The following is a 144,179-nucleotide window of genomic DNA, read 5'->3' as shown; positions in this document are numbered from 1 at the left end:
TGTGTGGGATCTGACCATCTAGTTGTTTATCCTTAGTAGCCTCTCTTACCGGGAAATGTCTCCTAGTGTTTCCACTGAGCCATGGTAGCTTGCTGCTGCTCCGGAACACTTAGGCTGCCCGGCATGTGTCCTTCTTCGTTCCTGTGTCTGTCCCCTCGGGAAAATGTCACGCGATGAATACCGGAGTCCTGTTAGCCCGCTACAGCCCGGTTCACCGGAGTCCTGCTAGCCCAGTGCTACAGCCTGGATTCACTCACTGATGACCGACACGTTCGATGCTGGGTCATGGATGCCTGTCCATGTAAGTTTGTGCCACTTTGGGTTTACGACTAGCCATGTCAGACCGGGCTCCTTATCATATGGATGCTAGCGACACTATCATATACGTGTGCCAAAAGACGCAAACGGTCCCGGGCAAAGGTAAGGCGACACCCGTGGGAATACCGTGTGTGAGGCCGCAAACTGACATGAGGTGTTACATGCTAGATCGATGTGGCATTGAGTCGGGGTCCTGACACGGGTTATCATCCGCTTTACGCTTATTGCTATTTTGATTCTCCGGGCTGTGCTGTTGACCCTTTCGACTGTCATTCCGTTTTCCCTTCCCTGTCTTTTCACTGTCAGACTCGGGATCCTTGGTACTATCAGAATCGGCATATTTGACCAGAGCCGCCATCAGCGTACCCATATCCTTGCAGTCACGTTTAAGGAGCCCCAACTTCTGCCTTAGCGGCTTGAAGCTGTAATTCTTTTCCAATATAAGGGCAGCAGAGCCGGCATCCATCTTATTAGATGAATGAACTATCTCCTTGACCCGGTGTACCCAATGGGTGGCAGATTCACCTTCCTCCTGCTTACAATTTGTTAAGTCCACGACTGTCATAGATTGCTTACAGGTGTCTTTGAAGTTCCGGATGAAACGGGCCCTTAACTCTTCCCATGAACCAATGGAATCGGGTGGTAAACCTATAAACCAAGACCGGGCCGTTCCATCTAACATCATGGTAAAATATTTAGCTATTACCGCGTCACTAACCTCCAACAGTTCCATGGCCATCTCATAACTCTCGATCCATGCTTCAGGCTGTAAGTCGGCCGTGTAATTCGGCACCTTTTGGGGTCCCTTGAAATCTTTGGGCAGGCGCACATTGCGCAAAGCCGGTACCAAACAAGAAGAGCCACCGGCTCTGGTGGCTATTCCCATCTTAGTATAAGTCGTTGGATACCCTGGCATATCCTGACGTGTCGTCTGTTGAGCTGCCAGCTGAGCTGTTCGCTCTTTCTCCTATCGTACTCGATCTTGTACCGGGTTATAGCCTCCATGTTGGTCACAACGTTGGACATTGCTTGACAAAATTTCAGATCCTATGTGCTTACTGTAACTCTGACTCCGGTTCTGACGAGGCGGTGCTAACCAAGGCGGAGGAGCTGAATAAAGTCTATCCCGATTATAAGAATAGGCCTCTTGCTGATCCAGGGCTGTCTGAACAAGTTCCCTAATCCTCCGGGTCTCCACCACTGTCGGGTCATCGCCCTCCACTCGAAGAGCTGCGAAACATGCTGATGCTGCGATTAAATTTGCCATGGGGTTGGAAAAGTGACCCTCTAGTATTGGTACATAACGCGGTGGTACCGTGCTCATATGAGGAGGTGGCATCTCCTGACGCTGAGCCGGTCCTCCCGCCCCGGTTGTCATAAACTGATTGACATTGGGCGGGTTACTTGGGCCGGCCCCGGGTGTGGCGAAAAGAACCCTAGGATCGTAATTCGGAGGCAACCGGGATTGGGCCTTCTGGTGTCTCCTCCTCATTTCTTCATTGGACGCGTTTAAACTCATTGTGACATGATAAGCCTCTGACTGCAAACGCTGTGCCCGGGCGTCGAGAGCCGCCCACTCCATAGCTAGCCTAGTATCCTCAGCTGCTAAGGCTTCCTTGGCCTGAGCTATCTCCTCACGTACCTGTGCTATCTCCGCGTCATGCTCATCTTTGTTTGCAGGGATAACTATGGCGGTTAACAAGGTCGTAAGCTTATCCATGAGGTCTATCAGCACTTGAGCCGGCGGATGCACAGGGCCTCCTGCCCTGGCTACTCCTAACCCGGAAGTAATTGCGGTCGTGGCTGTAGAGTTTTGTCCGGGGTGAGTCCTAGCCATAAAGACTCCTGCCCAATTTGGCGGCTCACAGAGGTCCGGAATACTAAGGCCATCGGAACAGCTCCCGAGCGCACCATCTTGAACTTGATACAAAGAATCTGTTGAACCGGTGGACGAATCACCATCAGAGGGGACAGCCGTCTCACCACCATCTTTAGGACCTTTATAAAGATCTTCTCCACGGACGCAGCCCACAAAGACATGCTTCATGCCGGGTTGAACTCGAGCGGGTTTCGCACGCTGAGCCGTCTCGACGAGGACGGTGCAGTTGTCCGGCTCAGGCCCCGGCTCACCAATCTGGCCGATAAAGACGTGGATCCCTCCAAAGGGGACCCGGTACCCATACTCAATTGAGCCGGCATCGAGGCCCCAGCCTTCGTCATCGATGTAGATCTTGCCAGGACGACTTTTGATCATCCGGCCGACTATGTATCCCTTGAGCCCTTTGAAGTTGCCCTTCAAGAACTTAAATCCATCGTGCGCTGGCCCCACGGTGGGTGCCAACTGTCGTGGAATTGTCACGTTAGATGTGCTCGTGAAAGGACTTAGTTGTGGAGCCATCGCAACTAGGAAGCTTGAAGGGGTTAAACGGGACAAAGGACACGAGAGGGTTTATACTAGTTCGGCCCCTTACGGTGAAGGTAAGGCCTACGTCTAGTTGGGTTGGTATTGATGTTTCGATGACCAGGGAGCGAGATACGCTATGCCTGGCTCTCGATCCGTTGTTTCTTGCCCTAAGCCGCCAGTGGGTCATCCCCTTATATACACGGGTCGACGCCCTATGGCTTATAGAGTCCCGGCCGGCTCATAAACAATGTCCGGCTCGGTGACTAGTTAAGTCTACCTTATGATACAAGTAATATTATTACAGCGGGTTACTACGACGGGCCTTAAGCTCTCCATGAACCGCCATCTTCATACTTTGTCTTGGGCTTCTCTCTGGTGAGTCCTCTTTGCGTAACCCGGCCCCTCCTGGGTGGCTTACACAAATATTTATATCCCCGACAGTAACATAGCCAAGCAACGGTTTGCTAGGAAGGGGGAAAAGGTTAGAGGCTAACATGGCAATTTGGGGAGGCTTGAAGAACAAGAGCTAGGTAGCGCAACATAGCGATAGAACGAAGCAACTAGCAAAGCAATGATAGTAGTGAGATCCAGAGTAACAGTCATCTTGCCTGAAATCCCGCAAGGAAGAAGAACAAGTCCATGAAGAAGATGAATGGATGAAGCCGAACCAAGCGTAGACGAACGAATCCTCACGATCGCAACGAAACAGGAACTAACGAGAAGAAGCACAACCTGAAAGAAGAAAACAACAAGGTAAACACACAACACATAGACATGGCATGATGCTCAACCAGGTATGATGCATGACAAAGCTAGATGAGGCTACTCATGGCAAGAGATGATGCAAACAAGAACAACACATCAAAACAAGTTTAGATGAGGCCGGAAACAATATATAACAAATCCGGTAAGTCCTCATATGCAAATTTCGAAAATTGTCCAGAACTGAATAAACCTTATTTTCAAGTTGTTAAACAGCAAGTTAAGATGCGCCAAGATGATCTATACGAGATTCTAGTCAAGTTACATATAAAGTTCATTTAATTCGGAGCTACGGCCTAGAAGGTATGAGCAAAACAAGCTAAACATGGCATTGATGCAAAAGGCATTCAAACATCAAGCAAACACTCTCAAAACAAGGATGAAACATGATAAGAAGAAACTACATGCAATTCTAAGCAAGTTTCATATAGAGCACACTCAAAACAGAGCAACGGTTCAACACATACTCTATACAAGTTTAAAGGACAAGCTGTCCAAAACAGCAACTAGGCAGCTAGCAAGCATCAAAACAATATGCTACAGCACCTCAACATAAGAACAAAAGGCATGGGCATGAGGTACATATAAAGCATGACAAAACATGAACACTGAGATATCTCCAGAAATCACTAGAACATGCTCCAAAGGACATGACAAGATTGCAAATAATAACAGTTTCAGACTTAGCAGAAAATAACATTAGGTTGTAATGTTTAGAGCTATCAAACAACATGTTACAAGAACTTAACATGGCAAACAAAGGCATGGCATATTAATAATAAATCCAAAGAACAAAACTCCATTACTGAACTTATTCTAAAGATCAACAGAAAAGATGGTAGCATGCATGCAAACATGGCAAGTGATATGACAGATTCAGACATGGCAGGAACAACGATAAGTAGGCATGTTGGCGAGCTTGTACAACTCCCCACAGAGCAATAAATGGCATGATAAGGTGACCAATAGTAATATGACATGATTATGAAGCTAAGCATTGCAAGAACAAGTTCATAGGGTGCATGGATCACTAGCAAAACACATGGCAAAACAGAACTTAATGTTAACAGGCTGACAGCAACATTATTTAGCACTTTAAGAGCAAGATTACGACAAGCTATAGCAGGCTATAGATGCAACCAGGGGCATGGATGGAGAGATCATGACATGTATAACAAAACATACTTAGTTAACTTCTCTAGATTATGCATCGAATGACTTGTAGCAGCAGGTTTACATAGCATCATGATATAACAGCTTCAGACTAGCAAAACAGTAACAGCAAGTACCCTACTTCATGAGCTTATGCACTCATTACAAGACTCAGAAAATACGTGGATTGCACCACTGTGAAGCTGGAATGATGTAGCTCATAACTCATGTATACATCATGCTCATAAGATGCACACACAAAATGCAATGAAAAAGACAAATCACCAACTTCTGTTAATAGACAGCAGATTACATCATATAGCATTGTTGCAACGATAATTAGGGCATCAAGATGGACTCAAACTAGCATGGCAGAATGGACTGAAATGAAGAGCATCTCTCAATGAACATTCTGATATATCATGCACGCAAGACGGAGCTACAGTCATGGAGATACGGCATGTCAAAGTATGCTACATAAGATGAAAAACTTGGGATTTAGCAGAAATATACCCTCGCGAAACTGGACGGGGAGAAACGGGACACAGGGATCCAGGACGGGGAGGCCGCGTTTGGTTCGAGACTGGGTGGATCTCATCCCACCCGGCCGGATCTGGGATGGGGCGAGCCGGCGTCGACGGTCGCCGGCGAGGCGAGGCGTAGGACGAGGGGCGGCGGCGATCGCCTGCGGAGGCGGTGGAGGGAGGCGACGGGGGCGCGCTCCGGCGGCGGGCAGAAGGAGCAGGTGCGGGCCCGCGGCAGGAGGAGACGGGCGGCGGCGCGCGGCGACCGGGCCGCGGGGGCCGGCCTCGAGCCCGAGCGGGCCGACGCGGTGGAGGGTGGCACGGGCGACGTGGCAGCGCTCCACTGGCTGCGGGCGGCGGCGCGGGGACGGGCGGACAAGTCCGGCGAGGGTGGACATGTCCGGCGGCGCGAGGGAGAGGAAGGAGCTAGGGTTTGGACGCAAAATTCGGGGGAGGGGACTATTTTATAGGTAGAGGGAGCTAGGAGAGTCCAAATGAGGTGCTGTTTTCGGCCACGCGATCGTGATCGAACGAACCAGAGCATGAAGGGGGTTAGGATGGTTTATTGGGCCACTTTGGAGGGGTGTTGGGCTGCACACAAAAGAGGCCTTTGCGGCTACCCGGTTAACCGTTGGAGCATCAAACGACCTCCAAATGGAACGAAACTTGACAGGCGGTTTACCGGTGCTGTACCAAGGCCGCTTGGCAAACCTCGGTCCATTCCGAGAATGTTTTTATCCCACTCACGAAACAAGGTCTGATAGGGGCGACGGGGTGCCCACGAGAGTGGTGAGGTTCGGAACGGACAACGGAGAGAACTGGCGGAACCCGAATGGATGCAAGTTTTGAAAAACATGCAGTTGAAATGCAGATGATGACATGGAAAAATGCATCACACAAGCAAATGACATGGCAACAACGATGAATAACTGGAAGACACCTGGCGCATCGGATCCGGGGCATTACAGCATGCGACAGCAACTCATCAGCCACCATGATTCTCCCTTGAGGCGTGAACATATACGGTATATCTTCCCTCATGACCCTACAGAGACAACAGTAGAAGACATGAACAGATAACTCTGAGCAAAATGTGATGACCCAAGAATCATGACCGTGCTGAAAAGATTGATACTTCTACATAGAACATAAAATCAATGAAATTGCCATGAAGTATTATTCTACTCTATCACAGGGAGCAGCACTAGCACAAGATACCAAGTGAGATATCCATGTGTTACAATAAAGCATGGGTTGTATCCCTTTTCATAATTAGCTACTGAATTAGATACCCACTATACACCACAATGATAGAATTTGTATACAATAGTTTCTCCACGAAATACCATCCTACCCATTATCTAGAATTTAGCATTAGGGAAGCCAATGATTGCAGTCAGACACCCTGACACGACAAGCAACCCTAACTGTACGACAAGTCAAGTCAAACAGACACAATAATACGGCATCACCAATCATGTCAACCCTCACCAAACTGAATCCTACTGAGACAAGCCAACAGAACAACACCAGGAAAATAAAAAAATATGCTATACACCGACGACGACGGCAGAATCCGATGGACTCACCTGTTCCCCCATGGGCATGACGAGCCTGGTGTCACACTCGCGGCTGCGCCTGATGTAGTGCAGCCACCTGCGGGCGTGCAGGGTGAGGTTGATCTACGTGCCGTGACGTACCTCTCCAAAGTGCTCTTCAGGAGATGTGAGGCACTAGACAGCAATCTTGAGCATCCTTGCAAACTAGTTGCTGTTGTACTTCTTCATGTCCTGCAACAACAACAGCAGTAACAAGAACAAGCGCTTTAGTTCACCAGTTGGTCCGTGAATCGGATACTTGACAGATATACTATATATTGCTACTATTAGTAAGACACCAAAAGAGGTGATAATTAATAAACCTCTTCGATGTCGCTGACATGTTGTTCCTTGTAGCACCGGAATGTGGCGGTGAGCTGCGGCTTGCTCCTGGTGCTCATGATCCGGACGACATCACCACCGTGCGGCTACTTCTTCCTCCTGATGGCCTCTGCTAGCTGCGTGGCCTCCAGCTTCGCCACGTCCATGTCCACGCCATATTTAATGCACAATTGACCAAATGATTGGGTGTCAAAAGCGTTTATCCACCTCTCGTGAAACACACAAATTTCCCCCGATTCAGTAGGAAACGGGTCAAATTTGAACTGCAGCTGCCTCATAGTTTGCTGTTTATTTTTTACAAAAATCATTTCTAGGTACATAAGTATATATTTAATTAAAGAAACACCAAAAAAATCCAAGATTCAACCACTAGCTTGGAACGGTCATTCCCGCCGTTTTGACCGCATTTTGAAACAGGCAGAAAAAATCAAAAAAAAAATAGAAAACCTTCAGATTGTTCAATCTTATATGACCGAGTTACCAGGGAAAATAATAAATTTGTAATACGGAAATTCTTTTAAAAAAGTGTTCTCAGAAATGAGCTATCATGTGTGAAGATTCATGGCTTTCAAGCCAAATGATCAATCTTATGGCCACATTCATGGCATAGTTTGTTCAAATGATCTCATATTGTGCACAAGGGTGTATCTTGGAATGGTAAACAAAATTGCCTCAGGGAGTTTTCATTTTCTTTGAATGAAAAATTCATTTTCCATTTTTTGAATGCCCAAAATGAGTTTTTTGTGAAGGATCTACCATATATTCATCGCAAAATTGGACCAAATCAATTTTTTAAAATACTAGGACATATTTAATGCACAATTGACCAAATAGTTGGATGTCAAAAGTTTTGAACCACCTCTGGTGAAAAAGACAAATTTCCACCGATTCAGTGGGAAGTGGGTCAAATTTGAACTGCAGCTACCTCATAGTTTGCTCTTTATTTTTTCCAAAAATCATTTATAGGTACATAAGTATCTATTTAATTAGAGAAACACCAAAAAAATTCCAAGATTCAACCACTAGCTAGGAACGGTCATTCCCGTCGTTTTGACCGCATTTTGAAACAGGCAGAAAAAATTTAAAAAAAATAAAAAATTTGAAAATGTTCGGATTGTGTCATTATATGTGACCAAGTTACGAGGAAAATTTATAAACTTGTAGTACGACAATTCTTTTGAAAAAATGTTCTCAGAAATGAGCTATCATGTGTGAAGATTCTTTGCTTTCAAGCCAAATGATCAATCTTATGGCTACATTCATGGCATAGTTTGTTCAAATGATATCATATTGTGCACAAGGGTGTATCTTGGAATGGCAAACAATATTGCCTAAGGGAGTTTTCATTTTCTTTGGACGAAAAATTCATTTTCCATTTTTTGAATGCCCAAAATGATTTTTTTTGTGAAGGAACTACCATATATTTGTCGCAAAATTGGACCAAATCAATATTGTAAAATACTAGGCCATATTTAATGCACAATTAACAAATTGGTTGGAAGTCAAAAGTTTTGGACCACCTCTGGTGAAAAGACAAATTTCCGCCAATTCAGTAGGAAGCGGGTCAAATTTGAACTGCAGATGCCTCATACTTTGCTCTTTAGTTTTTCCAAAAATCATTTCTAGGTACATAAGTATCTATTTAATCAGAGAAACACCAAATGAATTCCAAGATCCAACCACTAGCTCGAAACTGTCATTCCCGCCGTTTTGATCGCATTTTGAAACGGGCATAAAAAATTCAAAAAAACCAAAAAAATTGAAAACCTTCGCAGTGTGTTATTATATGCGACCAAGTTACCAGGAAAAATAATAAACTTGTAATACAGCAATTCTTTTAAAAAATGTTCTTAGAAATGAGCTATCACGTGTGAAAATTCATGGCTTTCAAGCGAGATGATCGATCTTATGGGCACATTCATGGCACAGTTTGTTAAAATGATCTCATATTGTGTACAAAGTTGCATCTTGGAATGACAAACAATCTTGGCTAAGGAAGTTTTAATTTTCTTTGGACAAAAAATACATATTCTCCATTTTTTGAGTGCCCAAAATGAGTTTTTTTTGTGAAGGACCTACCATATATTTGTTGCAAAAATTAGAACAAATAAATTTTCTAAAATATTAGGCCATATTTAATGCACAATTGAAAAAATGGTTTGGTGTCAAAAGTTTTGGTCCACCTCTCGTGAAAAAGACAAATTTCCGCCCATTCAGTAGGAAACAAGTCAAATTTGAACTGCAGTTGCCTTATAATTTGCTCTTTATTTTTTCTAGAAATCATTTATAGGTACATAAGTATCTATTTAATCATAAATACATGGTTTGGCAGTGATACCTCAAGGTTTGGACAGTGGCCGAGGGCCCCAACTCTAGAGCGCATAAACTCGCATGCCCGCCGCGTGGTCACGTGTGACCGTGGTGTTTCCTTGCGTTTTGGGTAGCCTAGGCATGTCTAGTGGGTTGGCCTCCCCCCAGATACATTCTAGGAAGAAAGTGACAACAGAAGAATCACACGACGAGACCAAACTATGCTCAAACATGAATTAGCACCCAAGTGTTTGATTAGCGGTATGGGAAATGCGCATGACCAATGGGCGTGAGTTTTGGCTGAGGATGATCATCTACTAAGAAGAGTTTCTTCACAAATTCTTAGATTAATTGGAGGATCCTAGGTGGCACTTGCTTTGCAAAGTATCCCACCAGACAGAAATATGAATGTTGAGGCTGGGCTCAAAATAATGAATGGATTGAGCTGAAATTTGGTGAAGGGTGGTTATTTAGGCATAGAAAAGCTATGTAGAAAATTTACACCATTGGACATGCGAAAGTGGTACTTCCTTCCCAATGCTCTTCTTTGGACAGAAACTTGGGAAAATTAGTGAGAGAAATTGGATAAATGAAATGAGGTCAAATTTAGTGTAGGTAAGTTACATAGGTATGGTCATGCCCTGGAAAATTGGCAGCAATTATACAGCAATATAAAATGTAGTTTCTGCACAAAATGAAAATATTACTAGAAACAAAGACTGGATCGTGAGCTCTCATGAATTGTTATATGGGGCTAAAATTTTGTGGAGAGCTATGATATGGGCATATATAAGATGTGGCAAAAATTCATATCATTAGGATATGCATAGCTAGTACTTCCTTCACAAAGCTTCTAACTGAATGAAAACTTTGGAAATTTGTTGAGGAAGATTTACTAGGCAAATGGAGCTGAATTTTGTCATGAGGCAACGATTTGGATGGGAAAGATTGCCCAAAAATTTTGAGGGCAATCGAGAATATATAAATAACACTTCCTTCACAAAGTGCAGTTCTGAACATAATAAGTAAATGAATATTGTTGAATTATTTTTGAAATAGGAAAGGAAGGTTTTTGACATATTTGATGAAGATATGATCCAAAGAATTTATGAGAATTTTTTGGGAATTTTGGGAATAACAGAAATATAGTTTGCTTCACAACCTAGGGGAAAATTGACACATGGACATGACACATAGGCAAAACTGATGAGGTGGTACCTAGTCATCGCAACCCACCACAATTTACAAGGCTATGACCATCTATATTGGTCGTTATCAGCTAGAAAATAAGGCAGCAGACCAGCGTTGTTTGCTTTATGACCATTTCGTGTAAGGAAATTACGACCTTTCTGACCAAAATGGTCGCAATGGTTTAGGGTTTGGAGCCCCCTGAACAGCTTTTGACCAATTGGTATCAAATGGTCGTAGATTTATGACCAATTCTGCCAGGGTCACTAATAGAAGGTCACAAGTTGACATATTTCTTGTAGTGGTATTGCCCTGCGACACTATTCATGACTAGCCTAGAGGGTGCATGTACGAAGAGAGAGAAGCCGAATTAGATCGGCAGGATGACCTAGACGGACTCGCGAGGAGCATGATGTTGCTAAGGCTTGTTCTGCATTTTATCAACAACAGGCCACGCGTTACCAAAGCAAAGAAGTGCGGGCTAAGACATACAATGTCGGAGAACATGTTTTATGTCTCCCGGAAAAGAAAAAAGACAAGCTCAAACCCTAATGGGAAGGGCCCTTCATCATATATGAAGTCCTTAATGGAGGTTCCTATCGCCTTCGCAATGCAGTGGATAATTGCCTCGAGCTGAACCCATGGAACGCTGCCCGGCTCCAAAGATTCTACGCATAGTTTGGCCTCCTTAGGTTCACTTTGACTAGGTTTTTTTCCTTTCTCTCTCCCTTTTTGATTTTTTCCTTTTCCTTCTCAATGTATGTTCAGATCAACCGCATTATTCAGGGTACACATCTTTAAATGTATACACCCCACCATACATGGGGGCTCCGTTAATGAAGCATGTTATTAAAAAGCTTATAAGCTTCCTTCGTATATGTCGATTGTTTATGTACAACTTTTGCCATTTTATGCACCTCTATGACTTAAGTTCTTGCCAAGCTGGATTGCCTTGCTCCTGTGTTTATACCCTACATTTCCTATTGTTCGGCTAGGGTGTAAAGGGAGTACCTCCGCGATTGTTACAACTGGATTATCCGGATCTATACCTCAGACGGGTGAAGCCAAAAGCTAGCATTCTTAAGGGAATAATTGGTCGGCAAGTAAATGACAGGCTGTTTTTTTTTGAACAAATATGGAATTGGCTGCCTGTAATTCGGAGAAAAGCCTAGGCATGCATAATTTAGTATGCCAACCCAAGGAAAGGATGCCCTAACAGAACTATTTTCCTCGGAAGATGTTTCTTACGTTAAATAGTAATATAACATTCTCCCCGAACACATTTTTGTCTGTTCGAGCAATATGACCGGATTGCCTGGTTTTCGGAGATACTAAATGTTTCTTAGTTAAACATTGTATACGGAAACACTCCAACTTCTTGGTTCGGAGGTGGAAGCCGAAGGTCTGCGATGACAAAATTTTACAAGTTTGGTCATAATGTATATTGATACATAGAATCGAACGCCTACTCTCTTTCTATACCATCTATAATGCTCTCCAGCTTACAATCCTGTTGCGAATATTTGTCTGCTTTCCTTACTTGGTCATATACCAAGCTTACAGGAATTTCCTTTCCATCCTGTCCCTGAGGTCCACCTCGGGCCATATGATCCGGATCGAGTCCGGTGTAGAGTGTCTTCACCATGGCCCACGCCTCTCACGCACCTTCACGGCATGTGGACGTCTGCCATAGCTCGAAGCAATGCCGAGCACCCTTGGACAGGCTGCCAACCCCTCCATACTTTCTGGGCACGCTCGTGCAGCTTTGACAATTCCTTTAGAACGTCTCTTCGAAGCCGGGACACTTCCTCTTCTTGGCGGCCGGTTAATAGACCAGTACAAACCGAATTGTAACATTCAGTATTATATGATTATATAAATACTCTGGATGGTTCAAGGGTCATATCGAATATGCCACCCTTCAGCTTTTGGTTCTCCTATTGCGCATCCAAGAGCTGAGCCTTTAAGCTCTTTATCTCTTCGGCCTGCTTCTTCACTTCCTATTCTAGTTTTTTATCTTTTCCCCCAGACATTGGGGCACTCTTCATTTCTTCAAGCTTTGTGACAGCAGCATTTAACTGTATCCGGCTTATTTTGAGCTCCTGGGACAATGTGCTATTTATCTCCTTGAGAACCTGTGGTCATAAAGATCCTCAAATCGGTTAGTTCTTGCCGCTTTAAGTCTCGGGGGCTACTGGTATCTATATAATAAAGTTGCATAAATTTTCACCTGTATATCCTTTGAGAACAGGCGACTAACTTCAGTAAGTCCGTCCCGGGTGATACGTCTCCAACGTATCTATAATTTTTGATGGTTCCATGCTATTATATTATCTGTTTTGGATGTTTAATGGGCTTTACTATACACTTTTATATTATTTTGGGACTAACCTATTAACCGGAGGCCCAGCCAAAATTGTCGTTTTTTGCCTATTTTAGTGTTTCGCAGAAAAGGAATATCAAACGGAGTCCAAAAGGAATGAAACCTTTGGGAGAGTTATTTTTGGAACAAACGCAATCCAAGAGACTTGGAGTAGACGTCAGGGAAGCAACAAGGTGGCCACGAGGGTCCAGGGCGCGCCCTACCCCTGGGCACGCCCCCACCCTCGTGGCTCCCAGACCGACTTCTCTCGCCTATATATATCCATATAGCCCGAAAACATCCGGGAGCACAATCGATCAGCAGTTCCGCCGCCGCAAGCCTCCGCAACCACTAAAAACCAATCGGGACCCTGTTCTGGCACCCTGCTGGAAGAGGGATCCCTCACAGGTGGCCATCTTCATCATGCCGACGCTCTCCATGATGAGGAGGGATAGTTCACCCTCGGGGCTGAGGGTATGTACCAGTAGCTATGTTTTTGATCTCTCTCTCTTGTGTTTGTGATTTGCCATGATCTTGATGTATCCCGAGCTTTGCTATTAGTTGGATCTTATGATGTTTCTCCCCCTCTACTCTCTTGTAATGGATTGAGTTTTCCCTTTGAAGTTATCTTATCGGATTGAGTCTTTAAGGATTTGAGAACACTTGATGTATGTCTTGCATGTGCTAATCTGTGGTGACAATGGGATATCACGTGATCTACTTGATGCATGTTTTGGTGATCAACTTGTGGGTTCAGTGACCTTGTGAACTTATGCATAGGGGTTGGCACATGTTTTTGTCTTGACTCTTCGGTAGAAACTTTGGGGCACTCTTTGAAGTACTTTGTGTTGGTTGAATAGATGTATCTGAGATTGTGTGATGCATATCGTATAATCATACCCACGGATACTTAAGGTGCCATTGGAGTATCTAGGTGACATTAGGGTTTGGTTTATTTGTGTCTTAAGGTGTTATTCTAGTAAAAACTCTATGATAGATCGAACGCAAATAATAGCTTCGTGTTATTTTATTACGGACTCTTGAATAGATCGATCAGAAAAGATAACTTTGAGGTGGTTTCGTACCCTACAATAATCTCTTCATTTGTTCTCCGCTATTAGTTACTTTGGAGTGACTCTTTGTTGCATGTTGAGGTATAGTTATATGATCCAATTATGTTATTATTGTTGAGAGAACTTGCACTAGTGAAAGTATGAACCTTAGGCCTTGTTTCCTAGCATTGCAATACCGTTTGTGCTCACTTTTATCATTAGTTACCTTGCTGTTTTTATAATTTCAGATTACAAAAACCTATATCTACCATCCATATTGCACTTGTATCACCATCTCTTCGCCGAATTAGTGCATCTATACAATTTACCATTGTATTGGGTGTGTAGGGGACACAAGGGACTCTTTGTTATTTGGTTGCAGGGTTGTTTGAGAGAGACCATCTTCATCCTACGCCTCCCATGGATTGATAAACCTTAGGTCATCCACTTGAGGGAAATTTGCTACTGTCCTACAAACCTCTGCACTTGGAGGCCCAACAACATCTACAAGAAGAAGGTTCCATAGTAGACATCACCGGGCAGCTCAGATATACGCGTCCACAGTGTTGAGAGCAGTAAATTCTTGCTCTGAAAAGGCCAGGGCGCGCAGGGTCTATTTTAAGAAACGGTGATTCATCGCGCTCTCCACCTCGGAGTTAGTAACGGATACTTCATCCAGATCTCCTTGACGTGGATGAGTCCGCGCCACCCCTGTATGCACCCTCATACTAGTTAACGAGTTCGGCACCACATTCGCTGCGGCTCGGCTTGCTGGGATCTTTGGTACAGTTCGCTGTATACCTCTCCTGAGATGATAGAAGGAGGAGGAAAATCACGATTCGGCTTTATGCTTAGACATGAAGTAACGAATATACCTCTTTGATGAAGGATCAGGCTCAGTGGCACTCCCAGTCCCCTTTCATTTCATGCTCACCCCACGAAGGAGCCGTTTTCCTTTTCACTGCCCGTGCTTGGGTACGGCTCGCTGAGCACCGATCCTATGCAACACGGTCAAGTACGGAGGGTAAGTTATGAGCGAAAGTGTTCCCCTTTTTAGATGATTACCGAACACTTACCTTAACAAAGGGATAGAGTTCGTGGTAATCGGCCATAATGGCTACCCCCGAGCCGTCAAGGCTCACCTGGTATTAAACTTCGTCTTCAAATTCTACAAATATAACCGGATCCTTATGAAATCCGGGGTCTTCATGGAGAGCATGGTCCTCTGTTTGAGGAGGGGGCAATAGATGTTCTCGACTACCTTCTTCCATGACTATTTTCAAGCAACCAGAGTATTTAGCTAATGCATCCCAATAATTATAAAAAGTGTTGAATGACTAAACTTACCCAGTCAACGGGGTTGTACATGGAGAAACCTTCCCGACAATTTAAACAGGTGAAGTCGTCTTCTTCTCCCTTATAAAGGTCCACCAGCATGGCAGCCAATGCGGCTTGGTTATCCATACCCTTTCGCGTATAGCGAGACTCGTCTCCTCCCCATTGTAAGTCCATAAAGGAGCCACTCTAGATTGAAGAGGCTAGATACATCGCTTAGCGGAATGGCCATAACTTCAGTGATGGAGAGTCCGGAATGGGTCAACAATCTCACCTTGCTGACCAATCTCATCACTTACACACTATCCTCTTGTCCGGAGGACTTGGGGCGCCAGCTGAATAGCTTCTTCAAGGGAGCGCTGGAGAAATCGGGAAGTCCGCGCCGAACAGGTTCCGGAAGAGGAACATCCTCAATGTAAAACCATTCTGAAGATCATTCTTCGGACCCTCTCTTCGGAGTCCCGACTGGGTAACCAGATCCGGCTATGCGCCATTCTTTGGCGCTGCCCACTTCAAGTATAGACCCTTCGCCCTGGTGATGGGGGACGAGGCAAAAGAACTTTTTCCATAGTTCGAAATGAGCCTCGCAGCCTAAAAATAATTCACAGAGGGCAACGAAGCCGGAGATGTGTAGAATGGAACCTGGTGTGAGGTTGTGCAGCTAGATCCCGTAATATTCCAATAGACCCCAGAGGAAGGGGTGGATTGGGAATCCTACGCCCCTCACAAGGAACAAGATGAAGCACACCCTCCCCCCTTAGCTGGGGTTGGGGAAATTCTCCGCCAATGCACAATCGCCCGTAGAAGTTAATCCTACCCGTACGGAGAATAGATCCGCGGGGGAGATATCCTTGCATCTGGAGACGATTGAGCTGAAGATGGATATAGAACAACTTTGGCAATCCCCCTCTTGAGGGCCATGAGGACACGAGGAGGAGCCAGGGACACTAGCCATGGTTTGAGTTTTTTTCGTGGTTTGCTCTGTTGCTCTTGGGGCGATGTGGGATGGCGTTTGGGGATCTAACCTCATTATATAAGCGCCATCCATGCCTATTAAAAGGGTTAAAATATAAAGCTAACGGAACGTTCGCATTCGCTCAGACGCGTGGAAATCTAGGCGACGACAAGAAGGAATCATAAAGACTGGACACAGAAGTCGATGGCGGACTATTGTCAATCTGGAGTATGGTGGAGAACCCGCCTTGCAAAGCCGAAGACTTATATCCGCATACTGCATCGTCATTGAAGGAAAGTTTGGGGGCTACTGAGGGAGTCCTGGATTCAGGGGTCCTCAGGTGTCTGGTGTAGGAGTACGAGCCGAGTTGGATGGGCTGTGCAAGATCAAGCTAAAGATCATCATCCGTGTCTGGTGGGACTTCTCTATATGTGAACGGCAAGATTATAGTCCGGGTGTATCGTTTCCTTCCCTGATGAATTGACCTTTTACAAACCCTAGGCCCCTCTGGTGTGTATACAAACTTGAGGGATTAGTCCGTAGAGGCTATCCTCATTACCATCATCAGAATACTCATAGGCTAGACATCTAGGGTTTAACCAACACGATCTTGTGGTAGATCAACTCTTGTAATATTTGTACTCTTCGAATATAATCAAGCAGGAGTAGAGTTTTACCTCCTTTAAGAGGGCTCAAACCTGGGTAAACATCGTGTCCCTCAGTCCCCTGTTACCATCGATCCTTAGACACACAGCTTGGGCCCCCCTACCCAAGATCTGCCGGTCTTGACACCGACACCCAGTAGCGTCATCTGGGCCATCCAATATGATTCCAGCCTGTTGTAACTTCTGGCCCATGTATGTCCCATGACGTCTTTCGGCCCATATGAGGCCCTTTGTAACTCTTGGCCCATTAACGGCCCGTGGTGAAACTGGCCGGTAGTGAACAGGGTATCGCTTTATACCCATTAACGACCCATTATTCCATTGGGCCATTTCCTACCCGTGTTATCTTTCAGCCTTCACAGGGCCCATTTATTCTTAGGCCCATTTCTAGCATTCGGTTACTTACGGCCCATTACTAGCCTTTTCTACTTGTTGGCCAAATTCAGTGCGTGTAACAATCAACATGTTTTTGGCCCGTTAATCCGTTGGGCCATTTTCATAGCGTCATCAAATACGACCGATTAATGACGGCTCGTTATGGTCGGCCCATGAATGGACGTTTCCAACTCTAGCCCGTTTACGGCCCAATATGTGGTATGTTATTGGCCCATGTTTGGCCAATCAATTATACGCCTCGTAGAAGGCCCATTGATGCTACGACCCGTATAAGGCCCAGTGTTTCTACGGCCTGTGGAGGGCCTATTGTTTCTAGGGCCCGTAGAAGGCCCATTGTTTCTACGTCCCGTAGGAGGCCCATAGTCACTACAGTAAATATGTAGCCCATGGTTATTGTGGCCTAGTTTTAAAAAATAGGTTATTGCGGCCACTAGCAAACTGCAGAAAAAGAACTGCACTAACTACAAGCAAACAAGTAAATAAGACAACAAGGAAATAAATAAGGAAGCAACTTACGTTAGGCTATCACAGCTATTACACATATTACATCCACTGGGCATCAAAGTTCGCCACCAGTGCAAATATAGGGAAAAATCAGCATATCACATACACTGGTTGTCAAAGTTGGCGACCAATGCAAATACACTCCGCAGCAAAACAAGTCCAGAACTGAAACCACTTCAGAAGAGCTCAAGAAACAATATCCTGGGTACCCATAATGCTGGCAAGATGCTTAGCAAGCTTATTAACTTTCTCTTGTTTGGCGCTTAAATCCTCCAGCTCTTGCTATTGCACCAGAAAGTATGCATCTGAATTCTGTGGGGACTTCCTCGGTCCTTCGGCTTCTTGCTGCATCACAACTGACTGATGTATTTCAGCTTGTAGCTAAGGCTGAATAAGCCAAAGTGATTCAAGCAGCAAGTTTGAAGAGCCTGTGCCAGCGGTACTGGACAGTAACTAGAACACTACATCAATGCAGGACTGTGGGGTTGTCTCACTATATTGAACCTTATTTCCAATACTTTCTCTACCAGTGCATGGTGGGGTACTCTTCTACAAGAGAAACAAGCAGAAACGTTACAGGTTTAGCATGTAGTATACGAAACTAATTTTCGCAAACCGGTTCAGCAGTAAGGTGGACAGGATAAAAGCATGAAACAAACAAATATCTATGTACTATGGTCACTGTATTGTCCATATCATTCTAGTTTATGTTGCTAAATCAAGATAGAGACACAGTTCAAATCATATATTTTTAAGACACAGTAGCATAGACAGAATATAAGTGTGAGAAACTACACAACACTGGCAACACATGTAATGTCCGTCACATGAGAACATAACTGTTTATACAACTAAAACTGATATCAACATAGATCAAGAAGTTAGAAAAACTATCAGTTAAAGAAATAGGTTTAAAACATACTTGTTGCGCCATTGGAGTTTCAATTGGATCCTTCAAATTGGAAAGTAGTTGGTATTAGTCAATACAATGATGCATGAGCAAAGGAGTATGGACCATACCTACGGAATCTGACCTGAGAATAGTTGCTCTTCTGCTTTAAACATGGAGTTTGGGTTTGCTGTGGTCGTCTTCGTGCTTTGGGCACTGTGGTTGCTTTATCAACTGCTCGTGTGGGGGTACTCTGCAGTGGACATGGTGATGTGTCATCTAAAAGTGGGTTACTATCCGCTTGGGTTGCGGTTAGATGGGTTGTAGCTGGTTCTTTGTCCAGCGGTGTAAGTGTGCAATCTGCAAGAGTCTCGATTATGTGTGGTGGGGCTAGTTTGTGTGCCAGTACAACCATGGCTCTATCTCCATCGACGGGTAGCACCTTCTTTTGTGAAGAACGGGTTTTTTCTCCCTTATATACTGCCATCACCCCCTCCAATTCAAATGGATGATAAACGAGAAAAGAAATTGAATGTACAAACATTATATGATAGACAGATGTGGTAATTCACATATATGTTGTCTAACCAAACATGACATCATGACACAATTTCACATATATGATGGCTAACTAAACAAGATAGCATGACACAGTTTCAGATATATGATGGATAACATAACAGGATATAATGACATAATTCAACATATGATGAGTATCTAAATAGGATGACATGACAAAACTATATGATGTCTTTCTAAAATAGTTTGGGATGAAATAATTGACATACATGTTGTCTAAGTATACAGAATGGCATGAAATAATTGACATAATTGATTCATATACTAAGCAGCTGGCACTCGCATGTATGATCTCTAAACTAAGCAGATGGAACTGAATATTGTGCATATGATGTCTAAACTCAGCAATGCAAGACACCATATGCATGATATGAGAAATATAAACATTGCAAATTAGAGCATACACCTCGGGTGGGATATAGGATTGGTCATCTGTCTCTGAATCCTCCTCTGAGGAGCTACCTGTAACTATCAAGATATATGCTTCAACAGGTACAATTGCCTTCTCTAAAGACCTTGTTTTCACTCCTGGTTTTTCCATAACCGGCTCAAATGGCTGATACACATGAAGAGTAGTTCAATATACACAGATTCTAGACAAATGGAATACGCAATGAAAAAAAGGATGGCAGGAGATAATTCACATATATGATGCCTAGCTACATGGCGGTGCATAATTCACATATATGATAACTGGCTGAAAAACATGGCATTGCATAATTCGCATATCTGATTTAGAAAGCAAACAGGAGGCATTCACATAAAGCATGTTGTTGGGGATATTGCCACTAGGCGTAAACCGGCCTACTTGGGCCGGGTTAACTTCATAGTGGTATAAGCAGGTGAAGGCCCAAGGCCTATAGTCGGTTTAGAATCTGTAGCCGTAAACCGACCTGATGTATAACTTGTATTGTAAGTTAGGAATAGAGAGATACCAACCGGGATACGAATATGAATCGGTTGGGACTCTATGGACCGACGGGCGTCACCCGTGTATATAAGGGGACGACCCGGCGGCGGTTCAGGAGAGACAACGACAACAACTCGAGTCTAGGCGAAGCTTGTTTGCTCCCTAGCCATCGAGACCACATCAATTCCATCACAACTAGACGTAGGCTTTTACCTTCATCGAAGGGGCCGAACTAGTATAAACCCCTCGTGTCTTTGTGTCTGCTTTAACCCCTTCAAGTAAACTCGTAGCGATGGCTCCACGACTAAGTCCTTTCGCTAGGACATCTGCCGTGACAAATCCACGACAGTTGGCGCCCATCGTGGGGAGTATTTCCGGTTTACCTTTTTCCTGTTAACATCATGGAGTAACAAGGGGGCTCGTATTGATTCAGTACGATTTATACGGGAGCTATTTTCTCCCACCTTTTTTCTTTCGACGGTAATGGTTTATAAAACCGCCGCTTCAGGCTTGGCTAAGCCAGCTTCATACCCAAACATGGCAGGTATTTATGTATCATATATTTGTTATATTACTGATACACATATCAGGATCATAAACCGGCTGGCGGTATAACCGCCACCGAAGTTTAAATTTTTCTGATTGCAGGAAATATGAATTGGAGTTCTTCAAACGAAAGCTTCAGTACTCATGCACGAAGGCATATTCCAGTTAGAAGCATTAACTATCCTATTACAGGGCAGCACGGTACCCAAATAAGATCATTGTTCTTTTCGGAAGGTATTACAAACAGCTCTCCAAACCGGCTTCTGGTTCAAGCCTGCTCCTCATCCTCCGCCGCTTCAGCTTCCTCGTCTCTACCCATTGGCTGGAAATCAACAGTGGTCCAGTCGATTCCCATTAAAGCTTGGAAAATAGCCTCTTCATGGATCAGGGAAGACGGTTCAATATCAGGGGCATAAGTTTGCTTACGGATTGGAGGGATCAGATTCTCCGCTTCAACACTTGGGGCAGGCACTCGCTTGTTTTGCTCGTTATATTGCGCTTGATAATGCGTCAAATCTGCCTCTTCAGCTAGCTGGCAAGCCAGAGGGTGCACTGCACGGTTTATTGCCCTTAAATCCTCTTCGTTGAATTCAGAGCCATCTTCTTTCAGGCTGGGATAGCCTTGAGCTGCTTCCACAGGATCAAAATCTGGCACCCATGCCTTTTCCCGGATTAAGGCATTGATGGCTCCGGTTCGGGCAGCAGATTTTTTCAGCTCCTCAATCCGGGCTGGAAGCATTGACAACTTGCTAAGAGTGTCCTGGATTAAAGAGGGTGCCGGGTTGTTGTGAGAAGCTGTGGTGATGATCCGTTGGGCTCCGGTATATAATTGTTCCACCAAGGTGTAGGCAGCTTTCAATTTCTTCCGCACATCATTTCCTAAGTGCCCAATACGTGTGCCTACAACAAGATTGGAATGGTCTCAAACCGGAATTACGCTACAGCAGGTTCAAATTATCACAGAAATTACAAGGAGCTTACCAAAGATTGCAGCAGTCATGGAGTGTATTTGCCGTTGTACGACCGTCAGTTCATCCACCACTGGTTTAAGGGCAGCTTCAGCATTTTCCGCTCTTTTGGTTAAACCGGCCTTCTCAGTGGCCCAGTCAGCCCGCTCTTTCTTGAAGCCTTCTTTCAGCCGTTCAGCAGTGCTCAAAGCGCTGGTTAATTCTTGCTTTGCCTTATCTGTTTCAGCCTGCTGGGTTTTCAAGGCCTCCTGCAAATCGGCAACTCGGTCTTCCTTGATTTTCACCTCAGCCTGCACACAAACAGCGTTTAAGCTTTGCACAGGCGATCCAAGGAGTTGAAGTATCAACCACATAACAAAGTTATATGCCTGACACTTGGGGGCTAATGCACCTTCAATTTTTATATATTACTCGATTACAAAGTCCCAAGCTCAATACAAGTATTCAACTTGGCACTTGGGGGCTAATGGCTATTTGATCAAGTTATGTTCTAAGGACAGTTCTCTATTGGAGCCCTGGTTTACTTATGCTAAGTTAGACCAGTTCTTGCGGGCTATACCGATCGGTTTCAAGAATGTTCAGGATCAAGTCCCGGTTTGACCAACGTTAAAAACCGGCCCTTGGGGGCTAGATGGTTGGAGGTAATGGCAGCAAGGAAAGAAGTAAGTTACCTCAAATTTATCCCTCATCATTTTGACCAGGCCAGCTTCACAGTCACGGCTAGTGTAAAGTCGGTTTAAATAGCCGGAGTGAAGATCTTGGGCACTCAGAGCAGCATATGTCTCTAGTTCAACATCCCATTTTCCTTTGTTCAAAGCGGAAAAATCCTCTTTGATGGTATGCTTGGTAAGGGTGACAGGATTCCCGGGTTCAGAGCGGCCCACACCGGTAATCACAACATCATCATCTTTGGACTCGCCAGTCTGTGTTGGTGCGGCCGTTTGGTCAGCAGGAGTGTGGGATTTCTCTATCTGGATGGAGCTGGCAGGCGGATCGGTAGAGGCTGGAGTATTAACAAGCCCTTCTTCGGGGATAACGTCGTCTTGCAAAGGAGGATCATTGGGGATATCTTCAAAAGTAAACATTTCATGATCCGGCGCTTGATCATGTTCTGGGGCCACATCTTCTTCAGCCGCTTTATCCAGGCGGGCCTTCTTGCTTGGTTTTGGTTTAGCCCTGAAAGAAAAACAAAAAGTCAAGAAAAAGCATAAGCCATTATGCGGTATACTGGAAGCATATGTTCAGTTTAACTTACCCAGCAACTGTTTTCAAAGGTGGTAGCTGAGTAGCTGACGATTCACCAGACGATGAATGAGAAGTGACCTGATAATCGGAGTCGGATGGATTAAGAGGTTGACGGAAGAAACCCGCTTTACGATTTAAATCAATAAAAAGGTCGGAGACCTCGGAGCGGCGTTTTCGAACCGGACTGTTTGGTAAACCGGCAGAGGTAACTACCTGGCCACTGTGCTGGGTTGTGCGGCGAGCTTCGTGTTGCTGGGTCTTCATAAGAAATTGGGAATCCAGATAAGCAAGAGGATGAGAAAATTTAACTTTCCCGTTTGCCCGGCGAAATTTTGGCAAAGGCAAGATTTCTGAATCGGAAGAGAGAATGGTTACCTCAACGAAACCCGCATTGCTGGCTTCAGCTTCATCCTGACAAGCATCATCATCAATAAGGCGTGTAAAAAGCAAGCCAAGTGAATCAAGTTCTACCTCAAGATCTGGATTACCCACATCATCATCAATGGCTGGGTCTGATGAAGCGGTGGTTTTTCTCTTATGAGCTGGTTTCTTGATAACCTTGGTCTTGGGCCGGGTTGGACGTCCTGCCTTCTCCGTTTTGTCTTGAGGAAGTTTCTTGCTCCAAAACGGATTATCGCCCTGGATCAGCAGTAATTGAATGTTAAACATATAAAGCAGTAACCGGTTCAACAACAGAGCAATTAAAATATTACCGCTGGCGGTTTGTTGGTTGTGCAGTAAGGAGGCAGACCAGTTTGAGCACAGAGGTGCTCCGGTTCATTCAGCATCTTTTTCACAGATTCTGTGACTTCGTCATCAGGGAGTTGGATTTTAGTGTGTCGGAGTGGGTCATCGACATTATCAGTATACTTGCACATCAAATTGGAGCGCCGGCTCAGAGGCAGTATGCTCCATGATATCCAACAACGTGCAAGATCTATTCCCGTTAAGCCGTTGGCCATAAAAGCTCGGAGCTTGGACAGTTGCGGAGTGTATTTAATTCTTTCCTTGGCGCTTAGTCTTTCTGGAAAAGGGTGCGTGTTGCTGAGCCGTTCCGGACGGAAACCAGGCAAGGGATTTTCATTGTCAGGGGAGGTATCCTTGCAATAAAACCAAGTTGCATTCCACTCCTTGGGGTGAGTATGGAGTTTGACGTGGGGATAAGTGATTTCCTTCCTCTTCTGAATGGCCATACCGCCCAATTCAGTGTTGGGGCCATCAGTGAATTCAGTGCAACAGTTTAAATGAAAGAGATCTCTAAACAATTCGACTGAAGGCTCCTCTTGAAAGTATACCTCAGAAAGCACTTGAAAGTGGCATAGATTGGTAACAGAGTTGGGGCCAATATCCTGTTGACGGAGCTGAAAATTGGCTAACACATCCCGATAAAATTTAGAGCCGGGCGGTTTGAAGCCCCGGGCCATATGATCTGCGAAGACCACGACCTCTCCTTCCTGGGGCATAGGAGGACATTCATCTCCAGGAACCCTCCTATGGATCGTATCTTTACTATCCAAAGCGCCGATCAGGACTAGATCGTCCAACTGTGATTCTGTGACGCGAGAGGGAACCCAGTTGCACTCATACACTTGTTTTGCCATGATAAGATCTACAAGAAATAGATAATCCGGTTCAAGGACATGTCAGATATAAAGGTGTTAATCTAACTACGATAAACCGGCGGCCGTGCCTATAAACCGGTTTTCTACAATGCGGCGTCAAAATGATTCTGGCGGTTCAACCAGGGGACTAATGATATATACCGGTTTAGCAGTTTTTCTATGGTAAAGTTAAACCGCCTGACCTAGGCGTCGGAAGCAATTGAAGCTATGGATAATTATGTATGCAGAAACAAGTTTCACAAAATCTTGTTACAGCCGCGGATCTACAGCAAGCTCACAAAACAGGAAATATCTCGAAGAGTAAGGCGGAAACAGAAGTGAACCATTGAGCGGATATGTGCGGGAGATCATGGGATTAGATGAGAAGTTGCAAGCGGAGGCTTAGGGATCGCTACTGAATACAGCAAGAGTTCGCGGATTTATTCAAGATCAGAGAACAGATATGAGCGCGTGATGAACACAGCACGAACACGGAACCCTAAGAACGGATCTAGGTTAAGAAGAGGAGAAAGCTTACTGGGAACGAAGAAGATGCGGAACGATACCGCAGTGCTCTGGTGCGCTCAGGTTGATGCAGCGGCCCGGTTTGATGCAGAGGTCGATGGTGGCGGCGGAGCTCCGAGGCTGGCGACGCGAGGAAGGCGAAGAAGAAGAGATGAGGGGAAAAGAAAGGAGATGACCCTTCAGTCTTATTTATAAGGCAACAGAGTTAGGTCAAGCGCGCGGATCCAGGAGCTGCCGCTAAAAGAGGGCGTTATAAATGACAAATTTCATGATGACATCATGCCGGTTTACAACAACCAGAAATGATGACAACATGGCGGTTTACCAATTACCAGAAGATGTCCAAGATACAAGATTTTGTGAAGGATTGACATGAACCAGTTCAAATCAATCTGTGGCCTAATGTTGGGGATATTGCCACTAGGCGTAAACCGGCCTACTTGGGCTGGGTTAACTTCATAGTGGTATAAGCAGGTGAAGGCCCAAGGCCTATAGTCGGTTTAGAATCTGTAGCCGTAAACCGACCTGATGTATAACTTGTATTGTAAGTTAGGAATAGAGAGATACCAACCGGGATACGAATATGAATCGGTTGGGACTCTATGGACCGACGGGCGTCACCCGTGTATATAAGGGGACGACCCGGCGGCGGTTCAGGAGAGACAACGACAACAACTCGAGTCTAGGCGAAGCTTGTTTGCTCCCTAGCCATCGAGACCACATCAATTCCATCACAACTAGACGTAGGCTTTTACCTTCATCGAAGGGGCCGAACTAGTATAAACCCCTCGTGTCTTTGTGTCCGCTTTAACCCCTTCAAGTAAACTCGTAGTGATGGCTCCACGACTAAGTCCTTTCGCTAGGACATCTGCCGTGACAAATCCACGACACATGTCCAACCTAAGAAGATGGCATGGCAATACAAGACACCATATGCATGATATGAGCAATATAACCCTACCAAGTTAGAGCATGCACCTCAGGGGGGGGGAATACGACTGGTCATCTGTCTCTAAATCCTCCTCTGAGGGGCTATCTGTAACCAGCAAGAGAACTGCATCGACAGGTAGCACTAACTGCTCATAAGACCTTGTTTTCACTCCAATTTTTCCCATGACCGACACAAATGGCTGATTCACAGGAAGAGTAGATGAATGTGTAAACATTGTTGACAAATGGAATACATTATGAAAAAAGATATGGCACAATAGAATTCACATATACGATGACTGGCTAAACAGGATGGCATTGCATGATTCATGTATATGATGTGTGGCTAAAGAATATGGCATTGCATAATTCCCATATACTCCCTCCGTTCCTAAATATTTGTCTTTTTACAGATTTCAAATGGACTACCACGTATGGATGTATATAGACATATTGTAGAGTGTAGATTCAATAATTTTGCTCCATATGTAGTCACTTGTTAAAATCTCTAAAAAGACAAATATTTAGGAAGGGTGGGAGCATGATATAGAAACCTAACAGGTGGCATTCACACAAATAAAATCTAAACTAAGCTCATGACATATAAGATGTATAATTGTAAGCAATGCGAGGCACCATATGCGTGATATGACCAACATCGGCATGCCAGGTTAGAGCAAACACCTCAGGGGGTAAATAGGAGTGGTCGGCTCCCTCTGAATCCCCCTCTGAACAGTTATCTTCCTATGGAATACAATCTGGAATGGCGGGAGGGGGCCCACTTCGCCCACAATGTAGCGGCCTCTGCATGACATTATATTCCCATGCAATGGTCTTCTCTTTTTCTCTACAATTTTAGTACGATTATGTACAATAACTGACATGCATAATAAAAAGACATAGTTAGATTATGTAAGGCCTAAGGGGTGCATGCAGAAATCAAGACCGATGGTAGCAAACGAGTGGATAGATCCAAAACTAATGAAAGCAGGTAGATTATAGCTTCAGTTTAAAAAGATAGACGATGGATCATCTACTGTTTGTTGCCCACCCGACATGAAGCACATAGAAGACCCCAAATGAAATAGATAGTAGATAGATACTATTCACTGCTGCCTCGATATGCGCCCACAGTCATTTTAAAACTCAAGTTTGAACATTAGTTTGGACCTGACTCGGAGTCTAAGAGGTTAACAGGACAATAAAGTAGTAGGTAATAATAACCGATGTATAACGTAAGCAGACACGGAAGAGCGCGACCTCTCTTCCGGAACTGTGTAGTCCTCAGGTTCATCTGATAAGTCGATGATGGTAATGCAGTTGGCGTGGCTGCTAGCAATGGGGTTGCGGTCCAACTGATCCTAGGTATGTTGCCCTGACTTTGCACAAGCACGGGAATAAGATCATGGCCTCAAACCGAGTGAGAGTGCAAGAGATCAAGATATTCAAAGGACCGGCATGGAGAATGCAGAGACCAAGATCAAGCCAGAAAATCCAGGTACCGCCAGGAGAAGAACCTCCCTTGCCGAGAAAAAGGACTAGTGAAAGTGCAACTATCCCTGGGTGGTTTTGGTAATGATTAACAACATATAGCCTATTGAACTAATGCTATTTCAAGATGAATATTTCAGGAAACTTCAATGATTGGCATGGCATGGATTAGGAATTTGGAACCCTCAAAATGCTAAGGACAAAGCACAGGCTCAAGCTCTAAAAGCTCAAGACTCAACATTTTACTTTTAGTGATCCAAGATCACATTGAGTCCATAGCAAAGCCAATACTATTAAAAGGGGATGAGGTGTTGCTTAATGGCTTGCTAGGTCAAAATGCTTAGTTATATGCTCCAAAAACCCTCAACCACTTTTATCATATCCACATATGTCCCAAACCAAAAGTCAAACACGGCCCCACCGATTTGATATATCCGGCGCCACCGAGTTCATTTGACATAGCTATCGGTGTTCTGGGGACGGGGGTCCCCAGACTTGCCTGCCTGCGGCGTGGCTCAGCCAGTGGCCCGTCTTCATCAACCAACGCTCGAGACCCTTGCGAGGGGCCAAGCCTCGCGGGGCGGATGACACAAGGCCTCCTTAGGAGTGGCCTCGCCAGGCAGGCTCGTGAGGAGGCGGAGAGATCAAGGCAGGGGGTACCTCGTGAGGTCCCCATGACTCAAGCCATGACGACCAAGGCCAGGCTGGCACCAGGCGAGCGCCAGCTCGTGCAGTGTCCTTGTTTCCTCTTTGGTGCAAAGGCGGCAAGCGCAGGCCAGAGTACCGAGGCATCAGGCAAAGGTTTCCATATTGTTGCAACTAGACCAAGACCAGCAGGACGGAGGTCACCATGGAGCCCAAGACGGCATCAGCACCAGCACCTTTGGTAGGCGAAGATCACCTTTAGTCAGGATAGCTTTTACTAGCTATCCCCATTCAAAATGGCCGATGTTGGATCCCTTCCCGCTCAATATAGGAAGAGGACCAGGGCCTCTATAAATAGAGCTAGCCACCAGGGTAGTAGCGATGGAATGCTTCCTAAGCAAAACACCACACCACCACATGAATGCCTCTCCTCGCGAGGCTCTTCTTCCTATGTACTGTTCATCATCAGCCCAAGAGGCAATCCACCACCACACACAGGAGTAGGGTATTACACCATAACGGTGGCCCAAACCTATATAAATTTTGTATCTCTTGTGTTGTTCGTCGATCTAGCTTAGAAATCGCAGTGAGGCTGAGAGCAAGATTTGGTAGGAGGAGATCTTCGTGCGCACCCCAGAGTTCGAACCTTAGGGGTTTTGCCGGAACCCGATATCTGACATTTGGCGCGCCAGGTAGGGGTGCACCGAAGATCTTCTTTCCGTTGACCCGCTCTCCACCAACACCGTGCTTCGCCCTCATAGCGGGCATCGCGCCTCCGACTCCGGTAGCCGGTGCCAGCACCGGGGCCAGGGGGCTCCGAGCCCTTGCCCCCACCTTGCGGCAGGTGTAGTGGCCGCACAAGTTCAAGCCAGAGATACTGCCGTGTTATAAGAGGAGGCCGTCCTCAAGGCCTTAGGCGATGACAAGGTCATGGCCAACTGGTTTCCCGTGGCGCTCACAGGCATCCCGCGCGCTTGGCTGCTCAACCTTCCGACATCTTTTGTGGCCTCCTGGGAGGAACTGCGTGACCTCTTCCTCACCCACTACGCGGTGCCGGTGCCCCCGGTCGTCGCAGCTCACCTGGGCGGCTCGCAGGCGCCACCCTTGGACCGCCACGCCAAGCCGTTCTTTTACCAGATCGGTGCCTCCCTCACATGGCAAGGAGCTCTCCCGGGTTGGGCGGCACCCAAGGCCGACCTAACCTTCAACTCGGACAATCACCCCGTCAACACTGCCTGCTCGGGCATGCTCCTGATGCTCTGCACGCCCAGCATATGCCGAGTGGCCGTCACCACAACCCTCATCGACAGCGGCGCTAGCCTCAACATGCTCTCGGTGGAGGCCTTCAGCCTCCTCCATGTACCGTTGGAACGGCTCCGACCTAGCAAGCCCTTCTCGGGCGTCGGAGGTGGTTGCTCCAGCTCCCTGGGGCAGATCCGCCTTCCTGTGACCTTCGGCGCCCACGACAACTACCGCATCGAGCTCATCGACTTCGACATCGCCCACATCGGCCTGCCATACAATGCCATCCTCGGATACCTTGCCTTGGCTCAGTTCATGGCAGCGACCCATCCAGCCTACAACCTCATGAAGATGTCGGGGAGCAGTGGCGTCCTCACGGTAGCTGGAGATACCAAGGAGGCTCTACAGGCGCTCAAGCTCGCCCTCAAGACCGTCGCGGTGGCGCAGCCTGCTGGCACGGGCACCTCCAAGGCCAAGGGGGCTGCACAGACCAAGAAGAAGCAGTTGTTCACTCAGGACAAGGTAGACACCAAGCAGGTGCCGGTTGAGGAGGACGGTACTCAGGAGCCACCTTCACCATAGGTGCCAACCTCGACCCCGGCCAAGAGGAGGCGCTGGTGAAGTTCTCGCGCTCGAACAAGGAGGTGTTCGTGTGGGAACCCAAGCAGCTAGCAGGGGTCCCAAGGGAGGTGATTGAGCATCACCTGAATGTGTGCCCCAATGTATGCCCCGTGAAGCAGAAAGCGAGGCGGCAGTCCACCGAGGAGCAGGCCCTCAACATCTAAGAAACCCGCAAGCTAGAGGCAGCAGGTGTTATTCGCAAGGTCTGCTACCCTGAATGGCTGGCAAACCCCATTGTCGTGCCAAAAAAGGGAGGAAAGGAGCGCATGTGCGTCGACTTCACCAACCTCAACAAGGCCTGCCCTCAAGATCCGTTCCTGCTCCCCCGCATCAATCAGATTGTCAACTCCACAGTCGAGTGCGACCTGCTGTCTTTCCTGGATGCGTTTTCGGGTTATCAACAAATCAAGATGGCAGTGGAAGACGTGGAGAAGACAACCTTCCTGACCCCATGTGGAGTGTACTGCTACACTTGCATGCCGTTCGGGTTGTGCAACGCGGGTGCGACCTTCCAGCGACTGATGCACATTTCCTTGGGCCGGCAGCTCGGGAAAAATGCCGAGGCTTACATCGACGACATTGTGGTGTAATCTTGGGAGGCAAGGACCTTGATCCAGGATTTGGAGGAGACCTTCGCGAGCCTCTGCCAGGTGGACCTGCGACTAAACCCGGAGAAGTGCGTGTTTGGCGTCCCTTCCGGCAAGCTACTAGGTTTCCTTGTGTCCCACAGGGGGATCGAGGCCAACCCGGAGAAGGTCAAGGCAATCAAAGACATGAGTCCACCGCAAACCCTCAGAGAAATGCAAAAGCTCGCCGGTCGCGTGACTACATTAGGACGCTTCATCTCCAAGCTGGGGGAGCGTGCCCTGCCGTTCTTCAAGATGATGAAGAGGAAAGGCCCGTTTGAATGGACACGGGAGGGCGACCAAGCGTTTCAAGACCTCAAGAAATATCTAACCAGCCCTCCGGTAATGGTGGCACCGCGCCCTCTCGAGTCCGTGGTGCATAGTTTGAATGGACACGGGAGGGCTTGTACATCAACACCATAGCCCCTCCGATGAGTTGTGAGTAGTTTACCAGAGACCTTCAGGTCCATAGTTATTAGCTAGATGGCTTCTTCTCTCTTTTTGGATCTCAATACCATGTTCTCCCCCTCTCTTGTGGAGATCTATTTGATGTAACTCTTTTTGCAATGTGTTTGTCAAGATTCGATGAATTGTGGGTTTATGATCAAGTTTATCTATGAGAAATATTTGAATCTTCTCTGAATTCTTTTATGTATGATTGAGTTATCTTTGCAAGTCTCTTAGAATTATCAGTTTGGTTTGGCCTACTAGATTGATCTTTCTTGCCATGGGAGAAGTGCTTAGCTTTGGGTTCAATCTTGCGATGTCCTTACCTAGTGACAGAAAGGGTTGCAAGGCACGTATTGTATTGTTGCCATCGAGGATAAAAAGATGGGGTTTATATAATATTGCTTGAGTTTATCCCTCTACATCATGTCATCTTTCTTAATGCGTTCCTTTGTTCTTATGAACTTAATACTCTAGATGCATGTCGGATAGCGGTCGATGTGTGGAGTAATAGTAGTAGATGCAGGCAGGAGTCCGTCTACTTGTCGCGGACGTGCTGCCTATATACATGATCATGCCTTGATAATCTCATAATTATTCGCTTTTCTATCAATTGCTCGACAGTAATTTGTTCACCCACCGTAATACTTATGCTATCTTGAGAGAAGCCACTAGTGAAACCTATGGCCCCCGGGTCTATCTTTTATCATATAAGCTTTCAATCTACTTTTATACGCATCTTTAGTTTTTGCATCTATCTTATAAAATACCAAAAATATATTTATCTTATCATACTATCTCTATCAGATCTCACTTTCGCAAGTGGTCGTGAAGGGATTGACAACCCCTTTATTGCGTTGGTTGTGAGTTCATTGTTTGTTTGTGTATGTGCGTGGGACTTTTGAGGAGCCTCCTACTGGATTGATACCTTGGTTCTCAAAAAATGAGGGAAATAATTACGCTACTATTGCTGCATCACCCTTTCCTCTTCAAGGAAAACCAACACAAGCTAAGGATGTAGCAAGAAGGATTTCTGGCACCCGTTGCCGGGGAGGTCTTAGCTCAAGTCAAGACATACCAAGTACCCATCACAAACTCATCTCCCTCACATTTACACTATTTGCCATTTGCCTCTCGTTTTTCTCTCCCCCACTTCACCATTGCCGTTTTATTTGCCCTCTCTTTCCCAATCTTCTCCTCTCTTTTTCACTTGCCTTTTTCTGTTTGCTTGTGTGTTGGATTACTTGTTTCCATGGCGCAAGATAATACCAAATTGTGTGATTTCTCCAATACCAATAATAATGATGTCCTTAGTACTCTGATTGCTCCTCTTAATGATGTTGAGTCTTGTGAAATCAATACTGCTTTGCTGAATCTCATTATGAAAGATCAATTCACCGGCCTTCCTAGTGAAGATGCGGCTACTCATGTAAACAACTTTGTTGATTGTGTGATATGCAAAAGAAGAAAGATACGGATAATGATATTGTTAAATTGAAGTTATTTCCATTTTCACTTAGAGATCGTGCTAAAGTTTGGTTTTCGTCTTTGCCTAAAAATAGTATTGATTCTTGGAACAAGTGCAAAGATGCTTTTATCTCTAAGTATTTTCCTCCTGCTAAGATTATCACTCTTAGGAACGACATTATGAATTTTAAACAACTTGATCATGAGCATGTTGCCCAATCTTGGGAAAGAATGAAATTGATGATTTGCAATTGCCCTACTCATGCTTCGAATTTATGGATGATCATACAAAAATTTTATGCCGGTTTGAACTTTGCTTCTAGAAATCTCTTAGATTCGGCCGCGGGAGGCACGTTTATGGAAATTACGTTAGGAGATGCTACAAAACTTCTTGATAATATTATGGCTAATTATTCTCAATGGCACACCGAAAGATCTTCTAGTAAAAAATTCCATGCTATAGAAGAAATCAATGTTTTGAGTGGAAAGATGGATGAACTTATGAAGTTGTTTGCTACTAAAAATTCTCCACTTGATCCCAATGATATGCCTTTGTCTACTTTTATTGAGAATAATAATGAATCTATGGATGTGAATTTTGTTGGTAGGCATAGTTTTGGAAACAATGCTTATAGAGGAAACTTTAATTCTAGACTGTTCCCTAGTAATTCCTCTAATAATTATGGAAATTCCTACAATAATTCTTATGGTAATTCCAATAATATGCCCTCTGATTTTGAGAATAGTGTGAAAGAATTTATGATCTCTCAAAAGAATTTTAATGCTTTGCTTGAAGAAAAGTTGCTCAAAGTTGATGATTTGGCTAGGAACGTTGATAGACTTTCGCTTGATTTTGATTCTCTTAAACTTAGATCTACTCCTCCTAAGCATGATATCAACGAGTCTATCAAACCCATGACAATTTCCATTGATGAGTGCAAGGAAAGAACCGTTAGATTGTGTGCTAAGAAAGATTTCTTTGTAAAGGCGTGTTATTCTAGTTTCCATGAAAATAATGATGAAGATCTTAAAGTTATTGATGTGTCCCCTATTAGATCTTTGTTTTGCAGTATGAATCTTGATAATAATGGGACTGGAGATGAGTCAACTTTAGTTAGAAGGCGTCCCAAGAATTCGGAGTTTTTAGATCTTGATGCTAAATTTGGTAAAAGTGGGATGGGAGAGGTCATGACTTTAAACAGTATTGAACCCACTTTCTCGGATTTCAAGCAATTTGATTATGATAATTGTTCTTTAGAAGGTTGTATTTCCTTGTTGCAATCCGTTGTTAATTCTCCTCATGCTTATAGTCAAAATAAAGCTTTTACCAAACATATCGTTGATGCCTTGATGCAATCTTATGATGAAAAACTTAATTTGGAAGTTTCTATACCTAGAAAACTTAATGATGAGTGGGAACCTCCTATAAAGATTAAAATTAAAGATCATGAGTGTTTTGCTTTGTGTGATTTGGGTGCTAGTGTTTCCACGATTCTGAAAACTTTATGTGATATTCTAGGTTTCCATGATCTTGATGATTGCTCTTTAAATTTGCACCTTGTGGATTCCACCATTAAAAAGCCAATGGGAAGTATCAATGATGTTCTCATTGTTTCAAATAGCAATTTGGTGCCCGTAGATTTTATCGTTCTTGATATTGATTGCAATCTTTCTTGCCCTATTATTCTTGGTAGACCTTTCCTTAGAATGATTGGTCTGATTATTGATATGAAGGAAGGGAATATTAGATACCAATTTCCATTAAGGAAAGGCATGGAGCACTTTCCAAGAAATAAAGTAAAATTACCTTATGAATCTATCATGTGGGCTACTTATGAATTTAGTGCCAAATATGGCACTACTTAGATCTATCTTCGCTTTTATCCCTAGCTAGGGGCGTTAAACGATAGCGCTAGTTGGGAGGCAACCCAATTTTATTTTTGTTTTTTATTTTTGGTTCTGTTTACTAATAAATTTTGCATCTACCTTCTGTTTATTTGTGTTTTGATTAGTGTTTGTGCCAAGTAGAACCTATAGGATAACCTATGATGATAGTTAATTTGATTCTTCTGAAAAACAGAAACTTTGTGCGCACAAAATTAGATTTGTTAAATCACGGAAACGTGATTTTGAGTTGATTCTTTTTCATAATGATCAAAAGACAAATTGTCCAGGACTTCCTATTTTGGTAGGATATTTAGAGTTCCAGAAGTTTGCGTTAGTTACAGATTGCTATAGACTGTTATGTTTTTGATAGATTCTGTTTTTCGTGTGTTGTTTGCTTATTTTGGTGCATCTATGGCTAGTATTAAGTGGTATGAACCATAGAGAACTTGGAATACAGTAGGTTTAACACCAAAATAAATAAAGAATGAGTTCATTACAGTACCTTGTGTGGTGGTTTTGTTTTCTTTCACTGGCGTAGCTTATGAGAGTTTTGTGTTGTGAAGTTTTCAAGTTTTGGGTAAAGATTTGATGGACTATGGAATAAGCAGTGGCAAAAGCCTAAGCTTGGGGATGCCCATGGCACCCCAAGATATTTAAGAATAGCCAAAATCCTAAGCTTGGCGATGCCCCGGGAAGGCATCCCCTCTTTCGTCTTTGTTCATTGGTAACTTTACTTGGAGCTATATTTTTATTCACCACATGATGAGCATAATTGGTTTGCTGCCAAAAATTGGCATGCCAACATTTGGTATTGTATCAAATATTGGTAACTACTTGGTTGGCTACGAGTTGTTTTGCCTATCTCACATAAAGTTGCCAATAGTTGGCAAGTCTTGGTATTGCCAATATTTGGCAATGCCAACATTTGGCAAGCCAAATATTGGTAGCAAACCAATTATGCTCGATATGTGTTTTTCTTGGAGCGTCATGTATTATATTAGTCTTTTCTTTTTAGTTTTCCACAATCATCCTTCCTGTAAACACCTTTTGGGAGAAGCCCACTTGATTAGAATTTATTACAATATGCTATGTGCTTCACTTATATATTTTGAGCTAGATAGTTTTTGCTCTAGTGCTTCACTTATATCTTTTAGAGCATGACGGTGGCTTAATTTTGTAGAAATTGCTAGTCTCTCATGATTCACTTATATTATTTTGAGATTCTTTTAGAACAGCATGGTATTTGCTATGGTTATAAATTGGTCCTAGAATGGTAGGCATCCAAATTGGGTATAATAAAAACTATCATAGGAAGTGAATTGGATGCTATGATCAATTTGATACTTGATAATTATGTTGAGATATGAAGGTAGTGATATTAAAGTCATGCTAGTTGGGTGATTATGAATTTAAAGAATGCTTGTGTTGAAGTTAGCAAGTCCTATAGCATACATGTATGGTTAAAGTTGTGTAACAAATTTGAAACATGAAGTGTACCTGGCTTGTGCATCCTTATGAGTGGCGGTCGGGGACGAGCGATGGTCTTTTCCTACCAATCTATCCCTCTAGGAGCATGCACATAGTGCTTGATTTTTGATGACTTCTAAATTTTTGCAATAAGTATATGAGTTCTTTTGACTAATGTTGAGTCCATGGATCATACACACTTTTACCTTTCCACCATTGCTAGCCTCTTCGGTACCGTGCATTGCCCTTTCTCACCTTGAGAGTTGGTGCAAACTTCGCTGGTGCATCCAAACCCCATGATACGATACGCTCTATCACACATAAACCTCCTTATATCTTCCTCAAAACATCCACCATACCTACCTATTATGGCATTTCCATAGCCATTCCGAGATATATTGCCATGCAACTTTCATCATCATCATGACATACATTACTTTTGTCATATTGCCATTGCATGATCATGTAGTTGACATCGTATTTGTGGCAAAGCCACCATGCATAATTTTTCATACATGTCACTCTTGATTCATTGCACCATCCCGGTACACCGTCGGAGGCATTCTTATAGAGTCATATCTTGTTCTAGTTTCGAGTTGTAATTCATATGTTGTAATCAATAGAAGTGTGATGATCATCATTATTAGAACATTGTGCCCAAAGAAAAAAAGAAAAAAATAGAAAGGCCAAAAAAAAAGAAAGGCCAAAGAAAAAAAGGGAAAAGAAAAAAAGTGAAAAAAAAAATAAATAAAAAGGGGCAATGTTTCTATCTCTTTTTCCACACTTGCGCTTCAAAGTAGCACCTTGTCCTTCATGTAGTGAGTCTCATATATTGTGCTTCAAAGTAGCACGATGTTTTTCATATAGTGAGTCTCATATTTTCTCACTTTCATATACGAGTGGGAATTTTTCATTATAGAACTTGGCTTGTATATTCCTACGAAGGGCTTCCTCAAATGCCCTAGGTCTTCATGAGCAAGCAAGTTGGATGCACACCCACTAGGTTTCTTTTTGTTGAGCTTTCATTCATTTATAGCTCTAGTGCATCCGTTGCATGGCAATTCCTACTCCTCGTGTTGACATCAATTGATGGGCATCTCCATAGCCCGTTGATTATCCTCGTCAATGTGAGACTTTCTCCTTTTTTGTCTTCTCCACACAATCCCCATCATCATATTCTATTCCACCCATAGTGCTATATCCATTGCTCACGCTCATGTATTGCGTGAAGGTTGAAAAAGATTGAGATTATTTAAGTACGGAACAATTTCTTGGCTTGTCATCGGGGTGTAGAATTTGGGAACATCTTTGTGTGACGAAAATAAAGCATAGCCTAACTATATGATTTTGTAGGGATGAACTTTCTTTAGCCATGTTATTTTGAGAAGACATGATTACTTTGATTATTATGCTTGAAGTGTTACTATTTCTTTTATCAATATGAACTTTTATTTTGAATCATTTGGATCTGAACATTCATGCCACAATAAAGAAAATTACATTGAGAATTATGCTAGGTAGCATTCCACATCAAAAAATTTGTTTTTATCATGTACTTACTCGAGGACGAGCAGGAATTAAGCTTGGGGATGCTTGATATGTCTCCAACGTATCTATAATTTTTGATTGTTCCATGCTATTATATTACCCCTTTTGGATTTTATGGGCTTTATTTTACACATTTATATCATTTTTGGGACTAAGCTACTAACCGGAGGCCCAGCCCGTATTGCTGTTTTTTGCCTATTTCAGTATTTAGAAGAGAAGGAATATCAAACGGAGTCCAAACCGAATGAAACCTTCGGGAGCATGATTTTTGGAACGAACATGATCCAAAGAACTTGGAGTGCAAGTCAAGAAGCAATCGAGGCGGCCAAAGGATAGGAGGGCACGCCCCCTATCTCCTAGGCCCCTCGAGCGGCCACCGACATAATTCTTCCTCCTATATATACCCACGTACCCCGAAAACATCCAGGGAGCCAACGAAAAACAATTTCCACCGCCGTAACCTTCTGTATCCGCAAGATCCCATCTTGGAGCCTTCGTCGGTGCTCCGCCGGAGGTGGAATCGACCATGGAGGGCTTCTACATCAACACCATAGCCCCTCCGATGAGTTGTGAGTAGTTTACCACAGACCTTTGGGTCCATAGTTATTAGCTAGATGGCTTCTTCTCTCTTTTTGGAGCTCAATACCATGTTATCCCCCTCTCTTGTGGAGATCTATTTGATGCAACTCTTTTTGCGGTGTGTTTGTCGAGATCCGATGAATTGTGGGTTTATGATCAAGTTTATCAATGAGAAATTTTTGACTCTTCTTTGAATTCTTTTATGTATGATTGAGTTATCTTTGCAAGTCTCTTCGAATTATCAGTTTGGTTTGGCCTACTAGATTGATCTTTCTTGCCATGGGAGAAGTGCTTAGCTTTGGGTTCAATCTTGCGGTGTCCTTACCCAGTGACAGAAAGGGTTGCAAGGCATGTATTATAGTGTTGCCATCGAGGATAAAATGATGGGGTTTATATCATATTGCTTCAGTTTATCCCTCTACATCATGTCATCTTTCTTAATGTGTTACTCTGTTCTTATGAACTTAATACTCTAGATGCATGCTGGATAGCGGTCGATGTGTGGAGTAATAGTAGTAGATGAAGGCAGGAGTCGGTCTACTTGTCGCGGACATGATGCCTATATACATGATCATGCCTAGATAATCTCATAATTATTCTCTTTTCTATCAATTGCTCGACAGTAATTTGTTCACCCACCGTAATACTTATGCTATCTTGAGAGGAGCCACTAGTGAAACCTATGGCCCCCAGGTCTATCTTTTGTCATATAAGCTTTCAATCTACTTTTATTTGCATCTTTACTTTTTGCATCTATCTTATAAAATACCAAAAATTTATTTATCTTATCATACTATCTCTATCAGATCTCACTTTTGCAAGTGGACGTGAAGGGATTGACAACCCCTTTATTGCGTTGGTTGCGAGTTCTTTGTTTGTGTGTGTAGGTGCGTGGGACTTTTGAGGAGCCTCCTACTAGATTGATACCTTGGTTCTCAAAAACTGAGGGAAATACTTACGCTACTATTGCTGCATCACCCTTTCCTCTTCAAAGAAAACCAACACAAGCTCAAGACGTAGCAAGGAGCGACTCTTCAAGCCGTCGACGGCACCATCACTTTCAAGCACGGCGTAGCCTCGGGAAGAGCTCCCTCAGCCACCAGCCACAGGAGCCCCGGCCTGTGGCCCGACCTGGGGAGCCAGCCTACTCTTGGTGCTGGAGCCTCATGAGGGATGCTGGAGCACGGAATTCAAGGACTACCTGATGCAAGGGATGCTGCCAGAGAAAGAGGAGGACGCGGAACGCGTGGCCCGGCAGGCCGCGGTACTGCGTCCAAGACGGTGAGTTATACCGGAAGCGGCCAAATGACGTTTCCCTATGTTGCATCTCCAGGGAGTAGGGGAAGGAACTAATGGCTTACATACACGGTGGAGATTGCGGACACCACTCATCATCATGGACCCTCGTCGGCAACGCGTTTCGCAGCGGGTTCTACTGGCCTATGGCACTCAACGACGCGATCGATCTGGTGAAGTCCTGCGAAGCCTACCAATTCCATGCCAAGCAGATTCATCAGCCAGCTCAAGTCCTGCAGACCATCCCCCTCTCATGGTCGTTTGCAGTCTGGGGGCTGGATATCTTTAGCCTGTTTCCTCGAGCGCCTGGGGGCTACCTCTACCTCTACATCGCCATCGACAAGTTCACCAAGTGGGCAGAGGTGGAAACCGTCCGCACCATCCCAGCCGGTTCTGCGGTCAAGTTCATCAAGGGCCTCGTGAGCCTGTTTGGGGTCCTTAACCGCATCATCACCGACAATAGTTCGTTGTTCACCAGCAATCTCTTCAAAACGTATTGCGCTAACCTTGGAACGCATATAATCTACGCTTCGGTGGCGCACCCCGGAGTAACGGTCAAGCCGAACTAGCTCCAGTCTGTGTTGTGGTCCATCCGCACTACCATCAACAAGCCAACTAGCGAGACCCCATTCTTCCTCGTCTAAGGAGCAGAGGCGGTTCTCCCACGAGGTCAGGTATCGCCCCGCGCAGGTCCTAGAGTTTGATGAGGTGCAGCAGGATGCCATGCGGCGGATGGACCTCGTGCTGGGGGAGGAACGCCGTCGTGAAGCCACACTGCGAGCAGCAAGATACCAGCAGGCGTTGTGGCGGTATCATTGTTGCAACATCCGCCCCAGGACTCTTGAGGTAGGTGACCTCGTACTCAGGCGGGTGATCTCCAGGGAAGGGATGCATAAGCTCTTGCCCATGTGGGAGGGCCCGTTCAAGGTTGTCCATGTTGCCAGGCCTGGCGCTGCACGTCTGGAGACTCAGGAGGGGGTACCCATTCCAAACGCCTGGAACATCTAGCATCTCCGAAAGTTTTACCCCTGAAGAAAGTCCTAGTGCCTGTGAAGAAGGCCCGGTGCCTGTGAAGCTTCTCGCCCAAAGAAAGGCCCGGTGCCTTTGAAGAAGGCCCAGTGCCTGTGAAGCTCGCTGCCCGAAGAAAGGCCTAGAGCCTGTGAATAAGGCCCAGTGCCTATGAAGCTCACTACCCATGACACTCTCACGTATTAATGAGTGGGGATGTACACGCCCCGGAGTCTCCGGAGTGTCACCCTTGGGCCTCGGGGGCTCTCGCCCACGCCCACTGGCAGCACTTAGCTCTGCGCTAGTGAGAAGACGTCGAAGAGTAGACTAGGTGTTAGACGCGGCTTTTCATTTGCTTTCCGCAGTTTGCTTGTTCTCCCTTGTTTGATCCTTTATTAAAGTTGCTTCTAGTGTTCTTTGACGGTTCCGCATGTCGTCTTCTGCCCTCGTTTTCTGATTCTAGCTTTTTTCCTGGCTCATTCTCTCTCTCTCAAACCTCGCGAGGGGGCTGCGCTGGCGCCCTCGTGAGCCCTTCCTCTCCTGATTTTCACGAGGCTCTCTTCTTCGAGTTCGCAGCGGGAGCACACCTCCCAGTCCATGCCCCTCGGGCATCGCGACACAAAGCACCGGGCCATGGTCGGCAACCCTCGCGACCAAGGTTCGGAAATGATTCTCTCCCAATAGATTTTTTTGCAGCTCTTAAGGTGCCCGACGAGGCCTCAAGCAGGCACCTCGCGAGGCGGAATCTACTTTAAACATCCCAAGCTAAGTTGTTCTTACGCGCAGACGCATAATAGCGACGCCATAACACAACACATGAACAATAAATGTAGTACGATAATTAGGGGATCATAGTCTGGTGCACACCCCCACAAGGCCCCATACTTCTCTCTCTCGATGCAGGAAAAGGAGGAAAACAAAATAAAAGCGGCACGCGCCTTGCAACAGCTCGCGAGGAGGGATCTGCGTTGTCCTCCTGAGCTCAATCAGACTCCGCCTCACGCTTCACCGGAGCACGGCGACGGGACGACCCGCTGGCGCCCTCGAAGCGGGTGCAGTGGCGTGGTGGCTGATCGCGGCCACCGCTGGAGGAGCTCCCGCCGGAGGAGGAGCCGCTGAAGCTCGACGAGCTGTGGTCGCCACCGGGAGCGGGTTCGCCTTTCCCTCGTCACTTCTGTCTCCAAGGCCGAGCACCTCGTCGCCGTCGTCGTCTTCAGGGCAGCACCCAACACAGCGGCCATCTTCTCCGAACACCCTCACGTAGAGGCTCGCGTCACCGTCATACATGAAGTGGAGGGTGCACCGCCTACCCAGGACACGCGTGCGAGCAAACGTCTGTGAGTCCTGGGCCAGGGCAACATTGCCAGCGACGGAGATCTCCACCGTGACACATGAGGCCTTGCTGCAGCAGCCATCCGCCTGCAACCAGAGCCTGCTGGGGCTAGTGGCCGGTAGTTCGCCGGCGATGGAGCAAGGGAGCTGAAGCCAATTGCCGGCAGGGTCATCCAACCACACAACAAACTCCGGAAGCACCTCCGCCGAGTAGAAGCGCGGCCGGGGAGGCCACGCAGCCACGGCACGCCTTCCCCCACCAACCGGGCTGCCTCGACATGGGCAGCCACCACCGCGTGAAGGGCCACCGCCACGACCACGGGAAGCCACAGTAGGGCTCGCGGGATGCTTGCGAGGACGACCGTGGCCGCGCTTGGGTGGAGGAGAGCCAGGCCCTTCCTGGCGGGCCTTCCCCTTCTCCGCGGCCGAGAACCTCTTTACGGGTGCCATGGGGGCGCTGCAAGCAGAGCAAGGAGGGAGAAGAAGCAGGCGGAGCAAGAAGAGAAGGGAAACGGGGGCTTTTGCCCCTCCCCATTTATAGCCCGAGGGAGGCCAACCGTCGACCACCACGATCGCAGGTAATGATGACTCTTTTTGCATGCAGCAGGGAGGCGTCAAATCGGGCAGTTGTCGAGGCAGCGTGGGGAAGCGGAGACGCCCACGTCCAATCAGTCGCCACGCGGCAACCAAGGCCACAGGCTATTGGGGCCCGCGGTGCTCCGCACTTTCCCTATGGCTTGGCTGCTAAGCCAAGTCCGAGCCCGCCTTGGGCCTGGGTGCTACTGTCGGCGTTCTGGGAACGGGGGTCCCCAGACTTGCCTGCGTGCGGCCTGTGGCATGGCTCAGCCAGTGGCCTAGTATGGCCCATCTTCATCAACCAATGCTCAAGACCCTCGCGAGGGGCCAAGCCTCGTGGGGCGGACGACACAAGGCCTCCTCAGGAGTGGCCTCGCCAGGCAGGCTCGCGAGGAGGTGGAGAGATCAAGGCAGGGGCTACCTCGCGAGGTCCCCATGATGCAAGCCATGACGACCAATACCAGGCTGGCGCCAGGCGGGCGCCAGCCCGCGCAGTGTCCACGTTTCCTCTTTGGTGCAAAGGGGGCAAGCGCAGGCATGGAGTACCGAGGCATCAGGCAAAGGTTTCCATATTAGTGCAACAAGACCTAGACCAGCAGGACGGCAGGAAGGAGGTCACCATGGAGCCCAAGACGGTGTCATCACTAGCACCTTTGGCAGGCAAAGACCACCTTTAGTCAGGATAGCTTATACTAGTTGTCCCCTTTCAAAATGGCTGCTGTTCGATCCCTTCCCGCTTAGTATTTGGGAAGAGGACCAGGGCCTCTATAAATAGAGCTAGCCACCACAGTAGAAGGGATGGAATGCGTCCTAGGTAAAACACCACACCACCACAAGAACACCTCTCCTCGCGAGGCTATTCTTCCTCTGTACTGTTCATCATCAGCCCAAGAGGCAATCCACCACCACACATAGGAGTAGGGTATTACACCACAACGGTGGCCTGAACCTGTATAAATCTTGTGTCTGTTGTGTTGTTCGTCGATATAGCCTAGAAATTGCGGCGAGGCTGAGAGCAAGATTCGGTAGGAGGAGATCTTCATGCGCACCCCAGAGTTCGAACCTTAATGGTTTTGCCGAAACCGGCTATCCGACAACAACCACTACTAGAAACCCTAGTTACTTCAGTCTCACCGATAGGGATCTCGATCTCACCGAGATGGGATTGCAAACTCTTTGTTTCCCTTTGTAACTTTTTGGTCCAACCGGGATGAGTGATCAGTCCCACCGAGTTCGCAATGCAAACTCCCTATTTCCCTTTTGTAACGATTCGATCTCACCGAGGTAGCGAATCGGTCCCACCGAGTTTGCCTGACCAACTCTCTGGTTAGCTTATTACCAAAGTCAGTCCCACTGTGTTTGTGTAATCGGTCTCACCGAGATTATGTTATGCCCTAACCCTAATGATATCGGTCCCACCGAGTTGACATGTTGGTCCCATCGAAATGCCTAACGGTCACATTGCGAACTAAACCGGCCTGACCGAGTGTTCTCATTCGGTCCCACCATGTTCGGTAAATTGTGTGTAATGCTTAGATTTTTTGTGGAGGCTATATATACCCCTCCACCCTCTCCTCATTCGTGGGGAAAGCCATCAGAACATGCCTTCACTTCCAGCATTCATTTTCTGAGAGACAACCACCTACTCATGTGTTGAGACCAGGATATTCCAATCCTACCATATGAATCTTGATCTCTAGCCTTCCCCAAGTTGCTCTCCACTCAAATCATCTTTCCTCTCAAATCATCTTTCCACCAAATCTGATCCTATGAGAGAGAGTTGAGTGTTGAGGAGACTATCATTTGAAGCACAAGAGCAAGGAGTTCATCATCAACACACCATCTATTACCTTTTGGAGAGTGGTGTCTCCTAGATTGGTTAGGTGTCACTTGGGAGCCTCCGTCAAGATTGTGGAGTTGAACCAAGGAGTTTGTACATGCATGGAGATCGCCTACTTCGTGAAGATCTACCCTAGTGAGGCAAGTCCTTCGTGGGAGATGGCCATGGTGGGATAGACAAGGTTGCTTATTCGTGGACCCTTCATGGGTGGAGCCCTCCATGGACTCGCGCAGCCGTTACCGTGGGTTGTAGTCTCCATCAACGTGGATGTACGATAGCACCACCTATCGGAACCATGCCAAATATCTCCATGTCAACATTGTGTTTGCTCCCTCCAAACTCCTCCCCTTTACCTTCATATGCAATGATTTACATTCCGCTGCTATACTCTTAGAACTACATGTGTAGGTTGATTGCTTGACTTGTGCTATGTTGCTAAAAATCTGCCAAGAACTAAAATTGGGAAAAGGCTAGATTTTTATTAGGTCAAGTAGTCTAATGACCCCCCTCTAGACATACTTTGGATCCTACAAGTGGTATCAGAGCTACGGTCTCCATTTGCCTTGATTTCCGTAGCTTTTGGTGATCATAGCCTTGGTTTCACAACCTAGGAGAGTATGGCATCTAGCAAGGGAAATTACCACCATAGATGTCCTTACTTTGATGGTACTAATTTTGCTAGTTGGAAGCATAAGATGAAAATGCATATTCTTGGACATAACCCCGCCGTTTGGGCTATTGTGTGTATTCGCTTGCAAGGTGAATTCTTCAATGGGAGAGAAACGAACCATGAAGCTATCGCAGAAGAGTTGAAGATGCTGCAGTACAATGCTCAAGCTTGTGATATTCTCTTCAACGGATTGTGCCCCAAAGAATTCAAGAAAATCAGCCGCCTTGAGAATGCAAAGGAAATTTGGGATACTTTGATTGATATGCACGAAGGTACCGACTGCGTCAAGGAATCCAAATTGGATGTGCTTCAAAGTCAAGTTAACAAGTTCAAAATTAAGGATGGTTGTCGGTGTACTAAAGTAGAGGCACTCTTTTGTACCCCTTGTGCGTAGGCAGTCAGAGCCACGGGCCGAAGCCACAGTTAGCAGGGCAAAGACAGGAAATCAGAGCCACAAACATAGAAACAATCAGCGCAACGCCACAGACCGAGACCACAAAGAGCAGATGGACGAAGCAAGTTCCCCCGGCAAGACTCTTGCCAGGGCAGCCTCAACAGCCCCGGCAAGCACCTTGCCGGGGCGGCTCGCCCACACCAGCGGAGTAAGCCACCCTCGAACCGACGGTCTACAACACCATCAACTACGTTGGGCCAGGGCTCAGGAGGCACTCCATGGTGGCATGCAGATCTTTGTGAAGACAAAGAATATTCAAGATGAGATGAGGAATGGAAGGCAACGATCCTCGACAAGATCCTTGCCGAGGAAACGCGCAAGACCCCCGATAAGATCCTTGCCGGGGACGACACCGCGCCACGGCAAGACCCTTGTCGGGCCACCCGGCAAGGCCCTTGCCAGGGGCGTCCGCGGGGCCACTGCCAGGTGTCAGGACCCTGATCCAAAATCACACCGATCTAGCATGTAACACCTCATATCACTTTGCGGCCTCATGCACGGCATTCCCACGGGTGTCTCCTTACCATGCCCAGGGCCGTTTGCGCCTTTTGGCACACGTATATGATAGTGTCGCTAGCATCCATATGACAAAGAACCCAGGCTGACATGGCTAGTCATGAACCCAAAGTGGCACTAACTTACAGGGACAGGCATACATAACCCAGCAACTAACGTGTCGGTCATAAGCGAGTGAGTCTGGGCTGTAGCAGCTGGGCTAGCAGGACTCTGGAGGATCCGGGCTGTAGCAAGATAACAGGACTCCGGTAGACACCGCGTGACATTTCCCCTAAGGGACAGACACATGAACGAAGAAGGACACATGCCGGCCAGCCTAAGTGTTCCGGAGTAGTAGCAAGCTACCAGGGCTCAGTGGAAGCACTAGGAGACATTTCCCGGTAAGAGAGGCTACTAAGGATAAACAACTAGATAGTCAGATCCCACACATAGCAATACACATTACATGTACGCATAACATGCAAGTATGTGCTGTACAACATGGCATCACAGCATAACTCAACAACTCATATAGATAAGGCTCAAAGAGCCATCATAGCATTTATTACAAGCAAGGGTCACATGCCCCAACATTCAGAGCAAACAAGCAACAAGCGGAAGCATTACATGTCTGAGTATGGACATCTACAAATGAAAAAGGCTGAAGAGCCTGACTGTCTACAACATCCTATCAAGATCGTAGCTGAGGTACAAGCTACTTCTCGAAGTCCACTAAAACACTAGTAAGACCTAAGTCTCCGCTACAAAAACATAAATAAAGCAACATGAGTACAAAGGTACTCAGCCAGACTTACATCAGATCCTATCATACATGCACTTGTATCAAGAAGGTAATGTGGGGTTTAGTTGCAGCAAGCCAGCTTTGACTCAGTGGCTATCCTGTTCTACGACTACGAGAACATCTTTGAGGTGATATGGCGCACACGAGTCCACTAATCACCACACAATACACTACTATGGATTCATCCCCGCCTCCCTACGAGAAGGCCATCCATAGCACTCACACTTGTCTTGAGAATTTTAGAGTATCAACTTCAAGTTGTCTATGTACCACGTAAGCATCCAAGAAGTCCATAACCGCGGACCCGGCTATTCAACTAGATCAAGTTAACCCTGCAGGGGTGCACTTCTTCACACACGCTCTCGCCACTTACTGCCATGTACACATCATGTATCTCGGCAACCTTCAAGCGGAAGCCTGGCGAGGGTGTCGGCCACGACCTATCTAACCACACAAGACTCTAGTCCAGGTTTATCGCCTATTCGAGTTCCATCCGCAAGGAGATCTGGCCGGGGTGTCGCTCATGGCCCCAAACGATGTGAGCAGGGTTCCCAAGCCTACCATTCGGGTGCCACTTGGTATACCGTGCCACCTGTGCCTAGTCTGTCCCAAGCCCACCCTGTCGGGTGCCACTTGGTAGAAAAATAGCACTACCTACAAACACCAGAAACTAGTTGCAACTCCTGGACAGAGATCAAGTTGGTTAATATGTCCAGAGGGGTCGAGTTACCAGAACCCAATGTGTGGTAGTATTGAGTCATTGGACAACATACATAGAACTAAGTGCTTAAGGACGGTTCCAGTGAGACAACCCACCATGTACTCCTACATGGCCTCTCACCGCTACCTTTACCAAATCGTGTTCACACACTACACTCTCAGCATCAGAACGTAGCACTGCACTCCAATTCATTCCCAATGAACCAGACCTAACACAATCTAAGCAATAGTAGGCATGGCATGCTAGGAACACAACAATGGCTTCAATCAACTCCTACACATGCTAGTGGGTTTCAACTTTTTACTATGGCAATGATAGGTCATGCAGAGGAATGGGTTCAACTACCGCAGCACAAAGTAGCAGTTAAGTCGTTGTTGTCCTAATGCAATAACTGAGAGCAGGAGCGAGAGAGTAGGATTGTATCAGAATGAGCAAGGGGGTTTGCTTGCCTGGTAGATCAATAGAGGGGGCACTACTGCTGAAACAGGTACTCTGGAACAGTCTCCAGAGCAGGACCTATCGAGAAGGAACGGTGTTGACAATCAAACACAAGCATATGCAACAATATGATGCATGATCATGGCATGTAGATGTGATGCTATTTGTGCTAATGCATCTAGCATTCTATTAGAATGAAGTCCATTTGAACCAAGGGTTCAAATGCAACTCCAAAATAAGCCCTTTATAAATGCCATTTTGTTGTTTCACCTATACAGCTGGTAGAAGTTGGTTTTTCATGCATGAAACTGGTACAGATGGATAGATTGGATTTTTCTGATAATTTTTCATATATAAATTATTTCAATCAGAGCTAGGGTTGAATTTCTATGTTTTTTTGAAGTTTATATCATTTTTGGATTTTCCGGATTTATTTTTAAACCAGAAAATGATTAATTGCATCAGCATTGCGTCATGCTTGCGTCAGAAAGTCAACAGAGCTGACTGGGTCAAACCTGACGTGTGGGGTCCACACGTCAGTGACACAGTTAGTTAACAGAGTTAATTAGCACTAATACTAGCCTAACTATAGATTAGTCAGAGCCGGGCCCCAACTGTCATTGACCCACACGGCTCAAATCTGGTCAACTGGGGGGAGGTCGAGTCGGTCAACCCGCCGGTGTTTAGCCGCCAGCGAGGCCGAACGCGGTGGAGGGGCTCGGGAATCGCCCTCCGGCGTCCATTCGGGCGGCGGAGACCACCGGGACGTAGCCCGTCCTCGTCCGCATCCAGGGGAGCAGGTGGGAGGCCGCGGGGGCGGCGGAGCTCGCCGGAGCGGATCTCGTGGCGGCGGCCGGGGCTCGGGCTCGAGCAGCTGCGGGCTACAGAGCACGGTGAGGCAGGAGAGGAGGGGGAAACGACGGCGGGGCTCACTGGGGACCGGCGGGCATCGTCGGAGAGCTCGGGGAAGGATGGAGTCGGCGGGGTGGCGAGGAAGATCTCCGGCGGCCGGAGATGAAGACGACAGCGCCGAGGACAAAACGGAGCTTTCCCGGGTTGCTTGGATTGGTGAGGAGGAAGAGGGGGTCGCGGAGGAGCTGTGGAGCGCATTGGGTAGGCATGGGGGGTCCGGTGGCCGCAGTTATGGTCTTCGGCGGCGGCGGGTGTGTTCGGTGGTGCCGCTCGGAGAGAGCAGAGGAGAGAAAGAGGTCCAAGGGGAGAGGGAAGAGGTGTAGGAGGTGTTGGGCGTCTCCAGGCGAGTAGCTGGACTCGCGGGGACGCTGCCAGCGCGAAGCAGGAGGTGGAGGCCTCCCAGCGCGCACGTGCGTCTTCGCCTCTGCCTACTGGCAAAGGAAGACGACTATCAAGGAGGTAAGTAGGCTAGGCCGGTCAAGCTGGGCCGACTACAGGTAAGTGGGCCAGGTAGGTTCCTTTCTCCTTTTTCACATTTCTGTTTCGGTTTTCTAATATTTCAATTCTGTTTTGATTTGATGCACAGCCCAAATCATTTGGTAGCTTCTGAAAATATTTAAGTAGCTTGATGCAATATGTTCAAAGCCACTCATAGGTTTTTCAGAATTGTTGGACTTGCAATTCTTTTATAGAAGAATTAAATCCAACTCGAATATTAATTGATTTAAATCCAAATGGCCAAAATAATTCCTTAAAAATGTTCCATATTTTTTGTTTGGACCAAAACCCATGCCAAAAATATTAAACATCATTGAAGAGCATTTTGGAAATATTGGATGCATTTTCTAGGGTTATTTGCCCTTCTTTTAATTAAAATTTTGAGGCTTTCAAATTTCCTCAATTCAAGTTTCTTGAATTTAAACATGATGCATGGATGCAATGCCACAATCTGCAACCAAATTCTAGGGCTGTGACAACTCACCCCCACTTGAAAGAATCTCGTCCCGAGATTCAGGGGTCGACAGAAAGAAAGCGGGGCACTCCAGTCGAAGACGATCTTCTCGCTCCCAGGTAGCTTCTCTCTCGGAATGATGAGACTACTGAAACTTGAGAAACTTGATGTTATGACGTCGAGTGACACGCTCTTCTTGATCAAGAATGCGAACCGGGTACTCTCGGTATGTGAGGTTATCTTGGAGATCAAGCGTTTCATGGTCCACTCCGTAGATAGGATCCGAGAAGCAACGCCTGAGTTAAGAGACGTGGAAGACATCATGCACTTTGGAAAGATGTGGGTGTAATTCCAACTGGTAGGCAACCTCTCCTCGTTTAGCGAGAATGCGAAAGGGACCAATGTAACGAGGAGCCAACTTGCCCTTGATACCGAAACGATGGGTACCCTTCAAAGGAGTAACCCGAAGGTAAGCTTTGTCACCAATTTCATAAGTCATATCCTTATGATGACAATCATACTGGCTCTTTTGATGAGACTGGGCTGTTTTCAAGTTCTCACGAATGATGCGTACTTGCTCTTCTGCCTCCTGGATCATGACCGGTCCAAAGAATTGTCTTTCACCGGTTTCTGACAAGTTCAAAGGTGTTCGACATCTTCGTCCATAGAGAATCTCAAAAGGAGCTTTCTTGAGACTGCATTGATAGCTATTGGTATAAGAAAACTCGGAAAAAGGAAGACATTTCTCCCAATCCATACCGAATGAGATAATGCAAGCTCTAAGCATGTCTTCGAGAATTTGGTTGACCCTTTCCACCTAACCACTCGACTGAGGGTGGAAAGCGGTACTAAAGGAAAGATGGGTTCCCGTGGTAGTTTGTAAACTCTCCCACAAATGAGAAGTGAAAAGACTGCCACTGTCTGAATTGATCTCTAGTGGAACACCATGAAGTGATACTATTCAAGAAATATATAAGTCAGCGAGCTGACTAGCATTGATACTCCCTCGAACAAGTAGGAAGTGCGCCACTTTGGAGAGACGGTAAATGACTACGAAGATAGAATTATTCCCTCTCTTGGTCCTGGGAAAGACGGTGATGAAATCCATACCAACTTTATCCCATTTCAACTCAGGAATAGCTAAAGGATGAAGGGTGCCAACAGGTCTTTGATGCTCTGCCTTAACGCGACGACAAACGTCAGAGTTAGCAATGAACTGAGAAATTTCTCTCTTCATGCTAGTCCAACAGAACCTCTGGCGTAGGTCCTGATACATCTTAGTGCTACCGGGATGAATCGTGAGAGGAGATTCATGCGCCTCCTTAAGGATCAGTTGTCGAAAATGTTGCTTCCTGGGGACCACCAGGCGGTTCCCAAAGAAAACGACACCTTGATCATCTATAGAGAAACTACCAGCAATACCCTTGGCAATGTTTCTCTTGATCCGGGTAATCCCCGTATCATGCTTCTGGGCTTTTATGATATGATCCACAAGAGTAGGTTTCGCCACCAAGGTAGAAAGGAATCCGTGAGGAGCAATGTGAAGGTTAAGCTTACCGAATTCCTCATGGAGTAGTGGTTGGCCTTGCTGCAACATGAGATTGTCGCAATAGGATTTGCGACTTAGCGCATCAGCCATGACATTGGCTTTGCCTGGAATGTAAGTAATCCCTAGGTCATAATCTGAGATCACCTCCAGCCAACGTCTTTGCCTAAGGTTCAGATCTGGTTGTGTGAAGATATACTTGAGACTCTGGTGGTCGGTGTAGATCTCGCAATGTTTACCAAGAAGGTAGTGTCGCCAGGTCTTGAGTGCATAGACTATGGCTGCAAACTCTAGATCATGTGTAGGATAATTCTCCTCATGTGGATGCAACTGTCGAGATGCATAGGCAATCACATGACGATCCTGCATAAGAATGCAACCTAGTCCCTGTCGTGAGGCGTCGCAGTAGATAACAAAGTCCTTCGTGAAATCCGGTGGCACAAGTATGGGAGCAGAAGTGAGGCGTCTTTTCAGTTCCTGAAAACTATACTCACACTGTGGGGACCACTCAAACTTATTATCCTTCTTGAGAAGTTCCGTGAGAGGTTTGGCTACTTTGGATAAGTTTTCAACAAAGCGGCGACAATAGCTGGCTAGACCAAGGAAACTCCTAACTTGTTTAACGGTTTCAGGTGGAGTCCAATCAAGAACGGCCTTAACTCTCTCGGGATTGACGACAATGCCGTTACCAGAGATCACGTGGCCTAGGTAGGTCACTTCTGGCAACCAAAATTCACACTTGGAGAACTTGGCATAAAGACGGTGCTCTCTGAGTTTTTCTAACACAAGTCTAAGATGTTCGGCATGCTCTTCCTCGTTCTTCGAGTAAATAAGAATATCATCGAGGTAAACCACGACGAACTTATCTAAGTACTCCATGAAGATCGAGTTCATCAAGCGGGAGAAGGTAGCTGGAGTGTTGGTTAGACCGAAAGACATGACGGTGTACTTGTACTAGCCATAGCGAGTGACAAAGGCTGTCTTGGGGATGTCCCCGTTTCTGATCTTGATTTGGTGGTAGACTAACCTCAAATCCATCTTTGAAAAGACTGAGGATCAAGCGAGCTAGTCATATAGATCGTTGATCCTGGGGAGCGGATATTTGTTCTTTATCGTGACCAAATTAACGGGACGAGAATCAACAACCATCTGATCCGTACCATCCTTCTTCTTGACAAAGAGGACGGGGCAAGCCCAAGGAGAAGAACTAGGACAGATGATACCCTTTTGCAAGGACTCATCAAGTTGTTTCTTAAGCTCGGCTAGTTCTAAGGGTGCTGTTTTGTAAGGTCTCTTAGAGATTGGAGCGGTTCCTGGGATAAGATCTATCACGAACTCTACATCTCTGTCAGGTGGAACACCTGGCAGTTCCTCTAGAAAGACATCGGAAAAGTTACGGACTACCAGGATATCTTCAAGGTCTGGAAGAGGGCTGGCATTTAGAGAATAGAGCTGGTGCTTTGCAACTCTAGTGGAGACAGTGACTATCTTGTCAGATGGGTATGTAAGCTGAACAGACCTGGTGTAACAATCAATCTTGGCATAATGAGCTTTCATCCAGTCCATACCCAAGATGATGTTAATATCTGTAGACATGAGAGCTATAAGTGATGCAAGGAATACAAGTCTGTCAACAAGGATTTCGTTACCATGGCTTACACTAGAAATTAGCCATTTGGATCAAGGAGTTTGAATGACCAGTGGAGAGGGCATATCACAAAATGATATGTTGTGCAAGCTAGCATAGCTTTCAGAAATGAAGGAGTGAGATGCTCCAGTATCGAACAGAACCGATGCTGGATGACAGTTGACAAGGAGTGTACCAAGAACGACATCTGGATCATCATGAGCATTTCTAGCTGAGACGTGATGCACACGTCCATGTTTAGTGCAAGATGGCTTAGCACTGATCGTCTTGCTCGATGGCTTAACACAGCCAATAGATTTCTCGGGCTGGGGTGGAGCATAACTAGTCTAAAAGCAGTCACGTGCATACTGTCCTGGCTTCCCGCATGTGAAGCAAGTCCCTGAAGTTGGACGTGGACCCGCAGTGACAAGAGGTCTACCAGTAGGCCTGGGTGGAACATACGACTGAGCTGGGGGAGGCACCACGTAGGATGGTCTCGGTGCATATCCGGAAGGAAGAGCGGAGTTTGGAACCCAAATCCGTCGCTTCTGCGAGCTAGAGCCGGAGGAAGATCCCAAATCACGAGTGTGCTTATAAGACTCCTCGTAAGTGAGCTGAGCTATTTCTGCATTAATGGCCTTGTTCACAAGAGCTCGTAATGTATCACAATGATGCAGGTGGAGATCACGACGCAACTTGGGGTTGAGACCCTTCCGGAACCTAGCCTGCTTCTTGGCGTCGGTAGACACCTCTTCTGAAGCATAGCGGGCGAGGTTCTCAAACTCTCTGTTGTAAGCATCAACAGCAATCTTACTCTGGGTGAAACTACAGAACTCTTCTCTCTTGCGGTCGATGAGGGCCTAAGGAATGTGATGCTCGCGAAAAGCCTCAGTGAAATCCCTCTAGGTAGGAATCTGGCCAGCTGGAAGCATAGCCTCATAGTTCTGCCACCAAAGACTAGCAGGACCTTCTAGGTGGCATGTGGCATAGGTGACCTTGTCATCTTCAGCTACGTTCGCAGAACGCAGCTTATGAGTGATGTTACGGAGCCAGTCATCTGCATCGAGTGGCTCAATAGAATGAGAAAGGTGGGTGGGTGTAAGCGAATGAAGTCATGAATGGTTGCTGACCCTTTGAACTGATGTGTGGTGTTCTCCTCGATACGTGCCAACAAGCGGTTAGACTCACGCTCGTTCCTCTCCATATCTAACATGAACTCTGCCAACGAAGGCGGGTCGAGAGGATCCTCATCCCTACCATCTTCGTGATTCTGGCTACGAGCAACAGAACTTCGCTTAACTGATGACATCCTGAGAAACAAAACCAAGGACAGAATCAGCATCAACTATAGGTTGTAGAATGTAGGACATGGAAATTAGTATCTTTCAAACTCCTAGGGCCATTCCGGCAGCATAACGACAGTAAAATGCTCAGAATGAGACATCCTGCCAACAATGGGGTAGTACAACAACTCAACATCACCAGTCAAGGTTCTGAGATCATACTAAACAGGCTACACCAGAAGTACTCTGATCAACCAATCCCATGGGACTACGGAGTAGTAACATGTGATCATGATAGACAGAAAAGAAAGCCTAGTTCCTTAACCCCGTAGGAATGGTAGGATGACTCAGATCAGAAGGACATGAAGTATAAGGAGTAAAAAGAGCCTTACGTTCCTTCCCACAATCAATTCCCTTACATAACTAGAGAATTTCTAGACTTAACTTCGACCAGTTTGGCTGGGTAATCCTACAGGCAGTCAGGCTCTGATACCAAAGCTGTCAGGATCCCGATCCAAAATCACACCGATCTAGCATGTAACACCTCATATCACTTTGCGGCCTCACGCACGGTATTCCGACGGGTGTCGCCTTACCATGCCCGGGACCGTTTGCTCCTTTTGGCACACGTATATGATAGTGTCGCTAGCATCCATATGACAAAGAACCCGGGCTAACATGGCTAGTCGTGAACCCAAAGTGGCAATAACTTACAGGGACAGGCATACATGACCCGACAACGAACGTGTCTGTCATCAGCGAGTGAGTCCGGGCTGTAGCAGCTGGGCTAGCAGGACTCCGGAGGATCCGGGCTGTAGCAGGCTAACAGGACTCTGGTAGACACCACGTGACATTTCCCTGAAGGGACAGACACAGGAACAAAGAAGGACACATGTCGGCCAACCTAAGTGTTCCGGAGCAGTAGCAAGCTACCAGGGCTCAGTGGAAGCACTAGGAGACATTTCCCGGTAAGAGAGGCTACCAAGGATAAACTACTAGATAGTCAGATGACACATATAGCAATACACATTACACGTACGCATAACATGCAAGTATGTGTTGTACAACATGGCATCACAACATAACTCAACAACTCATATAGATAAGGCTCAAAGAGCCATCATAGCATTTATTACAAGCAGGGGTCACTTGACCCAACATTCAGAGCAAACAAGCAACAAGAGGAAGCATTACATGTCTAAGTACAGACATCTACAAATGAAAAAGGCTGAAGAGCCTGACTATCTACAACATCCTATCAAGATCGTAGCTGAGGCACAAGCTATTTGTCGAAGTCCACAAGAACACTAGTAAGACCGAAGTCTCCGCTGCAAAAACATATGTAAAGCTACATGAGTACAAAGGTACTCACCAAGACTTACATTAGATCCTATCATACATGCACTTGTATCAAGAAGGTAATGTGGGGTTTAGTTGCAGCAAGCCAGCTTTGACTCAGTGGCTATCCTGTTCTACGACTACGAGAACTTCTTTGAGGTGATATGGCGCACACGAGTCCACTAATCACCACACAATACACTACTATGGATTCATCCCCGTCTCCCTACGAGAAGGCCATCCATAGAACTCACACTTGTCTTGAGAATTTTAGAGTATCAACTTCAAGTTGTCTATGTACCACGTAAGCATCCAAGAAGTCCATAACCGCGGACCCGGCTATTCGACTAGATCATGTTAACCCTGCAGGGGTGCACTTCTTCACACACGCTCTCGCCACTAACCGCCATGTACACATCATGTATCTCGGCAACCTTCAAGCGGAAGCCTGGAGAGTGTGTCGGCCACGACCTAATGAAGCACACAAGACTCTAGTCCAGGTTTATCGCCTATTCGGGTTCCATCCGCAAGGAGATCCAGCCGGGGTGTCGCTCACGGCCCCAAACGATGTGAGCAGGGTTCCCCAGCCCACCATCCGGGTGCCACTTGGTACACCGTGCCACCTATGCCTAGTCTGTCCCAAGCCCACCCTGCCGGGTGCCACTTGGTAGAAAAATAGCACTACCTACAAACACTAGAAACTAGTTGCGACTCCTAGACAGAGATCAAGTTGGTTAATAAGTCGAGAGGGGTCGAGTTACCGGAACACAATGTGTGGTAGTATCGAGTCATTGGACAACATACGGAGAAGTCAGTGCTTAAGGACGGTTCTAGTTAGACAACCCACCATGTACTCCTACATGGCCTCTCGCCGCTACCTTTACCAAATCGTGTTCACACACTTCACTCTCAGCATCAGAACATAGCACTGCAGTCCAATTCATTCCCAATGAACCAGACCTAACACACTCTAAGCAATAGCAGGCATGGCATGGTAGGAACACAACAATGGCTTCAATCAACTCCTACACATGCTAGTGGGTTTCAACTATTTACTGTGGCAATGACAGTTCATGCAGAGGAATGGATTTAACTACCGAAGCACAAAGTAGCAGTTTAATCGTTGTTGTCCTAATGCAATAATTGAGAGTAGGAGCGAGAGAGTAGGATTGTATTGGAATGAACAAGGGGGTTTGCTTGCCTAGTAGATCAACAGAGGGGCACTGCTCCTCAGACAGGTACTCTGGAACGGTCTCCGGAGGAGGACCTATCGAGAAGGAATGATGTCGATAATCAAACACAAGCATCTAGCATTCTATTAGAATGAAGTCCATTTAAACCAAGGGTTCAAATGCAACTCCAAATAAGCCCTTTATAAATGTCATTTTAGTGTTTCACCTATACAGCAGGTATAAGTTGGTTTTTCATGCATGAGACAGGTATAGATGGATTGATTGGATTTTTTTGATAATTTTTCATAGATAAATTATTTCAATCTGAGCTACGGTTGAATTTCTATGATTTCTTGAAGTTTATATCATTTTCAGGATTTCCTGATTTATTTTTAAACCAGAAAATGATTAATTGCGTCAGCATTGCGTCATGCTTGCGTCAGCAAGTCAACAGCGCTGACTGGGTCAAACCTGACGTGTGGGGTCCACACGTCAGTGACATAGTTAGTTAACAGAGTTAATTAGCACTAATACTAACCTAACTATAGATTAGTCAGAGTCGGGCCCCACCTGTCATTGATCCATACGGGTCAAATCTGGTCAACTAGGGGGGAGGTTAAACCGGTCAACACGCCGGTGTTTAGCCGCCAGCGAGGCCGAATGCGGCAGCGGGCTCGGGAATCGCCCTCCGGCGTCCATTCGGGCGGCAGAGACCACCGGGGCGTAGCCCGTCCTCGTCCGCATCTAGGGGAGTAGGTGGGAGGCTGCCGGGGCGGCAGATCTCGCCGGTGTGGAGCTCGCGGCAGCGGCCGGGGCTCGGGCTCGAGCGGTCGTGGGCTACAGAGCACGGGGAGGCAGGGGAGGAGGGGGAAACGACGGAGGGGCTCACAGGGGACCGGCGGGCGTCGTTGGAGAGCTCGGGGACGGCTATAGTCGGCGGGGCGGCGAGGACGATCTCCGGCGGCTGGAGATGAAGACAACGGCGCCGAGGACGAAACGGAGCTCGCCCGGGTTGCTTGGCTTGGTGAGGAGGAAGAGGGGGTCGTGGAGGAGTTGTGGAGCGCATCGTGGAGGCGTGGGGTGGCCGGTGACCGCAGTGATGGTCTTTGGCGGTGGCGGGTGTGTTCGGTGGTGCCGACAGAGAGAGAAGAGGAGGGAAAGAGGTCCAGGGGGGAGAGGGAAGCGGTGCAGGGGGTGTTGGGCGTCTCCAGGCGAGCAGCTGGACTCGGGGCGATGCTGCCAGCGCGAAGCAGGAGGTGGAGGCCTCCCAGCGCGCGCGTGCGTCTTCGCCTCTGCCTACTGGCAGAGGAAGACAATGAGCGGGGAGGTAAGTGGGCTGGGCCGGTCAAGCTAGGCCAGCTACAGGTAAGTGGGCCAGGTAGGTTCCTTTCTCCTTTTTCACATTTCTGTTTCTGTTTTCTAATATTTCAATTCTGTTTTGATTTGATTCATAGCCCAAATCATTTGGTAGCTTCTGAAAATATTTATGTAGCTTGATGCAATATTTTCAAAGCCACTCAAGGTTTTTCAAAATTGTTGGGCTTGCAATTCTTTTATAGAAGAATTAAATCAACCTCAAATATTTATTGATTTAAATCCAAATGGCCAAAAATAATTCCTCAGAAATGTTCCATATTTTGGTTTGGACCAAAACCCCTGCCAAAAATATTAAACATCATTGTAGAGCATTTTGGAAACATTGGATGCATTTTCCAAGGTTATTTGCCCTTCTTTTAATTAAAATTTTGAGGCTTTCAAATTTCCTCAATTCAAGTTTCTTGAATTTAAACATGATGCATGGATGCAATGCCACTATCTGCAACCAAATTCTAGGGTTGTGACACCAGGCCCGCACCAACCAAGTCTCCACCGCCGTTCACATGCAGCTGCCAGCCCAACCAGCCGGGCAGGCACCTGCGTGGCAACATGCAGTTTCCAGGCCAACTCATCACATGCCTGCGTGGCGGCATACAGATCTTTGTGAAGGCTCCACCACCGCTCCAGCTCGGCTGCTTGCCTGCCTACATGGCGCCGCATGCATCGCTGGCCAGGGCGTGTGTTGAAGCAAGGAGGAGCGGCGATAGACGGGACGGGCCTCGCCCCCATCCCCGATAAAGCAACAGGAGACCTAAGCTACATATTAAATGCGCCTTGTCCTGTAATATGAGCGATAAGCTCATAGCACTGTAGGCCTTTCCACCTCCTATGTGCCACTGTGGCAGCCCCTTTCGATTATAAAAGGAGGCCCATGGCGTACTGGAGAGGGATTCGGTTCTTTCGAACCATGAAGCCATCGTAGCTAGTTGAAGAGCTCAAGAACACTCAATACATCCCACCAAAGCAGGACTAGGGTTTTACGCATCCTCGTGGCCCGAACCTGGGTAAACAATCCTTGTGCTGATTGCTAATCCTGCTCTTCTCACAGCCCCGCGCCCCGGCAACTGTAGTAGGGATAATTGTGATCCCATAGGTCTCGTTTCCCACCAACATCTTTGGCGTGCCAGGTAAGGGGTGCAATTGTGAGAATCTGGTCTGGTAGTTAGCCTAGGAGTTCTTCATCGCCATGGCTCCTAAGAAGAAGACGACCACGGTGATCGGTTCGTCCGGGACCGGACTACCAGTACCGGTGCGGACCAGTAGCGAGCCAGTCATGGAGAGAACCTGTGGCGTGGCCCGAGAACATCCACTTCACCCTGGCAGTCCAGTCCTAGTGAGCGGCGTCATTCGTACGCCAGGCGACGAGCCGCGTGTTGTGAGCTCCATAGACGGAGTCGGGCCCCCCGCAGGCGGCACGTGGCCCTCCAGGGGCGTCATCGTGCCGCCAGACGGCGGCGCAGCAACCTCCAAGACACCAACACCGGTGCCCACGGCGTGCTCTTCTCAGGTCGTGCGCGATGAGCAGTGCCGCCCTGCTGGTGACCCTGGGCGCCGGCCTGGGAAGAGTCCCATGCGACCTTCACATGATGAGGAGGGCCAGCATGCGCGCCGAGGTGCTGGCGGAGGTGGCGAACGGCTACGGGGCCGTGATGGGGCTCCTTCTAACGCGGTTAGAAGTCGAAGCGCATCGCGGTCCAAACAGCTTTCGCCGCCGCCCATGCCAGCAGAAGCCCTAGCACACGCGCAGCTGCTCCTCGACTTTCCTCCCGCTGCGGAGAAGCTTGACAAACGGAGGGCCACCGTCCGGAGCCTCGTCAGCATCGCTAACAACAATGAGTTGCGGCCGGCGGGACCCGTAGGCCGTCGCTCCGTCGAGCCACCACATGCCAGTGGAGGTTGGGCCGGAGGTGATGCAGCCACGGTGCACTCCCCACCTCCATCCCGGCCATCGCGGGTGTCAGTCCGTCGCGACGACGCTCATGATGATATTTCCATAGCGTCATCTGACCCACGAACTCACCGCGACCAGCGTCAAGTTCTTCGGGAGCGAGCTCATGAAGACGCTCGAACCACCATCGAGCGCCAGCGTGACGCGCACCACCAGTCAGACAGGCGGGCAGGGCCCACTACTGACCAGCCAGCGCCGGGTGGCTACGGTGGACTACCCTACGAGGTGGGTTGTCCGGCCTTCACCCGTGAGCTGTGGCAGTTCCAGTGGCCCTCCCACCACACGTTCAAGCCAGACGTTGGCGAGAAGTACAATGGCAAGACTCACCCTTCGGAGTTCCTCAACATCTACACCATCGCGATGCAAGCTGCTGGGGCCCGCGATGATAAGGTGCTTGCCAATTACTTCTCGTTGGCACTCAAGCCCCATGTTATGTCATGGTTGATGCACTTGCCGGTGGACTCCATTTTTTAATGCACAGATCTGTGTCATGAGTTTGTTGGCGCATTTACTGGAGGCCACCAAGCTCATGGCCAGGCGAGAGACTTGCACATCATCCCCCAGAAAGAAGGAGAAAACTTGGGTAAGTACATCCAAAGGTTAAGCCGAGTGCAGTACAACATCCCCGACGTTCATCATGCCGCCATGATAAGTGCATTCCATCAGAATGTGCGCAATCGCAAGATGTGTGAGGAGCTAGCGATGAACAAGGTCAAGGATGTGGCCGAGCTTTTTGTTCTAGCCGATCGGTGTGCTCGCGCTGAATAGGGAAGGAAGTACCCCGGCGAAGACGCCAGCGCGGAAACCGACTCCACATATGATACCGCCACCACGGCGAAGAAGGGCCAGCGCTGTAATAGGAAGCGCAAGGGTAAGACCGTGCTTGCCGTCTAGGGGTCCGACGATACCGGCGCCACCAAGAAACCCAAGGCGAGTGACCCTGGCAAGGAGGTTGCCGGGTGTGCCACTTGCCGGGCCTTGGCGGCTGTCGATAAGCCAGAGGCTCCGACAAGCAGTATTACAAGATCCACCGCACCAAGGGCCATGACCTCCAGAACTGCCGGCAAGTGGAGCTGCTCGCTGAGAAGCAAAAGGCCGAGTATCAGAGGCGGGACAAGGAGAAGGGCCAAGAGGGTGCCGAGGGATCCGTCAAGAAGTGTGGCGGCCAAGGAGGCCGCCACGGCAAAGATAATCAGCAGGAGAGGCCCGCCCAGGGCCGCGACAAGAAGGAGGAAGACGATGATCACGACGAGGACGATGAGTCCGGAGACCACGAGTTCCAGAAAGCTACAGAAGCCATGTGCATCAATGGTGGCGCCTCGCTGCATACATCCCACTGCCAGCTCAAGCAGTGGGAGCGTGAGATCACAGCGGTGGAGCCGTTGGTCGATGCACGGAAACCGCTGAAGTGGTCCAGCACGCCTATCATCTTCGACACCGAGGACCATCCTGACCGCACTACTGTGGTCGGGTGCTTGTCGTTGTTGCTTTCACCAACAATCAGCAACCTCAAGGTGAAGAAGATGCTAGTTGACGGTGGGGCCGGTCTGAATTTGATCTCGCCTGTTGTGATCAAGAGGCTGCAGATCCCTAATGGAGACCTCGAGGAGACGGGCACGTTCCAAGGGGTCAACCCGGGGAGGAGCCAGCCAAAAGGAAAGGTCATGCTACCCCTGACGTTCGGAGGCGAACTGAACTACAGGACGGAGAGGATTGTCTTTGATGTATCCGAGATCCCCTTGCCCTACAATGGGATCCTCGGCCGCCCGGCACTAGCCAAGTTCATGGCGGCTTCACATTACGCCTACAACACGCTGAAGATGCCCGGGCCGATGAAGATCATCACCGTCCCCTCCAACAAGAAAGACACATTGATTTGCGCTGACCAACTCTACTGGGAAGCAGTCACAGCAACTGCCGCCAAGGCACCTGCTCCTGCCGACAGAGTCCCGGGAGGGAAAAGGACCGGCGAGATCCCTCGCACCCACTCTGGCAAGCGCACCTCTTCGGGGTGTTGCGCTCCCGTTGAGGACGTGCCAGAGAGCTCAACCGACAGGAGCAAGAAGTCTAGAGCTGCACCACCAGAGACCAAGAAGGTCCCCGTCAAGGAGGACGGCATGGGGTGAGCTTTTACCATAAGCTCCACCCTCGACAGCAAATAGGAAAGCAAGCTTGTCACTTTCTTGTGGGCGAATGTCGATGTGTTTGCATGGCAAGCCTCCGACATCCCCGGCGTTCCCAGGGAAGTGATTGAGCACCATCTTGCTGTCTATCCTCATGCATGGCCCGTCAAGCCGAAGGTCAGGAAGCAAGCTCTGGAGAGGCAGGAGTTCATCATGGAGGAGATCAGAAAACTAGAGGCGGTAGGCTTGGTAAGGGGGGTGCTCCATTCGACGTGGTTGGCCAACCCGGTAGTGGTGCGCAAGGCAAACGGGAAGTGGAGACTGTGTATTGATTACACAGACATCAATAAAGCTTGTCCAAAGTATCCCTTCCCGTTACCGCGCATCAACCAGATTGTTGACTCCACGGCTGGGTGTGACCTGTTATCCTCGACGCCTACTCAGGGTACCACCAGATCTTCATGACAAAAGAAGACGAGGAGAAGACAACATTCATCATCCCATGTGGTAAGTATTGCTTTTTACGGATGCCTTTCAGGTTGAAGAGTGCTTGTTCAACCTTTGCAAGAGCAGTCCAAATTGGTTTTGAGCCCCAGCTACATAGAAATATGGAAGATTATATGGATGACATAGTGGTCAAAACCAAGGAAAAAGAGACACTTTGCAAGATCTGGAGGAAACATTTGTGAACCTGCACAAGATCAACCTCAAGTTGAACCCCGAGAAGTGTGTCTTTGGTGTCCCGTCCGGCAAGCTTCTCGGATTCTTTGTGTCGCAGCGCGGGATTGAGGCAAACCCAGATAAGATCAAGGCCATCGAGCAGATTGAGGCACCTAAATGGACCAAGGACGTGTGTCGGCTCACTGGCTGCGTTGCTGCCATGAGCAGATTCATCTCCAAATCTGTGGAGCGTGCCCTTCCCTTTTTCAAGATCTTGAAGAAGACGGGCCCAATGGAGTGGACCCCAGAGGTCGAAGCAGCACTACAGGATTTGAAGAAGTACCTCTCCTCTACCCCAGTGTTGGTTGCGCACAGACCACAAGAACCGTTGCTGCTATACCTAGCGGCAATGAATCAGGTGGTTAGCGCCGCACTAGTGGTGCAGAGAGAGGACAACGAAGAGGCAGCGGCAGCGGCAGAGTCAATGGATGGCGAGCCGGAACCCTCCCCAGCAGGGCTCGGTCCCGGCAAGATTGAGTCCCCGGCGGAGGCTGATGCCAGTGCAATAGGGCCTGCGCGACCGGGTGAAGTGGTGCAAAAGAAGAAATTGGTGCAGCACCCAGTTTACTTCGTTAGCTCCCTCTTGCAGGGGGCTAGGTCGAGGTACTCAGGTGTGCAAAAATTGCTCTTCGGACTCCTTATGGCCTCGAGGAAGCTGCGTCATTACTTCCAAGCGCACGAGATCACCTGCCTCCCGTTGCAACGGATATTGCATAATCCAGATGCAACTGGGAGGATCGTCGATTTTTGGTTTAAAGTTCGAAAGCACCTCGACGATTCAGAGCAGAGACTTGGCGGAGTTTGTTGCAAATGGACCTCGATGCCCAACGATGAGGTACGGGAGACCGCTCTCCCTGGCAAGGAAACGACTCGCAACTGGATCATGTACTTTGATGGGGCTTTTTCGCTGCAAGGCGCCGGTGTTGGTGTGCTGCTTGTCGCACCCACCGGAGAGCACCTCAAGTATGTCGTCCAAATGCACTTTCCCTGGGAGATGTCAACTAACAACACCGCCGAGTACGAGGGCTTGCTTGCCGGTCTCAGGATCGCGGTAGACCTCGGAGTCAAAAAGCTCATCATCAGGGGCGACTCGCATCTCGTCGTCAGGCAGATCAACAAAGATTATCAAAGCCTGTTGATGGAAGCTTACGTGGATGAAGTGAGGAAACTGGAGGAGTGCTTTGATGGTATACGAGCAAAGCACGTCCCCCGGACGGAGAACGACATCGCCGACTACCTGTCAAAGTGCGCTGCCCTCAAGCTACCTGTGGAACCAGGTACTTTTGTGCTTCGGTTAACTCAACCATCTGTCGAACCATCAACCGGGAAGAACAAGCGGAGGAAGCTAGGCCCCGGCAAGTACTTCCCCACCGAGCTCCTTGGAGCCGCTGGCGAAGATGTTGCCGTGGATGCCGATCCTACCGCGGGGCAACCGACTCCGGCAGGGCCTCAGGCCATAGCCATAGAGACGGTCGCTCCCGTGGCAGAAGAGATGCCTTTGGTCCTTGCCGTCGAGCCACGGGCTCCGGCATGGGCACAGCGCACCGTCCGATTCCTCCAAAAAGGAGAGCTTCTTGAGGAGTAGGAAGAAGCAAAGAAAGTAGCCCGCCGGTCTGCTCTGTACTAATTCGTTGACAATGTCTTGTACAGGAAAAGACCGAATGGGTTGAAATTGAAGTGCATCTCCCGGGAGGACAGACTAGAGTTGTTGGCAGAGATACATGGAGGCATGTGTGGCTCCCACATAGGGTCGAGGGCCCTTGCTGGAAAGCCTTTCCGACAAGGTTTCTTTTGGCCCACTGCCCTCCAAGATGCGATGGCACTGGTAACCAAGTGTGAAGCGTGTCAGTTCCATTCAAAGAAGCTTCATCAACCAGCTCAAGCCCTTCAAACCATCCCTCTCTCCAGGCCCTTCTCGGTCTGGGGGCTCGACATATTGGGCCCTTTCCCTCGTGCCGTCAGGGACTTTGAGTACTTGTACATTGCAATCGACAAGTTCACAAAGTGGCCAGAGGTGGAAGCAGTGAGGAAGGTGACATCGCAGTCATCCATAAAGTTCTTCAAGGGGCTAGTTTGTCATTTTGGGGTACCCAACAGGATCATCACCGACAACGGCACACAGTTAACAAGCCACACCTTCATGCACTACATTGAGGATCTCGGCAGCAAGGTCTGCCGTGACACACCCACGAAGCAACGACCAAGCAAAGAGAACAAACACTGAAGTTCTACGAGGCGTAAGAACGAAGACTTTTGACAGGCTGTGCAAGAGTGGGAAGCGCTGGATTGACGAGTTGTCGGCGGTTCTTTGGTCAATAAGAACGACGCCAAATCAAGCCACCGGCCAGACACCCTTTGCCCTGGTCTACGGGGCAGAAGCAGTTCTCCCCACGGAACTCATATATAGGTCACCTCGAGTGCTCGCTTATGATGAGCTTGAGCAAGAGCGATTGTGGCAAGATGACGCAATGCTCCTTGAGGAAGATCATCTCCGGGCGGCTGTGAGAGCAGCACGCTACCAGCAAGCCTTGTGCCGCTACCATAGTCGCAAGCTCTGAGGAAGGCGACCTTGTTCTTCGGCACATTCAGTCGGCCAAGAATTCCAAAAAGTTGACGCCGAAGTGGGAAGTACCTTCTTGGGTAACACGAGTGACCAGGCCCGGCGCAGTCCGCTTGGAGACCGAAGATGCCATTCCAGTGAGCAACTCCTGGAACATCGAGCATCTTCGCAAGTTTTACCCATAAGGCACGGCTGCCAGGCCTCCTGGCAAGCCACCTTTTGTACAAGCCTTGCCGGCAAGGCATGTAACCCTTTGTACAAAGCCAGGCGCAGACCCTGAGCATAAATAAACAAAGCGCTGGCGCCCTAAGTTATAGCATGCATGCTAGGTCGAGTCTATTCCTCGGTTAGGGTTGATAGTTCTTAGCGGTGGCTAACTCCTAGCTTAGAGGTCGAGTGCGCGTCTCTCTTTTCCTTTTTGTCCTCATTGGTTCGCAGGGCACATGAGCACTTCTGCCGAGCTATTTGGAAGAAAGGGAACGAAACGGCGTCCCGACCCTGGCAAACCAAAGTTGCCGGGGGCTGCAAGTACGAGGATCCAACCGCGACAACAAAGGTTGCCGGGGGCTGCAGATCTAGGTAAGTCTTTTATCCTCTATCATGCATTTCAACATGGAACTAGGATATGTGAAACCTCGTTTCATTTCTAGGCTACCGTGCCCCCCATTTTCTGTACCCAAGGATTATCTCCTGGGTCCGGATTTGGTTGTAGTCGCGGCAGCAAGAAAATGGAACGAGGAGCCTAAGCCCACTTCATCCCTGCCTCCACCAAGGGTGCGAGAAAGGTCGAGCAAAGTGGGGGGACGGCAAGGCCTGTTGCCGGGCGAAAAATGTTTATCCTAAATAATAACGAGGATTCACTCCTTGTCGCGGGTTTCACCCATGAACAAAAAACCCGGCAAACATCCCTTTTTCATTAAAAACATCCCGTACAGGTACAGTTCATACAGAGTGAAAAAGATGTGCAAGAGGATTACAAGTTCTAAATTTAACGAAGGCCCATAGGCTTACAAGTTGAGAAAAGATAAGGTGCCCGTAATCCCTTTCTTGTCCCTCTCCTCAGAAAATGAAACAAGAAAGCAAAAGGGCAGAAGGAGCGCCTAGGCGAGGTACGAGGAGCAGAAGGCACCAAGAGAACATGTCGGCGGTTGCCTAGGAGAGGGTTGACGGTGGTGGTGCCGGAGGGAAAGCTGGAAGATGAGGCAGCGGTCCGTCAATATGGTATGAAGGCGTTGGTGCCATCGTACTCCGACTTCATGGCCCGCTACCCGCCTTCTTCGCCTTCTCCGACCTCCCTACACCAGCCGCCCAAGGAGGCGACCCCGAGAAGTTCAAGGAACCGGCGACACGGATGATGGGGTCGCCGGTGTCGCCCCGGAGTGGCACACCCGACACTTAGTCGGACCCGTCATCCTGCCGCCTGCTACCCTTGTCATCATTGCCGCTGTCCTCCTCACCACTCTCACTCAATAGGAATCTTCATCGTCAGAGGAGCTCTCCACGCAGCACCTTACGCGAGTCCCGAAGTGCCCAAAGACCTTGACAGAGAGGAGGCCGCTCTACATTAGTTTGAAATGGAGAGTGATCCCCTCCGTCAGGTTGTGGATGCGAGCGAAAGTCTTCCACCCCCGGCAAATGTACATGACGTGAGGGGGTGGGAACTTGACGTCAGCCCATGTGCCGCTGTTCCCACAGCCCCTCATGTGCAGCTTCAGCGCCTGCGGCGGGTCCAGCTCCATCTCCCGCACAAATGGGGTTTGGAGACGAAGACGATGGTGTGGTAGCTAGCATAGCTTGAGGAAGAACTCGAAGGGGTTGTCCCCGACGTGGCCCTCCACCGGGGGAGGAGCCGCTGGCGGAGGCAAGGCCGATGCGCCGCCCCGTCCTCCTCTTCCCCGAGCGCCGCGACGGCCTCGACCTCACCCCTCCCCCTTCCTCTAACAGATGGCTCTGCCGCCACGAGCTCTTTGGGAGGAGCGACTCCTTGTCTAGCTGAGACCCTTGCCGTCACCGATGAAGCGTCGCCACGCCCCCTCACCATGGCAGAAGGAAGGAGGGAGCAGGAATGGAGAGGAGCGGATGATGAAGGATTGAGAGGCGTCGTTCCTCCCGCTCCCCTCTTTATAAAGAGGCGGGGGCGGGGCTCGGCCGCCCCTTTATGCCAATCTAGCTCATTGAAGTGACAACTGGCAGGGCCGTCAATCTCCCTCCCCGCCCAATTGAAGGCGCGTGGCGAACCAACCCATGCACGCATGACTTTCCGTATCCCGCGCACCTACCATTCGCTCTACGTCATGCATGCAGCAAATGTGGCACAAGAGACGGGCGCAATGGGACGCATGGAGCGATGGTTCCCAAGTAAGGGCGGTAAATGAGCAATGGCCCTGCGGTCTCAAGGGGACATGCAAGCCGCCTCTTTACTATCCCCTGTAAGATGACGCCAGCGTGCCTCGGTGACGCACATGTGCGCGGCCCCCATGCCGCGCATTCAACGCAGATCGTGGGGAAGCACAGCGGATGAAATGTTTTACTGCGGTAAAAACCGCCCTGCCTACCCGCGCACCGTTTTGCGCCCAGCCCAACAACGCGTTGCGCCTATGTGTGGCCCAGGCCCGGGGGCTCCTGTCGGTGTACTAAAGTAGGGGCACTCCTTTGTACCCCTTACTTATGCACAGGCAGTCAGAGCCACGGGCCGAAGCCGCACTTAGCAGGGCGGAGACAGGAAATCTGAGCCACAAACACAGAAACAATCAGCGCAATGCTAGAGACCGAGACCACAGAGAGCAGATGGACGAAGCAGGTTCCCCCGGCAAGACTCTTGCTGGGGCAGCCTCAGCAGCCCAGGCAAGCCCCTTGTCGGGGCGGCTCACACACACCAGCGGAGTGAGCCACCCTCGAACCGACGGTCTCCAACACCATGAACTACGTTGGGCCACGGCTCGGGAGGCACCTCCGTGGTGGCATGCAGATCTTGGTGAAGGCAAAGAATATTCAAGATCAGATGAGGATTGGAAGGCAACGATCCTCGCCAAGATCCTTGCCGAGGAAACCCGCAAGACCCCCGGCAAGATCCTTGCCGGGGACGACAGCGCGCCAGGGCAAGACCCTTGCTGGGCCACCCGGCAAGGCCCTTGCCAGGGGCGTCAACGGGGCCACTGCCAGGACCGCACCAACCACGTCTCCACCGCCGTTCACATGCAGCTGCCAGCCCAACCAGCCGGGCAGGCACCTGTGTGGCAAAATGCAGCTTCCAGGCCAACTCAGCACATGCTTGCGTGGCGGCATACCGATCTTCGTGGAGGCTCCACCATCGCGCCACCTCAGCTGCTGGCCTGCCTACATGGCACTGCATGCATCGCTGGCCAGGGCGCGTGTCGAAGCGAGGAGGAGCGGCGACGGGCGGGACGGGCCTCGCCCCCGTCCCCAATAAAGCAATAGGACACCTAAGCTACACATTAAATGCGCCTTGTTCTGTAATACGAGTGAGAAGCTCATAGCACTGTAGGCCTTTCCACCTCCTGTGCGCCATTGTGGCAGCCCCTTTTGACTATAAAAGGAGGCCCATGGCGTACAGGAGAGTGATTCGGCTCTTTCGAACCACGTAGCCATCATAGCTAGTTCAAGAGCTCAAGAACACTCAATACGTCCCACCAAAGCAGGACTAGGGTTTTACGCATCCTCGCGGCCCGAACCTGGGTAAACGATCCTTGTGCTAATTGCTAATCGTACTCTTCTCACAGCCCCGCGCCCCGGCAACCGTAGTAGGGATTCTTGTGATCCCATAGGTGTCGTTTCCCACCGACAATGCCGAAGGTGTCGCTGAAATGTACTCTAGGCTTGCTCTCATCACAAATGAGATTGCCGGCTTAGGAAGCAAAGAGATGACCGGTAGATTCATCATCAAGAAGATCCTAAGAGCCTTGGATGGAAAATATGATACCGTGTTTGATCCAAATGATGCCCAATTACAACGATCTCAAGCCAACGGAAGTCATTGGAAGAATTGTTGCTCATGACATGTCACTCAAGGATAAAGAAGAGCTTCACAACAAGTCAAGTGGTGCTTACAAAGCCTCATGTGATGCGCCTATATCATCAAGTGAGAAACAAACCTTAAATGAAGAACTGAGCCTAATGGTGAAAAACTTCAACAAGTTCTACAAGAGGAGAAGCAAGGAAAGAAGTTCCAAATCAAGGTCATACAATGACAAAAGATCTTCGAGTCGTCAATGTAATTGGTACAATTGTGGAAGACCCAGACACTACTCCAATTCGTGTACAGATCCCTACAAAAGGAGAGGATTCACCTAAAAGAAGAAGTAGAAGAGAAGAATCACCACCGAGGGAGAGAAGGAGTAGAGATGATCCTTATGAACAAAGAACCTCCCGGAGCAGCAAGGATTCAGAAAGGAAGGAAAACTCATCAAAGAGCTACACAAAGTGAAGACATCAAGCTCACATTGGTGAATGGGTATCCGGCTTCGACTCCGACCATCACTCCAAAAGAAGTTATCCCTCCGACTCCGAATATAATCAAGATGAAGGTGTTGCCGGTCTAGCGCTTGTGTCAACCAACTCCTATGACATATTTGACTCACCAAATGAAGGAATTGGAAGTTGCTTCATGCCTAAAGGCCCAAAGGTATCATACCCCGAGTATGTTGATTTCAATTGTGATGAATATGATTTTTTAGGTGATGATGATTTACTTGTTGACAACTCTAGTGATGAATAATATGATGAAACGTCAATTAATCATGCTAATCAAGATAAAACGAATGACAATGATAAGGAGAAGATTGAGCATCTAACTAAAGAGCTAAATACTCTTTTTTTTGACCAGGAAAGAGCTAAATACTCTTAGGTTAGCTCATGAAACTACCTTGGAAGATCATCGAGAACTTTTAAAGACTCATGAGAAGTTACACTTTGAAAAGCTCAACCTTGAGCAAGAGCATGAGTTTGTAAAGGCAATCAATGATGATCTTCACAAGAAAAGTTTTGGTTACATTGCCAAGCATTTACTCTTGTCTACACACATGCCACAAGTTAAATCTAGCAACAAAAGTAAGAAAGATTCTTCTTCTAGTAATAACAAAAATCATGCTAAATCCAATGTTGTTGCTTCTAGTAGTTCACTTGATTCCACTAATGATTCTCTTAGCCAAGTTACACTTGAGCAAGAAAATAGCTTATTGAAGGGAATTATAGAGAAAGGTGTTTACAAGATCCTTGCCGGAAGTAAGCAATTTGAGGAAATTGTACGCAAGCAAGGAAGGCACCGGAAGAATCAAGGTGTTGGTTTTGAATGAAAGTTCAATGCCAATGGAGTTGAGTGGGAAGAAGATCAATACCCCAAGACGAAGTTTGTTCATCAACAAGAGAAGTATGATCCTACTTCTTTCCAAGTGACACAAGCTCAAGATGATGTTCCACCACAAGACCACAAGCAAAAAGGCAAGGATAAGCTTCAAGAGGAGATTGATGCATTTGAAGAAGCTCCCAAGGCCTTGGTCAAGTGGGTTCCCAAGACTACATCAAGTTCTACTTCATCAAGTACGACTACAACTCCAAGGATTCCCATCAAGATGATGTGCATCCCGAAGAAGAAGAACTAGAGAGTTGTTGAGGGTGACTCTGCCAACACACTGCACTCATATCATTTTGGCACGAACAAGTGCAAAAAACTTCCACATCTTGCACTAGTTCATGGAGTCACAAACCCTCTTGTTGGTAAGACAAGGGACAAAGTAACCTAATGCTTTCATGGATATCATATTGTGTGTACATCACTCTATATCTATGGATATCCTTGTTTGCTCCTTGTGGGACTAACCCGTGTAGGTATTGAAAGTGCAACTCACTCCAATGGATTGCTCCGAATGATCTACATCAACATTGAGCATCCACATCTTCAACACCTACATGAAGTCATCATCTACAAAACCCAAGGTTAGTTCATCCCTCTTAGGGGGGATATCACATCTAGGGGGAGCTTTACTCTATGAATTGAGCTAAACCAACTCTAATGGTATGAACACAACAATGCTTAATGTAAAAGTGGTAACCCCACTTGTGCTTAAACGATGAGTATGACCTATGATCAAATGTTCTCATTTGACTCCTAAGTCAATATACTCTTATATAGATGACCTAGTCATCGCAAATTGCTTGATAGATGCCAGAGTGTTTGTTCATGCTTTGCCACATATTTCATTTGCCATTTTATTGTGTGAGCATATTGGTTGAATATTTTACTCATTCGAGGACATCCACTTGTTGCTTTGATTGTTTGGTTTTTCTCTCTTTTTTCCAAGTGGATGGACAAGAATGCCTAAGAACCTTCTGTAGCTATCTATGATTTTCTCATCTCAAACTCTACTCATGCTACATCACAAAGTTTGATCAAGTCAGGTTCGAACCAATCTGTGTGAGGAGCACTCGGAGTCCCCAATTCGTCATAGACTTAAACTTCCAAAACCTCTTTGTGCATTTCGGTCTGACCGAGTCATCCATTTCGGTCACACCGAGTTCACTAAGTTGATCTCGCTTCTCATCTCAGTGCAACCGATTTGAAAACTTTGGTCACACAGAGTTGCAGTAACCACTTGCGATTCTGCATCTCGGTGCCACCAAGTTGTTCCACTCGGTCACACCGATAGGGTCGGGATATATATACCCACGGGTGAGATTTTGGAAATTTCTTCAAAACACCTCAGCCTACGCATATCCTGCTCTGCCTCCTCGGGTCTCCGGATCGCCTCCTCACCGCCAGTGACCTCCCGCCGCTGGATTCTGTCGCCATCAACGGAATCTGCTCCGCCGTTGCCACCGTAGCAAACACCCGCCGAACTAGGGTCTGTGTTCGATCCCTTGTGCTCTCTTTTTACCTCCGATTTGAAGCACAAGGTCAATGCCATGATTCTTGCCACGTATGAAATCAATCTACCCAAAGAAAAATTCCTTAGTTTAAGTTTGATTTGAAAATTTAGGGTTAGTTTGCCGCTGAACTCATCTCGGACCGACCGTTCGTAGAAATTAGTCTCACCGATTTGGCTTTGGCCATTGCACATGCACTTTTCGGTCTGACTGAAAACTGCAAATCGGTGTGATCGAGTTCAATTCTTTGTGAAACCCTAGCAATCTCGGTGCCATCGAACTATGACTCAGTTTGACCGGGTTCACTAGTTTAGGTTCCAAATGTTGCTTCGGTATCACCGAGTCTATCAATTCGGTAGCTCAGAAATCATTTCAATAGAGAACTAAAACTAAGTTTTTGACTCATTTGTTTTGCAAAATCTCTGCACTTTGTGATGCTCATCTACTATAACTCATCTATATCTATTCACAGGGTTTGCTGTCAGTTTGCCTGCCAAGATGTGTGACTAGTGTGATAGCCAGGATAAGTCTAAAGAGCAAGTGCAAATGAGTGAGGGTACTAGTACCTCAAGCAACTATGATGAGGGCAGCAGGATCGCACCAAGTAACTTTCCCAACGCAGCCACTAGAGCAAGGAAGAAGAAAACCTCAGACTCTGAGGATCAGGATTATATTGCTGTTGAGGATGAGGCCACCTCAAATAAGAAGGTGATGAAGAAGGAGTATGGGACTGCTGCTACCACAAAGCCTGGTATGAACAAGACGGCACCGGCAAGGAGAGTGCCAACATCCAAGCCAAGGAAAGTTGCAACAGGAGAAACTATGAAATTCATATTATAATCAGATGATGGTGAGGTAGTTGGTGATGGCAAGAAGAAGAAGAGGGCAAGAACCACAACTGCAAAAGTTCTTGGAAAGTCAACTATGGTGAGAGATTCTGAAGAGGAAGAGGAAGAGGAAGAGGATGTTGCACTAGCACCCAAGTCCCAAAAGCTTATGGAAGATGCAATCAAGTCAGGGGCTGCTTCAAAGCCCAAACCTGCTCCCAAAGTTGTTGCTCAAACCACCAAGTCTGCATCCAAGAGAAGCACTAGAAACATCCCAGCTGAAGAGAAGAACAAGGCCCCGGTGCCTGAAGTTGAAGAAGAAGATGCTGAAGCCCAAGTGCTGAGAAACTCAAACCAAAGATTCCAGACCACAATGACACTCATCCAGTGGTAGAGGACATGAGCGTCAGGAAGGATGCAGGTCTGAGACTTTGGAGGAAGAATGATCCTTATGCTGTGAGCAGGAAAACTGCAGCGGACTATAGGTTCCACACAAAAGAACAGCAAGACTTCTATGAGACCATTCTGCTTGACAAGAAGCCAATTGTCTATGATATGAGATGGGTTGACTGGACATACATGAAAGAGAATTAAGATCACTTTCCAGGTGTATATGACAGCTTCAAGGCTTGTGGAGTTGACAAGTTTGTTGGACAGAAGCTTGCCAAATGGAATGATGAGCTAATCATGCAATTCTACTCCACTGCTCATTTCTATCGAGATGGAAGGATAGTATGGATGTCTAAAGGTACAAGGTACCAGTCAACTGTTGATGAATGGGAAAAATTGATCAATGCTCCAGAAGACCATGAGGATGATTTGGATGTGTATGCCAAGAATAAGAGGGACCACAACTCCATGGCAAGTATGTACAAGGAAATTCCTGATGAAGCCCTGGAAACTCACAAGTTGGGCTTAGTGAAATATTTGCTGTCTGGTCTGCCTACTATTAACACCATCTTGAGGCATACTTTATTGCCCAAATCTGGAGATCATAGGATGATAAGAGGACATTCAATCAACTTGCTGCACATTTTTTATGTCCCTCAAAAATTCAAGGTCATGAGTCTGATTGTAGAGACAATCAAGAGAACAGCTGCTGATCAGAAAAGGTCTTGTGGGTATGCTCCACAAATTCAGATGCTCATCAACTCAAAGATGGGCATAGGCACTTACTTTTTGGACAAGTATCACTTACCTATCAAGCCAGAATTTGAAGACAACACAGTTGTGATGGATGAGAATGACCCTTCATCAGTGCAAGCACATGATAAGAGAGCAAAGGCAAGGGCAGAGAAAGCTGCAAAGATGCCAAGTGCTGAAGAGGCATCTCAAGTGTTCTTGAAGAGCAAACAAGATCAACTTGGATTTCTTCCAATCTACCGTGAGGATTGAGAAGGACTTGGCCACCCTGACTCAGAATCAGGAAGGCTTGGAGCGAATCATTGAACAAAAGTTCTATAATCTTGATCTGAAAGTCATTGAGATACAGACAGTAGTTGAGCAGCTCCAGGAGGAAGCAGAGGAGAAGAAAGGAAAGGAAACTACAGAAGATTTTCAGCATGTGCCAAGAGGTCAGAGGTTAGCTGCAGTGCCAGTACCTGATACTAGAGCAACTACATCTACACCAGTAGCCACAGCTTCAGTGCCACCTCCAGCAGCCACTCCAACAGCTCTAGTGACATCAACTGTAGCCTTCGTCCTTGGAGTCATCTCTACACTACCTCATGGAGACCAAGCCTGAGAGACGCATAGCACTATGCATATTAGAACTTTTTGGTAACTTGTTGCCAAAGGTGAGAAATATGTATAGATCATAGCCTTCGAGAGAGAGTGTTGCTTTTTGTCTCTCTTGCACTTTATTTGGTTGAACTTTATTGTATGCTTGTTTGATACCTTATGTCCTTGTGTGAGATACTTGAATGATCATGTGTTTGATCATATGCTACTTAAATGTGTGTTTCGATTATATTATCTCTTTTATCCCTATATGATCATTCACTTTGCTTGGTGATGAGTGCATGCTTTTAATTGCTATCATTTTGAGTGCTCCACCAAGATGTATGTGACATGGAAGAGTAACCCATGATACTAATCGATTGTGCATTTGCATTCAAAAGCAAATCTTAAATAATGAACAAATTTAGGGGGAGCTCTTGCTTATCACATACTTCTCAAAGCGACGATGTATTTCAATCTTATTATCACTTGTTGAAGCTTTGATCTATATGTTGTCATCAATTGCCAAAAAGGGGGGGATTGAAAGTGCAACTATCCCTGAGTGGTTTTGGTAATGATGAACAACATATAGCTCATTGAACTAATGCTATTTCAAGATGAATATTTCAGGAAAGTTTAATGATTGGCATGGCATGGATTAGGAATGTGGACCCCTCAAAATGCTAAGGACAAAGGATTGGCTCAAGATCTAAAAGCTCAAGACTCTACATTTTACTTTTACTGATCCAAGATCACATTGAGTGCATAGGAAAGCCAATACTATTAAAAGGGGATGAGGTGCTGCTTAGTGGTTTGCTTGCTCAAAATGCTTAGTGATATGCTCCAAAAACCCTCAACCACTTTCTCGTATCCACATATGTCCCAAAACAAAAGTCAAACTCGGACCCATCGATTTGATCTATCCGGCGCCACCGAGTTCATTTGACATAGCCACTGCCAGAAACCCTAGTCACTTCGGTCTCTCACCGAGATGGGATTGCAAACTCTCTATTTCCCTTTGTAATATTTTGGTCCAACCGAGATGAGCGATTAGTCCCACCGAGTTCGCAATGCAAACTCCATGTTTCCCTTTCGTATCGTTTCAATCTCACCGAGATGACCGAATCGGTCCAAGCGAGTTTGCCTGCCCAACTCTCTGGTTAGCTTATTACCAAAGTCGGTCCCAATGAGTTTGTGTAATTGGTCTCACCGAGATTACGTTATTCCTTAACCCTAATTAAATCGGTCCCACCAAGTTGACATGTCAGTCCCACCGAAATGCCTAATGGTCACAATATGAACTAAATCGGTCTAACCGAGTTTTCTGATTCGGTCCCACCGAGTTTGGTAAATTGTGTGTAACGGTTAGATTTTGTGTGGAGGCTATATATATACCCCTCCACCCTCTCCTCATTCGTGGGGAAAGCCATCAGAACATGCCTTCACTTCCAGCATTCATTTTCTAAGAGAGAACCACCTACTCATGTGTTGAGACCAAGATATTCCAATCCTAACATATGAATCTTGATCTCTAGCCTTCCCCAAGTTGCTTTCCACTCAAATCATCTTTCCACCAAATCCAATCCTATGAGAGAGAGTTGAGTGTTGGGGAGACTATCATTTGAAGCACAAGAGCAATGATTTCATCATCAACACACCATCTATTACCTTTTGGAGAGTGGTGTCTCCTAGATTGGTTAGGTGTCACTTGGGAGCCTAGATTGTGGAGTTGAACCAAGGAGTTTGTACGGGCAAGGAGATCGCCTACTTTGTGAAGATCTACCCTAGTGAGGCAAGTCCTTCGTGGGCGATGGCCATGGTGGGATAGACAAGGTTGCTTCTTCATGGACCCTTCGTGGGTGGAGCCCTCCATGGACTCGCGCAGCCGTTACCCTTCGTGGGTTGAAGTATCCATCAACATGGATGTACGATAGCACCACCTATCGGAACCACGCCAAAAATCCGTCTCAACATTGCGTTTGCTCCCTCCAAACTCGTCCCCTTTACCTTCATATGCAATGATTTACATTCCGCTTCTATACTCTTAGAATTGCATGTGTAGGTTGATTGCTTGACTTGTGCTAAGTTGCTAAAATCTGCCAAGAACTAAAATTGGGAAAAGGCTAGGTTTTTATTTGGTCAAGTAGTCTAATCACCCCCCCCCCTCTAGACATACTTTCGATCCTACAACTTGCCAAGGGCAGGGCCACCCCTGGTAGGAAGCAACTGAAGCTTCCCGGTAGGCGGCATGGGCAAGGAACACGTCTTGAACCGCCCCCTCCACGACCCACATCAAGGATCAGTGCGGTGTCAAGCCGCTAAGTGATTAAGTGGCAGCCAGTCGCCACATGGCAGCCCCTTTCTACCAGAAAACCTATGGACGGCCCCCGTCCTATGGCGTGTCGAACAAGCAGGCATGGAGCTAGCAGAGTAAGCCCGGCAAAGCTTGTCGGGCAGGCAAGAATGCGACATTGAGCGGCGCATTTGCCACTGTGGTGACCCCTTAACCCCACACTGTCAACCTGCAGAGTTAGGTATGATAGAACTATTCGCTATCTTATGAGTGTCTAATGACTGATTTGCCACTGTGGTGACCCCTTAACCTATAAAAGGAGGCCCACGGCAATGGTAGAAGGGGTTGGAGGGTTGGAAAGTTGATTAGGCCCTCACGAGGCTTGATGCCCGTACGTAGCGTTGGCCACTGCCGCCCCTGTTGGGCAAGTGTACTACGTTCCACCACCACTCTCTCACCATCATTCCACAAAAGCAGGAGTAGGGTTTTACGCCTCACGGCGGCCCGAACTTAGGTAAAATTGCTCGTGTGTTGATTGCCGCGCTGCCCCCATGCTCCTTTGCTCTTTGTGCAGCGTGACGTCCCCCCTACCGAACCAACAAGGGGACATTTGGTCCCATAGGTGGTTGTGGTTTCCCGCGACGTCTTTGGCCCGCCAGGTAGGGGGAACGCTTGCGCGAACCTGAAAGTGTGCGTAGCGCATCATCTTCGTCACCATCTTCGTCTTCGACGGCATCGTCAGCCATGGCGCCCAAGAAGAAGTTCGGTGTTTCGGCTCCACCATCCACCTCGAAGGCTCCACCACCGTAGCGGATAATGTTGCGGAAGGTGCGGAGGCACACAAGGAGGTGGATGCCTCTGGGGGTGTGGTTGGAGCAGGAGGCACCCTCACCACTTCCCCCGTGGCTGAAGCGGAGGCGGGGAACACCGGAGGAGAGCAATACCAACAACACCCTGATGGACACGCTTCGCTCACCGACGGGCACAGCCGCAGTGATGGTGCTCGGTCTGGAGCGAACTGCCGCCCTCCGGCTGCCCCTGTCATGGGCGCGACCATTGTGCATGCGCTTTCCCCGGGCGAGTCGACCAAGCTGCTACGCCCAATGGAGCAGCTGGCCCTCAAGCGCCTTCGCCATGCCTCCATGTCGTCCCAGTGGCTGCTCCACAATGGTGGGGGCGCAACACCGTCACCGCTGGCACCGTTAGGAGCCGAGCGACGGTGCGATCCGCATCATCATCGCCCATGCAGAGCACGGCTACGGAGGCCATGGCGCGGGCTCAGCTTCTACTGAGGTTCCCACCAGCAGCCAGGCAGATGGACGAGTGGTGTACCACCATCCAGAGCCTGCTCGGCTTCGCCGAAGCTGGGGGCTCATCGCAAGCCAGCCCGCCATGACCTCTCCAAGCGACGGCGACAGCTTGTGCTACTAGTCATACAGATGGGGCCACCCCCATGGTGTAGTCCCCACCACGGAAACCAGTGCGAGCTTGATATCACCAAGAACCTGATGACGACTTGATGGCCTCTTCTAGCCCTCGAGCGCACCCAGATCAATGGCCAGCCCCGGAGGGCCGGCGGAGGGAGGACACGTGCGTCATCGATGAGCCACGCCGCGACAACCCCTGCCGGAACAATGGGAGCAACGGTCCCAACTCTGACGAGCCCTCTCCCTATAATGGCGGGCGCCTGCCTTTCGAGGTTGCGTGCCCTGACTTTACTCGTGAGCTACGGCAAGTCTGTTGGCCATCCACCCGCATGTTCAAGCCCGAGATACCTGAGAAGTATGATGGGAGACTCAACCTGGCAGAGTTCCTAAGCATCTTCACCATCGCCATCCAAGCTGCCGGGGGGAGATATGAGAAGGTATTCACCAACTACTTTCCTTTGGCTCTAAAATCCAATGTGAGGTCTTGGTTGATGCATCTGCCGGAGAACTCCATTTCTTCTTAGGATGACCTTTGATATGAGTTCATTGGCGCCTTCATTGTCGGCCATCAAGAGCCAGGCCAGCCCAGCGATTTGTAGCTTCTCTAGCAGAAAGAAGGAGAGATGCTTCGGTAGTACTTGCAGATGTTTAGCAGAGTCCACAGGAACATCCCAAACATCCATCCGGCAGCTATGATAGCCGCTTTCCACTCCAATGTGCACAACAGCAAGGTTCGCGCCAAGATGAATGTACGGTTGCCCAAGACTGTGAAGGAGCTGTACACCCTAGTGGATAAGTGTGCTTGGGTGGAGGAAGGGAGGAAGTTGCTCGGAGAAGAGGACTGCATCAATATGGATACATAAGATGATGATGAGTCCACCTGTCAGAAGAAGAGCAAGAAGCGCAATAAGAGGCACAAGGATAAGGCAGTAATGACTATTGAAGGATCGGGAACCCCTAGTACCGGCAAGACCGCCAAGGCTGAGGTCCCCGGAAAGGAGGCTGCCGTGTGCGCTGATTGTCGGGAAGCTGCGGCTGCCGAGAAGGTCGGGAAGGGCGATGGGCCATACTGCAAGATCCATCAGACCAAGGGCCATGACCTTCAAGAGTGCTATCAGGTTGAGCAGTTGGTCAACAGACAGAGAGCTGAGTATGAGAAGCATGACAAGGACAAAGGTGAGAGTGCCACTGGCGGCAAGAGCCAAGGCGTTGAAGCAAATCACCCTAGCAAACCCTTTCGGAGCAAAGAAAAACCCGCCAGGGGTCAGGTGAAGGAAGCTTGTGATGATGAGAGTGATGGAGGGGATGAAGAGGAAACTAGCGAGCAAGAGTTTCAGAAGGCCACTGATGCCCTATGCATTGACGGGGGTGCATCCTTGGACTCTTCTCACTGCCAACTCAAACGGTGGGCGCGTGAGGTCAATGCCAGGGAACCAGAACCAGAGGCCCGGAAACCGCTCAAATGTCAAGCATGCCCATCATCTTTGACAAAGAGAATCATCCTGAGCGTACCACTGCGGTAGGATGCTTGTCGTTATTGGTCTCTCCAACAATTCGCAACCTCAAGGTCACTAAGATATTGGTGGATGGCGGGGCCGGGTTGAATCTAATTTGCCGAAAGGTTATCCGCAGACTTTAGAAAGTAGAAGAAGAGTTAGAGGTCACCAGCACGTGTTAAGGAGTTAATCCCGGCAGGCGTCATCCTAAGCGAAAGATCACGTTGCCCGGGACGTTTGGAGGTGAATTGAACTATCAGACAGAAAAGATTGTGTTTGATGTGGTCAACCTCCCCTTGCCTTACAATGGGATTCTCAGGCGACCGACCCTGCACTGGTATAGCGAGGTGCTATACAAACGGTTTTTAACCCCTTTCTGCGACGGCGTTCGGAACCATCACCTAGTAAGTGTGGGCGAGTAGGGGGTCCTTCACACACGACCCAGAAACCGTTGGGGATATGCCCTTCTGGCACACACGCTCGGCAAAATGAGGTCGTGTGCGACCGGCGAGCGAGCAAACATGGTTATACGTACAGTAGTGCTCAAAAATACAATTATACAGGCGAATTCATTTACAGTCGTAAGTACATCCCACACAGTCAGTCCCCGCAAAATGTTTCCGTTTGTATGTACATCCCACACAGTCGCTGCAAGGAAAATGTTTCTGTTCGTAGGTACATCACACACCATTTTTCCGGTTAAATTGTTTGTGATAACGTTCCCACCGCACATAATATTAAAAAAATTATTGTTTGCGTTATTGAATGCATCACACACGGTGCGTAGAAGAAACAGTGTGGCAAAAGGTTGTCCATCACACATAGCTTTTATGCGGTAAACATTTGCGCAAGGTGGCCTAACGCAAATAGTTTTGAAGAGAATGTCGTGTGTGATTGTTTAGCGATCCAACATGGTTTATTCCTAGAAACTGTGTGCGTTGCCTTAGGTCATCGGCCATGGTATTTTCTTAATAACCGTTTGCAATAGCAAAAACCAAATAGTAGGCTAATTGCCCTATTATTAATAATCCATTTATTAATCTAATTGACATTCATATTAAACACATAATATATTTGATTCCCATATTAAGGAAGCGGGATTTCATAATTGAAATACATCAGAGTACAACATGATATAGCTTCAGCACTCAGTTACCCCATTACACAACTACACCAGCACCAAGTTTCACATGACCTTTCGAAATTAGCACCATAGACGGTACATAGACAGATGCATCTCATTGGGAAAACTGCTGAAGTGAAATGTGAATATTGAGTCTTCATTGAAGTTAAAGGTCTTTGCAACTTTAGGCCAGTGCCTGTGGATGATTGACCTTCCATCCTTCGTCCTTGTTAGGAACACTTTAATATTGAATCGTGGGTGTTGTATGAAAACCTTCCTTGCCTCCTGACCATAGAGGTGGTTTGAGAGGTAATCATCAGTGAACTGCTTTGGGAAGGCCTGAAAACAAGGATGTGCATTAATATCTTCTCTATATTGGAAATGGGGCAAAGGAATAGAAAAACGCAAGGTATAATAGTTAGTACCATCTTGTAGTGAACTGATGTCTTCTTCAATGTGCAGACAAAGATCTTGTTGTTTTTTGTCGCCAATTTCTTTATCCTAACAATCTTTCTGAGTTTCTTGACTTGATTGATATTCATGGACAACTCATTTCCCCATATGCAAAAAGGGTCGAACAGTGGGTCAAAACCTCTGACAGCAGGACCTAAACGTGCAAGACCAAATGGAGCCAGCACGGTGTGAATGCAACGGAGTTTGGACTCTCATAAGAGAACCCCACCACTCTAATCAATCTACTCCTAGTCTCTGCGCAACACTGCCCACTCCAATCCAAGACCAAGACCAAGTGACAAGAAGCCACAAGAACCCATGGCGTCGATGGACGCGAGCGGCAGCCGGCTGTGCCAGATTGTCCAAGACGCCGGCCTGCGGCCCTGCACCGCGCAGCGTTTCCAGACGGTGCTGATGACCGCCGGCATCATAGCCCTCGCTGACCCCGGGTTTGCCTCTCGCATGTGCCAGATGATGGTCGACTCCATCCGCAAGTTCATCACCGTCAAGAAGCATGCGGACAACCTTGTCGTACTGCTGTAGCCCGCGCGCCCAGGCTCCTTGTTGCCTGCCACCCTCATTGGCCTCTAAGGTGATGAACTCTTTGAAGCACTGGTCGCCCTGCAGCTGCCAGAGGTCGCGATGCAGAATCTGCACCTTGAGGCCGCGCTCGCCGTGCAGTGCCTCGCCATGCAAGAAACTGTTGACCTGCACATCCATGTCTACGAGCAAATAATCTACATAGCTACTACAAGGCCAGCAAGAACAGAAAGACGTTGGCCTTCTTCCAGCGGCTGAAATCTTTGGACGCCACTATTCAGAAGCACGTCGACCTGGCCATGAAAGCCGCCTCTACATAGCCACCGTTCGGTGGGCCGACGCCCTGAGTTTAGGAGGTGGACATCGTCGATGGATGCATCTTTCTTCTTGCCTCCTGTAACCAACACTGCATCGCCTTGCGTATGGCATTTTTATTCCAATCGTAAGTGCATGTGTGATCCCTTGCTCTTATTTGCCGTTAATTATATTTAGTATCACTATCTTCGACCTGGTGTACTACCTAGGTCCTGGTTTATTAGTCCCTTTTGTAATTTGTGCTAAATTTGGACCAAAGATTTAAGTGACAAAATGTTAGTGCATGTCAACAAAAATTATATCATTTGATTTGTATTTGAACATAGTTTTCAGTGATATAACTATGGTGACATGGATGAACCTTTTGTTAGTCAAATTTATGGTCAAAATTTTGGCACATATTACGACGGGGAGCAATAAACCAGGAGGGAGGTAGACTGGTCTGTCACGATCGTGTTTTGTGTCTAATTTTGACTTCAGCGACCCAACCTACATGGAGGGAGTGCTGTATATATTGGTGCGACAACCAAACTTATATATTCAAAAATGAGTGTTACTACAAGTCATGAGTTCAAAACGAGAAAGTGGAGCAAGTACAGCATGCATGTTTTATTCGCGACGCACCCCCACACGGTCGTGGTGCACAATGTATTAAATGGCTAGTCTCTTCTTGACCCGTGTTTACATTGAGACGGCTTGAATGCCAATGAGGGAGAGGGTAGCGGTTCTCGAGACATTGAACAGTCAATGTTGCATCCTTAATTAGCATGCACAGGGAACTAATTGGAGAAGCAGAATAGAGCCAGCACGATGTGAATGCAACAGAGTTTGGACTCTCATATAAAGGCGCCCCACCTCTCCAATCCATCTACTCCTAGTCTCTGGGCAACACTGCTTAATCCAATCCAAGACCAAGTGACCAGAAGCCACAAGCACCTATGAAGGAGATGGACACAAGCGGCAGTCGGCTGTGCCAGATCATCCAAGACCCCGGCCTACTGCCCCACACCGGATAGTGTTTCCTGATGGTGCTGGCGACCGTCGGTATTGTAGCCCTCGCAGACATCGGCTTCGCCTCCTGCATGGATGACATGATGGTCCGCTCCATCCTCAAGTTCACCGCCGTCAAGAATCATGCGGATGACCTTACCGTACTACTCCAGCCCGCGCGCCTAGGCTCCTCATTGCCTACCACCCTCATCGGCCTCCATGGTGATGAACTCTTTCAAGCCCTGGTGGCCCTGCAAGTGCCGGAGGTCACGGCGAAGAATATGCACCTCGAGGCCACACTCGCCGCGCAGGGACTCGCCATGCAAGAAACCGTCGACCTGCACATCCACGTCTACGAGGAAATCATCTACATAGGCCACTGCAAGGCCAGCAAGGATAAAAAGACGTTGTCATTCTTCCAGCGGCTGGAATCTTTGGATGCCATTGTTCAGAAGCACGCCGACCAGGCCATGAAAGCCGTTGCTACTTAGACTTCGCTCGGTTGGTCGGCGTCCTGAGTCGAGGAGGTTGATGTCATCGATGGATGCATTTTTCTTCTTGCCTCCTGTAACCAGCACTACATCGCCTCGTGGCCTTAATGATTTATTAGTGTATGGCACTTTTATTCCAGTCGTAACTTTTTTAAAAGAAAACGAGACCAGCCCCGGCTAGACTAGCCTGTTAGCATTTTTTATAGAAGAAAACTCCGTGAGCACAAAGCGCTCGAGCCGAGACTCGAACCCTGGTGGGCTGGCTGCGAACTCCTGCGCCTTGCCAATGGAGAGTACGCTCCATTCTCCAGTCTTAACATTTTCACTGTGAGGTGGGGCCCCAGTTGAGCAAACCGACCATCGGCAAATTCCCACCCCGCCCACCACGTGTCGGCTGAGTTAGAATTAGAAGAGAGAAATGACGGAGAAGAGCTAGTTGTAGCACGGACGTAGTTGTTAGATGGGACTCGTGTTGATTGAATAGGAGTACTGAGTACTCATACCTCTTTTTATTTTTTTGAGGGAAAAACTAGTCGTACACCTAGTACCATTAGTTTGGTGCGGGCGACCTACACATGTCTTCACTTTAGGTCTCCTTTTCAAACCACAGCTACACTTCATAGTACATATTTTTCACACATTTATCCTCCTATATGTACTCCTCTATTTCCACGTGCTCCCTTTCACCGACATGTGGGATATAAAGCATCTGGGTTATAGTGCATGCACGACTCGGAGCATATGCAACCATGCTGGCGTACTTTACATTTCAGACCTCACAATTACATGCAACCCCCCCCCCCCACAGAAGAATAAATAAATAAATGAATTACTACATGCAAACCGCATTATTTTCATAGAAACCGAAGCACATTCATTACATTTTGGACATAACACATTTATAAAAAATGACCGGCCCTAAACCAGTCTAAGGGCCTCTTTGATTCGCAGGATACTAAAAACACAGGAATGGGGAAAGTATGATGGCGATGAACCAAGATGAGGAGGAAGAGGAGTAGTACTTTACATGCTACAGACTGGACTATAGCACATTGTTTTTATGGCCATATCACCACATTGTTTTCTATGGCCTATCGCCTGTTGGGTCACTGGGTTGCCGTGGTTCGCACTCCTCTTATGTGAGTTGTAGTACTAGTATAAAATATATATATATACCACATGATTCTTTGCTCCTTCTTACATACTCCGCCGACATGTGGGAGATCCAGCATCCGGGTCGATGTGTCATGCACAAGATTAGAGTGGGGAACATATGGGGGCATCACCCCGGTCGTAGCGCTAGTAATTCATGACTAGTGAGTAGTAATATCACAAGACCCCGTCTTTCCAGCAGTAACACCCCATCAAATCGCACAGCCCTACCTTTCCAGTAGTAAGTTGAATCCGCTACTCCCTCACCCTCCTCGCCTCTCTATCAAACCGCCTACGTGAAAACTGCCGCGCGTACTGCCCGGGAAAAGCCCCGCCCTCAAATTTTAACTACTCATATTATAATTTTGTATCGATGAAATGCGCCATGGAGCAGAAAACCAAAAGAAAAATCTGGTACATGTAAACAAATATAGTTCAAGCTCTAGCTAGGAATTTGGAATGTAAACCATGCATATACGTATAGGTTACTTCAAAGTACAGAGTCCATTGATGCAATGTGGTCAAACTGTACCATCGATATCTCAAAGCCAAAATAGTTCGAGCTGGTTTGTTCTATATAAATACTAGTATTGTATGTTTATTCACCCGTGGGCTTGTTCAATGAATGGAGGGCCAGGGAGCATAATGAAACCATACTACTACTATACTAGTAAGTAGGATTTGTATAGTTAGTCACGTTAAATAGAGAGTTTCTTTTCTTTAATGCCACGTACCCAAATTGAAACGCTTGTTGTGGACAGAAAAAGATAATCGCTCCACTATATATATATAGGCAAGGGCCTGAGCGCTTGCTTTACTAGAACAAGATAGTGGTATCAACATTTTCTCTCTGCTCACCGCTGGTCATAGATCCCGCTGGATCCCTTCGGCCGGTGTGTGTAGAGGACTCGTGCATCGTTCACACGGTCATCGACGATGAGGGAGGAAACCCACAGCTTCCGGCGTGTCCCGGTCCTCTGCCCGTGTCGTTCTCTCCGACACCGCACCGGCTCGACAGGTCCTCCGACCCTTCTTCCTCCCTGTCGTATTGTGCGCAGATCCAACCTGCCGCCGCCGACATCCCGATGACCCTCATGTATAAGTTCTTCCAAAGCATTCTTGCTATACTGCTCTAGCTCCCCACGTGTCTGCATGTGCATCTTTTGGGTTTAGCTACACTTCAGTCGACTGAATCGACTTTTCTGTCAGTCAATTTTCAGGGGGTGGGGGGCTCGTTGGAGTTAAGGAAGAACCAGCCGCAGTGGAGAGGGGGGCTTGCCGGAGAGGTACCCCACCATCTATCTTACGGTTCAGGGTGGGGGCGGTGGGGGCGCGGTGGTGGGGCGTTGGCGTGGGGATCGCTGGAGAAAAAGCTCGGCGCAGGGGGGCCTAGAGGGATGGCCGGGGTGGTGGCGGACTGGCGGTGGGGAGAGGTTTCGGGGAGGGCCGGGTAGTGAGGGAGCTACTTCATGCAGTCGAATCTAGGACTTGGTTCAGACAACGAAGAAAGGGAGAAAGTCATAGCATGAATCTAGGACTTGATTCAAAGAGGAAATAACATGGGGAAAGTAAGACTGGATATCCAACTGTTCTCTTGGTTGAAAAGGGAAATAAAGGGAAAAGGAACTACAAACTGGATAAGGAACAGATCTATTATTTGGTTGAAAAAAGGATAGAAAGTGGCGGATGGTGGACAAGTAAACAGAGTATGTCCAGGATTAAATTTGCTGCCCTCCAATAGTAAAAGGTCTCCAGGATTGGATTTGCTGCCCTCACAGAGTATGAACAAACTCGGCATCACCACTTTATGCCTCCTTGTAGGTACATTGTGTTGATGCATCCACTGTCGCATGTCCTTATACAAACTTCTATTGTTGACATGTCTAACCAGTGTTATTATTAATCTAATGCCTCTAGTGATATGATGCAATTAAAATGTGTTACAAATGGTACTCCTGCTGGCTTTCCCAGTATGATAAGTAATTTGCTTATTTACGCTGCTGAGTGTCCTGGTGTCCCCACAGTCCCATGCCCTTAAACCAACTCTTTAGCTGTTGTTGATCTACTATATCTGTTAAACAAGGAATGCCACCGTTAAAGTAATCCCATATTTGATGAATGTCATTGTTGATCATAATGCTTCCGATAACATGAAGCATTGCTGATGTTTTAAAATTTCTACTATCCTTGCGTGACTGCCATTAACATAACCAAGATGCTTCTTTCCACTTTGTGCATGTTTCGTATGTTGTTGTTGACTAGGAACTGTTTTCTTTCTATCTTTTTATGCAGATAGGGATATCCATTTCACCTTCTTGCTATTTTGACCTTTTGATGAACTGCACAAAATAACTTTTTCGGAATGAGCGTCTTGTGCAGTTCAACTAAAATTTCACATGGGCAACATCTCTCAATTTTGGTGGAACTAGACAAAATGGTGACTGGAGTTTCCAAAATCTCCGTCAAATTCTGCTGGTAATCTCGTGCAACAATTTATTAGCCTTTGCAAGATGAGTCGTCACTGTCACCACAATGGCACTTTATGTCAGCGGAACTGCACAAAAGGATAAGAAAATTATAGTTGCACCTTACATGAGCAGGACAGCCAACCTTAATGTTGCTCACTTTTAGTGCAACTACTAAAGAAGAACCTACCAGCTCATGAGAGTAATTACTTCTTGCTAGCTGATTGATGCAATCTTTGCTTCATTTGAGGTGAACTACAGAAAAAGGCGCATGAATTGAATCATGGATCTCCAGGATGGCCTCATCCGAGTGGAGTTGCAGGTTCACCACATCGAGTCGTGGCGGCATAGGGCACCTCACACCGGTCAGTACTGTCCTTTATCAACATGATTGTGCTTTTTCATACTTTGCTAATATTGTATTTTTGAAATAGAGCTATTATATCACAATATTTTCTCATTTTGGAAATAAAGTTTGCTTCAACAGTGCCACTATTATAGTAATCATGCTCTTTCTTATCTATGCAATCAGGAATACTCAATTACAGATGTTGTGATGGCCAAGAGCATTCACCAAGTTCTTGGGTTGTAATACATGGCTAGCCAAGAAGGATTTAATCCCAATATTCACATTATCAAAAGGCTCTAATGGGTTGATTCTGAATCTTGCAAGTTGGGAATCAATGAGATGTGTAGGCAATCTTTGTTGTACTTATTGTTTGAATCTTATTTGTTGGTTCTAAATCTTGCAAGATGGGAATCAATGAGATGTGTAGGCATATTTGTTGTACTTATTATTTGAATCTTATTTGTTAGTTCTCAATCTTGCAAGATGGGAAACACGGCATGATGATGCAGAGGACAGCAACCATAACAAACTGTTCAAAGTTGGTAGTATTGTCTGTGTGGAAGTGCAGCAAATGTGTTGACCGTGTGCGTCCTGAGAATAATAATTCTAATTATTCTGCATGTTGATCCAGTGGAACTGATAGAACGAACCAATGCATTGCTTGTTTTAATAATAAATTTTGATTAAAGGTAATTAAATTTAAGTAAAGTGACCACTAACACTTGTTATTACAGTACCAATACAGACCCCCTCGTGAACCGATGTGTGGCCGGAATAGGTTTCTTAATGGAGGCATTTGAATGCGCCGAGGGTGCATGTTCTGTCGGGCGTGCAGCGGGCGAAGGAGGGGTAGTAACTGTTGTCGCATGTACACACCGAGTTAACTGTTGAATCCAATTCCCCAAGAGCTGAAAAATGAACTGCTGGATATGGACTTCAGCAACGAGTTCACCTTTTAGTTCACCTGAAGAGACTCCAATGGAGATCCGAGGGGTGAGCCTGCTGGATATGGACTTCAGCATGGAGTTCACCTTTGAGGTCTCCGTTCAGTCCTATCAGATTTCAGGTTCTGCAATCCCTTGAGAGGTTTGAACTCTGTGGTGCGTGCGAAGAACTCAACCTCTACAGTCTGCCTACTCGCCAATCGCCCATCCTAGCTTGACGAGCTCAAAGGACCGGGGACACGGCGGTTTACCCAGGTTTAGGCCACCTTGCGGTGTAAAACCCTACTCCTGCTTTGTGGTGGATTGACCTCGAAGTGCTGAGGATGAACTAGTACAGTGGAGAACAACCTCAGGAGGTGTGTTCTTGAGATCGAGTGAGCTAGTGAGGGAGGAATGGATCTCCTCCTTCTTCTATGGTGGTGGATAGGTCCTATTTATAGTGGCCTTGGTCCTCTTTCCCAAATGAAAGCAGGAAGGGATCCCACAACAGCCAAATTTGAATGGAGACAACCAGTACATCTTATCCTGACGAAAGTAGTCTTCGCCTGCAAAAGCCTTTGGTTGTGACCTCATGGTGGGCTTGGTGATGAACTCCGTCCTGCCGTCCTAGCGGTCTTGGTCTTGTTGCACAGGAATGGAAACCTTTAGCTGATTGCTTGGGACTCCGCGCCTGTGCTTGCCTCCTTAGCACAAAAGAGGAAACTGGTACAATGCGCCCGCTGGAGCCCGCCTGGTCTTGGTTGTCATGGCTAACGTCACTCGGACATTGCGAGGTGAGCCTTGCATCGAAATCTCCACTCCTCGGGAGCCAGCCTAAGGAGGCTGCTTCCTTTGGAGGTATTGGTGTTGTTCGCCTTGCGGGGGTCTTGAGTTGTCGATATCGATGCTGGGTCGTACTAGGCCGTCGATTGAGCCATGTCGTGGGTGGCAGGCAGGAAAGTCTGGGTACCCCCATTCCCAGAACGCTAACAGTAGCCCCCAGGCCCAAGGTGCGCTCGGACTTGGCTTCGAGGCAAAGCCAAAGGGAAAGTGCGGAGCGCCGCGGGCCATAACCACATGTGACCTTGGTCAACGCCTGGAGATTGATGGGAAGTGGGCGTCTCCGCTTTGCCATGCCGCCTCAGCAACCATTTGACTTGACGAGTCCTTGCTACATGCAGGAAAAACAGTCATTACGTGGAATCATGGAGGCCGGCAGTTGGCCTCCCTCCAGCTATAAATGAGGGGGAGGGGCAGAGCCCCCCTCGCTCATCTCTATCTTCATCTTCTCACTATCTGCTCGTGCTTCTCCTCCGTCTTGTCGTAGTTGCAGAGCCCATGGCACCGACGAGGAGGTTCACCGCCACCAAGAAGGGGAAGGCCCCCAAGGAAGGGCCAGTTTTGCCGCCGCCCAAGAGGGGTCGCGGCCGTCCCCGCAGGCATGTTGTGACCCTGGCGGCAGCTCCTAGGAGGCGCAGGCACACTTCTCCGGGGGCTGGCGTCTCTTTTGGCAGTCGTGGCAGCGCTTCTTCTTGTGGCGGGGGCCGCCAGGAACAGGGCAGCTCCCGCGATGAGGGGAGGTGCGCTATGGTCGCCCGGCCTCCTCGGCTGCACTTCCCCTTGGTGGATGTGTTCATGTAGTTTGTCGTGTGGTCGGAGAAGCCCGCCAGCACCTGGCTCCAGTTTCCATGCTTCTTCACCAGCGAGTTGCCGGTCACAGGGCTCGACGGCCTCTAGATGCAAGCTGACAGTTGCTGCAGCAGGGCCTCGTGGGTCAGGGTCGAGGTCACCACGGCTGGCAATGTGGCCTTGACCCGTGGTTGGGACGCATTTTCCTGCGCACGAGGCCGGAGCGGGAGGTGCACCCTCCACTTCAAGTACGACGGCCTTGCGACCCTCTATGTGAGGATGGCCGCCGCGTAGGGTGTTGCTCACAAGACGCCGGCAGCGACGATGAGCTTGGCCTTGACGACCGCCACGACGACGATGAGGGTGATCTTTCCCTTGATGATGGTCGTGCTTCCTCCAGCAGCGGCAGCTCCTCTTCAGGCGAGAGCACCAGCAGCTGTGGCTACGACCAACCACCGCGCCGCTGAGCTTGCATCGGGGAATGCACCGTGTTGTCTCATCGCTGCACTCCGATGAAGCAGGAGGAGGGCCCGGACTAAGCCCGGGGCTGCCGGAGCCTAGTTTCAGGAACTGTTGCGGTCGTGCGGGCCGCTTCTATTTAACCTTTACTTTCTTCTGCATTTGAAAAAAGTAGAGTGCCCTGCTGTCGGTGTCAAAACCGGCGGATCTCGGGTAGGGGGCCCGAACTGTGCGTCTAAGGCCAATGGTAACAGGAGGCGGGGGACACGATGTTTACCCAGGTTCGGGCCCTCTCGATGGAGGTAATACCCTACTTCATGCTTGATTGATCTTGATGATATGAGTATTACAAGAGTTGATCTACCACAAGATCGTAGAGGCTAAACCCTAGAAGCTAGCCTATGATTATGATTGTTCTTGTTGTACGGACTAACCCTTCAGTTTATATAGACACAGGAGGGGGCTAGGGTTACACAGAGTCGGTTACAGAGAAGGGAATCTACATATCCGAATTGCCAAGCTTGCCTTCCAGGCAAAGGAGAGTCCCACCCGGACATGGGACGAAGTCTTCAATCTTATATCTTCATAGTCCAACAGTCCGGCATAGGCATATAGTCCGGTTGTCCAAGGACCCCCTAATCCAAGACTCCCTCACTAGCCCCTGAACCAGGCTTCAATGACGATGAATCCGGCGCACAGATTGTCTTTGGCATTGCAAGGCGGGTTCCTTCTCTGAATCCTCCATAGAAGATTTTGAACACAAGGATCGTGTTCGGCTCTGCAAAACAAATTCCACATACCACCGTAGAGAGCGCAATATTCCACAAATCTAATCTGCTGACAACTTTTTATAGCGTGACATCATGCCGCGGCCTGGTCATTATTCGAACCGTTTTTCTCAACCTACCACCGCACATATCACGAGGCGGTTTTATCGGCACGTCTCGTCGAAGCAGAGATTGTGTCCTATTATCACGGGATTCTCATCAATACGGGTGTGGGTAACCCATCCGCGCCATCAATCGTGGTGCTTGGGGAATAAGCAAGTTTACCGGGCAAGTGGGGAGGTGCAGGATCTCTGCTGCCTTTATAAGGGGATAAGGACTCCCTTTTTCACCCACGCCTTCTTCTTCCTCTACTTATCCATTTCTCCTCGCTCTAGCCCTAGAGCCCAAGCGTTTGTCTTCTCCACCCCAAAAAGGCTTCCCGAAAATATCCGGATCCGGAGCAGGAGGCAAGTGGATGGCCTCTACCGTCCGGGATAAGGATATCAAAAAGCTTCGGGAGGCTGGTATTTGGCCAAGAGAATCGGCCACCGTCTTCCGACGGCGGGACAGATTGTCCCCACTCTGGAACCCCACGAGAGGGTGGTATTCCTCCCTCATTTTGTCCGCAGGCTAGGGTTTCCCCTCCATGCATTCGTTCGCGGCATCATGTATTATTACGGGATTGATTTTCATGATCTATCCCCCAATTCCTTCCTCAACATCTCGACATTCATCGTCGTGTGCGAGGCCTTTCTCCGCATCCTGCCACACTTCGGCTTATGGTTGAAGGTTTTTAATGTGAAGCCCAAGGTAGTGAGCGGCAAGCACGCCGAGTGCGGAGGCACCATGGTGAGCAAGATGCCCAAAGATACATGGCCAACAGGTACTTTGAATGATTCCGTCAAGGAGTGGCAGCAGCAGTGGTTTTACATCACTGAGCCATGCGGCAAGGAAAGAGCCGCTGCTCCGGAATTCAGATATGGAGCCCCCCTGCGACTTACGTCCTGGGCCGAGAAGGGGCTGAACTGGGACTCGTCCGATGAACTATCGGTGCTCCAAACGTGTGTTCAGGATATGGAAGACAAGAACATCAAGCTTGTCAATGTAGTCCAGGTGATGTTAGTTCACCGGATTCTACCTTGTCAACACCGTGCTTGCAATTTATGGGAGTTCGACCCGGCGAAGCACCAGATCCTGCTAGAGCTCTTTGGCTCCTTGCACAAGTACATCTGGAAGGTGCTTTTTATGTCTGGCAAATCGTGGCCGGACTCCGCCGAGGACCGCGGGTACCAACTGTCCCGCCCTACATGTTCGGTAAGTCACTGTGTGTTGACAATTCATATGTTTTATTCGCATATCCTTAGGAAAATGCTTATGTGTTTCCCACAACTCTCCTAGGGCTGGGCGAAGAAGGCAGGGCGGATCTACTGTTCGGCCCCGCTACCAGAAGAACCGGCCGGCCCACTTCTGACAAAGATGCTGGTCCCGGCACCTTACAAGGCGCCAAAGAAGAAGGCCGAGAAGGAGGCCAAGAAGACTAGGGCGGCCTCTGTCGTCGTGGCGGTTCGGACACAAAACCGAAGGCTCCAATGCCCGTTCTTCCTCCGAAGAGGACGAGGAGGAGGAGGAAGACGAATCCCCAGCGGGGGAAGAAAGAAAAGGATGGCCTCCACATCCTTGGAGGCTGAGTCGCCTAAGCGGGGAAAAACTCCTCTTCCAGAGGAGTCCATCGCCGCCGCCGATAGTAGCTCGGAGTGGGATCCCGGGGCCCAGCCCATGGTGAACTCGTGAGTATAAAATTTGAACACTCTTATGCGTCCATACTTGTCATGGCATAATATTTTAATCTGAGCCATACTTTTTACAGTCCGGCGAGGTCCCGCATCGAACAATCCTCGTCGAAGGATTTGCTGGGTTCGGATGCTATGGAGAGCGGGACACCCCCGAAGTCCCCCTCCCCCCAAACATGTGAATGACACCGAGGTTTCATCCCAGAAGGACCCAGGCCACGGAGGGGGGGGGAGATCACAAAGCTGGCTCCAGGAGGCCAGACTTCAGGGTCCGGACACACGGGAGAGAAGGCTCCCGTGGACGTCGACGGTGGGGGTCATCTTGAATCTGGCCCCCAGTCGGACACGATTCCGGAGACCATTAAGGCCCTAGAATCACGCAGGCATCCTCCGTCAGCTGGACGGGCTGTGTCTATTCCACCAGCAACCTCTGTCCAACCAAAGGTGTCGGATGCTTTATTGGCGGTGCCAAAGAGCGCCTCCATCATTGATGAACACCGTGCCCTTATGGTTGCGGTGATTGAGAAGATTCAGTCTGCTGAGAGGGGACTGAATGAATCCTGTATCAGCCTTATAAGAGGCTTTGAGGTATGTTTTATGAGGTTTGGAAGAGTGTCATGGTATAGATAGCAGCCCCTGATACACTGTTCGGTGAAAGAAAGAACCAGACAGAGGATCAAATTCATGTTCGCAGGAGACTCACTTGATGACATCTATCTCTTTTTAATAAGCAGGCGTCTATAGCGACTACCGCCTCTCATGTTGCAGAAGTATCCGGACTGAGGCATAGTCTGGAGCGGGCTGAAGGAGAACTTGGCCGAGTGAGGAAGCAGTTGGAGGATAACCAAGGTATGCAGAAACCTTATTCGTTTAGCACAAATGAATAAGTGTGCATGATGAAAATATTTTTATGATGTGCTCTAGGGGCGACTGCCGAAATTGAGGCTCTTCAGAAGGCTATGGCCGAAGCCGAGAAGAAGGTAGCCGCAGAGTAGGCTCTTCGTGAAAAGCACGAGGCCCGAGTTATTGAAGCTGAGCTAGAGCTTCAAGAGGCTGTGATGAAATGCGAGACCTTGAAGCAGAGTTTATCAGGAAAAGAATCCGAACTCTCCCAAGCTCGCCAAGCCGCAAGTGATACCCGGGGGGAAGCCCAAGGTACTCTGAAGGAAATACAGGAGGCAAGGAAAATTGCGGCTGGTAAGGCTTTTTTTATACAAAGCAGGTAGTTGAAAGGAGAAGATCAAGTTGATAATTTGAATTCTGATTTCTCTAGGGGTATTTGCAGAGCTGTCACGCAGCATATCTGATGCCGCCAAATTCTACCGAGCCAAAGAAAGGAACATTGCGGATAAGCTCTTTTGGATGCAGTATCGGGCACCGAATTATCCGGTGCCTTTCGCCGATCAACTGAAGCAGCTGATCGAACTTCATAAGGTGGCCGAGCTAGCCTTGAAGGATTTAATTATACGGCTATGGCCCGCCGAGCCGATTCCAAGCAGTTACTTCGGGCTTGTGAAGTAGCTTGTGAGTGCTTGCCCTCAACTCGAAGTCATCAAGCGATTGGTCTGTATGGAGGGTGCACGAATGGCCTTCGCCCGCGCAAAGGTGCACCGGGGGAAGATGGATGCAGAAAAGCTGATGACCGAGGGACCGCCGGAGGGGAAGGAGCATCGCAAGCCCGAATTATATTATGATAGTGTCTTGAAAGGAGCCTCCCTTGCGGCGGAGCAATGCAGCAAGGACATTATATTTCCATGAATACAGTCATGTTGTCCTTTGTAATGTTAAACAAGGTCATTTCTATTATTTATTGCCTGTTACTTGAAAGTTTTCCCTCCTGCGCGGCCGTTTTATATATTAATCCTGAGAGTTGGCCAGTCGTCGGCATCTGCCCCCACGTAGTAAGTACGGGGGTGTTCGGGATAAACCTGAGCACTCTTTATCCCAGTTTTGGGTCCTTGAAGGAGGTGTTCAGCACAGCGAACCAGGCAATCGGACTATAGGACTTTGTCACTCTCACTTAGCCATAGGAGTTTGACAAAAGGAAGGTAGGCGCAGCCCCTGGTGTTCGGAAGACCGCACGAGGGGCTCTATAAGCACCTGATCGGAAGAAAAGCCGATCCATCGCATGATGCATTGGTTATGGCATTATGGGGAAGAAATCCTTAAAGGTTTTACAACCTCTCGAACAGCTGACCAGCTCTCGTTGTATCATGATAGTCAGTTTTTGGCTTTCTCTACTGAGGTGCTCGTCCGGAAGAACATGGACACAATCGCAGTAGTTCTCCCTGTGTGTCAGGACCCTGACTCAATGCCACATCGATCTAGCATGTAACACCTCATATCACTTTGCGGCCTCACGCACGGTATCCCCACGGGTGTCTCCTTACCTTTGCGTGGGACCGTTTGCGCCTTTTGGCACACGTATATGATAGTAAGGAGCCCGGGCTGACATGGCTACTCGTAAACCCAAAGTGGCACAAACTTACAGGGACAGGCATCCATGACCCAGCATCGAACATGTCGGTCATCAGCGAGTGAATCCAGGCTGTAGCACTAGGCTAGCAGGACTCCGGTGAACCGGGCTGTAGCGGGCAAACAGGACTCCGGTATTCATCGCGTGACATTTCCCCGAAGGGACAGACACGGGAACAAAGAAGGACACATGCCAGCCAGCCTATGTGTTCCGGAGCAGTAGCAAGCTACAATGGCTCAGTGGAAGCACTAGGAGACATTTCCCGGTAAGAGAGGCTACTAAGGATAAACAACTAGATAGTCAGATCCCACACATACCAAGCATTTCAATAACATACACGCAATATGCTTGATATGTGCAAATACAACATGGCATCAAAACATGACTCTACAACTCAAGTATTTTATTCAATAGGCTCCAAGGAGCGAGATATTACAAACATGGGTCTCACGACCCAACATTCAGAGCATACAAGTCAAAGCACAAGCGGAAGCTTAACATGTCTGAGTACAGACATCTACAAATGAAAAAGGCTGAGAAACCTGACTATCTACCAGATCCTGCTGAGGGCACAAGATCGTAGCTGAGGTAACAAGCTAAACGTCGAAGTCCACGCGGAACTACTAGCGAGACTGAAGTCTCTCTGCAAAAACGTAAAATAGGCAAACGTGAGTACAAATGTACCCAGCAAGACTTACATCAGAACTAACTACATATGCATCATTATCAACAAAGGGGGTAGTGGAGTTTAACTGCAGCAAGCTAGCTTTGACTCGGTGGCTATCCTGAACTAAGACTGGAAGTAACTCTTTTGAGGTGGCGCACACGAGTCCACATATTCACCATATCAATACACCACTATGGATCCGCTCCCGTCTCCCTACGAGAACGCCATCCATAGCACTCATGCTTATCTTGCGTATTTTAGAGTATCCACTTTCACTTGTCTATGAACTGTACAGGCAACCCAGAAGTCCTTTTCCGCGGACACGGCTATTCGAATAGATCATGTTAACCCTGCAGGGGTGTACTTCTTCACACACGCTCTCACCACTTACCGCCGTTTACACGACATGTACTCGGCAACCTTCAAGCGGAAGCCCAGCGAGGGTGTCGGCCACGACCTGACTAACCACACAAGTCTCTAGTCCAGGTTTATCACCTATTCGGGTTCCATCCGCAAGGAGATCCAGCCGGGGTGTCGCTCACGGCCCCAAAAGATGTGTGCAGGGTTCCCAAGTCCACCATCCGGGTGCCACTTGGTACACCGGGCCACTGTGCCTAGTCTGTCCCAAGCCCACCTGTACCGGGTGCCACTTGGTAGACTACTAACACTACCTACAAACACCAAAAACTAGTTGCAACTCCTGGATAGAGATCATGTTGATTAATAAGTCGAGAGGGGTCGAGTTACCGGAACCCAATGTGTGGTAGTAACTGTTCATGGATCACAAACACAGAACTCAGTTCCTGAGGACGGCTTCAATGAGACAACCCACCATGTACTCCTACATGGCCTCTCACCGCTACCTTTACCAAATCGTGTTCACACACATAGCTCACACATAGTAGGACATGTTCACACACCTCCGATTCATCCCCGATGAATCAGACCTGACTCAACTCTAAGCAGTAGCAGGCATGACAAACAAGCATGAATGAGTAGGCACATCAGGGCTCAAACAACTCCTACTCATGCTAGTGGGTTTCATCTATTTACTGTGGCAATGACAGGTCATGCAGAGGAAAGGGGTTCAACTACCGCAGCATGTAACAGTTAAAACGTTGTTGTCCTAATGCAGTAAAAAAGAGCAGGAGCGGGAGAGTGGGATTGTATCGGAATGAACAAGGGGGTTTTGCTTGCCTGGCACTTCTGAAGATAGTATAACTCTTCATCGGTGTCATCGAACTCATCGTCGGAACACGTCTACTGAAGGGGGACAAATACCGGGAAACAAGGAAGAACACAATCAATGCAATGCAACAATATGATGCATGATCATGACATGGCAATATGCTATGGTTTGAGCTAATGCAACTAGCAGCAAGTTAAATGAAGTTGGTTTGAATCAACGATTCAAATTCAAACTCCATATGTGATGTTTTAAATTCCCTTCATATGATTTGTACTAAACAGCAGCTATAAGTTGTTCTAACATGCATCAAACCAGTACATATGGGTAGATTGGATTTTTCTGATCATTTTTCATATATAATTTATTTCATTTGGAGTTACCGTTAAATTTCTATGATTTTTAGAAGTTTATACTATTTTCTGGAATTTCCTGGTTATTTTAAATTAGACTAAAACCAGAAAATAGTTTACTACGCCAGCATGACATCATGCTGACGTAAGCAGGTCAACGGGCACGGTCCAGGTCAAACCTGACCAGTGGGGTCCACTGGTCAGTGACCCAGTGCTGGTTAGTGTGGCTGACAGGTGGGGTCGGGTCAACAGCCACGACAGCAAAGTCAACCCGACATGTGGGCCCAGTGGATTAGTCTAAGTTAAACAGGGAATAAATCACGGGGTTAATTAGAGGGTGGGGCCCATCCGTCAGTGGCACACCGCTAAACTAACCGCGTTGTTAGTGACTAACCTAACCTATTGACGCCAAGTCAGCGAACTGCGTTTAGCCGCTGGTGACGAAATCCCGTGGCGGTGGCTCGCCGGCGTTGCTCGGGACGGTGCTACGGGCGTCGGCTGGATGCGCTAGAGGCACCAAAGGAAAACCCATCCTCGCGCGCATCCAGGGGAGCCCGCGGAAGGCTGCAAGGTGGCCGGAATCCCTGCCGGCGTCGAGCTGTGCGGCTGCCGGAGCTCGGGGGAGCTCGGGGTTGAGGCTACGGTGTACGGAAGAGCGAGGCAAGCGGTGCTATGGCCTCCTGTGAGCACGCTAAGCACAACTACGTGCTCGATTGGGTCAGGCGAGGTTGCTAGCTGCGGCAGTGACGATCGCGGCGGCGGTGAGCTCACGGTTGCGTCGGTTAGCGCGGTTAGGGGAAGCAGACGATCGTCGGGAGAGGGGGAAACGGGGCAGGAGCTCACAGGGAGGTCGTCGAGCAGCTCAGTGGGCTCGGGGAGGTGGCGTAGACGGCGAATCGGACGACAGCATCCGGCGGCCATGGACGGGGAAGAAAGGTCGCGGCGTCGTCCTCGGGTCGTCCGGCCTTGCGTTGGTCGGCGGAGAGGTGCTTGGGGTTGGGGAGGAGCACGTGGGCTGGTCAGAGAAGCGAGGGGGAGGCGGTGGCCGCGGTAGCAGCAAGCGGCGGCGATGGCAGTGTTCGGTGGCGCCGCGGAAAGATGCAGAGTAGGGGAGGAGGTCCAGAGAGAGAGGGGAAAGGTGCAGAGGGTCCGGGCGGGGCCGAGGAGTGGCTTCGAGGCGTCGCCACGCTGTCCAAGCGGGGCAGGCAGCCAGGGAGCTGCGTGGCGAGCTCGGCGTGCGCGGGCGCGCTCCTCTCTGCCTGCCTGGCGAGAGGAAGCAGGTGGAGGGCACGGGCCAGCATAGTGCTGGGCCGGCCAGTGGGCTGCCAGGTGGGCTGTGCCAGGTAAGTGGCCAGGTAGTTTCCTCTCTCTTCGGCAGTGAGGGGAAGTTCGGCCCTTGCCATTAACCGTGATGACACTGCGCGGACCTGGCATCTTGAGTTTACGCTAGGCATAATGTGGCACCATGTTGAATCGAGTGAACGCAGTTCGTCCGAGCAGTGCCTGATAGTCACTGCAAAAATGGACGATGTCAAAGACTAATTCTTCGGTACAGTAATTGTTTGGTGATCCAAAGACTACCTCCAGAGTGATGGAGCCTGTACAACTAGCCTCCACACCTGGTATAACACCTTTAAAGGTGGCTTTAGTGGGTTCGATCATCGAATGATCGATACCCATCTTGCGCACTGTGTGCTGATACAGTAGGTTTAGACTACTGCCTTCATCCATAAGGACTCGTGTAAGGTGGAATCCATCAATTATTGGGTCAAGGACAAGTGCGGCTGGATTGCCTTGATTGGTATTGGCAGAACGATCTGTATGATCGAAGGTGATCGGCCATAGGTTGTATTGTAGGGCGACTGGCTCCATTAAGTCAACATCCCTAAGAGTGCATGTTCGTTCCAGTTTGGGAATGTGGGTGACGTTTATCATGTTCACCATTTTGATTTGCGGGGGAAATTTCTTTTGCCCTCCTATATTCGGTGATCGGGGCTCATCCTCGTCATCGTCGCTTTGAGACCCCTCCCCTTGTTTTCGGCACCTAACCTGCCGGCTTGTCTGAAGACCCAGCATTCTCTGTTAGTATGATTGGCTGGTGTTCCTGGGGTGCCATGAATTTAGCATGGACGGTCGAGTATGCGGTCCAAACTGGACGGGCCCGAATTGTTATTTTTGAATGGCTTTTTCCGCTGACCGGACATGGACCCACTGAATCCGACATTGACTGCCATGTCTTCGGCACTATCACCGTTTTTGCGACACTTGTGTTTGTTGTGTCGTGGTTTGTCATTGCTATCTTGGCTTTTGACGTGCCAGGATTGCTTGCTATGTTGTTGCTACGACCCAACCAGCTATCCTCGCCCGCACAAAAGCGGGTCATGAGTGTCGTGAGGGCTTCCATGGACTTTGGCTTTTCTTGGCCGAGATGTCGGGAAGCCACTCATCACGGATGTTATGCTTAAAGGCCGCTAGGGCTTCGGCATCCGGACAGTCGACAATTTGGTTCTTTTTAGTTAGGAACCGAGTCCAAAATTTCCTGGCTGACTCTCCGGGATGTTGGGTTATGTGACTTAGATCTTCAGCATCCGGTGGTGGCACATAAGTGCCCTGGAAGTTGTCCAGGAATGCGGCTGCCAGGTTCTCACAACTCCCGATGGAGTTTGTCGGCAAACTATTCAGCCAATGTCGAGGCGGTCCCTTGAGTTTTAGTGGGAGGTACTTGATGGCGTGTAGATCATCTCCGCGGTCCATGTGAATGTGGAGGAAGAAATCTTCTATCCATACTGCGGGGTCTGTAGTACCATCATACGATTCAATGTTCACGAGTTTAAACCCTTCTAGGAATTCATGATCCATTACTTCATCAGTGAAGCATTGGGGGTGTGCGGCGCCTCTGTGTCGGGCAACATTGTTTTCGGTCCGGCTGGATTTGTTGGTATATCCGACGTGACGGTCATCGTCACGCGTTGGGGCGCGCCCCCGTGATCCGTAGATCGATCTTGGCTGTCCTGCTTTGTTTTCCAATTTGTCTCGCAGGTCATGCGTGGAGCCCCGGGCCTTCGTGTTTTTGCTTGTTTGGTGTCGGGGTGCGGGCTGGACTTCGGGCTGAAACGCCGCTTTGTCTCGGCCACAAGGTGGCTCGTCAGCCGCATCTTACGCTGGTAGTGTAGGCTTTGATGCCTCCTCCTCTAGTTGAGGTAGCAACCTGTGCTTTGGGTAACTTTTGGTAGGGCGCCCGAGTCAGTATTCCTCGGCTGCCGGGACCTCAGTCCATCTATCAGTTAGCAGATCTTGATCAGCTTGAAGCTGCTACTGCTTTTTCTTCAGGCTTTTTGCAGTGGCTATAAGCCGGCGCTTGAAGCGCTCTTGCTCGATGGGATCCTCAGGAATGGTGAATTATTTGTCGCCGAGGCTCACTTCGTCTTTGGAGAGGGGCATGTAATTTTCATCCTCTGATTCTCCATCCGTTGCCTATTCCTTAGGGCTAGCTTGCCCATCCTCCCGCTTGGCCTGCTCGAAGCCTGGCTGGGCGGGATTGTTTTCGTCTTCCCCACCATCCGAATTGTTACCATCTCTTGTGCCGGTATCGCTATTTTTGCTATGGCGGGGCTTAGAGCGGCGCCTATGACGCTGGTGCTTAGATTGCTTCTCAAGGGGATTATCCTCCGTTGCCTCATCGGCATTGATTTCTTTGGGGGTATCCACCATGTATATATCATATGATGAGGTGGTTGTCCAGCGCCCTGAGGGCGGTGGCTCCTGTTCTTCTCATGCATCGTCGTCCATACCGTCTATGTCTTTGGAGTTGAAGTCAAGCACGTCGGTTAAGTCATCGACAGTGGCTATTAAGTTGGTGGTGGGTGGGGAACGAATTTCTTCGTCGTCCGCTTCCCACTCTAGCCGGACATAGTTCGGCCAAGAGTCTCCTGACAAGGAGAGAGACCTCAATGAATTTAGCATGTAGCCCAAGGGCGAGTGCTGAAAGATGTCCGCGAAGGTAAACTCCATGATCGGTGCCCAGTCAGATTCGATAGGCACCGACGCATGCGGTTCGGAGCCTGTGGCCGCAGACGAGTCCGAGGGTCCGATGACACCAGCCTCATAAGAGGTGAAGTCAGTGTTCGGCTCTATCGCCGCTGAGTGTGCGGCCTCCATGGAGGGGTCCATCCAACCGTCCTGGGATGGCACGATTTGCTCCAGATTGAGGGTCGGGGCAGCCGCAGGTGTGATCTCCCGAATACTATCCGATGGCAGATCTAAGTCATGCTCGTCGTGACTGTTCGGCGCACCTGACATGGGCTCGAATCCATCGAAGATCAAGTCTCCACGGTTGTCGGCAGTATAGTTCAAGCTTCCAAACCTGACCTGATGGCCAAGCGAGTTGGCCCGCAGTACAACACCGCCGAATACGAAGATCTGTCCGGGGAGGAAAACCTCACCCTGGACCGCATCGTTAAAGATGATTGAAGGAGCCATCGAGCCTTATCGTGATGACACAGTGGAACTCTCAATGAAAGCACCAATGTCGGTGTCAAAATTGGCGGATCTCGGGTAGGGGGGCCCGAACTGTGCGTCTAAGGCTAATGGTAACAGGAGGCGGGGGACACGATGTTTACCCAGGTTCGGGCCCTCTCGATGGAGGTAATACCCTACTTCCTGCTTGATTGATCTTGATGATATGAGTATTACAAGAGTTGATCTACCACGAGATCGTAGAGGTTAAACCCTAGAAGCTAGCCTATAATTATGATTGTTCTTGTCCTACGGACTAAACCCTCCAGTTTATATAGACACCGAAGGTGGCTAGGGTTACACAGAGTCGGTTACAAAGAAGGGAATCTACATATCCGAATTGCCAAGTTTGCCTTCCACGCAAAGGAGAGTCCCACCCGGACATGGGAAGAAGTGTTCAATCTTGTATCTTCATAGTCCAACAGTCTGGCATAGGCATATAGTCCAGCTGTCCGAGGACCCCCTAATCCAGGACTCCCTCACCTGTTGGGGTTTGTAATGAACTGTGGCAGTTATGCCACTATGCTATGCTTATTATCTTAATGTTATGCCGTGATATCTGTATTACTGTTAGGGCAGCTAGGGTAACTTAGCTTGATACGCTTGCAACAGCTCCCACCTCACGAGGGCGCATCCCTTGATATCTGGCCGAGCCCCCCTTCCTGATGACTCGGGAGCCATCGGCCTCAGGAGACGCTATAGAGATGTTGTAGAGTTGTTAAAAATCTTGATGGGGCATCTCATTCCTCCTTGCGCGAGCCCCCTATCATGGGTTAGCTGTGGCTCAGTGCACTGCGTCGCCCTGCTCAGGGGCACGGATATAATGTTGGGGAACGTAGCAGAAATTCAAAATTTTCTATGCATCACCAAGATCAATCTAGGGAGTAACTAGCAACGATAGAGAGGGGAGTGCATCTTCATACCCTTGAATATCGCGATGCGGAAGCGTTGCAAGAACGCGGTCGGTGGAGTCGTTCACTAAGCGATTCAGATCGCGGCCAAATCCGATCTAAGCACCGAACAACGGTGCCTCCGCGTTCAACACACGTGTAGCCCAGGGACGTCTCCTCATTCTTGCTCCAGCAAGGGGAGAGGAGAAGTTGAGGGAGAGCTCCGGAAGCACGACGGCGTGGTGGTGGAGCTTGCAGTTCTCCGGCAGGGCTTCGCCAAGCACTACGGAGGAGGAGGTGGTGTTGGAGAGGGGGAGGGCTGCGCCAGGGGAAGAGTGAAGCTCTCATGTACCTCCCTACTATATATAGGGGTAGAGGGGCTGGTTTCTTGCCCTCCAAGTCCATTGGGGCATTGGCAAAGGTGGGAGGAAAGAAATCCCATCATTTCCTTCCCCACCGATTGTTATCCCCCCTTTTTAGGGATCTTGAACTTATCCCTTCGGGATATGATCTTATTCCTTCTAAGGGGGGATCTTGGTGCGCCTTGACCAGGGGTGTGGGGCCTTGCCCCCACTACCCACGTTCATGTGGGTCCCCCCATGCAGGTGGGCCCCACTCCGGAACCTTCTAGAACCTTCCCTATACAATACCGAAAAATCCCGAACATTTTCCGGTGGCCAAAATAGGACTTCCCATATATAAATCTTTACCTCCGGACCATTCAGGAACTCCTCGTGACGTCTGGGATCTCATCCGGGACTCCAAACAACATTCGGTAACTGCACACTAATTCCCATAACAACTCTAGCGTCACCGAACCTTAAGTGTGTAGACCCTACGGGTTCGGGAATCATGCAGACATGACGGAGACAGCTCTCTGGCCAATAACCAACAGCGGGATCTGGATACCCATGTTGGCTCCCACATGTTCCACGATGATATCATCGGATGAACCACAATGTCAAGGATTGAAGCAATCCCGTATACAATTCCCTTTGTCAATCGGTACGTTACTTGCCCGAGATTCGATCGTCGGTATCCCAATACCTCGTTCAATCTCGTTACCGGCAAGTCACTTTACTTGTTCCGTAATGCATGATCTCGTGACTAACTACTTAGTCACATTGAGCTCATTATGATGATGCATTACCGAGTGGGCCCAAAGATACCTCTCCGTCACACAGAGTGACAAATCCCAGTCTCGATTCGTGCCAACCCAACAGACACTTTCAGATATACCCGTAGTGCACCTTTATAGCCACCCAGTTACGTTGTGACGTTTGGCACACCCAAAGCATTCCTACAGTATCCGGGAGTTGCACAATCTGATGGTCTAAGGAAATGATACTTGACATTAGAAAAGCTTTTAGCAAACGAACTACACGATCTTGTGCTATGCTTAGGGTTGGGTCTTGTCCATCACATCATTCTCTTAATGATGTGATCCCGTTATCAATGACATCCAATGTCCATGGTTAGGAAACCATAACCATCTATTGATCAACGATGTAGTCAACTAGAGGCTCACTAGGGACATGTTGTGGTCTATGTATTCCCACATGTATTACGGTTACTAGTTAATACAATTATAGCATGAACAATAGACAATTATCATGAACAAGTAAATATAATAATAACCATTTTATTATTGCTTTTAGGGCATATTTCCAACAGTCTCCCACTTGCACTAGAGTCAATAATCTGGTTCACATCACTATGTGATCGTAATGAATCCAACACCCATGGGGTTTGATCATATCTCGCTTGTGAGAGAGGTTATTAGTCAATGGGTCTGAACCTTTCAGATCCATGTGTGCTTTACAAATCTCTACGTCATCTTGTAGATGCAGCTACCATGCACTATTTGGAACTATTCCAAATAACTGTTCTACTATATGAATCCGGTTTACTATTCAGAGTCATCCAGATTAGTGTCAAAGTTTGCATCGACGTAACCCTTTACGACGTACTATTTTACCACCTCCAGAATCGAGAAAAAAATCCTTAGTCCACTAGTCACTAAGGATAACTTTGACCGCTGTCCTGTGATCCATTTCTGGATCACTCTTGTACCCCTTGACTGACTCATGGCAAGGCACACTTCAGGTGCAGTACACAACATAGCATACTGTAGAGCCTACGTCTAAAGCATAGGGGACGACCTTCGTCCTTTCTCTCTCTTCAGCTGTGGTCAGGTCTTGAGTCTTACTCAATACTCAGACCTTATAACATAGCCAAGAACTCCTTCTTTGCCGATCTATTTTGAACTCCTTCAAAATCTTGTCACGGTGCGTATTCATTTGAAAGTACTATCAAGCGACTTTTGATCTATCCTTATAGATCTTGATGCTCAATGTTCAAGTATCTTAATCCTGGTTTTCCATTCAAAAAAACTTTTCAAATAACCCAATATGCTTTCCAGAAATTCTACATCATTTCCGATCAACAATATGTCAACAACATATACTCATCAGAAATGCTATAGTGCTCCCACTCACTTCTTTGGAAATACAAGTTTCCAATAAACTTCGTATAAACCCAAAATCTTTGATCATCTCATCAAAGCATATATTCCAACTCCAAGATGCTTACTCCAGTCCTTAGAAGGATTGCTGGAGCTTTCCATACTTGTTAGCATCTTTTATGATTGACAAAACCTTCTGGTTGTATCACATACAACCTTTCCTCAAGAAAATCGTTGAGGAAACAATGTTTTGACATCCTATCTGCAAGATTTCATAAATAATGCAGGAACCGCTAATATAATTTAAACAGACTCTTAGCATCGCTACGAGTGAGAAAGTCTCATCATAGTCAACTCCTTGAACTTGTCGGAAAACATCTTAATGACAAGTTGAGCTTTCTTAATGGTGATACTTACCATCATTGTCCGTCTTCCTTTTAAAATCCATCTGTACCCAACATCCTTACGACCATCAAGTAGTTCTTCCAAAGTCTATACTTTGGTTTCATACATGGATCCTCTCTTGGATTTTATGGCCTCGAGCCATTCATCGGAATCCAGGCCCACCATCGCTTCTCCATAGCTCGTAGGTTCATTGTTGTCTAGCAACATGACCTTCAAGACAGGATTACCGCACCACTCTGAAGCAGTACGCGTCCTTGTCGACCTACGAGGTTTGGTAGTGACTTGATCCGAAGTTTCATGATCACTATCATCAACTTCCACTTCAATCGGTGTAGGCGCCACAAGAACAACTTCATGTGCCCTGCTACACACTAGTTGAAGTGACGGTTCAATAACCTCATCAAGTCTCCACCATCCTCCCACTCAATTCTTTCGAGAGAAACTTTTCCTCGAGAAAGGACCCGATTCTAGAAGCAATCCCTTTTGCTTCCGGATCTAAGACAGGAGATATACCCAACTATTTTTGGGTGTCCTATGAAGATGCATTTATCCGCTTTGGGTTCCAGCTTATCCGCCTGAAACTTTTTCACATAAGCGTCTAGCCCCAAACTTTATAAGAAATGACACCTTAGGTTTCTCTAAACCATAGTTCATACGGTGTCATCTTAATGGAATTGTGTGGTGCCCTATTAAAGTGAATGTGGTTGTGTCTAATGCCTAACCCATAAACGATAGTGTTAATTCGATAAGAGACATCATAGTATGCACCATATCCAATAGGGTGCAGTTACGATGTTCGGACACACCATCACACTATGGTGTTCCAGGCGGTATTAGTTGTGAAACAATTTCCACAATGTCTTAATTGTGTGCCAAACTCGTAACTCAGATATTTATCTCTATGATCATATCATAGACATTTTATCCTCTTGTCACGACGATCTTCAAGTTCACTCTAGAATTACTTGAACTTTTCAATAATTCAGATTTATGTTTCATCAAGTAAATATACTAAGAATCTACTCAAATCATCTATGAAGTAAGAGCATAACGATATTCACTGCGTGCGTCAGCACTCATTGGATTGCACACATCAAATTTATTACTTCCAACAAGTTGCTCTCCTGTTCCATCTCACTGAAAACAAGGCCATTCAGTCATCATGCCCATGTGGTATGATTTGCATGTCTCAAGTGATTCAAAAACAAGTGAGTCCAAACGATCCATCTGCATGGAGTTTCTTCATGCGTATATACCAATAGACGTGGTTCGCATGTCTCAATCTTTTCAAAAATGAGTGAGTCCAAAGATCCATCAATATGGAGCTTCTCCATGCGTTTTATACCAATATGACTTAAGTGGCACTGCCACAAGTATGTGGTACTATCATTACTATCTTATATCTTTTGGCACGAACATGGGTATCACTACGATCGAGATTCAATAAACCATTCATTTTAGGTGCAAGACCGTTGAAGGTATTATTCAAATAAATAGAGTAACCATTATTCTCCTTAAATGAATAACCGTATTGCGATAAACATAATCCAATCATGTTTATGCTCAACGCAAACACCAAATAACAATTATTTAGGTTTAACACCAATCTCGATGGTAGAGGGAGCAGGCGATGCTTGATCACATCAACCTTGGAAACACTTCCAACACACATCGTCATCTCACCTTTAGCTAGTCTCCGTTTATTCCGTAGCTCTTTTATTTCGAGTTACTAACACTTAGCAACCAAACCGGTATCTTAATACCCTAGTGCTACTAGGATTACTAGTAAAGTACACATTTAATACAATGTATATCCAATATACTTCTGTCAACCTTGCCAGCCTTCTCATCTACCAAGTATCTAGGGTAGTTCTGCTTCAGTGACCGTTCCCTCATTACAGAAGCACTTAGTCTCGGGTTTGGGTTCAACCCTGGGTTTCTTCACTAGAGCAGCAACTGATTTGTCGTCTCATGAAGTATCCCTTCTTGCCCTTGCCCTTCTTGAAACTAGTGGTTTTACTAACCATCAACAATTGATGCTCCTACTCGATTTCTACTTTCGCGGTGTCAAACATCGCGAATTGCTCAAGGATCATCATGTCTATCCCTGATATGTTATAGTTCATCACAAAGCTCTAATAGCTTGGTGGCAGTGACTATGGAGAACCATCACTATCTCATCTGGAAGATTAACTCCCACTCGATTCAAGTGATTGTAGTACTCAGACAATCTGAGCACATGCTCAATGATTGAGCTTTTCTCCCTTAGTTTGTAGGTTAAGAAACTTGTCGGAGGTCTCATACCTCTTGACATGGGCACGAGCCTGAAATCCTAATTTCAGCTCTTGGAACATCTCATATGTTCTGCGACGTTTCAAAAAATGTCTTCGTTGTCTCAATTCTAAACCGTTTAACATTACGCACTGAACTATCACGTAGTCATCAAAACGTGTATGTCAGATGTTCGCAACATCCACAAACGACGCTCGAGATTCAGCACACCGAGCGGTGCATTAAGGACATAAGCCTTCTGTGCAGCAATGAGGACAATCCTCAGTATGCGGACCTAGTCCGCATAATTGCTACTATCAACTTTCGACTAAAATTTTCTCTATGAACATATCTTAAACAGTAGAACTAAAGAGAAAGCTATGACAGAATTTGCAAAGTCCTTTTGACTATGTTCATGATAATTAAGTTCATCTAATGAACTCCCACTCAGATAGACATCTCTCTAGTCATCTAAGTGATACATGATCTGAGTCAACTAGGCCGTGTCCGATCATCACGTGAGACGGACTAGTCATCATCGGTGAACATCTCCATGTTGATCGTATCTACTATACGACTCATGTTCGACCTTTCGGTCTCTTGTGTTCCGAGGCCATATCTGTACATGCTAGGCTCGTCAAGTCAACCTAAGTGTTTTGCGTGTGTAAATCTGGCTTACACCCGTTGTATATGAACATTAGAATCTATCACACCCGATCATCACGTGGTGCTTCAAAACAATGAACTTTCGCAATGGTGCACAGTTAGGGGGAACACTTTCTTGAAATTTTAATAAGGGATCATCTTATTTATGCTACCGTCATTCTAAGCAAATAAGATGTAAACATGACAAACATCACATGCAAATCATAAAGTGACATGATATGGCCAATATCATCTTGCGCCTTTGATCTCCATCTTGAGACACGACATGATCACCTTCGTCACCGGCATGACACCATGATCTCCATCATCATGATCTCCATCATCGTGTCTTCATGAAGTTGTCTCGCCAACTATTACTTCTACTGCTATGGCTAACGGTTTAGCAATAATGTAAAGTAATTACATGGCGTTTTCAATGACACGCAGGTCATACAATAAATTAAGACAACTCCTATGGCTCCTGCCGGTTGTCATACTTATCGACATGCAAGTCGTGATTCCTGTTACAAGAACATTATCAATCTCATACATCACATATATCATTCATCACATTCTTTTGGCCATATCACATCACATAGCATACCCTGCAAAAACAAGTTAGACGTCCTCTAATTGTTGTTGCATGTTTTACGTGGCTGCTATGGGTTTCTAGCAAGAACGTTTCTTACCTACGCAAAAGCCACAACGGTGATATGCCAATTGCTATTTACCCTTCATAAGGACCCTTTTCATCGAATCTGATCCGACTAAAGTGGGAGAGACTGGCACCCACTAGCCACCTTTATGCAACAAGTGCATGTCAGTCGGTGGAACCTGTCTCACGTAAGCGTACGTGTAAGGTCGGTCTGGGCCGCTTCATCCCATGATGCCTCCGAATCAAGATAGGACTAGTAACGGTAAGCAAATTGAACAAACCAACGCCTATAACAACTTGTGTTCTACTCGTGCATAGAATCTACGCAATAAACCTAGCTCTGATACCACTGTTGGGGAACGTAGCAGAAATTCAAAATTTTCTATGCATCACCAAGATCAATCTATGGAGTAACTAGCAACGTGAGAGAGGGGAGTGCATATTCATACCCTTGAAGATCGCGATGCGGAAGCGTTGCCAGAACGCGGTCAGTGGAGTCGGTCACTAAGCGATTCAGATCGCGGCCGAATCCGATCTAAGCACCGAACAGCGGTGCCTCTGCGTTCAACACACGAACAGCCCGGGGAAGTCTCCTCCTTCTTGATCCAGCAAGGGGAGGGGAGAAGTTGAGGGAGAGCTCCGGCAGTACGACGGCGTGGTGGTGGAGCTTGCAGTTTCTGGCAGGGCTTCGCCAAGCACTATGCAGGAGGAGGTGGTGTTGGAGAGGGGGAGGGCTGCGCCAGGGCAAGAGTGAAGCTCCCATGCGCCTCCCCACTATATATAGGGGTGGAGGAGGCTGATTTCTTGCCCTCCAAGTCCATTGGGGCGTTGGCAAAGGTGGGAGGAAAGAAATCCCATCATTTCCTTCCCCACCGATTGTTATCCCCCCTTTTTAGGGATCTTGATCTTATCCCTTCGGGATATGATCTTATTCCTTCTAAGGGGGGATCTTGGTGCGCCTTGACCAGGGGTGTGGGGCCGTGCCCCCACTACCCACGTTCATGTGGGTCCCCCCATGCAGGTGGGCCCCACTCCAGAACCTAATAGAACCTTCCCGGTACAATACCAAAAAATCCTGAACATTTTCCGGTGGCCAAAATAGGACTTCCCATATATAAATATTTACCTTCGGACCATTCTGGAACTCCTCGTGACGTCCAGGATCTCATCTGGGACTCCGAACAACATTCGGTAACTGCACACTAATTCCCATAACAACTCTAGCGTCACCGAACCTTAAGTGTGTAGACCCTACGGGTTCGGGAATCATGTAGACATGACCGAGATAGCTCTCTGGTCAATAACCAACAGTAGGATCTGGATACCCATGTTGGCTCCCACATGTTCCATGATGATCTCATCGGATGAACCACGATGTCAAGGATTCAAGCAATCTCGTATACTATTCCCTTTGTCAATTGGTACGTTACTTGCCCGAGATTCGATCGTAGGTATCCCAATACCTCGTTCAATCTCATTACTGGCAAGTCACTTTACTCGTTCTGTAATGCATGATCCCGTGACTAACTACTTAGTCACGTTGAGCTCATTATGATGATGCATTACTGAGTGGGCCTAGAGATACCTCTCTGTCACACGGAGTGACAAATCCCAGTCTCGATTCGTGCCAACCCAACAGACACTTCCGGAGATACCCGTAGTGCACCTTTATAGCCAACCAGTTACGTTGTGACATTTGGCACACCCAAAGCATTCCTACAGTATCCGAAAGTTGCACAATCTGATGGTCTAAGGAAATGATACTTGACATTAGAAAAGCTTTTAGCAAAGGAACTACACGATCTTGTGCTATGCTTAGGATTGGGTCTTGTCCATCACATCATTCTCTTAATGATGTGATCCTGTTATCAATGACATCCAATGTCCATGGTTAGGAAACCATAACCATCTATTGATCAACGAGCTAGTCAACTAGAGGCTCACGAGGGACATGTTGTGGTCTATGTATTCACACATGTATTACGGTTTCCAGTTAATACAATTATAGCATGAACCATAGACAATTATAATGAACAAGGAAATATAATAATAACCATTTTATTATTGCCTCTAGGGCATATTTCCAACATATAAAAGGTTGCCCATACCCATGAGCTCAATCGAGGGCGTCTCGCGAGGATTAAGAAGGACAAAGCACTGGGACAACGGGGTTTCTCCGAGGTGTGCTTGCATGAGGGTGAACCCAAACACGCAGACCTGCCTAGCCCCCATGCACGGGACGCGTGAGGAGGAGCGACGGGCAACTGTCGCTCTTCTATGGCCAAGACTGAGAACGAGCGAAGCGAGAGGAGAGAAAATCCAACTTCGGTGAATCAAAACGCGAAAACTCCAAATTTCATTAAGAAACTGCGAACCAACTACAAAAAGCAAGCAAAAGAACAGCCGCGTTCGGCACCTAGTCCAGTCTTCTCACCAGCGCGGAGCTAAGTGCTGCCACTAGGACGTGGGAGGGAGCCCCCGTGAGGCCCGCGGGCGACACTCAGGAGACTCCAGGGCGTGTACATCCCCACTCATTATTATGTGAGAGTGTCACGAGCGGAGACCTTCATAGGCATGTGCCTTGCTTCATGGGTAGAACATGCGAAGGTGCTGGATGTTCCAGGTGATGGAGTCCTGGATTAAGGGGTCCTCGGACAGCCGGACTATATACTTTGGCCGGACTGTTGGACTATGAAGATACAAGATTGAAGACTTCGTCCCGTGTCCGGATGGGACTCTCCTTTGCTTGGAAGGCAAGCTTGGCAATCCGGATATGTAGATCTCCTTCTCTGTAACCGACTCTGTGTAACCCTAGCCTCCTCCGGTGTCTATATAAACCGGAGGGTTTAGTCCGTAGGACAACAACAATCATAATCACAGGCTAGCTTCTAGGGTTTAGCCTCTACGATCTCGTGGTAGATTAACTCTTGTAATACTCATATCATCAAGATTAATCAAGCAGGAAGTAGGGTATTACCTCCATCGAGAGGGCCCGAACCTGGGTAAAACATCGTGTCCCCCACTGTCGGTGTCAAAACTGGGGGATCTCGGGTAGGGGGTCCCGAACTGTGCGTCTAAGGCTAATGGTAACAGGAGGCAGGGGACACGATGTTTTACGTAGGTTCGGGCCCTCTTGATGGAGGTAATACCCTACTTCCTGCTTGATAGATTTTGATAATATGAGTATTACAAGAGTTGATCTACCACGAGATCGTAGAGGCTAAACCCTAGAAGCTAGCCTATTATATGTTTTTGTTGTTGTCCTACGAACTAACCCTCCAGTTTATATAGACATGGGAGGGGGCTAGGGTTACACAGAGTCGGTTATAGAGAAGGAAATCTACATATCCGAATATCCAAGCTTGCCTTCCATGCAAAGGAGAGTCCCATCTGGACACGGGACGATGTCTTCAATCTTGTATCTTCATAGTCCAACAGTCCGGCCAAAGTATATCGTCCGACTGTCTGAGGACCCCTTAATCCAGGACTCCCTCAGTAGCCCCTGAACCAGGCTTCAATGACGATGAGTCCGGCGTGCAGATTGTCTCCGGCATTGTGACGGTGTACTAAAAGAGGGGTACACTTTTTGTACCCCTATAACTGTGCACGGGCAGTCTGAGCTACGGACACCACCGCACTGAGCAAAGCAAGGGAGGTGAGCCAAGGTAAGGCCGAGGCACGAAAGGAGCAGAACGACGCCAAGACCAAGACCACAAAGAGCAAAGGGAACGAAGCGGACTCCCCCGGCAAGATCCTTGCCGGGGGGCGGTTTTAGCAAACCTGGCAAGACCCTTGTCGTGGCAGCTCGCCCCACACCTACGGAGGGAATCACCCTTGAGTCCAGTGCCCCCATGGGGCAAGGATTCGGGAGACATCCCCATGGTGGCATGCAGATCTTTGTGGAGACATTCAAGATCAAATACACACTATAGAAGATGATGAACCTTGGCGAGATCCCGGCCAAGGAGGACCACAAGGCCCCCGGCAAGAGCCTTGCCCGGGATGACGGCAGGCGCCACGGCAAGACCCTTGTCGGGGCCCCGGCAAGGCCCTTGCCGGGGCTACGGCGAGGCCCTTGCCAAGGACACCCGTAGGGCCACCATCAGGCCCGCGCCAATCCAAACCTCCACCACCATTCACACGCAGCTGCCGACCCAACCAGTTGGGCAGGCACCTGCGTGGCGGCGAGAGGATCTTTGTGGAGACCCAGCGCTGCGCCACCTCAGGTGCCTGCTTGCCTACATGGCACCACGGGCACGGCTGGCTAGGGCACGTGTCGACACGAAAGGGAGCGGCGACGGACGAGACTGGGCTCTCCCCCGTCCCCGATAAAGCAAGGACACCTAAGCAAGAGGCATTAAATGCGCCTTGTCATGTAATGCGAGGGATAAACTCACATCACTGTACCCTTTCCACCTCATGTGTGCCACTGTGGCAACCCCTTTCCTTATAAAAGGAGGCCCAAGGCGACCAGGAGGAGGATTCGGCTTTTTGGAGCTCCTCACGCCCCATTGCTAGCCCGAGAACACAGATTAACAAACCACCAAAGCAGGAGTAGGGTTTTACGCATCCTCGCGGCCGGAACCTGGATAAAGAACCCGTGTGCTATCTGTTCAATCCGCCCTTCTCACAACTCCGCGCCCCACAACCGTAGTAGGGATTCTCATGATCCCATAGGTGTCGTCCTCGCACCAACATCTTTGGCACGCTAGGTAGGGGGCGCAGTTGTGAGAATCGTCTCTAGCAGTTAGCCCGGCACTCCTTCACCTTCGTGACCCTTGGAGGAGAAAGGAGGCCAGAAGATCGACGCTCGAGCGATCACAAACAGAAGATAAGTTGCACTGAACCCTTATATGTGCTACCCTTCTTATTTGATGTTATTTCCCCCCAGAGATGTCACGTCTTTGTATGAGAAACCTGCACGCCAGGGGGCTCTCCCACGATTGGCAACGCCCTTGCCCTGTTTCGAGTCTGCTCAATAGCTCAAGTGGTTGCGTCGAGAATGGCAGAGTAACCTTCCGCGACCAACAACGCCCTTGATTCTGACTCGAGTCAAGCTCGACAGTTCGAGCGGCCGCATTTGGAACGGAAAGATGGCCCGTCCGGCAGCACGTGCACCTGGCAGGCCCTGGGGTTCTGTCCCCAAAACGCCGCTAGGGGCTTCCACGCCGGCAAGCCTACCCGATCGACGAGGGGCACACATACAAAGAGGAATTGAACGGGGAAATAACATGCATGAAAATTAAGAGTACTTCAAAAGTTATGTTACATCACGTCATAGCTGCGGTTCTAACTAAAGATAAAATTTGACTTGATCGGGAATCCGCAGCGGCGAAGAGGAACGGGATGCTTAATCCTGGCGCTGGCCTTCCACCCTCTTGATTTCGTCGATGCCGTTGGTGATGGGCTTGATGCGCTCTTTGAGCACCGTGAGGTCAACACCATCCGGCAAGCTCTTCATCGAGGCCGCGAAGTCAAGGTCAGGATTCCAGTGCACCACCTTGGTGAGGACCTTGGTCACGACCCTCCGGCATAGTCGCCGTGCCTCCTTGGCTAGTGTGGTCGTCCTGTTGGAGTGAAGATAGCCCAAGGCTCCGAGGACTCCCTCGAAGAACTGGGTCAGCTTGGCGTTGACGGTCCCGCTGCGCTCGGGGGCGTACCTCACATTTGGCATCCCCATGGTGGCCAATTGCAAGGTGACCCTACCGGCGACGACCTCTAGATGGCTGATCCACCTGTTCTCGCCCACCACATATTCCTGGTGGGAGGCGGCCTCGTTTGCCCGCAGCTGCTTCTCCTCCTCGAGGCTCCTGGTCAAGGTCTCCTCCCGAGCCCTGCTCTCCGACAGCATCTTCTCGAGACCCTCCAGCTTCAGCTTGAGGTCTCTGATGGAGTTCTGCGTGTCGGAGAGCTCCCCAGTCCTGCTGATGACTGCTCCTTGCGCCTCTACCAAGGCGCGGTTGAGCGTATTCTTTTTGCCGGACAGCTTGAGGGCCTGCTCCTTCAGTTCATCCCGCCCTGCTTCCAGCTCCTTCACCTTGCCGGCGTGGGCCAGAGCTTGGGCATCGAGTGCCTCCTTGTGCCTCTGCTCCAGCTCGCGGGTCCGTCGCACGACAAGGGCCTCGAGCTCCTCATCCTTGCCGCGGAGCGTTGCGATAAGCTTCGCTTCACGCGCGGAGAGGTCCTCTTCCTGGGAATCCAAGGCGGCTTGATGCTGGTTCCGGGCGGCTTCGGCCACGGCAGCCAGGTTCGCCGCCTCTTCCTGGGCCTTCTCAATGTCGGCCATTTTCATGGTGAGCTCCACATCGCGCTTGGCCAATTCCTCCTGAAAGGCCCTCTGCTCCTCGCGAGTCTGGTAGAACCAGGTCTGTGTCTCAGCGACGCACGCCTTGAAGTCTACCTCCACGTTGTCCGCCACTGCCATCCTGGACTTGACCTTGTCCAGGCGGGCACGGTAGAGCACTTGGAGCTTCCGGAAGTCGGCCCCCATGGCACGGAAAAGCTGCCCTTCTGGAGAACCGTCCCCGCCAACGCCCGGCTCATCAACCACCTCAAGCCCGGTGGCGGCAAGCACCTCGCCGTCGAAGGCTTCCCCTTCGGTGGGCGCTCGGCTTGATGCCCCTGGAAGATGGACGAAAAGATCGTCACCCACCTTCAGATATCTACCGGGGCCCAAGGTTGAGGAGGAGGGAGGCTGGTCACCTGCCACCTCCTCCCCGGCGGAGGCCTTGCCGGCCTCGTCGGCAGGCCCACTGCTGGCGCCCTCGGCAGAAGCCTCGTCGGACGCCTTGGTGGCCCCCATAGCGGCGTCCTCGGTAGCACCCTTGGCAGCTTCGTCAGCGGCGCCCTCGTCAGCATTTTTGGCGGCCTCCTCGGCGGCAATCCTGCCGGCCTCTGCCGCGGCCTCCTCAGCAATGTTTCCCACAACGGTGTCCACGTCCTCCAAGTCTGTTGAAGGAGGGCTTGGGAAGCAATGGGAGCAATGAAGCCAAGAAAAGAATAAAGGAGAAACAGAGACGAAGGACATGCGACTCACTAGTGCCAGGCTGTGAAGCAGAAGTCCCCTCTCCGCCAGCATCTGGCGCCGTGGCAGAGTCACCAGCGCCCAAGTTCCTCTCTTCCTCCATGGGTGTGGGCTCCGTGCCTGGTGCCCTTGCCGAGGACGCCCCCCACGGCGGTGTAGTCGATGGGGGTGGTGTGTTAGGAGTAGCCCTCTGTGGCTCCTCCTGCTGCCGCTCCCCTCCTGCAAACCCGACAAGGTCAGCATCATAGCATCAAGCGCCAACCACATGTCGAGTAAGAAGAGGGTGACGAACTTACGCTGGGGGTTGCGTCGGGGGCTGCTGTTCGGGCTGCTCAGCACCACCAGTGGTGTCCCTGAAGCCCCAGCCGGGGACTGACTGCTCGCCAAGGTCCTCGCCCTCTTCGCCCTCTGGGCCAACGTCTCTGTCTCCCTGCAAAAGCAAAAATGGATCAAGACAAGCGACTCGATTCGGGGAAGTGGAAATGACAGTAAGGAACGGAGTACTTACTCGTCATCCGTCTCCTCCTCTTCCACCAGTTTCCTTTTCCTCTCCGGGCTGAGAGGCCCAAGATCAAAAGGGAGCTCCACATCATCATCCGAGTCGACGCCTGCTGGAGGAGGCGAAGAAGGCGGCGGGGTTTGTGCGCACCCGGATGGGGAAGGGGCCGTTGTCTTCTTCTTCTCAGCAGCCTTCGTTAGCCCCTTCGCTGTCGTGGCCCTCGTGTGGCGCCCGGACCCCTCCAGGGTCAATTGAGGCCACGTAGCCCTGCCGGGCTGAACCGGCTCGCCGGAGCCAGCTCGCCGCAGGACTCGCCCTCTTCCCCTGGTTGGCGTCGAGCCCGCCGCCACGTCCTCCTCCTCCGAAGACTCCTCGGCCGCATCCTCGACAAGCGGAGCTCCAGCATCGGCGCTGCTGACCTCCCCGGTGGCCGCCACCCACAGGGTGAACTGCTCCTCCTCCGCAGCCATCGCGGCCTTGTCCTCCACGCCCCCTGCACTGCCGGCCTCCATGGCAAGCTGTACCTCCCTTGCCCTGGTGGCGATGTAGTCTAGTTCCGCCTGGGTGGTGTCCATGATAAGCCGCCGCTTGGCGTCAGCATCGACGTATACCTCGGTCAAGGAGTCGAAGAATTGCTGCACATCTGCGTCCGTCGGCTCCTTCCAGCTCGGGACAGGGCCGTGCGCGTTGCAGTCCGGCATCATAGCAATGATCTCGAACCGACATGAGTTATTGCACAACGGGACCACCCCCGCCGGCAACTGGAAGAACGACCCCTTGACGGCCTTACCGACCTTCGCGGCAGCCCTTGCGGCCTTGCCGGTCCGTTCAACCTCGCCGTCGCAACCCACGCCAAGCTGGAAGAGCCGCTGACAGAAGTGGGCATGCGCCATCACTGTGAAGTTGTGATCGAGGCCAGGGCGGAGCCGCATAATGTCAGTCGGGTTTGTAAAAAGCCAGGCTGGCTCCCCTTATTATGCAACGGGGTGATCCGGCGGCGAATGAAGTCCGCCCCAATCATCTCCAGGGTGAGCCCAGCCCGGGTCAGCCAAAGGATCCTGGTGGTAGCGACAGTCAGCCTCTCGTCGGCGGCATCAACATCACCCCAATCGCTGCCATGGACCGGTGGCACTCGACAGACCTTGCAGAATTTCGGCGGGTCTTCGTCTTCAATCCAGCACCACCGGCCACGCCATTCATCCCACCTCTCCTTCATGGCACTGTCCAGGTACGCCCCCTTGGATCTTGGGATCCAGGCGCCGCATCTGGAGACGGCGCCTCCGGGCTGGATTCGAGGGGAGAAATAATGGCGGAAGAGTGCCGTATTGGGCTGCACTCCGGGAAAGCCTTCACAAAGATGCGCGAAGAGAGCCAGGCACGCCACCACGTTCGAAGTGAAATCCAAGAGGCGAAAGCTGAAGGTGTGCATGATGTCACAGAAAAAGTTGGAAAAAGGGGGGCATAACCCGCAAGAAAGATAATCAACAAAAAAAGGATACTGATTTGGAGCAGGATCGGCACAAGCGGCAGGAATGACGCGCATCACGGGATGCCCCAAATTCTCTCCCCCCGTCTTCACTCCCCATAAGGGCTTGAAGGAGGCCCGGAGCTCATGAACACCAATCGACGAAGGGAGGAAGAATGCGGACTTCATCCGGTCCCCCGACAGCGCGCTCTCCGGCGGCTCCACGGTCCCGGAGCTCTTAGCCACCCCCTTGCCCTTGGCGGATTTGGGCTCCATGGCGGCCAAGAAGTCTAGAGGATTGAGGAAGAGGGGTGGCGAGACAGCAACGGCTGGCGGCAGCGAAAGCTTAGGAGAGAAGGAAGAGAGGAAATGGCAGCTCTGAGACTGGAAAAGGTACAAGAGAAGACGAGAAAGTGAGCAGTGCGACGCGACGCCTCCTTTCACATTAACTGTGACGCGACGCAGGCGCACAGATCTCAGTCCCACGCATGCCGCCCACGTTACGCACGCCTCCCCAAGCCGAGCCACGCGTGGGAGGCATGGGAAGCGCAACGCACGAAGAAACTTACCGCGGTAAAAACTACCCCGCCTGCCCGCGCACCGTTTTTGGGCCTAGCCCAACGACGCGATTGCACTTACGTGTGGCCCAGGCCCAGGGGCTCCTGTCGGTGTACAAAAAGAGGGGTACACTTTTTGTACCCCTATAACTGTGCACGGGCAGTCTGAGCCACGAACACCACCGCACTGAGCAAGGCAAGGGAGGTGAGCCAAGGTAAGGCCGAGGCTCGAAAGGAGCAGAACGATGCCAAGACCAAGACCACAAAGAGCAAAGGGGACGAAGCGGACTCCCCCGGCAAGATCCTTGCCAGGGGGCGGTTTTAGCAAACCCGGCAAGACCCTTGCCGTGGCAGCTCACCCCACACCTACGGAGCGAATCACCCTTGAGTCCACTGCCCCCATGGGGCAAGGATTCGGGAGACATCCCCGTGGTGGCATGCAGATCTTTGTGAAGACATTCAAGATCAAATACACAATATAGAAGATGACGACCCTTGGCGGGATCCCAGCCAAGGAGGACCACAAGGCCCCCGGCAAGAGCCTTACCGCGGATGACGGCAGGCGCCACGGCAAGACCCTTGCCGGGGCCCCGGCAAGACCCTTGCCGGGGCTACGGCGAGGACCTTGCCAAGGACACCCGTAGGGCCACCATCATGCCCACGCCAATCCAAACCTCCACCACCATTCACACACAGCTGCCGACCCAACTAGTTGGGCAGGATCCTACGTGGCGGCGAGAGGATCTTCGTGGAGACCTAGCGCTGCGCCACCTCAGCTGCCTGCCTGCCTACATGGCACCATGGGCACCGCTGGCTAGGGCGCGTGTCGACACGAAAGGGAGCGGCGACGTACAAGACTGGGCTCTCCCCCGTCCCCGATAAAGCAAGGACACCTAATCAAGACGCATTAAATGCGCCTTGTCATGTAATGCGAGGGATAAACTCGCATCACTGTACCCTTTCCACCTCCTGTGTGCCACTATGGCAACCCCTTTCCTTATAAAACGATGCCTGAGGTGACCAGGAGGAGGATTCGGCTTTTTGGAGCTCCTCACACCCCATTGCTAGCCCGAGAACACAGATAAACAAACCACCAAAGCAGGAGTAGGGTTTTACGCATCCTCGAGGCCCAAACCTGGATAAAGAACCCGTGTGCTATCTGTTCGATCCGCCCTTCTCACAACCCCGCGCCCTGCAACCATAGTAGGGATTCTCGTGATCCCATAGGTGTCGTCCTCGCACCGACACATTGCAAGGCGGGTTCCTTCTCCGAATACTTCCATAGAAGATTTAGGACACAAGGATCGTGTCTGGCTCTGCAAAACAAATTCCACATTCCATCGTAGAGAGTATAATATTCCACAAATCTAATCTGCTGACAGCTTTTTACGACATCACGCCACGGTCCGATCTTTATTTGAACCGTTTTCACAACCAGCCACTACGCACTGCGAGGCGTTTTTATTGCACGTCTTGTCGAAGCAGAGATCGTGTCCCTCTTATCACGAGATTCTCATCAATACAGGTGTGGGTAACCCAACCGTGTTTGTTTAATATGACTCCTCGATTTTAGGCAAGTCCCAAACGGTCACGCGGGGGACGCTTGATATTTGTCCTCTTTATAAAGGGGGCCAAGGCATGTCCTTTTCTTTCAACGCTCGATCCTACCCCTCCGGCACCTTGAGTTCCAACACCCAAGGCTCAAGCTAAAACACTTCGGTCCTTCAACCATGTCCGGATAAAATCTTCAAGGCCGGTGGATGGCCTCCTCCATCACAGAGGAGGACATCCGGAAGCTTAGGGAGGCCGGGTATCTCACCGTCGAGATTCCGCACAGGCTACCTGCTCAACGGTAGGTCGTCCCCACTCCCGAACCCAACGAGAGTGTTGTTTTTATCTCCCACTTTCTCCGAGGGCTAGGTTTTAGCGTTGGTCCCTTCGTAAGAGGGCTCATGTTTTACTACGGACTAGATTTCCACGATCTAGCTCCGGATTCCTCCGCATCACCCCCCACTTCCGCCTATGGCTCAAGACCTTCAATGTGAGGCCGAGAGTGATCGACGGGCGTCACGCGGAGCACGGAGGCGCTATAATAAGAAAAGGCGCCGACGCCCCATGGCCAAAGGGTTCTTTCGTGGAGACTTCTGATTTATGGCAGCGGGAGTGGTTTTACATCACCGCCCCCCGAGGTACAAAGCAGGTGGCTGCTCCAGCGTTCCGCCCGGGCCCTCCACCGCAACTGGTGTCATTGGTCAACAAGGGGCTGGACTGGGGGCCGGCTAATGACGTGCTGACATTGCAAAGTCGCATCTGAGACCTTCTCAAGAGGGATGTCAGTCTTGTCAAGATAATGCAAGTGATGTTGGTTCATCGAGCCCTGCCCTGCCAACATCGTCCTCTCTGTATGTGGGAGTTCAACCCGGAAGGACCGTGAACCGTTCAACAATTCTTCGGCCTGACGCTCAAAGAGATGTATGGGTCATTCTTCGGATCATGAATAAAGTGTCCGGACACCACCGAGGACACGGGTCTCAATTTCAACCGCCCGGATACCCAAGTAAGTAATTCCGCTACCGAACACACCATCCTTTATGTTTATTGTAACATCATTCTAAAAATTGTGCCCTGCCGGGACTGGCTGAGGAAGGCGGAGAGGATTTGGTGTTTGGCCCCTCTTCCCGAAGGCTTGCCTAATCCTTTTTTGACCAGGATGCTTGACCGCGCGCCGTATTAGGTGCCATCAGGAGAAGACGAGGGGAGGAATAGAGAAGCCATAGATGGGCCTCATTTTTTACACATCCAGATTGGAGGAGTAGCCGCCTCCGCAAAGGAGGATAATCGGGGAGGGGAATCTAAAATCCCTTCTCCTCAGGGTAAGAAAAGGGCCGGCTCTGAAGATTTGGAAACGGAGGCTTCTAGACGAGGGAAGAAAACCACGCAAGGGGGTCGGCCCTCCACCGAGCCGTAAGTGAAAGAATACTTTGGTAGACATATCTTGTTTTGTCTCTGAGAATAATGACCGAAACATATTTGTTGCAGTCCGGCTCGTAGCCCTTCTCCATAGAGTTCGTCCTCGGGGGATCTTCCTCCGGAGATGATGGAGAGTGATACGCCTCCCCCTGCCTCCCCGTCACATGGGGCGGATGACCCCGAGGTGTCGTCATGGAGGATTTCTCCTGATCCACCAAGGCCAGAAGTTGACAGTTCGGCTGCCCGGAGTCTAGAGTATCCGGCTCCCAAAGGGAGCTTCAGGAGGAGTCCGGGATTGTCCGGCACACATCCGGACACACTAATGGGCCTTCTGGAGCGAGCGGCCATCTTAGAGACACTTCGTGCCTTAATGGGCACAGTGGTTGAGAGGATTTCATCCGCGAAAAGCGGTTTGAATGAAGCTTTTACGAGTCTACTAAGAGGCTTTGAGGTACACAAAAAATGTATTTTTGATGGTTCCACACATACTAAGTGTGCTCTGTATAGCTAGTAGCCCCTGAGACTCTGGTTGCCATCAACGTGGCGAACAGAGGATCGTAGTCTCTGGTAATAAGCGTGCTGCTCTATGTGCAGGTGGCTGAGGGTCCGGCGACCGACCGATCTACTGATTTTTCTGAACTAAAGCGGCAGCTGGATGTGGCTGATGCCGACATAATGCTTGTTAACAAGCGGCTTGACGAGGCCCAGGGTATGTGTATTCGGCCTATCAGCAAATTTGTAAGAGGAGCATTATGCTAGTATCTATAATATGTTGCGACTGCAGATGGAGCTGCTGCCGTGGAGACCCTTCAGGCGGAGCTTGCCCGAGCCAAGGAGCAAGCCTGGATAAGTGATGCGGCTGCTCTGAAGGCGGTCGAGGAGTTAAGAGCCGAACAGGCTGCTCATCGCCGGAGCGAAGAAAAGATAGCCCAGATGGCTACCGCGCTAGAAGATGTCGCCAACCGCCGTGAGCTCCATGAAAAGGAAAATCAAGCAAAAGCGGCTGGCCTGCAGAAGGCCTTGGAGGCAGCCAAGGAAACCCGCTCTGAAATGAGGGGGATGAGGGAGGAGCTTCGTGAAGCCGGAGATATCATGGTTGGAAAGCCCTATCTGTCGTAGATGAAATTCGGAGATCCGAAGTATGCCCCTTTGGATCAGTTGTGGAGTGCAGCGGACTCATATGCGGACCTGGCAAAGAGTACTGCTGATGCGACCGAGTTTTACAAAGATCGTAAAGACCATAAGGCTGAGAGGTTATTCTGGTCATAGTTTAGTGCCCCGACGCGTCCGCTGCCATTGAATGAAAAGATGGTCGCATGGGCCGAACTCCACAGGTTGTCCGGGCTTGCTATGAGGTCTGTCATGGATCATCTTTGGCCACAAGGACCAAGGCCAGACAGCTATTTTGGATTAGTGCAACAATTCCTTGGTGTTCTGTCGCATATCGATGTTGTGAAGAGGTCGGCATGCATAGAGGGTGTGCGGATGGCTCTTGCCCGTGTTAAAACATACATGGCTAGGATGGAAGCCACCGCTATTGCAACCCGGAGTGCGGCGGACAGCCAGGGCCCGGCCGAGCACTATTTCGAAGAAGTCTTATAAGGCGCTCGTTTAAAAGAGGCACAATGCTCGAAGAGTGCCATGTTCGAATGACATGTATCGCGATTGTAAAGACAATGCTATTTTGATTATAAAGGTTGTGTTTATACTTTTGCCCGAAAGTATTATAATGCCTCCTGTGTGGCCATTTATGTATGTATATAACCTAAAACTTTGCATTCCTCGGCTTCAGCCCCCACGCATATAATGCGGGGGTGTTCGAAAAAACGCGTGGTCACACTTGATCCAACGTCTTGGTCCATTAACGAGGTGATAGTGCGGCGAACCGGGTAATCGGACTATATAGCTTTAACACTTTCACTTAGCCATAGGAGTTTGATGGTGGGGCTACGATATAGCCCCTGGTACTTTCGCGTTTAGCCGGATATGGTGCGTGTATGTACGTGACCGGGAAAACCGGTCCTTCGTTAATGCGGAGGAATCGCGAAGATTCCGCTGGCTCATCGAGTGGTTGACCAGTCTCGCGCTATATCATGATAGCAGTTTTTGGCTTTCTCTACTAAGGTGCTCGTCCAGATGAACCGGGGCACAATCGCAGTAGTTCTCTCGGTGCCACCTTAGCCGATAGAAAGGAACGTAAGGTAACAAAACACGGGAGCCGGGCAAACCCAACATTTGACCAAAGACATGATTCGGAGCTGCTACATATAAGGCCAAACTCGTGACGCCGAACACTCCCTAAGGTATTCGGAATTTATAATTTGTACTGGGCTGAATAACGCCCTTGGCAATAAGCCTTGAGTTTCTAGGTATCAGCAGTAGTCTAGTGTGACAAAAATGCCGAAAATGCCAGTATCCCTCCCGGTTGTATAAAGTTTCCGGAGGGGAAGAAGCAACAAGAGACATTAAAAAGGTTTACGCAGGGTCTTAATCTAAAAAGAAACCTTTGAGCGGGGCCCTGCTGCACGTCTGCGCCTTTATCTCCATTGTGCCATATACTGGAAGGGTGTAGCACGATGATCATCTGTAAAAGAAAAGAAAAAACACAGGTGAAAGAACTTCGTGCGAGGTGTTAGTCTGACTGAACCATGAAAATGCAATATGCTATTGTATTGATAGGGTCGAGCCAAACTATGGGCTCCTATGCGCGCAGCCCCTAGCATCTTTTATGGGGAAATCCCAACTGGGCTGTTACATTGGGTGGAGCGCCGGACTCGTCTAACCGTGTCCATGGTCTTGACGACCGTCCATTTGTCCTAGTTGGAGAGACCGCTCAGTGTTCGGCTGCTAGAGCCGCCACGTATTCTTCCGCGCGTAAGGAACTCTTTGTATTTCCGCTAACTATGATGATGCCGCGTGGACCAGGGATCTTAAGTTTGAGGTAGGCATAATGCGGTACTGCATTAAAACGAGCGAAGGCCGATCTTTCGAGTAGTGTGTGATAGCCGCTTCGGAATGGAGCGATGTCGAAGGTTAATTCCTCGCTTCAGAAGTTGTCGGGAGAACCGAATACAACCTCTAGTACTAGAGAGCCCGTACAGTGGGCCTCGACACCTGGTATTACTCCTTTAAAGGTAGTGTTGCTTAGGATGATTCTTGAGGGGTCTATTCCCATTTTGCGGATAGTGTCCTGATATATCAGGTTTAGACTACTGCCGCCGTCCATAAGGACTCGTGTGAGATGGTATCCGTCAATTATTGGGTCGAGCACCAAGGCTGCCGATCCTCCGTGCCAAATACTAGTCGGATGGTCCCTGTGATCAAAGGTGATCGGACAGGCCGACCAGGGATTGAATTTGGGGGCGACGGGCTCTACAATGTATATGTCTCGGAGTGCGCGTTTGCACGTTCTCTTTGGAATGCGAGTTGCGTAAATCATATTCATTGTTTTGCTTCTGGTGGGAATTTTTTCTGTCCTCCAGTGTTCGGCTGACGAGGCTTGTCCTCATCTTCACTTGGCGTCTCCATTCCCTTTTGTTAGGCATTCAGCTTGCCGGCCTGTTTGAAAACCCAACACTCTCTGTGGGTGTGGTTTGCAGGTTTTTCGGGGGTGCCGTGAATCTGACATAACTTGTCTAGAATCTTGTTTAGGCTAGACGGTCCATCTCTGCTGCCTTTAAATGGCTTCTTCCATTGACCGGGTCGAGAGCTACTGAATCCGGCATTGACCGTCGTGTTCTCTAGGCTTTCATTATTGTTTCGACGCTTGTTTTTGTTGCGTCGCGGCTTCCCTTTGCATCCCTGACTTCGGATGTGCTTGGGTTGCTGGTGCCACTATGGGCCAGCCAGCTATCGTCGCCCGCGCAAAAGTGGGTCATAAGGCTTGTTAAGGCTGCCATCGTCCTCGGCTTTTCTTGGCAGAGGTGTCTGGCAAGCCATTCGTCCCGGATACTGTGTTTGAAAGCCGCTAAGGCTTCGGCGTCTGGGCTATCGACTATTTGATTCTTCTTAGTAAGAAATCTGTTCCAGAGCCTTCGGGCTGACTCTCCGGGCTGTTGAATTATGTGACTTAGGTCATCTGCCTCCGGAGGTCGGACATAGGTTCCTTGAAAATTGGCCCTGCAAGCATCCTCGAGATCTTCCCAACTTCCAATTGAGTTTTCGGGAAGGCTTTTCAGCCAGTGCCGAGCTGGTCCCTTTAATTTGAGGGGTAGGTATTTAATGGCGTGGAGATCATCTTCGCAAGCTATGTGATATGAAGGATAAAGTCCTCGACCCAGACCACAGGGTCTGTAGTTCCGTCGTATACCTCTATATTCACGGGTTTAAATCCTTCCGGAAATTCATGATCCAGTACCTCATCGGTGAAGCACAGGGGGTGTGCGGCACCCCTGTATTTGGTTGTGTCGTGGCATGCTGTCGACGGTTGTTGTGTTCGGTTCTGATTCCTAGCTGGTGTTCAATCGATGTGATCATGTAACATCCCAAAATTTTCCAAATTTTGGAATGTTAATAATAAGATATTATTGAGTGAATTGCTATGATTTTCATGGGAAATTAAAACCTTTTGATTATTGTTTCAAATATTTCATCCAATTGCTTTTCTTTTGGACACCTATGAAATATTTTGAAACCACAAATAAAAATGGAGTGAGAATAAAATGACTTTCTCAAAATGTGGTGGAAGAATATTTTATGTGAAGTTCTTTGAATTTTTAGTTCCATCGGAACTTGGATCTTAATTGGAGTTTTAGTGCCATTTAAATATTTCCAAAGTATTCAAATAAAAGTTAATGAGAGGAGATAATGTGACTTCTCAAAAAAAATATTTGGAAATATTTAATACGGTGCAACTATCCTTTTGTGAATTTGCAAAACTCAACATCGATTTGTTAGAGTAAATTCAATTATGTCCATAAAGCATTAATAGTAGTCTGTACACAAATGTATCATATTAAATGCCGAAACTAATTTTCGTGCACTCTAAATAATATTTAGATTAATGTGTCAGGACTCCGACTCGATGCCACACCGATCTAGCATGTAACACCTCATATCACTTTGCGGCCTCATGCACGGTATTCCCACGGGTGACGCCTGACCAGGCCCGGGACCGTTTGCGCCTTTTGGCACACGTATATGATAGTGTCGCTAGCATCCATATGACAAGGAGCCCGGGCTGACATGGCTAGTCGTGAACCCAAAGTGGCACTAACTTACAGGGACAGGCATACATGACCCAGCAATGAATGTGTCGGTCATCAGCGAGTGAATCTGGGCTGTAGCAACTGAGCTAGCAGGACTCTGTTAAACCAAGCTGTAGCAGGCTAACAGGACTTCGGTAGACACCGCGTGACATTTCCCTGTAGGGACAGACACAGGAACGAAGAAGGACACATGCCAGCCAGCCTAAGTGTCCCGGAGCAGTAGCAAGATACCATGGCTCAGTGGAAGCACTAGGAGACATTTCCCAGTAAGAGAGGCTACCAAGGATAAACAACTAGATAGTCACATCCCACACATACCAAGCTTTTCAATAACATACACACAATATGCTCGATATGTGCAAATACAACATGGCATCACAACATGACTCTACGACTCAAGTATTTATTCAATAGGCTCCGAGGAGCGAGGCATTACAAACATGGGTCTCATGACCCAACATCCAGAGCACACAAGTCAAAGCACACGCGAAAGCTTAACATGTCTGAGTACAGACAACTATAAATGAAAAAGGCTGAGAAGCCTGACTATCTACTAGATCCTCCCGAGGGCACAAGATCGTAGCTGAAGTAACAAGCTAAACGTCGAAGTCCACGTGAAACTACTAGTGAGACTGAAGTCTCTCTACAAAAACATAAAATAGGCAAACGTGAGTACAAATGTACCCAGCAATACTTACATCAGAACTAGCTACATATGCATCATTATCAACAAAGGGATGGTGGGGTTTAACTACAGCAAGCCAGCTTTGACTCAGTAGCTAACCTGAACTACGTCTGCAAGTAACTCTTTGAGGTGGCGCACACGAGTCCACATATTCACCAATCAATACACCACTATGGATCCGCTCCCGTCTTCCAACGAGAACGCCATCCATAGCACTCACGCTTATCTTGTGTATTTTAGAGTATCCACTTTCACTTGTCTATGAACTGTACAGGCAACCCAGAAGTCCTTTTCCGCATACACGGCTATTCAAATAGATCATATTAACCCTGCAGGGGTGTACTTCTTAACACACGCTCTCGCCACTTACCACCATGTACACATCATGTATCTCGGCAACCTTCAAGCGGAAGCCTGGCGAGGTAGTCGGCCACGACCTGACTAACCACACAAGTCTCTGGTCTAGGTTTATCGCCTATTCGGGTTCCATCCGCAAGGAGATCCGGCCGGGGTGTCGCTCACGGCCCCAAACGATGTGAGCAGGGTTCCCAAGCCCACCATCCGGGTGCCACTTGGTACACCGTACCACTACACCTAGTCTGTCCCAAGCCCACCTGTACCGGGTGCCACTTGGTAGACTAGTAGCACTACCTACAAACACCGGAAACTAGTTGCAACTCCTGGAGAGAGATCGAGTTGATTAATATGTTGAGAGGGGCACTTAAGAATTCCAATTTGTGGTAGTAGTTGTTCATGGATCACAAACACAGAACTCAGTTCCTGAGGACGACTTCAATGAGACAACCGACCATGACATGGCCTCTCACCGCTACCTTTACCAAATTGTGTTCACACACTTAGCTCACACACAGTAGGACATGTTCACACACCTCCAATTCATCCCCCATGAATCAGACCTGACTCAACTCTAAGCAGTAGCAGGCATGACAAACAAGCATGAATGAGTAGGCACATCTAGGCTCAAACAACTCCTATTCATGCTAGTGGGTTTCATCTATTTACTGTGGCAATGACAGGTCATGCAGAGGAAAGAGGTTCAACTACAGCAGCATGTACCAGTTGAATCATTGTTGTCCTAATGCAGTAAAAGAGAGCGGGAGCGCGAGAGTGGGATTGTATCGAAATGAACAAGGGGGTTTTGCTTGCCTGGAACTTCTGAAGATTGTATAGTTCTTCATCGGTGTCATCGAACTCATCGTCAGAACACCATCTACTGAGAGGGGACAAATCCCGGCAACACAGAAGGAAACACAATCAATGCAATGCACACTATGATGCATGTTCATGACATGGGAAAATGAGTGTGTTGGGCTAATGCAACTACAAGCAAGGTGGTTTGAGTCATTTTGAACCCAAGGTTCAAGTTCAAACTCAAACTATGACTTTATAAAGTGCATTATCATGTTTTGACGCAAACAGCAGGCTTAAGTTGGTTAAACATGCATGAAACCTGCGCAGATGGATAGAATGGATTTTTCTAATCATTTTTCATATATAATTTATGTCATTCTGAGTTATAGATTAATTTCTATGATTTTTTGAAGTTTATACTATTTTCTGGAATTTCCTGGATTATTCTTAACCCAGAAAATCATTTACTACATCAACATGACGTCTGAGTGACGTCAGCAAGTCAACTGAGGTTGACTAGGGTCAAACCTGACTAGTGGGTTCCACTGGTCAGTCACACAGTGCTGCCTGGGTCACCGACAGGTGAGGTCTGGTCAACAGCCACGTCAGCAAGTCAACACTGACATTTGGGGTCGGTCAACAGGTGACGTGGTCAGGTCAAACTGACCTGTGGGCCCTGCGGGGTTAGTTTAACCTAAACAAGACTAAACCAGGGTTAATTAGTCAGTGGGGCCCGTCTGTAAGTGGCTCTAGGGTTAATTAGCAATGTCATTAGCTGCTAATGATGACCACGTCGGCAGTCACCGGAGCTGAGGGCACCAGGGAGTAGCTCTTGCTCGTCCGCATCAAAAGGACCAGACAGGAGGCCGCGGTGTGGCCGGGAGCAGCGTCGGTGGCGACCAAGGCGGTGGTCGGAGCTATGGCTCCATGGGCGCAAGGACTTCAGCGCGCTAGCGAGCGAGCTGATGGCCGCGTTGGGCTCCTGGGAGCTCCCTGAGCACGTATGCGTGCTCAGGTTAGCCAGGCGGGGCTGCTACCGACGGTGATGACAAACGCAGCGCCGACGAGCTTCGGTGACGGCAGGGAACGGCACTACGCCTAGGGGCAAGCAAATGGTGAGAGGGGAGATGCGGCGGAGCTCACAGCGCATTCGATGGCGTCGTCGGTGAGGTCAGGGACGGTCGGGTTGCTGCGAATCGACGAGGACGACCGTTGGTGCAGAGGACGAAGGCGGCGCCGATGGCGGCCATGTTGTGCTCCTCTGGTTGCTGTCATCAATGGGGACGCGTATGAGGTCGGCGCAGAGCTCCCGATCATGGTAGCACGACGAGGGGATGGCGATGGCCATGTGAGTGGCAGCGGTGGATGGTGGGGCTATCGGTGCTCATGTGGAGCAGGGTTAGAGAGGGAGAGAGGCACCAGAGAGATGGGGGGAGTGAGAGGGAAGGTGTTGGGCGTCTCCATGGTGTGGTTCGAAGGCCGAGGAGGCTGCCATGGCGAAGCAGGAGGTGGAGGACTCTGCGTGCGCGCGTGCGACTTCGCCTCTGCCTACTGGCAGTGGTTGAAGAAGACTACGGCGCCCTTGGTGGGCTGGGCCAGCAACGGTGTTGGGCTACTACAGGTGCAGGTAAGCTGGGCCAGGTTAGTTTCCTTCTTTTATTCACATTTCTGTTTATGTTTTCTAATATTTCAATTCTGTTTTGATTTGATTCACAGCCCAAATCATTTAGTAGCTTCTGAAAATATTTATGTGGCTTGATGTAATATATTCAAAGCCACTCACAGGTTTTTCAGAATTGTTGGACTTGCAATGCTTTTATAGAAGAATTAAATCCAACTCAAATATTTATTGATTTAAATCCAAATGGCCAAAATAATTCCTCAAAAATGTTCCATATTTTTGGTTTGGACCAAAACCCTTGCCAAAAATATTAAACATCATTAAAGAGCATTTTCGAAACATTGGATGCATTTTCCAGGGTTATTTGCCCTTCTTTTAATTAAAATTTTGAGGCTTTCAAATTTCCTTAATTCAAGTTTCTTGAATTTAAACATGATGCATGAGTGCTCTAACATGCAACTAATACAAGCAATATTCTGGGGCTATGACAACTCACCCCCACTAAACAAGAATCTCGTCCCGAGATTAAAGACGTGAGGTAAGAAGACAGAGGGACACAAAGCTAACATGATCTTCATGATCATATTGCCCTTCTCAAAGATGTTGATTGATTCATCATCTTAATCTTGACGTCTTGCTCTGCAATTCCACTCAACATGATAACGAGAATGGAAGGGTAACTCTGGAAGAATCGATATCCTCAAAGATCGAGCAACTGACGATCAACTCATGGAATGAGATGTAGGAACATCTTTTTGAGCTGAGACGCAACAAATATCGAGAGGAATGGAGATAAACAGATAACGAAGGTTCAATTTGGTAGGCAACACTCCACGCTTGGGTAAGATGGTGTACGGTCTCAACGTAGCGAGGGATTAACTGCCACGATTCCAAAACGGGGCACCTTAAGGGAGGTGACTCGTAGAGCTATTCCCTTAAGTGGCAAAAAGAATTAATTTTGATATAGAGATCATTGAAACTCTCTATACCAGCCTTAGGAAATGCACAAACGATCGTTTGAAGGAGTTTGAAGGAATGTCATACTCAGACCGAAAAGGAAACTATGGTTATAGAACAACTCGGCAAGCGGGAGGCACATTCCAGTTGATACCGAGGATATAACCTAGTGACTGACTATGCTCTCAAGAACTTGAGCATTTCCATACCCATCAAGGTCTTACCAACATCAGTGCCGAGGATCCTGGCAACACACCTTACTACCATGATGAATAGTGATGGACAATGCGGATATAAAGGAAGACAATACTTTCTCAGATTTCACCTTAGTGAGGCCAAGGAAACGAAATCGGGATGATCGATCGAGAGACATTTAGCACTCCACTTCTAATGTTCTCCTTGATGTGCTAGCGTAACCCATTTATAGATATGGTTTGGTATCTAGATCATCAAGTAAATGGTCGGACTTCGGGAGCACAAGAATCCATAAGGAGTAACTACTGGAGTAGATCCTACGAAATCCTTAAGGGGATGTGCCCAACTTACTCAATCAAGGTACTACAATAATAAGTCTTCCGGCTGGGTGTGTTGGCCATGACTCCACTTTATCGGGTTACAGAGAGACCAATATTATAGTTCTTGGGAAACATTCCAACCATCATATCTGCCTGAGATTCAGATCGGGTTGGTGTCAGGATATTCCAGGCTCATCATGTCTGAAAGGAAGGATTGCAACACAAATCGACGAGATGACTTAGCAAGATTCTCAGGAAATGAACTACGATAGCAAGCTCCAAAGCATGAGCGAGTTTTGCTACAACATGTGAACACGTTGTCCCAGACAAGCATGACCACATAGTAGTCTTACAATAAAAATACTACCGGGTTCAGGTGGGAAACCATCATCGAGGATATCGAAGTCTTGTGCATTACCATGGATTAGCACTCAACTCCTTTTCCTAGAACAAATCAGTTAGTGGCTTGGTGTGCTACGGAATTCACGTGGAACGAAGATGATCAGTCTAACAGACCACAGAATACTTTGCACGTGCATGGCTGACTTGGGATGATTCCAGAGGAAGCCATATTGACTTTCCCGAATTCACGGCGGCAACTTGCATCAACTACACATGTATTAGAGGAGGTCACTTCTTTCATCCGAACATATGCTTCATGAACTAGCATGAAGAAATGCTTTAAAAAGTTTCCAACACTACCTTAATGTCCAACAAAATCATGGAGAAGATAAGGATGTTGTCGATGGGCTCAACAGTAATTCATCCAGATTTCCATATGAATGGAATTCCACAATCATGTGAACAAGGTGATAGCATTGGTCAGACCCAAAGATATAATGGTGTATGCTCGAGGAAACAACCACGAGTAAGACAACATTAAGGATATCGTTGGTTCTGATTTGATTTGATAATAGCCCATACTCAAATCAAGGGTTTGGGTAAGACAATAAATCCAACAGCTGAACACGAAGGTCAATCGTTAAAGATTTCATCTTGCTTCAGCACACACACATACACACACACACACACAGATATTCCTTCGGAACGAACTAAGGTAGACAAGCTTTTATCTTCCAACTCTCCAAGTTGTTGTTTGGCTTAACCAACTAGCTCAGGATATCCAACACAGATTCTTGGAGAAGGGGTGGTTTATAAGAAAACCAATTTGATCGCGAGCTCAACATAACGGTCAGGGGACAACCTGGTGATACTTCCGAGAGGATATTCAAAAAATCATGAACCACCGATATGTTACTAAACTCGAGAACAATCTTGCTTTTCAGGGCAAGACGATATGATCAAAAGAGTGAGAGATTCACACAATCCCAACTCATTGATCGGGGAGTGTACCAGGAAATATGGACTACGTAGCACGATCATTCTTAGGATGATGACTCAATAACCAGCACGCTAAGAATGAGAGCATTGTCCATTAACTACCAAGCAACATGGTTGCCAGGAGTATTGATTTCACACATCATAGTTCACTTGTCTGCATTCCGAATGCGACAACACGGGACTGAGGAATGAATAATGATGGCAATAAATAACACTGCGGCAAGAATCCATAAGAGGTGGTGCAATTCTCATGAAATTCTTGACATAAAGATAGTAACACTCTAAGGTAGAACAGAGCAAAGACTGGATTGGCATTTTGATCTGCGGGATACAACTGCTTCGACCCAACCCTAGAAATGGATAAGGTACCGGAGTTTGTTTCTCCTAATCATTCCGGAATAGAATGGCTTGACGGACCACAAAAATAATAGGCATTGATGAACATGAATGCACACCTACTCTTGACTATCAACTAATAGACTAAGGGCGGAATACCACTGAAGAGGTACAACTCAAGGAACGTATGATTTTCTAAGTTGTGGATGCATGGATTGGTATGTCAAACAAAGCTCAACATTTCTTCCGGGTAACCCATGTAGGGAGGTAGGTTTGGCAGGGTCGCAATATAGAATGGGGAACTCATCGAGAGCACTCTTGTTGTGATCTCTTGGTTCAAGAACTTCTGCCATACGCAGTTCATGGTATTTGGAAGAAGGAAATACCACGGACCTCGAGGACTATCGCAAAGGTTACTAATAACCTAAAGGAACTAGCAATCACTATCAACATGAAGTAAGTAGTGTGAATCTCGGGTTTAGAAACCCAGGAGTAGAATGCCTACTAACTAAGTGGCATCACGGGATGCTTTCTAGAATAATGGCAAGAATCATCACACTGGGACACAAAACATGGCTAGATTACTAGGTGATGCTCTAAGACACCTAGGGTCATAATAACAACTCCAACATATATGCCGAGGCAACAGAGTACCTCAACTCAGCAGTTAGTGTGGTTAATCTGGCCAATGAAACACCGGGAATGGAAAGAAGGAATTTGCAAATGCATGAGACCATTTAGAAACCTGGGATGACTCGGACAGCATAACGGCTGTAAATGCTCGGAAAGATTTGAGACATCCTACAAAATGGTGGCATAACCACTCAATCGTCATAATATCAAAGTACTGAGATCAACTGTCAATACATGGAGATAGAAGGAACTAAACTGAGGCTTGAATTCACCAATCTTATATATCTATGGATTAGTAACACGTGATCCTGATAGAAAGAAGAGAAAGCCTAGTTCCTTAACCCCGTAGGAAAGATAGGATGACTCAGATCAGAAGGGCATAAGGTAAAGGAGTAAAAAGAGCCTTACGTTCCATCCCACAATCAATTCCCCTACATATAAATAAAGCATTTTTAGACTCAACTTTCACCAGTTTGGCTTGGTAGTCCTACAGGCAGTCAAGCTCTGATACCAAAGCTGTCAGGACCCCGACTTGATGCCACACCAATCTAGCATGTAACACCTCATATCACTTTGCGGCCTCACGCACGGTATTCCCACGGGTGACGCCTTACCAAGATCGGGACCGTTTGTGCCTTTTGGCACACGTATATGATAGTGTCGCTAGCATCCATATGACAAGGAGCCCGGGCTGACATGGCTAGTCATGAACCCAAAGTGGCACTAACTTACAGGGACAGGCATACATGACCCAGCAACGAACGTGTCGGTCATCAGCGAGTGAATCCGGGCTGTAGCAACTGGGCTAGCAGGACTCCGGTAAACCGGGCTATAGCAGGCTAACAGGACTCCGGTAGACACCGCGTGACATTTCCCCGTAGGGACAGACACAGGAACGAAGGACACATGCCGACCAGCCTAAGTGTCCCGGAGCAGTAGCAAGCTACCATGGCTCAGTGGATGCACTAGGAGACATTTCCCGGTAAGAGAGGCTACCAAGGATAAACAACTAGATAGTCAGATCCCACACATACCAAGCATTTCAATAACATACACACAATATGCTTGATATGTGCAAATACAAAATGGCATCACAACATGACTCTACGACTCAAGTATTTATTCAATAGGCTCCGAGGAGCGAGACATTACAAACATGGGTCGCATGACCCAACATTCAGGGAACACAAGTCAAAGCACACGCGGAAGCTTAACACGTCTGAGTACAGACAACTATAAATGAAAAAGGCTGAGAAGCCTGACCATCTACCAGATCCTGCCAAGGGCACAAGATCATAGCTGAGGTAACAAGCTAAACGTCGAAGTCCACGTGAAACTACTAGTGAGATTGAAGTCTCTATGCAAAAACATAAAATAGGCAAACGTGAGTACAAATGCACCCAACAAGACTTACATTAGAACTAGCTACATATGCATCATTATCAACAAAGGGATGGTGGAGTTTAACTGCAGCAAGCCAACTTTGACTCAGTGGCTAACCTAAACTACGTCTGCAAGTAACTCTTCGAGGTGGCGCACATGTGTCCACACATTCACCAAATCAATACACCACTATGGATCCGCTCCCGTCTCCCTACGAGAACGCCATCCATAGCACTCATGCTTATCTTGCATATTTTAGAGTATCCACTTTCACTTGTCTATGAACTGTACAGGAAACCCAGAAGTCCTTTTCCGCGGACACAGCTATTCGAATAGATCATATTACCCCTGCAGGGGTGTACTTCTTCACACACGCTCTCGCCACTTACCACCATGTACACGTCGTGTATCTCGGCAACCTTCAAGTGGAAGCCTGGCGAGGGAGTCGGCCACGACCTGACTAACCACACAAGTCTCTAGTCTAGGTTTATCGCCTATTCGGGTTCCATCCGCAAGGAGATCCGGCCAGGGTGTCGCTCACGGCCCCAAACAATGTGAGAAGGGTTCCCAAGCCCACCATCCGGGTGCCACTTGGTACACCGTGCCACTGCACCTAGTCTGTCGCAAGCCCACCTGTACCGGGTGCCACTTGGTAGACTGCTAGCACTACCTACAAACACCAGAAACTAGTTGCAACTCCTGGACAAAGATCGAGTTGATTAATAAGTCGAGAGGGGCACTTAAGCATTCCAACGTGTGGTAGTAGTTGTTCATGGATCACAAACACAGAACTCAGTTCCTGAGGACGGCTTCAATGAGACAACCCACCATGTACTCCTACATGGCCTCTCACCGCTACCTTTACCAAATCGTGTTCACACACTTAGCTCACACACAGTAGGACATGTTCACACACCTCCAATTCATCCCCGAAGAATCAGACCTGACTCAACTCTAAGAAATAGCAGGCATGACAAACAAGCATGAATGAGTAGGCACATCAGGGCTCAAACAACTCCTACTCATGCTAGTGGGTTTCATCTATTTACTATGGCAATGACAGGTCATGCAGAGGAAAGAGGTTCAACTACCGCAGCATGTAACAATTAAATCGTTGTTGTCCTAATGCAGTAAAAGATAGCAGGAGCGAGAGAGTGGGATTGTATCGGAATGAACAAGGGGGTTTTGCTAGACTGGCACTTCTGAAGATAGTATAGTTCTTCATTGGTGTCATCGAACTCATCGTCGGAACACCGTCTACTGAGAGGGGACAAATACCAGCAACACAGAAGGAAACACAATCAATGCAATGCACAATATGATGCATGTTCATGACATGGGAAAATGAGTGTGTTGGGCTAATGCAACTACAAGCAAGGTGGTTTGAGTCATTTTCAACCCAAGGTTCAAGTTCAAACTCAAACGATGACTTTATAAAGTGCATTATCATGTTTTGACATAAACAGCAGGCTTAAGTTGGTTAAACATGCATAAAACCAGTGCAGATGGATAGATTGGATTTTTCTGATCATTTTTCGTATATAATTTATGTCATTCTGAGTTATAGATTAATTTCTATGATTTTTTGAAGTTTATACTATTTTCTAGAATTTCCTGGATTATTCTTTACTACGTCAGCATGACGTCCGAGTGACGTCAGCAAGTCAACTGAGGTTGACCGGGGTCAAACCTGACTAGTGGGGTCCATTGGTCAGTCAAACAGTGCTGCCTGGGTCACAGACATGTGGGGTCTGGTCAACAGCCATGTTAGCAAGTCAATGCTGACGTTTGGGGTCGGTCAACAGGTGACATGGCTGGGTCAAACTGACCTGTGGGCCTTGCGGGGTTAGTTTAACCTAAACAAGACTAAACCATGGTTAATTAGTCAGTAGGGCCCGTCTGTAAGTGGCTCTAGGGTTAATTAGCAATGTCATTAGCTGCTAATGACAGACACGTCGGCAGTCGTCGGAGCCTTGCCGGCGGCGACCAAAACGACGACGGCTCAGCTCGGGTTTGAGCTATGGGTGGTGGTTTGGTGAGCTGAGGGCACCAGGGAGTAGCTCTTGCTCGTCCGCATCCAAAGGACCGGACGGGAGGCCGCGGGGTGGCCGGGAGCAGCGCCGGCGGTGAGCAAGGCGGCGACCGGAGCTATGGCTCCATTGGCGCGAGGACTTCAACGTGCTAGCGAGCGAGCTGATGGCCGTGTTGGGCTCCTGAGAGCTCCCTGAGCACGCCTGCGTGCTCGCGTTAGCCAGGCAGGGCTGCTACCAACGGTGATAACAGATGCAGCACCGGTGAGCTTCAGTGACGGCGGGGAACGGCACTACGGCATGGGGCGAGCAAATGGAGAGAGGGGAGATGCGGCGGAGCTCATAGCGCATCCAATGGCATCGTCGGTGAGGTCGGGGACGGTCGGGTTGCTGCGAATCGACGAGGACGACTGTTGGTGCAGAGGATGAAGACGGCGACGATCGCGGCCATGTTGTGCTCTCCTGGTTGCTATTGTCGATGGGGACGCGTACGAGGTCGGCGCAGAGTTCCCGATCATGGCAGCGCGACGAGGGGATAGCGATGGCCACGCGAGCGGCAGCGGTGGACGGCGGGGCTGTCGGTGGTCACGTGGAGCAGGGTTAGAGAAGGAGAGAGGCACCAGAGAGATGGGGGAGTGAGAGGGAAGGTGTTGGGAATCTCCATGGCGTGGTTCGAAGGCCGAGGAGGCTGCCACGGCGAAGCAGGAGGTGGAGGACTCTGCGTGCGCGCGTGCGACTTTGCCTCTGCCTATTGGCAGTGGTTGAAGAAGACCACAACACCCTTGGTGGGCTAGGCCAGCAATGGTGTTGGGCTGCTACTGGTGGAGGTAAGCTGGGCCAAGTTAGTTTCCTTCTTTTTTCACATTTCTATTTCTTTTTTCTAATATTTCAATTCTGTTTTGATTTGATTCACAGCCCAAATCATTTAGTAGCTTCTGAAAATATTTATGTGGCTTGATGTAATATATTCAAAGCCACTCACAGGATTTTCAGAATTGTTGGACTTGCAATGCTTTTATAGAAGAATTAAATCCAACTCAAATATTTATTGATTTAAATCCAAATGGCCAAAATAATTCCTCAAAATTGTTCAATATTTTTGGTTTGGACAAAAACCCTTGCAAAAAATATTAAACATCATTGAAGAGCATTTTGGAAACACTGGATGCGTTTTCCTGGGTTATTTGCCCTTCTTTTAATTAAAATATTGAGGCTTTCAAATTTCCTTAATTCAAGTTTCTTGAATTTAAACATGATGCATGAGTGCTCTAACATGCAACTAATACAAGCAATATTCTGGGGCTGTGACATAATGTAAAAAATTTTAATTTATAATATAACTAAACTTTTTGTCCACTTATTAATTAATTAAATAAGTTCTAAATTAAAGTCTAACACGGGCTTGGCCCATCACGTGAGCAGCCCAACTCATCACTGTCATCTTCTTCCTCACGACAACCTACAGAACCTATAGAAACTGACGAGCAGCAGAGTTGCCTCTGCGTCTCGACTCCTCCCCTCCCCCCCAGCACCCACTAACCCCAGCATCGGTTCCCCTAACCTCCCTCGACCATTCCCACCCCCTAGTGCGCCTCGTAGACAGCCATAATGGCCACCACGAACGCTTGAAACTGCAGCCATTAAACACATTAATCCCGGCGATGCCCCGCTCAACTCCGGCTCTCCCCTGCCCTATAAAAGGTACCCCGGCAGATGCCTTCTCACCCTCCTCCTTCACGCGTAGGAATCCATCTGCCTATTCCCTTGTACATCAAGTAATCTCTCACCCAAGTTCGTCACATCATCCACGAATTGAGGAAGGTAGCATCACCGTACGTGGAACTCAGACCCTAATTTCCGTGCTTTTCTTATGGTAAACGTTTGGCAACGGTGCGCCGGCCGAGTTTGCGCCGGTCGCACGCTGCTTCGCCATGCGGGTCCTCGCTGGCATGCACTACCTCCCTGCATCGGAACGTTTTCTTTGTCAGGCCCACGCCTGTCCCTCCCCCCTTTTTATTTTTCTCCTTCCTTATCCTCTTCCTCCCTCCCGTCATTCTCCTCCCCTCATTCCCTCTCTGTTTCTTCTTTTCCTCCATGGATCTCTCCTCCTCTTGACCACCTACCTCCACTCCTACTAGAAACTGGACATGGTCGTGTACCCATCCCCTACCCCTCATCCCCTTGTGATTTGCAATGCGATGAGAGAAGCCCTCTCCCTCCCCCCACCCCCACCCCTACCCCCAAAACAGCCACTAAATTTGTGAGGGCGAGTGGAAGAACACGAGCGAGGTGCTGCTGCGAAGCTAGGGGTGCTTCTTCACCTCCACTATGACTCCGGTTGGGCGGCATGGTGGGGGTGCCGCATGCTGCGACCGTGGTCACACGTGCTGGGAGTTGCAAGGTTCTGCAACTGGTGAAGCTAGAAGCTCAGTTGGGCGACCACGCCAGCGACTCCTCAATGTTGCAACTGCCGGAGCTGAAAGCTTCTACCGGTGTGGTAAAAAGCTACGACCATGTTTTGTTTTTGCTGAAACTGGACCATGTTTTTGCTACCACCCACCCGCCCAAAATTTGCTACCAGGTGATTTTTGCTGCAACCGATGAACCATTTTGCTACAACCGTTTCGATTTTTTGTTACTACCGGTGTTTTGTCGATTTTTGCTACATTCGTTTTCTGTTTTTCCCTGTCTTTTTTGGTACAACCATATTTTGATTTTGCTAGAACTGAAGACATTGTTTGCTACATCCACCCATGGCGGTGTTGCTCAATGGCGGCAATGGCTTTTTTTTGCTACAACCGTCTCAGATTTTTGCTACTACCGGAGATGCCATTTTGCTACCATAGGAGTTTTTGCTACTACCAGAGTCTTCCCGGAAGCATCAGGAGTTTTTGCTACCACCCTTGGTTTTGTTTTATTTTTGCTGGAACCATCCTAAATTTTTGCTACCACCGTCTTTTGATTTTGCTGGAACCGACATTTTTCGCTTTGGTGTCGGCGGTGAAGGCGGGTGGTGTTTTGGTCCGCGAACGATGAGCAGGGGCAGCGGTGGTCCGAGCGAGAGCAGCGCGGGCCAGTGTGTGGGGTCCCGCGGGCGGCGGGCACTTGCTTTTTTTGTCTTCTGTTTTTTCCCGTGGGGGAGGATGGCGATAGAAGATGCGGGGCAGAACTGACGTATACGCGCGTCCAGATCGAGCGGCTCTGGTTTGACCGGCCAAAACGTTCTGCCGGTGCGTCGGCGCAGAGTACTGCCCTTTTCTTATTCTCTATCATACACTTGCCTCTCTGACCCTTCAGACCTCTTGATTCCACAGCGGGAGCACTCACCCTACGGGGTCGAGTTCCACCGCCGCCCGGAAGGATTCCAGCGAGCCCGTGGCACATGTACAGAACAAGTTCATCTCCGTCTCCTGCTCCATCATCTTCAGAGAGACCCCCTCTCCACCGTACGCCACTCCTAATTCGCCGGAGCATGCCCGAGCCACCATCTTCCTCATCACCGACGACCAACTCTGGTCAGGTCTCTGTAAATCCAATAATTGTTTTTGGGAAATGTCCAACTTCAACAAAACGTATCTCCCAAACCATATGTCCAATTTCGACAAGTAAGATATCCCCGGATTCTTTGGAACATCTAGTTTATTGTAAAGATTTAAAATTTCACTTTTGAGCAAACTAAAATTTAGTTCTGATTTAAATAAGAAATTGAATAATTTTGCTATATCTTTTAATCTGGAAATCACATGGAAATGTTCCAATTACCAAATTTGGTCCCTAGAACCATACCTTCTGTTAGGACTCAATTCTTATTTTTTCAACAATGTTTCGTTCCTGTTTTGACCACTACACATCAATTTGACCTCCTTTAGTCATAATTTAACCACTTGATCAATTTTATTCTTCGATAAATCTCTTAGTTGGATCTCTAGAACCTTTCTAATCATTTGAACCACCACAAAAAGTTGGAGTTACAAGATTAAAGTTATATTCTTTTATCTCGAAACCTATGTCATACCCATTGCCGATTACCCAAGTCAAATATTCTGAATAGTCTCATGATGGAATTTGTTGTAGGAACTTGTCTCACAACCCATCTTCTATATCAAACCGTGATCTTCACTTAGTATCACTTGATTCCAACCGTAGTATTGACTATGTTATGTCTCGTTTAAGACCAAACTTGATTCTATCTCAAACCATAGCCATGTCATAATAATTATCCTATGGTGTAGTTATATTGTTAATTTGCAACTTTTATTTGGATCATTTGCAATTGTTGTGTGTTGAATTATTTTCTTGTATCGTTAGATATATCGTAAGGTGAAGGAGAGACACGACTCGAAGTAGAATATATAAACTTCAAGAATCAGGCAAGTTGCAAATTGATCATGCTCTGACCTATGTTTTCATATTATGCATAATCCTTTGAATTTTAATGTTATGCATGTTTTATAAAAGTTTTACAAAGTATTACTACTAGCTAGAGCCATAGGTTCAAAACTTGCAACCATGCTTGGCCACGCTTGCACAAAATGGGTGGGATAAAAACCAAAATTGTTTTGAACCTTTAAACTTGCCTCTTTTGGGGCAACGTTTTGTGAAAACTATTGAAAAACAAAACTATATCCTATTTTACTTCTACTCCCTGGGCGGAATGGTATTGATGGGAGCGTCTACAAGTGATTGCGCCCATCGGGGTCTTGTAGTGAATGCGCCCGACTGGGGTCTTGCACACAGGTTTTTGGTGGGGACCGTCGTCCAGGGGACTGAGATCTTCCAAGTATAGTTTGATGTAGCTTCCAGTATAGCCACATGCTACTATGGGCTCTGTCTTAGCTTAGTACTAACGGGAAACCCTACCCCAGGACCGCCATCGGAGAGAGGCCTTCGTGCCGAAGTTGCGAGCGGCTTGGCGGTATAGGGGGCTGTTACGGAAAGGCTTCGTCACAATCTTCTCCTAGTCATACAGCCAAGTGTGTAACGATAAACAGGGTTGGTTGTGTCATGTGGGGAACGTGTACGACCTCTGCAGAGGGTTTAACCTAATCGATTAGCCGTGCCCCTGTTACGGGCAATTTTGAGCAACTAAAGACTTGTGCTGAAGAAGAATCTCCCCTTTCTTTTCTAAGAGTCTGTTTTAAGGGTTAAAGTTGAGGATTGAGCACAATGATTGTGTTTCACTTCAACCTGGATGTTTTAACTAATTTGGAGAATGAACACTGGTGCGTATATCCAAGTGTCTCACTCCTACCTTTTATACTAAAAATATTTCTATTTCAAAAAAAGTTTACAAAATTTAGTATAGGACAAAATTGGCTTTATGCAAAGGAAACCTCCAAAATTACTCACCCTACATGTATATTCTGTTAAACTTTCCTTTGCAACTTGCGAGTACATTCCATGTACTCATCTGCAGCTGTCATGTGCAGATCTCGATAGATTAAGGGACAATAGGGTTACGGTCTACACTCAATGAACCCAGTGGCGTTGATGGAGCCCTAACTTAAGGACTACGCATTATTCCGCTGTATTATGTGCCAACATTGAGCTGTGCCAATGGTATGTATTTGTTTAATTCTGGATGTACCTTTGTAGTAAAATGATGTATGTTTTACTGATATTCATTCGTGTTACTATGTGTGCTAGTTATCATCCAGGGATTACACAGTAAGCACAGAGACTTGGATTTTTCCAAATCCGGGTCATTACAAAATGGTATCAGAGCATACGCTGACTGTAGGACGTGACCCTAGAAAATGGTTTAGAAATAGGAAAACCATGATAGGAACAACTTATATTTTCAATAGCACCGACAAGTATTCTCGTATCCTCTTCTTTTCTTTACTAAGCTCTCATCTGCCCTCAAAAAACTTAGATGACCAACCTCCGAGACTCCAATGACTTTGACAATGATATTTGG

This window comes from Triticum dicoccoides, chromosome 4B (assembly GCF_002162155.2).
Source record: "Triticum dicoccoides isolate Atlit2015 ecotype Zavitan chromosome 4B, WEW_v2.0, whole genome shotgun sequence".
Taxonomy (NCBI): Eukaryota; Viridiplantae; Streptophyta; class Magnoliopsida; order Poales; family Poaceae; genus Triticum; species Triticum dicoccoides.
This window is presented reverse-complemented; position numbering follows the sequence as displayed.